Source organism: Mustela putorius, unplaced genomic scaffold (assembly GCF_011764305.1).
Source record: "Mustela putorius furo isolate JIRA1106 unplaced genomic scaffold, ASM1176430v1.1 tig00003834_pilon_pilon_pilon, whole genome shotgun sequence".
NCBI lineage: Eukaryota > Metazoa > Chordata > Mammalia > Carnivora > Mustelidae > Mustela > Mustela putorius.
In genome coordinates, this window is record NW_025421987.1 from 94,954,374 (window position 1) to 95,098,552 (window position 144,179).

Here is a 144,179-nt window from a genome sequence, read left to right on the forward strand (position 1 = left end):
CCTTGGGAAGGAAGTCACGTGGCTGAGCGCCGCGCTTCCCGCGGAGCCCCCGCCTCTTCTCAGCCCCGCCCTACCGAGCTGCCAACGCGGAGGAGCCGCCGCCTGCAGGTCTGAGGACTCCTACAGCTTTGGCAGAATTCTGAAGAGTAGAAATTATCAAAGGAGGAGATAAACTGATCCGCCGCCTCCTTGTTACAGAAAATGAGGTCGGGAGAGAAGTGAGGGTATCCTTAATGACAAAATCCCTTCCTTCACTTACTGACTTCATCTCTTAATAACTTGGAAATCTCTCCCACGTTTGTCTTCTCATATAACTAAGAGACTACTTCCTGAAGGAGCTGGTGTTTGGGGCGAGCATGGAAAGATCAGGATTCCGACAGGCAGGCGAAGTAGGGCGTTTGGTGCGGAGGCAACGCTTTCAAACTCGAAGACAGTCCTCCTTACTGATAACTTTTCTCTCAGTAGCTTTCACCGGTTCAAAGAAGTTAGGGTTGTGAAAATCAGCCTCACTTCCTTATTTGCCACACCAGCCCACTGGTCCACAGTTGGTTCTAGGAGCCCTCCAAGATATGCATCATCTGATCCGACGAGGCAGGTATTTACCATACTTCTGGTTTTAAACCATACTTCTGGTTTTAATATAACATCGACTGTTAAAAAAAAAATCACAACAATAGATCCATTTTATTTAAGTGGAACCCAACCTAAAAAGCACAAGAATATCCATAAAATGGAAGGAAATGTAACAGTATAGAGGCTCTGAGCGAGAGCTTGCAGGCAAACTTTCTGGTTTTGCCTCCTATCTTTTCTTCCTGTAAAATGAAGCTGATAGAGTTGCCCTGAAGCTGAAGTAAGAACTCTGAACACAACACAGTGCCACATAGTAACCATTCAGTAAATGCTGGCTATTATCATAATTGTACCACTTTATTCTTCAGTGCTATAATCAAAGTTTAAATGTAAGCCTTCTCACTTCTACTGCCTAAAGTCTTATATAACCATTTTGACCATCTGGCTAAGTGTAGCTCGATGGTAGGATGGTAGGATGTTTTACATAACCACTGGTTGTATCTTGATCTCTTTAGCACCTTTTAGAAGTTAACAATATAATTTTGAGACATTTCAAAGAATATACAAGCATTATATATGTTTCTTCTTTGGTTATAAACTTGGTTTCTTTTTTTATTTTTTTAAGGTTTTTTTTTTTAAATTCTAATTAGTTAACATACAGGTCTTATATTGATTTCGGGTTTACAATATGGTGATTCAGCACTTCCATATGTCACTGTGCTCATCAGGACAAGTGCACTCCTTAATCCCCATCACCTATTTCACCCATCCCCCCCTAACAATGATCAGTTTTTTCTCTATAATTAAGAAGCTGTTTCCTGATCTCTCTCTCTCTCTCATTTTTTTCCCTTTGCTTATTTGTTCTTGTTTCTTAAATTCCACATATGAGTGAACTCATATGGTAATTGGTTTCTTTTTTATTTTTTTTTAAGATTTTATTTATTTATTTGGGGCACCTGGGTGGCTCAGTGGGTTAAGCCGCTGCCTTCGGCTCAGGTCATGATCTCAGGGTCCTGGGATCGAGTCCCGCATCGCCTGCTTCCCTCTCTCTCTCTCTCTCTGCCTGCCTCTCTGTCTACTGTGATCTCTGTCTGTCAAATAAATAAATAAAATATTTTTTTAAAGATTTTTTTTTTAAGAAATATTTATTTATTTATTTTAAAATATTTTATTTATTTATTTGACAGACAGAGATCAGAGGCAGGCAGAGACATAGGAAGGGAAGCAGGCTCCCCGCTGAGCAGAGAGCCCGATATGGGGCTCAATCCCAGGACCCTGGGATCATGACCTGAGCAAAAGGCAGAGGCCCTAACCCACTGAGCCACCCAGGTGCCCCAGTTTCTTTTTTAAATTGAATTGTATATCCCTGGAATCTACCCACCTTCTTTTGATAACTGGAAACCATTGGCAGTTAAGACTTAAGTGTCCTCAGACAGTTTAGTTGATCAAGCCAACCTCTTCTAGATTTATAACTTCTGTGTCAGACTTGGAGAGTTGGCCATTTCTACATTTAATTGTATTCCTGATGCATGACAGCTAACCTGTATATACAATAACTTGTTTCAATGCTTCAACATAGTGTAACCTTTTGGAAGAGGCCTAACTTGACACTTTGGGATTCAAAATTAAAATTCAGCTGCCTGGCACCATCAATGAAAATAACTCAACTAAGCTAATCGTTAATAATGAACATTTTCTTTCTGCAGACAGCTAAATTTATGTACATCCAGTTAGTGTAATGCTGTCAAAAAATTTTTTTTTCTGGGGCGCCTGTGTGGCTCAGTGGGTTGAAGCCTCTGCCTTCAGCTCAGGTCATGATCCCAGAGTCTTGGGATCGAGCCCCGCATTGGGCTCTCTGCTCAGCGGGGAGCCTGCTTCCTCCTCTCTCTCTGCCTGCCTCTCTGCCTACTTATGATCTCTGTCTGTCAAATAAATAATAAAATAATTTTTTTTTAAATTTTTTTCTGCCCTGTGGTAAACCAAGCATTTGGGGTTGTCAACCGTAGGGTATGTCCTAAATTTGAAAATACTGGAAGTGGGTTAGGGTGGGAATAGTGAGTCTTAGAAGTATAATACTATTATTCTTTGACTAATGAAAACCAGGGCCCCAAGGTATAGAAATAACTGGCTGGGAGACTCAAGCTAACTACGGTCCTATGTCACCAGACTCTTAACAGCAAACCACCCGTTGTCCCCTCTAGAATTTAGTCTACGGCCATACCACCCTGAACGTGCCCGATCTCGTCTGATGTCGGAAGCTAAGCAGGGTCGGGCCTGGTTAGTACTTGGATGGGAGAATTTGGCCTTTATAGGTGTGGCTCTATCCCCCTGTGAAACAGCTCCTTTTCATCCATTTCATTTTAAAGATGCAGCTCAAATGCCACTTCTTTCAGGAAGCCTTCTCAGTTTGCCAAAATACAGACCTCTCTTTTCAACACACAGTGAAAGTTAGTAAGGGATATAAGTGATCAGACCTTAAATCTCACAAATATCTTTTCCCCCGACTTCCCAGTCCCTTCCTCTGAAACCTCTGGAACCCTGTGTACTCATAGCCCTTCCTTCCCAGAATACTTCTGATTTCCTCTGAGGATTTTTTTTTTTTTTTAGATTTTATTCATTTATTTAGAGAGAGAGCACGTGCGCATGCGCGTGCACATGTTGGGGTATGGGCAAAAAGGGAGAGGGAGCAAGAATCCCAACCAGACTCCCAAGCTGAGCAGTAAGCCCATCATGGGGCCCAATCTCACAACACTCGGATCATGACCTGAGCCAAAATCAAGAGTGACACACTCAAACGACTGAGCCACCCAGCCACCCATACTCTGAAGATACTTTTAACCGTATATCCTCTTGAGTAGAAATTGTTCATTACCCTTTCCCTGATCCCCTTGGCCAGGATACATTGTCAGCAAGAATCTAACTCTTGACAACTTAACAACTTAACACTCCACCTTCATATAAGAATTCCTTTTGGGGGCCTAATGCCATCTAGCTACACCACTGTCTTACTGTCCTCGTTGCTCTTCTCTACTAATTTCTCACTCACTTCCTGCCTTAGCCTGGCTAGAGCCTGGAGTTATGATGAAGGTAACTATGGGCAGCTACTGGAACTGGGTAACTAAAAAACCCAGACACCTGTGGGAACTGGTTCCCTTCTCCTGGTAGCTGTATCCTCAGTCTTTCTCACCTACTGCCCAACTCTCAGCAGGTGGCCTCTCTGCTCTGTGTAGGTTCTAGTCCTCTGGGAGACTAGCTGGCATATAATCCCTCATTGCTACTGGTTTCTTCAACAAACTAGGTGTTGGATGGCTATGGGGGCCCAAGCAGATGATGTAAGTGAATGAAGCTGGCCTGGTGTAAGCAGCCTAGAGGGGCAGTGACTCAGATGAAGAGGGAAGCGTGTGCCCTGTGTAACTGCTCAGCTCCAGGATGTTTTTGCCATATCAGACCTTCAGATTCTATAAGAGAAGCCAAATAGCCAGATTTCAGTGTGGAACCTCCCCAATTTTCAAATGTTGGCAACACTTTCAGAATATTAGAAAACATTGCGCAGGTCACAAAAATAAATTTCAGAGCCACTCTGCAACTGCTGTGTATTTTTTTTTTTACAATTCTTGATGTATCCTTTCAACCTTTGCTCCTGGAGCTTATCGCTTTAATCTGTTTCCTAATTCCCAGATCCCAGGAGAAAACAGATTAACCCAGCTCATCTTTTCATCAGAGGTCACACAGGTCCCCAGCCAGCAAATAGAAGGGTCGGATTACCCAATTTAATCATTCCTACAGGAAGGTGGGTCAGGATGGAGGCCACAGGACAGTTGCCTAATAGACAAGGCAATTTCCCCAAAAGAGAGTATTAGTCCCATAAAACAAAGCTGGCAAACTCTCATGTTTGGCCTCTGACTCACAGTCCTCCACCCCAACTCCTGCCACCAGCTAAGGTGATTTAAACATTCACTCATCCTTTCTTCATTTAATAGTATCCATTAAGCAGGTATGCTGGCCAGACACCATGGCAGGCTCTGAGGTTTACACGTGAGATAAAACAGTGTTTCCCCTCTAGAGCTCTGAGAGCTGCTCATACTCAAGACAGCCGTTTCTCCTGGAGAAGGAAATAGGGTTCTTATATCTTGCAGCCATACGGAATCTTGAAAAAGTAAGAGGAAAGGAAAGGTGAGGAAGGTTTTTCCAAGGACCTTTAGTCACAGGGAACTGTGTGGCTAGTAAAAGTAAACAGTGACCAGATACAAAGGATTTTGCCACCCTAAAAAATTCGTATTTTAAGGCAATGGGAAGCCATTGGAAGAATTTAAGCCTGCAGTGACACAAAACAGTTTGACTATTAAAGGAGAGTACCTCAAGGGGCTGGGGCTATCAGGACTGAGACCAAACACATAGCAGTCAAGAGGTTTTCAACCAAGGCCATTGCAATCAGAAGATGTTTAGGCAACAAAATCAAAAGGATCAACTAAATGTGAGGGAGGAAAAAAAGACTAAACTCCCAGGTTGACTCCAGGTTTCAAGTTAGAGAATGATTGGTAGGACGTGGTGCTGTCATCTATAGAGAGGAGAAAATTTGTCTCTTTGTCTCAAAATATGTCACTTTGGACAGTCCTTAAATATTCCCACCTTAAACCTCATCTCACCCATTCCATTCACAAGCTCGGCCTCAAATGTCTCCTGCTGTCTCACTCAAATACATTCATTTCAGACACCCCAACCCTGCCCCAGGACTCTCTTTATCTCCTAGGCTGTGGGTATCCACGGGTCTTGCCTTCCTCCACCACCTCAACAACTCCATTGCAATGCCCCCAAACCTCTTCTCAGGTCCTGCCATGACCATGTGACATACCCAGCACTAGATCAAAACAAGCATTTCCTTTTTGTTTCCCCCTCCTAGTTTCTGAGCAATACTAGTCACAATTTATATCTCAAAGCAGTGGAAGCCATTGGAAAAATTTTAAGCCAGGGAGTGTGATGTGATCTGATTTGTATTTTAAAGGGAGCAGGGTAGGCAAAAGGTGAAAGCTTTTAACGCAAGTCCTGGACACAACATACTTAGGGTTTTCAACTGTCTTTGTATTATTTATCTGTGGTCTGATCCCTGGCCTGCTGGTGCAATGGCTATTCTGAAACTTGCCATCCAAGCTGTGGCCCACGTCTCTCATAAACTGTAGATAATTTTGACTCTTCACAAAGAAAATAGGAATCACTGGGTGGGAACATTCTCCTAGCCCTGACCCACATTCTCAAGCACTTTCCCATCTTCTTTACTTCTTATCCATCTATCTCAAAGGAAAGTGCCCCTCTTCCTTGTGCTCTAGATCTCATATCTTCCATTCTCCTCTGAGAATGGCTCTATCAATTATCCTCTTTCTCTGCATGCTCAGCCTTTCTCTCAAATGACCTTTCTTTTCTCTTTGAAGACAAGAGAAAGAAAAGCATACACCCTCTGTATCAGAAAGGATCTGTGTGTGCACATGCACTTGTGTGTGTATATAAGAGACACTATTTGAGTGAGGCAAAAATAAAGAGTTCATTATTAGATAGGATGGTTTTACCCTAAGCCCATGATAGGCCATGGACGTTGGGAAGGATTTGGAACCAGGACCTGTAAAACCTGGATGCTGCTTCCTTTCCATCCTTTCCACACATACTGCGCCCTTCTGAAATTTTCACCTGATTCTCTAGGTCCAGCTCTTAAGATGAACCGAAAAACTAGAGAGAAAGTATCTTCTCTCTTGGCCCAAATTATCAATTTCTTAGGGAACTATTAGCCTAGCTGGGGTGATGTACCCCATCAAGGGTCAATCAACTACAGCAAGGGGGCAGTGTGTACATACATGGCTTCCAGAAGCCCACCCCTATAACCTGTGTTAGGGGATCAGTTAGCAAAGAAGGGAGACATATGAAATGAACAAATTCCCCTTTGGCTATGGCCAAATCTCCCTCCACTGCTTTCTAAGACTCTTAGAAGTACAGCCTCCCTGTTTTCTCCTCCTATTCATTCCACTATGCACCGCATTCTCTTCTCCACTCCCTACCCACCCCCACCAACTGTTTTCAGTAAGGCCACTCTCCATTTGACAAACCAAAGGATGCTTTTCAGTACTTGTTTTTCCTGATATCACATTAGCACCTGACACTGTTTGCAGCCTTTTCATCTTGAAAACTCATGCTTATAATTCTTCACTGCCTACAGCTATGATTTTTAAACTTTCCTTAATCACGGAATCCTTTGTTGAAAAGAAAAAGTCTTTCACCCTTGCTCACCATTAAATGGATAATAGTGAAGCTGATAGGGTTGAAATGGATGGGAGAGGCAGAGCCCTGCCCACCTTGCTCCACTCCCCACCCCGGATGACTCACTGGTAGGCTCCAAGGGGTGTTAGAGCTCCACTGAGAAATACATAATTTGGAAACCACAGATCTGTTGGGTAAGTTCCCAATTTCTTAATTTTAAATGTAAGGTTCCTTTAGTATCCAGCACCCACCAACCTTTCCTGTCTTCATTGCTGCCAATCTGTCTACTCTAAACGGGTTTATCCATCCACAAAGGAATTCTCAGGGGCTTCTGTGTGCTGCTTTCTCAGTGCCCCCTCGTGCACCATGTCTCCTCTGCCCGAATGGGCCTCCTCCCTCTGTGTGCCTGCGGAGCTCCTGTTCATTATTAAAACTTGGCTTCACGGGCATCTCAGGATCTCCTTCCTCCCAGTGACCTGACTTCTCTTTTGTGCTGTGGTCCTTTTTTGTTGCTGTATGTAACTATTAGAATAGAGTTCAGTATTACAATTTGATATTTTTATACCCATATTCTCTTTGGACCTGGAGCTTCTGAGTAGTGACATTATTTTCGTCTTTGTAGCTCTAGATCCTAGCCCAGTGGCTGGCACTTAGTGTCTGATAAGGGTTGAGTAAATGGATATATTTCTCTCCCACAGGGATCTCTTCCTTATTCAAATCCCCATGATTACTTGTGCACATGTATGTATTTCTCCAACAGATTAGGAGCTCAGAGGATGATACTTGGATGTTAGGGTGATTTGAGGATTATATTAGATACACAGAACAGTGCCTAACAAAGCCTGACTCCTCCGTAGTTTTTCCTCCTGGCTATGTAACAGAATCCCCTATAGAGTTTTTCTTTGTTTGTTTTAATATAGATTCATAGGCCATACTTACTAAATCATATTTTCCAGAGAGGGTGCTGGGCGGCTGTCACACAGATGATTCTGAGGCACAGCCTTCACTGAAACTCAATAAATGCTAATGTTCATTTTGTAACTCCAGAATCTGGCACAGAGACGAGCCATGTAGTAGGAGCTCACTAAATATAGTAGATTGAATTCAAATATATAATGTTTTCAATGTGTAGAATGTTACATTTCTTATATCTAACAAGACGGGTTTAAGGCAAAGGTAGATTTAGGTTAAAGGGGCTCAGATGACAACTTCTCATTTCTGGGTTTGTATACAGTGAGCTCTCTCCTGCTCTTCCCACCTCCCACCCCTTCCCACCTTCCTGCCATTTTTAATTAGTTGGAAGACTCATTCTCTGTCCAACTGTCATCCCCGGGGATCCCAAAAAACTAATGTTTCTAAGCAGTTTTGTAATCTTCTGATTTGGCTGCGGCCTGCCTCTAAGGGCTATCCTGAAAGTCGTCCTCTCTCATAACCACCACACTGTGCCCACCTTCCAGACCTCAGTGCCACTGCTTTGGCTCAAGCCTTCAGTATCTCTTGCTTACTAACTCATAGCATTCCCTGCGTTCAGACCAGCCTTCCTCAGGTCTAAGGCAGGATTATTGCTACTCATACTCATCCTTCAAAATCCATTTCAGATGTCACATTCTCCAGAAAGCCTTCCTTCCAGATTTGAGCCTCATATTTGTATTCCCAATACACCCAGTGTGTACTTCCCGTCAAAACACTTACCGTACTGCCCTTCCATAGCTCACAGGCAGGAACTGACCCTGTTATTTCTGTGTCCTGGTATAAGATACAGTGCCCAGCTATTAGTAGATGCACTACAAATGTGTGTTGAAGCTGTTTGTCTCCAATCCTCTTCTCACACTTTAAGCTCAAGTAATGACAAACTGTGTTTATAGTTCCCCAGGTGTACTGTGCTGTCCCAGGTTCCTGGACCCCAGCTACTTCATGCTGCTTCCTTCACAGAAAAAATAACTTCCAAGACATGCCTTGTACCCACCACCCAGTCCCGAGAGGTATTTTTTCTTTACTTGCAGAACATCTTTATATCTCTGGTCAATTTTGTGTGGTAACTATCTTCTCTCAGTTGTGGATGCTCTATTTTGTTGTATGGTGACTTTTAATTAATAGAAGAAATTATTTTTAATGTAGCCAAATCTATCTTTTTGTTTATGATTTGTGCTTCTTGTGTTTGAAGGAATTCTTCCATACCCTGGGATTATGAATACATTCTTTCATATGATCTTCAAAAATTTTGTTCCTGTCATGTAAATCTTTAATAACATGTGGACTCAATATTTATGAGTAATGCAAGATAGCTACCTTAAAATATATAGAGAGAGGGACACCTGGGTGGCTCAGTGGGTTAAAGCCTCTGCCTTCGGCTCAGGTCATGATCTCAGGGTCCTGGGATCGAGCCCTACATCAGGCTCCCTGCTCGGAGGGGAGCCTGCTTCCTTCCTTCTCTCTGCCTGTCTCCCTGCCTACTTGTGATCTCTGTCAAATAAATAAATAAAATCTTAAAAATATATATATATATGTATGTATACATATATATATATATATATATATATATATATATATATATATATATTTAGATAGATAGATAGCTCCTTGTCTCAGTGCTGTGCATATGCTATGCTGTGGAGGAAAACTCCATCCTAATAGATTACTCCTTGTTTGGTTACATATCTATGTCCCTTTACTAGCCTGTGGATCCTTTATCCTTCTCTGTGTATATTCACTGTCTAGCATAATTCCTTGCATTAACGTTCAATACATATTATTGAGTTTGCAAATGTACTCTTAAATCCATAACATTGTAGACTATCTGAGCTAGGAGGAACCTAAAAACATTGTCCTGTCCTGTCCCTTTATTTTACAGGTGAGGAAATGGAGGCCCAGTGAGTGAGTGATCTGTGTACTTAGGAGATCACATGGGGTTCCAGTGCCTGAGCCAGGGCTCTGCACACTGTTTCCTGTTTCTCCTAAAAGCCTAGGCACCAAGTCAGTTCCACTTACCGTGGACATCCAGCACCTGAACTAAGGGGCCAACTGGCAAGGACAAAGAGGGGCACTGGTGTCTACCACCATGGCCAAGGATTAATGTAATTAATCCTGACAAATCAGAAAGAAAAAGAAAGAAAAGACCAAGAATGGTCATAATAAAAAGTGGAAGAAATACAAATGGGTAAGAAATTACTGAATTCAGAAATCGAACGCACGGAAGGTAGAAAGGAGTACTTTTCCTCCTCTCTCAGAGTGTAAAGAGCAAAAAGAACACCTTAGGAAACGGTCCGCTAGGATTATAAACTTCCTGAGAGCAGAGGCTGTCTGTTTTGCTCACCACTACATTCCTATCATGTGGCACAGGGCCTGGCAGATAGTTGGAGCTCAATTACTATTTAATATTATTTTTTAATTTTTTTAAAAAATTTATTTATTTATTTATTTGACAGAAAGAGAGAAACAGTGAGAGAGGGAACACAAGCAGGGGAAGTGGGAGATGGAGAAGGAGGCTTCCCACTGAGCGGGGAGCCTGATGCGGGGCCAGACCCCCAGACCCATGACCTGACCCAAAGGCAGATGCCACCCAGGCACCCCATTATTTAATATTATATAAATGACTAGTACTTGTGTGTACTTATAAGATAGGGGCTTTCCTTATTGCAGGAGGAGGCTGGCAGGCAGATCCCAGTCCCACAGCCTTCCCTCTGCCACACACAACACAGGAGCAAAGACTCGTTCTTCAAAAGAAGCGTGGCTGGTGGTGCTTCAGGTTCTGAGAGCTCTGGCTCATGAGAAGATAAACTACTTTCAAAAAGGAAACAGGAAACATGTATAAAGGAAAAATTAAGTAAATATTGGTGAGACTGTGCAGTCAGAGGTTTACGCAAGCTATTAGTAGGAGCACAGAACTTTTCTGGACATTTTGGCAATATGTATCAAAAAGCTAAATAGGTGTATCTTTTCAATTTATCTGAAAAGACAAGACACATACACATATGCATGTTTGCTGCAGTGCTGTTTCTAGAGGAAGAAAGGATATAGCCTAAGTTTTTCACTAGTACATTGGTTGAATAAATCACAATATATCCATACAATAGAATACCATGTAAGTTATTCATTCTGTTATTCGTTTGGGGGCAGGGGGTGGAAATAAATTCAGTGCTACCAATGAGTATATGTTTTGCTTCATTCCTTTATGTAGTATCTTTTTTTGTTGTAGACAGTTATATATTTTTAAAAAAATATTTTGGTGTTTTTTTTTTAAGATTTATTAATTATGTTTAGTGGGGGCAGAGGGGAGGGCAGAGGAAGAGGGAGAGAGAAATCCTAAGCAGACTTTGCACTGAGCACGGAGCCGTGGCAGGCTTGATTTCAAGCACTGAGATCAGGACCTGAGCCAAAACCAAGAGTCATTCGCTTAACCGACTGGGGCACCCAGGGGCCCCTTAAAGATTTTATTTTTAAGTAATCTCTACATACCATGTTGGGCTCAAACTCACAACCCAGAGATTATGGGCCCCATGTTCTTCTGACTGAGCCAGCCAGGCGTCCCTTATATTACTATTATAATCAGAAAAATTTTTTTCAGATCCATTTTCCCAAGAACAATGGATCCTGAAGAATTTCAAATTTTATCTACTTACTTTCTTTTAATCATTTATATCATGCATATTTCTTGAATTTAAAAATATTAAATAATAATTACTAAGTAAAGTTATTAATTATTAGTTAAAAATGAAAGTTGAAAAAAAACTAACACCTTATAGGGAAGAGTAAAAAGTTATGCCAAAAACCTAGCTTTTTCTTTTTTTTTTTTTTTTGGACAAGGCTAAAAATGAAATACACTGTTAATGTTGTTCTAGTTAACTAAAGAAAGATGGGACACCTTAATGGCTCAGGGTGTTGAGCCGCTGCCTTTGGCTCAGATCATGATCCTAGGGTCCTGGGATTGAGTCCAGCATCCATCGGGCTCCTTTCTCAGTAGGAGCCTGCTTCTCTCTCTGCCTCTGCCTGCTACTCTGCCTGCTTGTGCACACTCCCTCTCTCTGACAAATAAATAAATAAAATCTTTTAAAAAAAGGTGGGGGGTCGCCTGGGTGGCTCAGTCAGTTAAAGCCTCTGCCTTTGGCTCAGGTCATGATCCCAGGGTCCTGGGATAGAGCCCTGCACGGGGGTGGGGGGGGGGTGGGGGGGGTGGGTGTGTGGATGGGTGGTCTCTGCTCAGCGGGGAGCCTGCTCCCCACCACCTCACTGCACCCCCTGCTACTGTGATCTCTGTCTGTCAAATAAATAAATAAAATCTTAAAAATAAATAAATAAGAAAAGAAAGAAAGAATTCAAGCCAGCACATTAAGAAAGACATTATCCAGGGGCGCCTGGGTGGCTCAGTGGGTTAAGCCGCTGCCTTCGGCTCAGGTCATGATCTCAGGGTCCTGGGATCGAGTCCCACATCGGGCTCTCTGCTTGGCGGGGAGCCTGCTTCCTTTCCTCTCTCTCTGCCTGCCTCTCTGTCTACTTGTGATCTCTCTCTGTCAAATAAATAAACAAAAATCTTAAAAAAAAAAAGAAAGAAAGAAAGACATTATCCAGAATTCCGAGAGGAATCTGTACAAGCTTAATTTCTGTTCCTATTACCTGTTAGCCAGCTAACGTGCACTTCCACTGAAACCTCTCTCAAATGCTGAATCCACAGCTTTGGAAGGGCTTATACATGAGGATGTGGTATTATCACAGGATATCCTGGTACTTCATTTGGTGGGTATCAAAACACATACCCTATGTCTTTTGCTTTTATTATTTTTAAGAAAACTTGGCGCCAAACATGGAAATGAAGGTTGGATTCAAATATTCAGGGACTTTAGTTTTGTTGCTATTGCTTATGATTTGAATATTTTAAACATTTGCACAGGAGTAAGGAGTAGGTCTCTCTCCCCTGCTGCTGAAGAAGTTGGGGGCACTCAGGTCTTGGACTTCACCGTTTCTTTCCTTAAATGCCAAACTACTCACAACCTTCGGCATGAACCCTTAACTGCTTTTCTTCTGAATGTCTTTCTTTTCCCTTTAACTGCCTCTAGATTCTAGGTGAAGGTGCTGGGGGAAGTATTAGCCAATAGAAAAAAATTTATCTTCTACTTTCATGTGATAAAATTGGTATTGATAGGTAAACCGAACTAATGACTTCTGTGGTTAAAATTTAAAACAGTTCTTCAGTTTTTATCAACATACAAATAGAACTAAATATGTCCCTTAATAGGAAAGCTAAGAAGCTACCTAAACCACACTATCTGCCAAACATGGTTTATAGATACATCCTTCCTGCATCTCTCCTTTATTTTTTTTTTTTTTAAAGATTTTACTTATTTGAGAGAGAGTACGAGCAGGGGCAGAAGAAGGGGCAAAGTGAGGAGCAGAGTCCTGGGAGCCCAAACTCTGGGCAGGGAGCCGAGCACAGGGCTAGATCCCAGGACCCCGGGATCATGACCTGAGCTGAAGGCAGTAACTTAAGCAACTGACCCAGGCAACTGCATCTCTCCTAATGACAAAGTGGTTTCTTTTTCTTTAAAAAAAAAAAAAAATGCAGGGCTGGGAAAGGAGAGGACAAATTTTACGTATTTGTTAGTTCCTTTGAACATACTGTCCTACCGCAAGATACAGATCTACATTACAATGGTGACTTCAAAAAAGTCGTCTAAAAATTAAGAGGCTTAGTTCCACCAGAGAGAAGTATTCATTTTTATTGGAATATAGTTGAAGTAGTCGTTTCTAAAATGTTGTAATGTTGGCATTACTAATAGCCTTTGCACCAAAACAAACGCTCGCCAAGTGTTAAAAATCCCAAACTACACATTCAAAACACCAGATTTGTGCGCTCTGTGAAGACAAGGGGAAAGATGATGTTTCAATTTAGTAAAGAGCCAGAACAACGAATAAACAGAGGCCAGGGGTACAAGGAGTTAAACACTCCCCACTCCCAACAAAGGGGCCTCAGTGCCTCAAAGTGTGATGCTGTTCAATGTACTGTGATTTCTACATGGTTGGTCACAGCATAGTTATGTTCAAAGAGCAGAAATTGTCCACTCCCCTGGTCCCAGCCACCACTTTCCAACCCCTCACAGTCCTGACTCCCAGCTTTCTTACCTCTCAATTAGCAGATTCGTTAGAGCAAAACTAATAGGTGGGCTACTGCCAGTGCCATGCTGTCGCTGGTGAGAGGGTATGGAGCACCCCTGGCATTGGGTAATTAGCTAGCTCAGCCCTCCCCTCCACCCATGGAGCCGCCAACCTGCCAGGCAGCTTCTGGCAAAGTTCCACAGAGGGGACCATCGGCGTGTGGGGACCGAGGAGTGGACTAACCTTCTCTGTTCTCAGCTGAGTCCATAATTGGCAGCGGACAGGGGCCAAGGGTGGGCAGGGGTACTGTCACTGAGCTGTCGGCAGCTTGTGGAAGTGACTCTGGAAGGCTGCAGAGGTGGGTGGCACTATGGAGATAGGCAATTCACACCTCCCCGGGCTTCCTCCCACTCCCTAACTTGGAAACACAAGGTACTTTGGGATCTGGAATCAGCCTCCAGCAGCTGTTCTGCTACGGCTTATGCTTTGCCAGCTGCTTCCTTGGGACTGTCCTCAAGGAGTGGTTGGGTTTTGCCTTCGATCTCACTATATAGGTCACAGCAAGACATTTGGCCACACACCCAGACAGAAAGGATTTCCTGGCTTGAGAGTCCTAAGTTTACAAAGCCATTAGAAACATGAAGATCCTGGAAAGAACTCCCCCGGGATGTCACAGCTAGCTTACAGAACAAGATTAAAACAGGCCCCCTGAACAGTGTTTCTCAAATATTCAGACATACATTTTACCTGGGGACCCGTGACTGTGAGCGTAACATACACAAGGTTAATAAATACACGTGTCATTGAAACGGGACTGTCATGATGCAATGTTACCCTTTCCAAATGCTGTGTTGTTTTCCTTTCTGTTGTTTTGTTAAAGCTGTTTTAGACCCACTAAATTGGTCTATGACCCACTAAAGACTCAACCTGTAATTTGAAAAGTACCATACACATAAGCAAAAACTCCTTGTGCTCTCTCCTACTGAACCATCTAACTCACTTTTAATTATGTAGTACAATTTTCTGAAAATAAGTGTAATCACCACTCTTAGTTCAAAAGGTCTCAGATTTCATGTAAAGCCCTTTTCAAGAAAACAATTATCCCCGACCCCCCCGCCCCCCCAGCCGGGCCCCTCACTCTCTACTTCTGTATAACTACAGCGAAGCTGTTACAATGTAAGTTCTATCATGTCAGTCTTTGCAGGAAACTCTTCAGTGGGCCCCTGGTTGCCAGTAATAATAAAAGCTAACATTCAAATATGCTCACCACATGCCAGGCCCTCTTCTAAACATTTGACACCTTTCACTCATTTGCTTCTTCACAGTAGCTCTAAAAGTTCAGGTTAGCATCAGACCCATCTTAACGACGATGATGAGTAACCCGCACAAAGACCCACAGCGAGTCCCAGGCAAGCTAGGATTTGAACCCAAGCAGCTGTCCAGCTCCGGAGAGCACATTCTTGGCCACTGGGCCTTGCTCCCCTTGGCAGACAGCAGTACATCCAATGGCTTAAAATACTTTCCAGGCCTCATCATGCTACCCTGTGTGCTTCTGCCTCCTGACCAGGGCCGTGACCTCCCACATGCTGTTCCCTATGTCTCCCACGGGTCACTTTCTGTGTTTGAGCTTCCCTTTGGATCTTCCTCATTCCTTTACACTGCCTTCCATGTACCCTGTGTGTTCCTGCAGTACGCAGTCCCCCCCCACCCCCATTCTCATACTTAGCACTTACTCCATGCAAGGAGGTACAGTAGCAAAATTGACCCAGTCCTTGCCCTCATGAGCTCGTAGTTCCCAAAAGGGGGCAAGGGGAGGCCATAATACATGATTAAATAGATTGTCAGGTGATGACTGGGTTAATAGGACAAATAAAGCAGAGCAGAATGGATAGGGCGTGCGCAGGGCAAGCGGCAGGTGCTTATTTTATGTTGGGACGGTAAGGAGGGGCTCACTGAGGAGGTGATCTTTCAGTGGAGATGAAAGAAAGAAAGAGACAGCCATGTGGCTTTCTGAGGGGCAAAGAGTCCATAAAGAGAGAACCACTAGTGCAAGTGGGCGCCTGGAATGGAGAGAGTGCGTGGAGGGTTCAAGAAGAGTAAGGAGGCCAGTGTGGCTGGAACAGAGTGAGACTAGAAGAAAGTGGGTCAGAGAGGTAGGAGACCAGATGGCTCAGGGCCTTGCAGGTCACTTTGTCTGTTACCCTGTGTGAACCACTAGAAGGCTCTGAGCAGAGTAATATGTGAGTGTTCTATTCCTGCTATAACAAATCACCACAAATTTAGTGGCTTAAAACAGCACAAATTGATTATCTTGCAGTTCTGGAGGTCAGGAGTTGGACACAGTTCTCTCTGGGGTAAAATCAGGGTGTTGGCAGGGCCATGTGTCTTCTGGGGGCTCTAGGGAAGAACCTGTTAGTCTCATTTTCTAGCTCCCAGAGACTCTTCATCTTCAAAGCCAGCAATGTGCATTTCTTTTTTTTTTTTTTTTAAAGATTTTATTTCTTTGTCAGAGAGAGGGAGAGAGAGCGAGCACAGGCAGACAGAATGGCAGGCAGAGACAGAGGGAGAAGCAGGCTCCCTGTTGAGCAAGGAGCCCAATGTGGGACTCGATCCCAGGATGCTGGGATCATGACCTGAGCTGAAGGCAGCCGCCTAACCAACTGAGCCACCCAGGCGTCCCAGCAATGTGCATTTCGGTGACCATTTTTCTGTGGTCACATCTGCCTCTGATCACAGCCACTTTTAAGGATTTGTGTGATGTAGTTTGGGCCCGCCTGAATAATCCAGCAGAGTCCCCACATCTCAAGGTCCTTAATCATATCTGCAAAGTCCTTTGGTAGCATATGTCTAGGTTCCAGGGATTAGGACATGAACATCCTTTGGAGGGGGGCATCATTCTGCCTACAACAAATAACATGATCTGGCTTCGGTTTTAACATGATCGATCATTCTGGGGTGGATGCAAGGAGACCTGGTAGGAAGCCAGTAGTAATACAGGTAAAATGGATGGAGGCCTGGGCCAGAGTGCCAACAGTGCAAGTGAGGAGATGGGGTCAAATTCTGGATGTTCTGTGAAGGTAGAGGTGACATGATTTGCTAATGGACTGGATGTGGGATGTGGGCTGTGAGGAGAGAAAAGTCAAGGATATTTCCAAGGTTGATTCTCTCTCCCCTGCTTATTTAACCTAGGTAATGAACAATATTTATGAACAATATTTAACCTAGGTAATGAACCTATGTTGTTATTGGTTAAACTATCTCCCCTGTTTGGTTGTTTAACTACTTCCCTTTTAGACTTAGAGTTCTAAGGGAAAGGGGCTCAAATCTGGCTTGTTGACTCATATTGCTGAGTGTATAGAACATAGCAATACAGTTTGTAATTACTGCTTATTGAACTATTTCCAGGCGTCAGGCGCTTTATCTCACTGAATCATGGGAACGGCCTCTATGACTAGCATTATTTACTAAATGAGGAAACTGAAGGCCAGGGAGATTAAATAACTTATATAAGTAAATAGAAGAGCCAGAATTTAAATCCACACTGAGTTAATACATGAATTCAAATTAATCAAAATTTGGGGATTAGCTAAATAGTCTGACCAAACGTGGAATGGGAGATGGGAGAAAAAAAATCAGGTTTCTGTTTTGGTTACAACCATAGACCAATCATGTCAAGAAACAGCAAAAGTTAGCTCGACTAACATACGAATTCTCTAGCCTAGTCAGTTTAGCTGTGGTTTGGTTATGGCGATGAGTGACGCAGATGATAATTCCAGAAATGTTTTGTAGTACTCTGAAGGCAAAGAGGAGAAAAACAGATGACATCAGGCAGACCAGAGCGGTACAACGAAAAATGCCCAGACCTAAGAGCAGTCTCACTTTAGTCCCAACCACTTATTAGCCAATACATTTTGAGGTACTTGATGTCATCTTTCTAAGACCATCTCAACTATAAAAAGGACATATTTTCTACCTTATCTACTTCATAGCCTCTTGGGAGAAACTAAGTTTATTCATTTAATAAACACAGAGCCCTGTGTGTGCCTGGCCCTGCTGTAGACAACCACTGACGTGTCATGAGTGAAACAGACAAAATCCACACCCTCGTGGAGTTTGCATTCTAAGTGGGAGGGAGACTGATAAAAACCAGAATAGACAATAGTAGATAAATGCTATAAAATGACAAGTGCTATAAAGAAAAACAACACAGGACAGGGCTTAAGAGAGTGATCCAGGGAGGAAATAACATTGGACAGAGAAGAGATCAAGCTAGACAATGATGTGAGGAAAGGGCAGTCTGGAGAGAGAAGGAACAAAATCTGTGGAGTTCCTGAAGTCAGAATGAACTTGGGGTTCATATCCGAGGCACAGCAAAAAATAAGCAGGGACAACGGTGGATGATGCTGGGGAGGTAGGCAGAGGACGGTGCATGCAGCCTTGCAGGCGGGGCAGAAAGCATGCATGTTATCATGCTCGCGAGAGGAAAAAGTTGGACGCAAAAACATGTGACGAGCAACAGAGACAATAGGCAAAGGAGGTGGAGCGCATGGGCTCTGATACACCCGAGTTGGAATCTTGGATGCACCGCTGTGTGTAGCCTTGGATACATTAATTTTCAGCACCTCAATTTTCCCACTTGTAAAACAGGAGTAATAGTACCTACCATGTTAGAGTGGTGTTGACAGTTAAATGAGATATTACATATATAACCCTTAGAATAATTTCTATAACACAACTGCTCAGTAAATGTTAGCTGTTATTACTATTAACTACCAAAGGGTGTGACAGCCTGAGTTCACTAATACAGAGTTCTCTAATTAAGAATTTACCATTTATTTTTTTAAAAATTTTATTAGAGAGAGAGAGATAGCAAGAGAGAGCACCAGCAAGGGGAGCAGCAGCAGCAGGGATCCTCAGCAGAATCCCGCTGAGCAAGGATCTGGATGTGGGGCTCAATCCCGAGACCCCGGGATCATGACCCAAGCCAAAGGCAGACGTGGAACCAACTGAGCCACCCAGGTGATCCTACAATTTATTTTTATTTTTTATTTTTTTAAAGATATTTTTTATTTATTTGACAGAGAGAGAGATAGAGGTCACACGTAGTCAGAGAGGCAGGCAGAGAGAGAGGAGGAAGCAGGCTCTCTGCTGAGTGGAGAGCCCGATGTGGGGCTGGATCCCAGGGCCCTGAGATCATGACCTGAGGCAAAGGCAGAGGCCTTAACCCACTGAGCCACCCAGTGCCCCCAATTTGTTTTTTAAGCAAAAAATTTACACATAAAGAAAAAACCTTTTGGGGCGCCTGGGTGGCTCAGTGGGTTAAAGCCTCTGCCTTCGGCTTGGGTCATGATCCCAGGGTCCTGGGATCGAGCCCCACATAGGGCTGTCTGCTCCGCGGAGAGCCTGCTTCCTCCTCTCTCTCTCTCTGCCTGCCTCTCTGCCTACTTGTGATCTCTGTCTGTCAAATAAATAAATAAAATCTTTAAAAAAAAAAAAACCTTTTAAACAGAAAATTAATTGCATATTTTTAAATATATAAAGTGTTGCAGAATTCAGGCAATAAATGAAATTAACCTCCTACAAAGTACTTGATAATTTTTTTTAAAAAGATTTTATGTATTTATTTGGAGAGAGAGTGACAGAGAGAGCGAGTGAGTGTGCACAAATGGGGGAGGGGCAAGGGGCAGAGGAGAGGGAGAAGCAGACGCCCTGCTGAGCGGGAAGCCCAAGACAGAACTCAATCCCATGGCCCTGAGATCATGACCTGAGCCAAAGGCAGACGCTTAACTGACAGAGCCCCAATTCTGGATAATATCAAAGTTCTTAAATGTAAAGGGTGTTAAACACACCAAAGGGCTTTACTGCCCATTGTTCTCTTCTTCAAGGGACCAGCCCTCCCTCTTCCCATGATTTTTCTTGATCCATGTAATAATGGTGAGGAGGGAAATAAGATCCAGGTCTGCCCAGAGCCCTCCATCTGCACTCTGCCATCACCGACCCCACCCACTCTCTGCACTGTATACCCATAGTGATCGTTCTAAGAACAAGCAGGACAAGACCCAGACTGGGACAAATCAGAGTCCTCCTTGAGGTTTTTGCCAAACCATAGGAGAAAGATGCTCTCTCTTTGACATCTCAAGCCTCCAGCAGCCAACACTACTTTACCACCAGGTGGACAGAAGGAAGCCAACACAGAAGCATCAAAAAGTGGAATCAGAGCCCTGCTGGGAATTCATTCATGTTTAAAGTCAGATCTACCTCTGCACTTGACAGTTATGTGAACCATAAATTCCTGTTCCGCTTCAGGATTTCATTTGTTACTTGTACTAGGAGATTCTCGATATACATACCTTCCATGAAAGACACTCTGATTTGCTAAAATTTGTAATAGCTTGTGTCTGTATAGCATTCTTTATACAATGCTTCAAGAATCCACTACATTTAAAACTTCAGTACGAATGTTACAGGATGGATAAGGATGAAGGGTAGAAATCAATGTTGTCTTAACTGATAAACCCAGGCACAGACTTTGTCAATATTGTTGGTAACCCTGTTATCAGATCTACAGAGGACCTCATGCTAGTAGAGGCACCTTAGGAATGACCTGTGTCATATCAAGCTTTCATTGTATTTATTACTTTTCAGAGAAAGTGATTTCAGTCTCAGTAAAAGCTAATACGTGTACCATGGTGATGCCATTTTTGCATCTTTGTGTAATAATAAAAAAGGCAACATCTGTTTTCAATAGTGGAATATGATTCCATATCCACAAATTCACCCTATTTTGTATTTTTATAACTTTCCCCTTTCACAATATTTAGAAAAACCTTGGTTTTGCTGTCTGAATGTAAGAAGGAAATTAGATGATATGTAATGGAAGCAAACCAGATTAAGAACAAAGCTATTCTTTTTGGTTTTTTTTTTTTAAGATTTTATTTATTTATTTGACAGACAGAGATCACAAGTAGGCAGAGAGGCAGGCAGAGAGAGGAGGAAGCAGGGTCCTCGCTGAGAGAGCCCAATGCGGGGCTTGATCCCAGGACCCCGGGATCATGACCCAAGCCAAAGGCAGAGGCTTTAACCCACTGAGCCACCCAGGCGCCCGAGAACAAAGCTATTCTGAAACCCAGTTGCCAACCAGCTACTCAGTCACTCACTTTACTTAATTTGCTCTCTTGGAATTGAAGAGCAGCCAAAACCAAATTCTCTTCAAAACTGGTTTAAGATGCGCGTGCATAACAAAATGCTGTGAAACAAGACTTCTGATACCAGTAAATAGCTTGAAAGAGGCAGGTGAAAAATCACTAGGAATTTATAAAAACTTGGCAGAGTTGTCTGTCATTTGGGTCATGCAGGAAACTACCTTGAAAAATAAGCACACTGAAAAAGTCCTGGTGTAAAGCATAGCATATTTTACCACCATTTGAAAAGTAAACATGTTTTTGTTTTTATTTTTAACTTGTCTAAGTCCAAGCACCCAGTGCCTTTAAGAAGCTATTTCTGGTGACGGTACAGTGTTCTGACACCTTTCCTCTAAGTAAAATCGACACAGCTGCTGAAATTAACATTTTTATCTCCATGGACCCACATGTTTCTGAAAAATAGAAAATACCATGTTTTCTGCTAACCAGCATTTAAAAGCAGCTGTTAAGCCAAACCTACTCCAGTCCCCTGAGAGAGGGACTATGTTATCACGAATTCCTATCCCCTATGAATACTGTAAGGCCTTGAACAGAGTGGGTAAACTCAGCTCAAACTAACTAAACTGGATAGATGTGTCTGTGGCAGCCCAAATCCCATCTGTTGGAATCTGCATATAGATAATGCGTTGGCAATCCAGCAAGTTTGTTTGGTGCCTAGAGCTAAAGAGGAAGGAAGAGCAACACAGCTGTAATGTTTTTCTTACATCCAGTAAAGAAACCTAAGGCGCTGGAATCTTTCTTGGTCCCTTCACTGCTATCCAGCTATACATTGCCACTAGGGCTCTCTTGGGTTCCTGGACCCAACTTCCAATGTGTGGAGGTGGAAGGCTTCCACACATCCAATCAATGTACCGGGTATCAGCTCAGTGTCCTACAACTCAACTAAATTCTGGCACTATCTACTCAGAACGTTAGATTCCATTGGTTAAGGGTTTAGTCCTAGAAGACTGCTCTGCACCCCACCATTTCAGACACTAGCCACAATCCTCATGCTGTTACCTGTACTGCTAACCAACAGCTACAGGTTATGGAGTCTCCAGCCTCCTATTGGGTTGGATTAAATTGTTAGCACAGCTCACAGAAGTCTGGGAAATACATTTACCAGTTTGTTGAAAGATAGGATAAAGGATAGGAACAAAGAACCAGAGTAAGGGCTATCGGGACAAGGCATGGGGAAAAGACATGGAAGCTTCCATACCTTCTCCATGTGTGCCACGTGTTCACCAACCCAGAAACTCTCCAAACCCAGTCCTTTCAGGTTTTTATGGAAGTTTCATTGCATAGGCATGATAGACCAAGTCATTAGCCATTGGCCGATTCAACTTCCAGCTCTGGCCTCTGGAGGTGGGTGGGGGTCAGGACTGAAAGTCCCAACCCTCTAATTACATGGTTGGTTCTCCTGGCAACCAGGCTCACTCTTGGGGCTAGGACCTAAAAGTCACCTTCATTAATAACAAGACACCCATTTCACCTTTTTGTCTCTGAAGCATTTTCAGGAACATTGGATGAAGACCAAATATGTCTGAGAAATAATATTTTGGTCATCTGAATGACCACATCTGTATTTATTACAAATCATTTTATTACAGGCTCTATCATTAGAGATTAGAATCACACGGACTGGGGCGCCTGGGTGGCTCACTGGGTTAAGGCCTCTGCCTTCAGCTCAGGTCATGATCCCAGGGTCCTGAGATCGAGCCCCGCATCGGGCTCTCTGCTTAGCGGGGAGCCTGCTTCCCCCTCTCTCTGCCTGCCTCTCTGCCTACTTGTGATATCTTTCTCTCTGTGAAATAAATTAAAAATCTTTTTAAAAATTTTTAAAAATCACACAGACTAATGCTTTACTAGTAAATATGCCTCAAGACTCAAGAATTAGGGCGCCTGGGTGGCTCAGTGGGCTAAGCCGCTGCCTTCGGCTCAGGTCATGATCTCAGGGTCCTGGGATGGAGTCCCGCATCGGGCTCTCTGCTTGGCGGGGAGCCTGCTTCCTCCTCTCTCTCTCTGCCTGCTTCTATGCCTCTATGCCTACTTGTGATCTCTGTCAAATAAATAAATAAAATCTTTAAAAAAAAAAGGACTCAAGAATTAAACATTTGTCATGCACTTTCCTACCTGTTAGAACATAAGTTATTGGTCCAAGAAAAAAGATAGGTACGCAAATAATTTTAACACAGAACAGAACACGATTAGGGAGAAATAAGCATAATGTAATAGGGATTCAAAGGGGGGGGGGAATCATATGGAAAAAAGGCTAATAATCAACCTAAATAACAGAAATGATCAGAATGATAGAAGGTTGACAGAGAAAAGAAAAAGAAGAAAAGAAAGCAAGACTTATGTTAGAGAAAAAAGAGCTGTCAGCCTGCCCCAAAGGCAGGGGAGATACAGAGTAGAGAGAAATATGCCTGGGAAGGTAGATCAGGGTCAGAGCACAAGGTACCTGAGGATACTCAGTTTCAATTCTATTTTGCAGTCTAGAGGGAGCCTGGGGTCTACTGGGAATATTTTAATGTATGATTACATCCATTTTATATTTTTTTTTTTTAAAGATTTTATTTATTTATTTGTCCGAGAGAGAGCGAGCGAGAACGGGCACAGGCAGACACAGTGGAAGGCAGAGTCAGAGGGAGAAGCAGGCTCCCTGCGGGGCAAGGAGCCCGATGTGGGACTCGATCCCAGGACGCTGGGATCATGACCTGAGCCGAAGGCAGCTGCTTAACCAACTGAGCCACCCAGGCATCCCGATTACATCCATTTTAAAAGGAAATTAAATTCCAGGAATTGAATGTAGATTACTGACAGAAGAGGTACTGAAGGCAGGAGACTAACTAACTGGAAGGTGGGTAGTAACAGGTCAGGGTGAGAACAGTTACAGAGAAGCTAGAAAAGGACAGATGAAAGCGGTACTTTGAAGGTAATAGTCACAGTTCAGTAATTTAGAAGATGTAAGGTTGAGGGCAAGAAGGGCATCAAAGATGCCCGTGCATAGCATGGGTAACAGGAAACACTGCTCCACAATTACGGCATTTTTGGGTAGGGAAGTTTTATGAGTTTAGTTTTGTACACATTGAGTTGAAACAAAAGGATTCAAACTTAATTTTTTTTTCAGCTATTTTGAAAAATTTTGCTTTGACTGCTGAGTTCCAAAATTAGCTCTGAGCTGTCCAGCTCCATGCTCAAATGCTTTTTGTGGGGGGGCGTTAGAATATCCCCTTTCTCTAAGACCTGCCACTTTTACTGTCCAAAAATTTCATTAAATAAAAAAAGAGGACATGGTAATTTTAAAATGTTTTTCTCAGTAGTCTTTCCCCTCTCTGCCATCAGTAGATATTTTAATTTTTACTATAATAAAATTCCGGATGCAGTAAATTTTGTTAGTAAGATGGGTGAACAAAGAACCATAAAGTTTGGGGTTCTAACCTTATACCAAAGCCTCTGACTCTAAAACATATCTTTTAGCTGTTGTGCTATCTGTTTAGAAACTAATGGTTTAAAAATAGATGATCTTTTGAAGGCAAATGACATGAAAATAATAGAAAATATTAATATAGCTCTCATAAACCTACACTACAGAAAACAATGGTGTGTTTCAGGCATTGCTTTAAAAGACAGGATGAGACGATGTCACAATGAGATGCTTAATAGAGTATGTGTACATTGTAATGTACACAGATAAAGAGAGAGCTACTTCAAAAAACTTTTAAGTCACAGTTACTAATTAGGTATTTCCATAGGTCTCGTTCACACTGTTATTGCTGGTGATTAATTTGTAAACTTTATCTAGTAGTGTGTACATTCATACCTATATACAAAAGGTGACCCTTCTGTTTCTATCTTCTAAGTCTATACTAATTTGTAAAATATAAACATACAAATCTGTTCTACCTTGTCTACTATCTTCATCTTCCCTTTCACAACTAAATTCTTGGAACAAGCTACCCACATATTAGTCTCTGTGTCCACACCTTTCACTCACTCCTCAGCCCCCTGCAAAGCCCCTTCCACATCCACAAGCCCAGTGAAGTCAGTTCTCACCAAGATCAGCAGGATCTAGGTGATGCTTAATCTAATGAAGACTTTGTGGGGTTAGCCCCCTTGCTTTGGGGACTGAGTAAGTTAATTCTATATTTAGTACTAAGTGTCGAAATGTTAAAAATATGTTTCAAATATATCTTTCATTGGTCTATCCATACCTTCTATAGGTATTCCAGCAAGTGGATCTTCATTATTTATTTATTTTAAGATTCTATTTGAGAGAGCGAGCAAGAGAGAGAGAGAGCACGAGCGAAGGTAGGGGAAGGATAGGGGAGGAGTAGAGGGAAAAGCAGACTCCATGCTGAGTAAGGAGCCTGATGCAGGGTTCCATCTCAGGACCATAAGATCATAACCCAAGCTGAAGGCAGATATTCAACCAACTTAGCCACCCAGGCACTCCCTTGAGGGTCTTTTTCAAAAGCAAAATATGTGAGGGTAGCGACCAGCTTCTGGGTATGGGGCTTTGTGACTCTTTTCCTTGATGCCAAGAGGCATTTCTTTTCTGGCTTATTGTCTTTGTGTCTGGCTATAACTGCCAAAATTTCATGCCAGGGTGAATTACTGTAATGTAATACTTCTTGAACTTTGCCCAGCCCTACCTCTCTCAGTAAGGTCTTTACACTTTTGAAAAAATACCAGTTGCCATGTTCTGTAGTCCAACTAGAACAGGAGTTCAAAAAGTTCTACAAATTTTTTATTATTATTTATTTGACAGAGAGAGATCACAGTAGGCAGAGAGGCAGGCAGAGAGAGGAGGAAGCAGGCTCCCCACTGCACAGAGAGCCCGACACGGGGCTCAATCCCAGGACCCCGGGATCATGACCTGAGCCGAAGGCAGAGGCTTAACCCACTGAGCCACCCAGGCGCCCCAAGTTCTACAAATTTTGAGAACCGCAGTTTAAATACTTTAAGCATTTATCTTTCTCTTTTTCCCAGATTCTGGAAAATTATGTGTTGATGTGATTCTTGTGAAGATTTATTTATTTTTTAATTTTTTAAAAAGATTTTATTTATTTGACAGAGAGAGAGATCACAAATAGGCAGAGAGACAGACAGAGAGAGAGATGAGGAGAAGCAGGCTCCCTGCTGAGCAGAGAGCCCCATGCGGGACTCGATCCCAGGCCCCTGGGACCATGACCTGAGCCGAAGGCAGAGGCTTAACCCACTGAGCCACCCAGGTGCCCCAGATTCTTGTGAAGATTTAAAGTGGAAGAGCTTACTTTACCTTATTCTTTTTTCTGATTAGTTCTAAAAATACAAGCGAGTGTAAATATGATGGCTTCTCAATTATTTTAAACAATGAACATCTAAAAATATATATTTAAAAAAAAAGAAAAGAAAAAGACCAGCTTGTTAGACTTTGGAAAAGTCCCTTCAATGGGCTCTTGAAGACTTCCAGACAACACAATGATCAATGCACATAAAACAAACTGTGGTCAATAAGTAAAGATGATGTCTGGGGTCACTAGTTAGCAACCACAGTGCAGGAGAGTGGTACAAGATTTGAAGAGGTAGGTGGGGACCAGTACACGCAGAGAGGGTGGTAGAGAAATCAACGAAGGGCTTTAAAAGTAGGGCAGCGACGCCTGCTGTTATAGGAAATGCATTGAAAGGGATAGAATGAAAGCAGGGAAATCAGGAAATTGTGACGGGAGTAAAGGCAAATTATGATGGAGCTTGACTAGGATACTGCAGTAAGGATTGGAGAAGGCAAGGGATATAAGATACATCATGGAGTAGTCAAAAGTGTTTACTAAAAGGACTGGTTTTATATACTTGAGAGAATGAACAAAATCAACACTGAGAAATGACAGTGGAAGAATGCTTAGTGTGAGGAATAGTGTAATTAAGAATAGTTTGGAGGACAAATGAAAAGCTCAGTTTTGGACATGCTGTTTGGTGTGGGAGACATCTTATGTAAGCAACAGACTTTCTGAACCCTCTGTTCTACTTCTTACATCTTATGTTTTGATTTTGGTCACAGCATTTGCGTATCTTTTTTTCTAAAACCATCTTTCACTTTTTTATGCACATTGCTCAGTAAATTCCTAGGCATATAGGTAGTGCCTAATAAATGTTTACTAATGTTCTCAAAAATAAACATCTTCAATCAACTCTATATTCATCAACGTGTTCTCATTCAAACCGCAAAATTCTGGGTAACTCTAGTAGGTCTACAGAACAATGCTTGGGCTTAGAGCAACATAGCATACTATTCTGGGTCCAATTCACTTCGCAATCTGGTCCATTTCTCCCCCAGGACTGTTTTAAAGATTCCTAGATTAGATTCTATATTTTATGACTTACCATGAAAAATTCAGAATACTCCCAGTAGGTTAATGGAGAATAATTTGCTTCCCAAAGTTAGCACTGGATCAGGGCACACTTCCTGATAGTCTCAAGCTAGAGTGGGACTCCCATAACTGTGGTCTTGACTCAGACCTTCTTACCCATCCCCCCTTACTCCCAATAAACTGACTTAGGGATTACTAATAGGGTTTAATTGGCAACAAACCATAATTTTTTTTTTAAAGATTTTATTCATTTGACAGACAGAGATCACAAGTAGGCAGAGAGGCAGGCAGAGATAGAGGAGGAAGCAGGCTCCCCACTGAGCAGAGAGCCCGATGCAGGGCTCTATCCCAGGACCCTGGGATCATGACCTGAGCTGAAGGCAGAGGCTTTAACCCACTGAGCCACCCAGGTGCCCCAACAAGCCGTAATCTGCTTCAAGTTCAAATTCTGGAATCCAACATTCTGGAATAGATTTTAAAAAAAATAATAATTTGAAATTTGATTTCTGTGGGATCTAACTTGCTTGATAACAGTTTTGTGGTAGGTGACTAAAGAGATTGTACTTCGGTTTTTAGGAGCACTGCATACAAATCTGGTTAGTAGCAAAGTCTTGGTGATTATTAGCCCAGCCTTCCCTACTAGAAAGGCCTCCTTAGAATGGCTAGAGGGTAAGTGTACTGCTTACTCCTTCCTTTTTCCCCAAAGCAATGGTTTCTGCTCCATTTGCACACATAAATTTAAAATCTCTATAAAGGCAGGGAAATTCTTTTATGTCCATAGCTCCCAATTAGCTTGACATGGTGACCTACAATAAAGTGCTTATTTTTCAGTTAGGTCTCTCTTTTACATAGGAAGATAAAAGGAAATAGAGCTGACCCTCAAACAACAGTTTGAACCGCATGGGCCCACTTACATGCAAATATTTTTTTTGGATAGATCCACCAGAGTACTATAAATGTAGTTTCTCTTTAGATTTTCTTTAAAACATTTTCTCTGCTTACTTTATTGTAAAAATATAGTATATCATGCATATAACATATAAAATATGTGTTAACCAATTGTCTATATTATTGGTAGGCTTCAGGTCAACAGAAAACTGTTACGTTTTGGAGGAGTCGAAAGTTACACGTGGATTTTCAACTGTGTGGGGAGTAGACACCCCTAACCATTGCATTATTCAAGGGTCAGTTATACCATGTCTTTTAAGTAGCTGCTTATGTAAGAGATACTTCAGGTAGCAGGGAGTATAACTAACCAAGAGTATAACTAAACTGTCTTCTTCCTGTGTTTTGTTAGTTCTATTACTGGTAAGACTTTTTCAAGTTGAACCATTTTCTTAGAACAATTCATACTCCAAAGCATACTGCTTATAATTCCTTTCTGCTTAAAAAGTGAGGTCATATGATATTAAGATAAAAAAGATCAGCCTGCACAATCTTCTATTTCTAGTCAAACATGCTGTTATCAACTCAAAAATAATTAAACAGATGAGAACAAAAATTTATAGAAGTCCTCTTCCATTCCAATAATCCTATTGTTAATAGAACTGAAATGCTGAACACTCACTTGGAAGACTTACTGAAAAAAACTTCAGGTTGGGCAGTTGAGATAAAATCATGACTAAAACACTTGCCAAATCCACCCTCACCTACCTACTTTCAGCATTACCTCCCCCAAATAATTCCTCAAATAAAAAACTAGATGAGTCAACCCCCCAACCAGAACCCCCCGAACACTTTGCTGGGGCAGCTAACCAAGGCTTGGGGGTGTAAGCCACAGACCAGATACACTTGCTGTAGGCTCTTTTATTTTCCTAATGTGTAGCAGATGAGCTGATGGGGAGGAGAAGGCATTTTGGAAAATTGCTTAGAGCAGCAAGTCTTTGAGCAATAGTTGTATCAATAGTAAACCACAGCACAAAACAGTTCCTTCCCTTTCACATGTGCTAGGCAGTCTTGGCTGGGACCATCACTCATCTAAAAATGGTTCCTGCCCAGGGAGCACGGGGACCAGCCTCGACCAACAATGCACCCACTGTGGTAGTGAGCCAGTCACAACAGGAGGGCACATGCAGCCCACAAAGGGGAGCTCTTGATTCTGGTCATCAGGTCATCTGGGCTCCACAGGACTCCTACAGGTCAATCCTTCAAAACTAGGAAACATAGCTGATTTACTTTTTTTTTTTAAAGATTTTATTTATTTATTTGACAGATCACAAGTAGGCAGAGAGGCAGGCAGAGAGAGGGAGGAGGAAGGAAGCAGGCTCCCTGCTGAACGGAGAGCCCGATGGAGGTCTCGATCCCAGGATCCTGGGAATATGACCTGAGCCAAAGGCAAAGGCTTTAACCCACTGAGCCACCCAGGTACCCTGCTGATTTACCTAATACATAGAAACAAATGCAGAGAGGTGGGCAAAATTAGAAGACAGAGGAACATGTTCCTAATAAAAGAACAAAACAACACCTCAGAAAAAGAACTAAATACAACAGAGATAAGCAATCTGTCTGATAAGGAATGCATAATGATACTGCACTGAGAAGAACACACATGAACACAAAACTTCAAAAAAGGGATGGAAAATATAAAGAACTAATCAGAGCTGAATAATAAAACAAAAAATACGATAGAGGGTATCAACAGCAGCTTAGAAGCTCCAGAAGAATGGATCAGTGATCTGGAAGACGGTATACTGGCAATCACCCAAGCTGAACAATAAAGAGAAAAAAAGAATTAAAAAAAAAAATGAGGTTAGATCTCTGGGCTAACATCAATCACACCAACATTCCCATTATAGGAATCCTAGAAGAGAAAGGAGCAGAAAACTTATTTGAAAAAACAGTTTGTGAAAGCTCCCCTAACCTGGAGAGGGAAACAGACATCAAGGTCCAGTAAGTGCAGAGAGCCCAAACAAGATGAATCCAAAGAGGTCCATACAAAGACACATACTAATTACAATGTCAAAAACTAAAAATAGAGAATCTTAAAAACCACAAGAGAAAAGCAACTAGTTATGTATAAGGAAAGACCTATAAGACTATCAGCTGACTTGTCCCTGGGAAGTTTGCAGGCCAGTAGGGAGTGGCTTGATATGTACTACAACCAGCAGTACTCCAACTGGCAAGGTTATCAATGGCAACTAATTGAAGGAGAGATAGAGATTCCCCAACAAACACAATTGAAAGAAGCTCATCACTCCTAAATTGCCCTTACAAGAAATGTTGAAGGGACCTGTTTAAGCGGAAAAGAAAAGGTCTGAAAAGAAAAGCTAGAAGAAAATGATGAGAAAAAAATCTCACTGGCTAAAGCAAACATACAGTAAAGGTAAGTGGATCAACCACTTATAAAGCTGGTATAAAGATTAAAAGACAAAAGTAGTAAGACCAACTATATCTACAATAATTAGTTATAGAATACATAAGATAAACTATGGACAATTTGACATAAATTACATAAGACCTGACTGGGGAGGAGTAAAAATGTAGTGCTTTTAGAATGCATTTGAACTTGAGTGACCGCCAACTTAAAATAGACTGCTACATACACAGGGTGTTATATATGAATGTCAAGGTAACCACAAACCAAAAACCTGTAATATATATACAAAAAATAAAAAGGAATCCAAATATAATACTGAAAGAAAGTCACCAAGTCAGAAGGGAAGACAGCAAGAAGAGAGGAACAGAGAATTACAAAAACAACCAAAACACAATCAATAAAATGGCAACAAAAGCACACACCTAAAATACATATATATATATATATATATATATATATATATATATATATTTAATATATATATTCTGAGCAGAGAGCCCGATGTGGGGCTCGATCCCAGGACCCTGAGATCATGACCTGAGCCGAGGGCCGAGGCTTAGCCCACTGAGCCACCTAGGCACCCCCAAAATAGACTTTAAAACAAAGACTGTAACAAGAGACAAAGAAGGGTATTACATGATGATAAAGATATTGATCTAAAAAGATAGAACAATTTTCAGTATCTATGCACCCAAAAAGGAGCACCTAAATGTAGAAAGCAAATATTAACAGACATACAGGGTAAACTGTAATAGCAGGCAACTTTAACACCCCCACTTAATCAGTGGTTAGATCATGCAGACAGAAAATCAATAAGGAGGGATGCCTGGATGGCTCAGTCAGTTAAGTGTCTGCCTTCAGCTCAGGTCATGATCCCAGGTTCCTGAGATTGAGTCCCATGTTGGGGCTCCCTGTCTTTCCCTCTACCCCACTTCCTGCTCATGCTCATTCTAATAAATAAATAAAATCTTTAAAAAAGGACAAAAAAAAATCAATAAGGATATAGTGGTCTTGAATGGCACATTAGACCAGATAGACTTAACAGATAATACACAGAGCATTCCATCCCCAAACAGCTGAATACACATTCAAGTACACATGGAACATTCTCCATGATAGATTGTACTAGGCTACAAAATAAATCTCAATAACTTTAAGATCTAAATCATATCAAGCATCTTTTCTAACCACAACAGTATGAAACTAGAAATCAATTGCAAAAAATGGAAAAAACAAAATACATGGAGGCTAAACAACAGGCTAATAAACAACCAATGGGTCAATGAAGAAATCAAGGAGGAAATAAAAAAAATACCAGAGGCAAGTAAAAATAGAAACATAGCATTCTAAAATCTGTGGGATGTAGCAAAAGCAATTCTACCAGGGAAGTTCATAACTTACAGACCTACCTCAAGAAACAAGAAAAATAAACAATCTAACCTTAACACCTAAAGGAACTAGAAAAAGAACAAAGCCCAAAGTTATTGGAAGGAAGAAAATAATAAAGATCAGGGTGGACATAAGTGAAAGAAAAACTGAAAAAGCAATATAAAAGATCAGTGAAAATAAGAGCCAGTTCTTTGAAACAACAAACAAAACTGATAAAACTTTAGCCAGACTCATCAAGGGGAAAAAAAAAAAAAAAAAAACCCAGCTCAAAGTTAAAAATAAAGAAGTTACAACCAACACCACAGATATACAAAAGATTATAAGAGACTACTACAATTAGATGTCAACAAATTGAACAAAAGAAATGGATAAATTCCTAGAAACATACAATCTTCCAAGAATGAATCAGGAAGAAATAGAAAATCTAAACTGACTGATCGCTAACCATGAAACTAAGTCAGTAACAACAAAAAAACTCCCCACAAACAAAAGTCCTGAACTAGATGGCTTCATAGGTGAATTCTACCAAACATTTCAAAAATAATTACTCAAACTATTTTAGAAAACTCAAGAGGAAGGAATGCTTTCAGATTTGTTCTATGAGACTAACATTGCCCTAATACCAAAACTAGAAAGATACTATAAAAGTGAAATGTCCATGAATACTGATGCAAAAATCTCCAACAAAATATTAGCAAAGAAAATTCAACAATACATTCAAAGATTCATACAGCATGATCGTTTATTTCAGGGATGCAAAGATGGTTTAAGATCTGCAAATCAATGTGATGTAAAACATTATCAAAATGAAGGATGAATATCATGATCATCTCAACAGATGCAGAAAAAGCATTAGACAAAATTCAATATTCATTTACGATAAAAATTCTCAAAAAAGTAGATACAGAGGAAACATACCTCAACATAATAATAGTCATTTATAACAAACCCAAAGTTAAAAACACACTCAACAGTAAAAAGTTGAAAGCTTTTCCTCTAATATGAAGAACAAAACAAGAATGTCCACTCCTACCACTTTTATTCAACATAGTACTAGCAGTGCTAGCCAAAGCAATTAGACAAGTAAAGATATAAAAGCATCCACATTGGTAAGGAAGAAGTAGAACTGCCACAATTTGTAGATGACATGATACTATGTATGGAAAACCCTAAAGATTCCACACAACAAAAATATGAGAATAAATGATTTCAGTAAAGTTTCAAAATACAAAATCTACACAAATATGCTGCATTTAAATACACTATTAACTATCAGAAAGAGGAATTAAGAAACAATTCCATTGACAAATGCATGAAGAAGAATATAATACACAGAAATAAATTTAACCAGGAGGTGGAAGCCCTATACTCTGAAAACTGTAAGATGCTGATAAAAGAAACTGAAGATGACATAAATAAATAGGTACACCACACTCATGAATTGGAATACTACTAAAATGTCCATATTACCCAAAACAATCTATAGATTCAGTGCAATCCCTATCAAAATATCAGTAGCATTTTTCACAGAACTAAAATGAAGAATTCTAAAATTTGTGTGGAACCACAAGACACCCCAAATAGCCAAAGCAATGCTGGGGAAAAACAAAACAAAACAAAACAACAAAGCTAGAGGCTAGAAGAACAATGCAACCAAATCACACTTCCAGATTTCTAATTATATTATAAAGCTTTAATAACCAAAACAGTAGGATACTGACACACTTACAAATAGTGGCACACACAAAAAAGAAAAATCCACACAGTTCAAAAGAACAGAATAGAGAACCCAGAAATAAACCCACACTTACAGAGTTAATCTATGAAAAAGGAGGCAAAAATATACAGTGGGGAATATTCAATGAAACTATATCACTATTTATACCATATTAAAAAAAAAAAACTCAAAATGGACCAGGGAACTAAATGTAAGACTTGAAACTGTAAGACTCCTAAGAAAAAACATAGGCAGTAAACTCCTGGACATTGGTCTTAGCAACAGATATATATATTTTATTTCTCTCCTCACGCAAGGGCAACAACAAAAGCAAAGATAAACAATTTTTTATATAGTGAAAGAAACCATCACCAAAATGTTAAGGTAACCTGTGGAATTAAAGAAGATATTTATAAATCATGTATCTGATAAGGGCTTAATATCCAAAATATACAAAGAACTCATACAAATCAATCAATCCAAAGAAAAAATAAGTAGAGAACCTGAATAAGCATTTATCCAAAGAAGACATACATATGGCCAGTCACAAGAAGGGATCCTCAATATCAGTAATTATCAGGAAAATACAAATCAAAAACACAATAAGAAATCAACTCACACAAGTCAGAATGGCTAGTATCAAAAAGACAAGAACAACTTGTTCCATTGAGCACAGGGTGATATATCGAACTGTTGAATAACTATATTTTACACCTGAAACTAATATAACACTGTATGATAACTAATGGGAATTAAAATAAAAACTTAAAAAAATGAAATGGGGGGAAAAAAAAAAGAGAAGAACAAGCATTGATGAGGATGTAGAAAAATGGAACACTTAGGCACCGTTGGTAGGAAGGTAAACTGGTACTGCCACTATGAATAACTATGGATAGCATGGAGGTTCCTCAAAATGTTAAAAATGTTAACACCAGATGTTTCACTTCTGGGTACTTACCTAAGAAAATAGAAACATGATTCAAAAATATATATGTATTCCTATGTTTACTTCAGCATTACTTACAATAGCCAACATATGGGAAACAACCTATGTGTCCATCAATAGATGAACTGATAAAGATACAGTATATATACACAATGGAGTATTAATCAGCCATAAAAAAAAAAATCGTGCCATCTGAGACAACATGAATGGACCTAGCGGGTATTATGCTAAGTGAAATAAGCCAACGACAAATACTGTGATTTCATATGTAGAATCTGAAAAACAAAACAAATGAACAAACAAAACAACAGACTCATAAATATGGAGACTTGGTGGTTGCCAGCAGGGAGAACAGGTGGATGGGCAAATGAGATAAGGTGGATTAAGAGGTACAAATTTCCAGTTATAAAATAGTAAATCACAGGGATGTAAAGTATAGCAACAGGGAATACAGACAATAATATTGTAATAACAACGTATGGTGACAGACTGTAACTAGACTTATGGCAGTGATCACTTTGTAATGTATACATGGCAAATCACTATGTTGTATAGCTAAAACTAATAGAATACCATATGTCAACTATATTTCAATTTTAAAAACATTAAAGTATATATATATATATATATATATATAAAATACAGCAACCACATCAACCACATCTTTATCTGTCCCAGATATGTAATTTACCATTTCTTCCTAAGTTAGCCAAAAAATTATTTACTTATTTGTTGAGGGAGGGGGAGTATACAAGCAGGGGAAGCGGTGGGCAGAGGGAGTAGGCTTCCTGCTGAACAAGAAGCCCGATGCAGGGGCGCCTGGGTGGCTCAGTGGGTTAAGCTGCTGCCTTCGGCTCAGGTCATGATCTCAGAGTCCTGGGATCGAGTCCCACATCGGGCTCTCTGCTCAGCGGAGAGCCTGCTTCCCTCTCTCTCTCTGCCTGCCTCTCCATGTACTTGTGATTTCTCTCTGTCAAATAAATAAATAAAATCTTTGAAAAAAAAAAAAAAAAAAAAGAAGCCCGATGCAGGACTCAATCCCAAGACCCTGGGATCATGACCTAAGCCAAAGACAGATGATTAACCACTGGGCCACCCAGGCATCCCATAAGTCAGCAAAAAACTGAAGTCTTATTTTAACAAATTATATACCACCTACAGATACTGTGCACTTACAGCTACCAAGCCTTACCTTTTTTTTTTTTAAGGATTTTATTTATTTATTTGAGAGAGAGATCACAAGTAGGCAGAGCAGCAGGCAGAGAGAGGGGGAAACAGGCTCCCCGCTGAGCAGAGAGCCTGATGTGGGGCTCGATCCCAGGACCCTGGGATCCTTCGGACCAAGCAGAAGGCAGAGGCTTTAACCCACTGAGCTACCCAGGCGCCCAACAATTACGGTTTCTTAAAAGATTTTATTTATTTGAGAGAGAGAGAGAACATGAGCAGAGTGAGGGGCAAAGGGAGAACCATGCTCCCCACTCAGCAGGGAGCCTGATGCGGGGCTGAATCCCAGGACTCGGGGATCATGACCTGAGCCAAAGGCAGAGGTTTAACCCACTGGGCCACTCAGGTGCCCCAAGCCCTCCCTTTTCCTTTTTTTTTTTTTTTTTTAAAGATTTTTATTTATTTATTTGACAGAGGGAGAGCAAGAGAAGGAACACAGCAGAGGGAGTAGGAGAGGGAGAAGTGGGCACCCTGCGGAGCAGCGAGCCAGATGTGGAGCTTGATCCCAGAACCCTGGGATCATGACCTGAGCCAAATCAAAGGCAGATGCTTAACCGACTGAGCCACCCAGGTGTCCCACCAAGTTTTCAGTTTAAAACAAGAAATAAAAACTCAAACACATGAAAAATATTCCTACAAGCACACAATGTTTATCAATAATCCAAATAAAGTTTATTTGTAAGGTGCAACTTCTAAGGAATTTTATGTATCTAAAAAAGCATGAATAAAAAACATAGTTAGTTGGTCTGGATTTGAATCCTGTCATTTAGCATTTGTGAGAGACTGAATATTTATGAGAGACTGAATAACTTGGCCAAGAGCTTTTTCCTTCCTACAAAGTATTACTAAGAATATTTGCTTTGTGTGATTGTTCTGAGGATCAGATAATAAAGACTGAGCACAATGATGGGCAAGAACAAGTAATAGTTTTCAAGAAATGGTGGTTCTTGTTACATATAACAAAACAATTAGTTTGCACAATATAGTCCAAGAACCTCTCATGGTATCCAGAACACGTGGTAAACAGAACATGGGCCTAAGACAGGTGGGTAACAATAAAATAAAACCCACAGGAAGAAAACTGTCATACTGCTATAGTTTCTTATAATGTGTTTACTTAACTAAAGGGGAAAAAATTATGAATATTTGGAGAAAATGGCACTTTCCTTCAATATTCAATTTAAAGTTATTAATATTTTAACAATCTTTCATACCATTATGTCTCAGATTTTAAAGAGCATCATTGCTCAATTTCAGACTGAAAAATGAACAAACAAAAAAAGATACTAAAAAAACTAAGAAGTGATGCTAACTAAAAACCCATCATGGCTAGAACTGAACACTGACAACTTTCTCCAAAGGAAGATCTAACTTGAATTATATTCATTTTTTTATACAGTCCAATAACATGTCAGTGAGGAATTCATGACACGAAAATGGTTTTACTCAATTACATAAGACTACCTAAAATTCTACTGAGCATGTCAGTTTTTACATCTTACTCCTCTGATATAATTATGTACTTCCTGAAACCAGAAATGAGTGTTTGCCTTTGAGTTTGTAGAAAACAGCAAAACAAATCAGTTGTTAAAGGTCTTACCTTTTCTTCACTATACAGCAGCTATTTCTACAGAGTACATGCATACTTTCTTAGAGCTCAAAATGAGAACACCAAGAACAGAAGTCCATGTGCATGAACATATGAATACACATATGTATCAACTTAAATTCCCCAAAGTGGATTTAAACCAGGAAGAATACTTCAACATTCTAAATTCAGAAAGCAAAAAGCAGACACAAACACTATTTTGTTTATAAATCAGAGACATAATGAGCTAGTAAGTTTCAGTCAGAATACTATACAGTTTAGAAGTACTCTGACTGGATCCCGTTTTTAAAAAAAAAAAAAGTCATTCAAAATAAAAAGCACATTCTTCTAACAGCAAAGAATTCCCCCACTTTTTATTTATTTTGACATATTGGTATTTTCATAAACTTGCAAGTGGAAGATAAGCTGTTCAATAAAAGCCATTTCATATATACAATATACAGAAATTATTTTAAAAGTCTGTTCATATAATGAATTCTTTTGGTACTGACAAAAAAATTAAGATACAAATAATTGACTAGAAATGAAACTATCACTAAACTAACACAGGAACTGCACTTCATTTCAGGAAAAAAATCCAGATCTTATTGTGTTAGAAGAATAAAGCACATTTGTAGTATACATTATCATATTCCCTTAAAGCAGGGACTATTTAAAGTTTTTAAATTAGAAAGTGTTCAGGATTATTCTATCTGTACATTCAGGAACTATCATATCACCGGTTACACACAATTCTCTCATCATGCAAAAAAAACCTGCTAGCTGTTTTCTAAGGTCTAATCAAGTCAAACAATAAACTAATTATAGCAATTTAATTAGCAAGCTGCAAATCAGAGAGGTGTAGAAATTCCACAGCTGAATTGTATTTTCTGTCTATAGTATGGCTGCTGTTCAACTTTCTCCATACATTAGAATAACTAATAGGCATTGATAGTCAAACATTTCATTGTAGCAGCAAATGATAGAATATGTGAGAGAAAGAAGAGTTCCTAATTCCATGACCATCTTTATTACACTTTATAAAGGTAAAGAGCTGTGTGTGTATATGTGGAAAGAAGAAAGAAACAAAGGCAGGAGGTTAAGACAGGTATATAAAGGGAATGTTGAGACTGTATCAGAATTGTATTTGTTTAAAAAACTAATCTGAAAGTCTGCCCATCGAGTGTACAAAAAACAGAGCAGATGTTACTGCAAGTTTAACCCGGTAATTTATTTGTGAAATAAGCTAGTTTTGATGAGGAAAAAATCAATCCTGTCCTTGTAAACATAAAGAAACTCAAGGGGAATTTTAGAGATAGTAGGCCAGAAAATGCCAAGTTACTCTTATGATCCTTTTCAATTAAACAAACAAATCAAGTTGAAGACACATGTTAAAATACTGTTCAGACTGAATATTACCAGCTTATATAATCTGCTATTTCAACTGGATTATGATTAAAAAAAACCACTTTTTATAAGAGCTATCACATCTAGAAGTGAAGAAAATAAATTAGATCCCCCAAAAGATATTATTTTAACTTCTAAAGCATAAAAAGCTATATAATATACAAATTAACCAGTGTTCTTACAAAAGTAATGTAGTTTTGGACTGATGACATTATGCTATATTTGTGGTACTAGGCACAAGAATATATGTATCAATTAGGCATTTTCAGTCTAATTAGTCTTGAAAGTCATTTAATTCTTGGCAATATATAATAACTGGTACGCATTTTGGTACTTAAGTCATGAATTGTTGAGAACAAGAAGCAGTGTATTATAGGAACAGGGTCTGTATCTGACAATTACAGTGCTGAACAAATCTTTTCTATGAACTCTGTGATTTGTTTTGCAGTTGGTCACTTGTAGTAGATCCTGCAAAAATAAAAGGAAAACAAGTCAATGTAATTTATTGTGTATTGCCAACCTTGGAACTACCTGAGCTAAATTCCCCTTTCACTGCCATGGATAATAAATATAAAAACCTAAAAAACAAATAAGGTATATATGATGTAGGCTGATTAGTCTAACATAAAAGAATTAGTATACCTCCTAAATATTCTAAAGACCAAAACAAGAGTATCTACTTGGTATTGGGACAAAAGGTTTCAGATTAAATATTTCTGTGAATAAATCACAAGTAGCAGATAAGACAACTCAAATATCCAAAGTTATTAAAAGATCTCAAAACAAGAAAATTATTTCCTTAGTATCTAAACACGCTACTTTTCTTTTTACAAAAACAGCAATAAAACAGATGAGTATCAGCAGAGGTTGGGGAGAGGAGGAGAATGACAATGTTCATAAGTAGTGGGCTATTGAGAACCTGGAGATTTTAAAAGCTGTTAATTTTTTTTTTTAAGGGCTCAAAAAGAGTAGAATACAAATAAGGAATTGACTTCCCTAAGTCTGATTACAGAGTTTTTTCTATCCTTGTGGAATTGATGCTAAGTAAGATATACTCCTGTGTAAAAAGTACTCCAAAGAAGAAAAAACAGGCACTGAGCTAACACAAATTTTAATCATTTATTTATTTATTTATAAATATTTTGTTATTTATTTGACAGAGATCACAAGTAGGCAGAGAGAGAGGGGTAGGGGGAAGCAGACTCCCCACTGAGCAGAGAGCCCGATGCGGGGCTGGATGATCCTAGGACCCTGAGATCATGACCTGAGCCGAAGGCAGAGGTTTTAACCCACTGAGCCCCCCAGGCGCCCCTCATTTATTATATTTAAAAGAAAAAAATTTATTTATGTACTAAATGTGTGAAATCTAATACCTTACCAGCAATTACAGACAAATGACAAGAATTATTTTTCAAAAGCCATGACTTAAAGAACTCCATGGCACCTGGGTGGTACAATTAGTTATGTGTTCAACTCTTGGTTTCAGCTCAGGCCATGATCTTAGGGTCATGAGATCAAGTCCTACATTGGGTCCACCCTCAGAGCAGAGTCTGCTTAAGACTCTCTCCCCATCTAACCCTCTTACACTGTTGGTGGGAATGCAAGTTGGTGCAACCACTTTAGAAAACAGTGTGGAGATTCCTTAAGAGATTAAAATTAGAGCTACCCTATGACCTTGCAATTGCTCTACTGGGTATTTACCCCAGAGATACAGAGGTAGTGAGAAGAAGGGCCATCTGTACCCCAATCTTCAAAGCAGCAATGGCCACAATCGACAAACTGTGGAAAGAGCCATGATGAATGGATAAAGAAGATATGGTCTATATATACAATGGAATATTATGCCTCCATGAGAAAGGATGAATACCCAACTTTTTTATCAACATGAATGGGAGTGGAGGAGATTATACTGAGTGAAATAAGTCAAGCAGAGAGAGTCAATTATAATATGGTTTCGCTTACTTGTGGAGCAAAAGGAATAACACGAAGAAAAGGAAAAGTGAACTGGGGGAAATTGGAGGGGGAGACAAACTTTGAGAGACTGTGGACTCTGAGAAACAAACAGGGTTTTGGAGGGGAGGGGGGTAGGGGTTAGGTGAGCTTGGTGGTGGGTACTAAGGAGGGCATGTATTGCATGGAGCACTGGGTGTGGTGCATAAACAATGAATCTTGGAACACTGGGGAAAAAAAAAAAAGACTCTCCTCCTCTGCCTCTCCCCACCCCCTCAGTAAACAAATAAATCTTAAAAAAAAAAAAATCCTTTTAATCTCTGACACAGTGTTACTGATGCAAATTTGCAGCAAATGAAGGACATTCCTTGTGCTCTGCCAGAGTCACCAAGAACTGGTATTAAAAGTCTGAGCAGGAGCGCCAGGGTGGCTCAGTTGTTAAGTGTCTGTCTCTGGCTCAGGTTGTGATTCCAGGGTCCTGGGATCAAGCCCTGCCTCGGGCTCCCTACTCAGTGGGAAGGCTGCTTCTCCTCCCACTCCCCCTGCTTGTGTTCCCTCTCTCCTGGTGTCTCTGTCACTCTGTCAAGTGAATAAAACCTTAAAAAAAAAAGTCTGTGGAGAAACTGATGAAAAGTTATAACCAAAAAAACATTCACTTTGAATACATTAAAATAAATCACCAAGATATAGATAAATATCACCTAAAAATGGATAATAAACTTTAAAAGAGGAAGAGGGAGACATGTAACACTAATTACTTAAAATGAAGTTTGTTCGGTTAAATATAAGCTAAAAAAAACAAAAAACAAAAAACAAAAAACAAAAAAACCATGGTGAATAAAATGGAAGTGAAATGCTATACGAAACAAAAGGCAAAAGCTTAATAGGGAATAAAAAATATTATAATTAGGGTATTAAATGAGACAGTCATTAGGTTCTATCACAGAATCCTTCACACTTCATATATGCACACCAAAACAATAATATATATATATATATATATATATAGTGATTTACTTTCTTAAGACTTAACCATCTGAGGTACAACAAATAAAGTTACATCTCCAGCTTTCAAGTACAAAGCATTAGTTTTCAAGTACAAAGGGAAATGGGCACAAAATCTGCATTAGCAGTACAAAAGATTCATCTTCATTAAATACCAGAATTTAATTTAAAAAATAAACTCTATTAACTATGATGGATTAACAGTTGGCAGGTTGCAAGGGCTGACTGTCCAAGACTTAAAAACAAAAATCAGACAAGCATTTTTGTCAATCCAGTAGTCAAAAGAGTCAACATCGGAAAGATATGACATACTCTACTTGAAAGGATGTTAAGAACAAATCTTCCAAATTAAAAGCGTGCTTCTTTTAGAAAGTTTAAACCTTAATTTAGATTGGTGTGACAGATAGAATATAATCTGAAACATCAAAAACAAAATACAGCTTAATGTGAAGACAAACATCACTGCTTAAGCTAAGTAAACAAAACCCCCGTATACATATAGTCTTAAATCAAAACAACTTTGGGAATAAAAACTTTATTTTGATATTGGCCACAGGGGCTGAGATTTTAGAAAGTTTGGCATAATAAATTTAAGTGAATTTCAAGAAAATTTTCTGAGCTTCTCCAAACATGTAAAGCAAAATAAAATATGTTATTTAGGCACAAAGAACTACAAGAGTCTCCATGAAAATCTCAGAAACATCTAACCTTGATTTAACTCTTCCGTGTTCATGCTTTCTTCAGCTGCAGTCTCTGACATTTCTTCATCTTCCTCATCATCATGTAGGTCTTTTGAAATTAATTGTCTAGCTAATTTAATATTCAGTCCTTCATTGTAGTGAAGCTTCCTTTTCATTTCAAACTGTCGCTTTTTTTCTATAAGATATAAAAAGTAGGCTTAGGAAGTCTTTAACTCAAAGATTAGGAAAATAAAGCCTGCTCTGTTTGGTAAATAAACTATTATTGGGGGTGTCCTGGGGGGCTCAATCAGTTAAGCAGTTAAGCATCTGCTTCAGCTCAGGTCCTGGGATCCAGGGTAGGGCTCTCTGTTCAGTGGGAAGTTTCCCTCAGCCCCTCCCCTCTCCTCGTGTGCACGCTCTCTCAAATAAGTAAAATCTTAAAAAAAAAAAAAAAAAAAACTTCGGGGGATCTGGGTGGCTCAGTGGGTTAAACCTCTGCCTTTGGCTCAGGTCATGATCTGAGGGTCCTGGGATCAAGCCCCGCATCGGGCTCTCTGCTTGGCAGGGAGTCTGCTTCCCCTCTCTCTCTGCCTGCCTCTCTGTCTACTTGTGAACTCTGTCTGCCAAATAAATTTTATAGGATTTTTTTTTTAAGATTTTATTTATTTATTTGACAGACAGAGATCAAAAGTAGGCAGAGAGGCAGGCAGATAGAGATGAGGAAGCAGGCTCCCTGCTGAGCAGAGAGCCCGATGTGGGACTCGATCCCAGGACCCTGAGATCATGACCTGAGCCGAAGGCAGCGGCTTAACCCACTGAGCCACCCAGGCGCCCCAATAAATTTTAAAAATAATAAATAATAATAATAAAAAAACCTTATTGGAACATGATTGTGCTCATTTGGTTCTATAATGCTTATAGCAGAGTCGAGTAGGTGCAATCAAGACAACATGGGCCATAAGACCTAAAATATTTAGTTTAGTTTTTTTTTTTTTTTACATAAAAACCTAAATCTGGCCTTTTACAGAAAATCTGCACACCTCTGCTTTTAGATGGTTCAAATACATCTTACTAGGAAAATAGGACGTAAGAAAAATCTCCAGAAAGAGTTGAAAATGAGCTACATTTGGTTATAAAGTGTAGAAAAGCTTTTTTTTTTTTTAAAACAAGGGAGAAAAACAAGCTACGTACACCATGTGTATGTCATTTAAAAAGTCTGCATGCATGTGTATACATACACACAGAAAATAAGACAACAATTAGCATGCTTAACTTCGAGTCAATGAACTGTAGGGTAACCTTAGTATGTTCAAGTCTTCCAGTTTTATAATTAATTACAAATTCCCTGAAAAATTCTTTTTAGCAGGGTGCCTGGGTGGCTCAGGCACTTGAATATCTCTGCCTTTGGCCCAGATCATGATCCCAGGGTCTTGGGATCGAGTCCCTCATGGGGCTCCCTGCTCAGCCAGGAGCCTGCTTCTCCCCCTACCTCTCCCTGCTACTCGTACTCTTGCTCTCAAATAAATAAAGTATTCAAAAAAATAATTCTTAGTAGCAAATAAATAAAAATTCTCATTATCCATGAAGAAACTGCAGTGATTTTAAACACTGCTAGTTAAAATGTAACCTCATTCCCAGAGTAATTTTAAGAAAAAGCTGTTATAAGGCACAGTGAAGTAATCCTAGATTATTCTTTCATTTATAGTGTTCACCACAGAAACACAGGTCAGGAGCAAATCAACATAACTGATCATATTTTATTAACAGCATTTAAAGACAGATTATTTCTGTAGAAATAGTTATAGACTGGTAAATAAAAGAGGATGACATAAAATTGCCACCTGTTTATTTTGTCAATCAAGAGCATTAAAATTCATTTATCATAGTTTTATTATATTCATGAAAGTATTTTAATGCAAAAAGCATAGAGAAATCTCTGCAAAAGGCTATTCAAAGTACTTTCTGAATCTCCTTTAATTCCCTCTCAGTTTTTATAACCATCTATACTCACAGATGACTTTCACTTAAATTTGTTTCAAAAGCAGGCATTTATTGTTCTTTTCAGCCTCCATTTGGGTTGGGAAAAGGAAAGTTCTGAGACCACCAACTCAGTATTCCATAAACATTTGTTTCAAATGACCAAGATCTTGCCAGGCATCTTTCTTCTTCTCTACTTATGAATTACTTTTGTGATTTGTCTTATTGTTTGAGAATACCATATGGTAGAGGGAAGTAAAATTGAAAAAAGAGGGCAATAAAAAGACCAAATCCTCATGATTTAATTTTTAGTGATGCCTTTCAAGTATTCAAATGATGCAAAAACCAATGTTAAAAAACAAACAAAAAAATGGTTTTACATGGGATGCCTGGGTGGCTCAGTTGGTTATGCTGCTGCCTTCGGCTCAGGTCATGATCCCAGGGTCCTGGGATTGAGTCCCACATCAGGCTCCTTGCTCGGCAGGGAGCCTGCTTCTCTTGCTGCCTCTGCCTGCTTGTGTGTACTCTCTCTCTCTCTCTGGCAAACAAATAGAAATCTTTAAAAAAAAAAAAAAGGTTTTACAAACTTCCAGTGACCAAATAAATAAGTCATGGAAATGTAAAGTACAACTTAGGGAGGATAGTCAATAATACTATAATAACACTGTTTATTATTTGGTGACAGATGGGGACTATACATATGATAAACACTGAATAATGTACAAAATTGTTTGATCAATACATTGTACATCTGAAAACCAATGTAACATGAATCGTATTTCAATAATTAATTTAAAAAAATGGTTCTGATTGCCTCCAGTACTGCAATACTCACTCAGAAATTAACCATTAATATATTTTTTAAAGATTTTATTTTTATTTATTTGACAGACAGAGATCACAAGTAGGCAGAGAGGCAGGCAGCACAGAGAGAGAGGAAGGGAAGCAGGCTCCCTGCTAAGCAGAGAGCCTGATGTTGGGGCTCACTCCCAGGACCCTGGGATCATGACCTGAGCCGAAGGCAGAGGCTTTAACCCACTGAGCCACCCTGGCACCTAACCATTAATATTTTATGATTTTATACTTTTTTCTAGAAAATTTTCTAAAAATAACTCCTATATTTTTCTATATGATGTTTTTGCACTTACTATATAGTTACAATTTCCATTATGTTCACCCAGGCAAGGTTCAGTTTATGCCCACCATCTGAGGAAGTACAATATGACCCTTTCTTTCATGCTAAAATGATTCAGAGTTTAGACAATTAGGTATATGAAGATATAGTAAAATATTCCACCATGTACATAGCAGATTTATATAATTTTTAAATGGTTATAAGGTATTGAGTGACTATTTAATCCTCTATTCTTGGGGAAAAATTTCTAATCTCCATGTATTTTCATGTTTTTATACACATACATTCTGTGCTTTGTTTCTTTTATTTTCTCAATATAAACCAGTGTTTTTTCAAATTGTGTATGAGGATTCTTTAATGGGTATTTTAAAAAAATATTTTATTTATTTGACAGAGAGAGAGAGATCACAAGCAGGCAGAGAGGGGGGAGGTCTTCCCCGCTGAGCAGAGAGCCCGATGCGAGGCTCCATCCCAGGACCCTGGGACCATGACCTGAGTCGAAGGCAGAGGCTTTAACCCACTGAGCCACCAAGGCACCCCCTTTAATGGGTATGTTTAAAAAATGAAATAAAACAAAATAAACTAGAATGCATCACACATAATAAAGGTGAGTACTGTTTTGTGAAATTTTTCTTTTTATAATTTATGCATACATATATAACATGTAGGACTTAGTCAATAATGTTTACAAAACATTGGAATAGACTCTGGGAAACTGAATTGCTAGATCAAAGGGTATCACTTTCTTTTAAAACTTCTGGCTCATATTTGCCATACTGCTTTCCAGAAAAGCCAAACCATTTTCATGCCCACCAATAGTACATAAATAACTTATTTCTCCATATTTATACCCAAAGAAACTCATTTTTTTTAACTTTTGTTGATCTGAAAGGAAAGAGACCATGATGCTATGTATTTATTTATGTACTATGTACTATGTAGGTACTATATATGTATGTATGTATGTAGGTAGGCTCCACCCTGAGTCTGGAGCCCAAAGCAGGGGTTGAACTGACAACCCTGAGATCAAGACCTGAGCTGAGATCAAGAGTCAGCTGCTAAACCAACTGAATCACCAAGGTGCCCCCATGATGCTGTTTTAATTTACAGTTTTTTATTCCTAGAAGTTGATTATTATAGTATTTCTCTCTGGTGAATAATATTTACAGTCTAAGAAAATAATTTCTTTTTAATCCTAAGAGATGCTGAACTTGGTTTTGTTATACTTTCTAATTTTAGAATACTCAAAATGCTTTATATAAGTTTAAAGTACACAATATATTCATTTTGTAGAAAGAGGCTAATACAAGTGTTCTCAATCTTCTTTAACTATTTATATTCATTTTACCTGTAATCCGTGTATGATAGAGCAACATACTAAGAAGAGCTCAAGGATGTTAAGATTTTAGGCCTAGTTCTAACAATAATCAACTCTCCATGTGAACTTCACAAGCAAATTCCCTTTTTTATACTTTTTTTTTTACTATTTTATAAAATAATGGAGAATACACCAATTATTTAAGTCATTAAAAGTTATTATTTACTGAATACATATAATATGACAGAATCAGAGTTAAGTGATTTAAATTCTTTATATCATTTAGTACTCACAATACCTCTGAATATTTTTATAGATCCCAATTTGAAATGAAGAAACTGAGGCTCAGAGAAATTACAAATTAGACACCTGACATACCTGGAGTACAAACTGGTATGTCTGACTCCATAGCCAATATCTTAATTGTTATACTATAAAAGTTACAAGATATAATTTTTTCCAAGAATTTCTATCAATAAATAAGGACTTTCAGATATGTATTTTTTTTGTTTGTTTAAAAGCAATAAATAGGGGTGCCTGGGTGGCTCAGTGGGTTAAAGTCTCTGCCTTCGGCTCAGGTCATGATCCCAAAGTCCTGGGATGGAACCTCACATCAGGCTCTCTGCTCCGCAGGGAGCCTGCTTCCTCCTCTCTCTCTGCCTGCCTCTCTGCCTACTTGTGATTTCTGTCAAATAAATAAATAAAAATATTTTAAAAAAATAAAATAAAAGCAATAAACACCCATAGGAGTCAGTAACTCTACTAGAAGGACTTGAACTTTTGAACGTGTAACCAAATTGTTCCCCCTGCTGGCTAATTCACGGAACTACAATCTGAGGGCGGAAAAAAAAAATCCTTCAATGAAAACTGACAATATAGGCTAATAACAAATTCCTGTTCTTAATAGATCATGTTTTTAAGAGAATAATGAGGAAACCAGCTCCAGAAACAACTTATATTTAAAACAATTTTCAAGGGTCTTTGTAATTTATTTTTGGATAAGTTAGGAAGTCACTGAGGAGATAAGACCTACAACGTAACTTGGGATTAGGCTACATGTACTTTTTTTTGTCTCATACAACAATTAGGCTCAGACCATCACAATTTGTTGAATAAACTATATTCTGAAGATGACAGAAGTAGCAAATTATACCTTAGGAGCTACACCTGACAAAGATTCTGACCATTAACTAGCAAATATTCAGAATCCAGATGAAATTTCTGAACTTCTTAAACATCCACATTTCAAGGCTTCAAGTACACCACTAACTCTTTTTCTTTTTTGTGAAGGTGTGTTTCTGTTTTTCTTGCATCTTTTTTCCTATACCTACACTTGGTTTTTCCTTTTAAAACTAGTTTTAAAAAACTATATAAACAATTTTAATTCTTGAAAAGACTGTACATTCACATGGTTCAAAGAGTGTAAAAAGTAACAAGATAAAATACCTTCCTTTTCTTCTTATCTCCAGATAACCATTCTTACTTGAAATAACAAAAACCATGAGTAAGTAGCAATATAACTGTTTGTGTACTGTATGGACTACAAGAGCCTCTTCAAACCCTGTTGAGAAGGCTCTTTTATCTTCTTGCATATGACATTACTGTTCTTTTTTTGATTCAATGGAACCTAAAAAAGATCACTCTACATCTGACCATCTTGGTGCATCTGGTAAGTTTCACTACTGTTTTAAAACAGAAAAAGCACAAGCAATTGGTAAATTAGCTCTTACCGCTATCCATTTTAAGATCATCCAAACACTCACTGACACCAAAAGCATTACTATTTACTGAGCATCTACTCTGTATCAAACAGTAAAAAAGAAAAAAGTACAAAGAAAGAAACTATAATTACTTAAAAAATGGTAATACTTTCCCAAATTCTTGAAATCAAGGAAGGTGGTATGTGTGTGCAGGGGGAGGGAAACTGTTATCCACTAAACCCATGTAAGTAGAATCTGAATTATAAATATGTTGCTCCCTAACCTCCCACCATCCATTTTCCTAAAAGGAAAACCACTTGAAAACCTTCAAATAATGAATTTATTTAAGCAAAAATTATTAGCACAGTGCTGAAAGCAGTAAAGGAAATCAACTACCTTGTTCTTCAGGTGAGAGGTCACTATCCTCATCTTCACTGCTTGCTTGTTCATGAACCCGATACTTTGGCTCTGAGCCTTCAGCAGCAGCTAATCTACACAACAGTCATTTACAAAGAAATCAACACTGTGATATTCTTTTATTGAGTGTCTCATTCATTCAACTCTTGAGCCTTATAAAAACATTTAAAGATCATTACTATGCCAGCTATAACCTGATGAGGAAAATAAAAAGCAAGAAAGTGGGAATGAGCATAGAAACCAGTAAGCAATAAGAACAGTGGAAGGTGAAAGAAATCAATGAACAGCAAAGAAATAGAGTTTTTGTTTATGAACCCAGTTATTTTTGTGTAATCTCTAGGTGTAGACCCAATGTGGGGGCTCAAACGCACAACAATAAGAGTCGCATGCTTTTCTGACTGAGCCAGCCAGATGTACCATCTTACTTTAAAACATAGGATATTAAAAACACCACCAACAAAAATACAAACGCATAGGGGACTGACACAAGGAATCTGTGTACCAGGCTCTAGTACTCTTTCTGCTACCTGTACACTTTGATTTTAATCTAGAAACAAGACTATAAAAGTTGCTATGAGAAATCCAAATAAACTTAGCTTATGCTTTTTTACATTTGTACAAGTACAGCAGAATGCCTTTAACTCTGCACAATTAAAAACAAGTGAAAATGTGTAAGTGAAAATACTTCATAGTCATCAGTACTTACTTCTTAGCTAAGATATCTGGGGTCAAGGCTTCATTGGTTTCTGAATCACTCAGTGCATCTTCATCATCACCTACCATACTAGAATGAAAAGCACATTATAATTAATACTTAAACCATAATTTTTCAAGCAGAAAAATAAGGTAGAAAACCATAATTCTATTGATTAAGTTATAGTATCAACATATTTATAGCTCTGTTGTTCTGAGGTTTAATTTTATTTTTTAAAAGATTTTATTTATTTGACACAAAGAGCACAAGCAGGGGGAGAAGCAGAGGGAGAGGGAGAAGCAGGCTCCTTTTTGAGCAGAAAGCCTGATACAGGGCTTGATCCCAGGACCCCGGGATCCTGACCTGAGCCAAAGGCAGATGCTTAACCAACTGAGCCATCCAAGTACCCGGAGGCTTAATTTCAAATTGTTTCTATTCCATGCAAGTTTTTGAAAATACAGCACCAATCAAGAAAACCCTCCAAATGACTTTAAAAAACCACTACTGTGACCATGAAAATAAATATTAAGAACTTGTATCATTTATAAAAAATTTAGAAACTTCAATTATTCCATCCAGTGAGAGGGAACAAATATTGTAGGAAAACAAAACCAAAACCAAAACCACTGTCTGGTTTTAGAAGAAGACAGAAACAAATGATCCATGCAGACATAAGGCTAGGTAAAATACCATAATTAGATCCTAAAGATCTAATTCAGGGCATTTAAAAGCTATTAGCTTTCTTCAATCTATCCTCTAATATAAAATTTTCTCCCCACTTAATTGCAAACATGAGCATATTTAATTCTGAGGCCACTGAAAGGTATATAAAAGCAGAAGTCACCTATATTAAAAAAAAAAAAATACTGATTTATATCCTTCCTAGTTAGTTGATGAGACAAGTTAAAAAAGTGCTATAGTTTTGATGATGCATTTTTTCCATGGGAGGTTATCAATTTGTAGAACTCTTATAGACAACTCTATATTATAAAATTTATGGGCAAATTATATTTATGTGTGTGTATATACATACACATGTATATATAAAAGCATTAATAACTTCTGTATATTAACAGTGTGAAATTCTTAGATAGTATAACACGATCTTTCTATAAAAAGCATCCTCTTCTACTAAACAAAATTCTTTAAAAAAAGGGCCATGAAAGAAACTGGTAAAATTGAGCACTAAATTGATAAAAGCTGAGAACATGTACCTGTACATACATAAAGCTTCAATTACTTAGGAACCAAATAACTTTGGAAACTCCCAGAGGAAGGATATGGGTAAGGTAAAGGGGCAAAAAAAGTACCAGATAAATACCATTCACATTTAAGATAAACAATCTAAAAATAATGCCTACAACTTTTTCAGTTATGTTCAATTTTAATTCTTGTCAGATAGGTATTTCCAACCAAAAGATAAGGAAGGAATGTCTATCTACCACCATTACTGAAAAGGAAAAAAAGCCCTGACTGTGGCTTCTGGCACAATAAAAGGTTTAAGGTATGTTTTAAAATATATCCTTGGGGGGCCTGGGTGGCTCAGTCATTAAGCGTCTGCCTTTAGCTCAGGTCATGGTCCTGAAGTCCTGGGATCGAGCCCCCACACTGGGCTGCTTGTTCTGCGGGAAGCCTGCTTTTCCCTCTCTCACTACCACTGCTTGTGTTCCCTCTCTCTCTGTGCCTGTCTGACAAATAAGTTTTTTAAAAAAAGTAAAAACAACAACAACAACAACAAAAACCATTCTTGTAATTAGGAGAAAAATAAGGGTATAAGCTTTTCATAAATCTTATTTCCATTTCTTCCCTCAAGCCTTAGTGTTCCGAGTTTTGGCACCTGTACCTATTTCATTATTTCTACCTTTGTCAAAATCTTCATACTTATCCTTGTTTTTACTGTTTTTGCTATCAACAAGGTGTAAGTTATCTCAACTTACTTTCCAAAGTTCTTATTCACTGATTTGAAATACAGACTTCCTTAAGTCTATTTTAACAGTAACTCCTGGATTTATGTTACCTTCCTTCATAGACCAAATACTTCATTCCTGGAAATCTTTTTCAATACAAATTAAGGCACAGTCTGAATTAGGTATTTCTATTATTTAGAATCTCTATCTTCTCATAATGCTTCCTGGTACATTATTTTTGTCTTCATACTAATTACTGCCACACACTATAATTTTATAATTCATTTAAAATATTTTGGAAGGCAAAAGCTGCCAATAATCACAATGTAATTATCTGAACTATAATATTACATAAGTTTAAAAATAAGGACATGTAACAATAGTAATGACCACTTGTCTTTGAATGGGTTTAAAAAAGCTGGTCATCCCTTTCTGCAAAGACTGAATAAGCTCCCAGTTTCTACTTAGAAAGGAAATAAGCCCAACCCTCATCTTCCTTTTTATAAATAGATTATTTTAAGGAATGCAAAAGTCATTAATCTGTGTGTATCATTAGTGGCTAGGGATCACTGAGTTACAGCAAATAAACAGTTACTACAATTATAATGTACAAAATGGATTCTCGGGGCACCTGGGTGGCTCAGTGGGTTAAGCCTCTGCCTTCAGGTCAGGTCATGATCCTGGGTCCTAGGATCGAGCCCTGCATCGGGCTCTCTGCTCAGCGGGGAGCCTGCTTCCCTTCCTCTCTCTCTGCCTGTCTCTCTGCCTACTTGTGATCTCGATCTGTCAAAAAAATAAATAAAATCTTAAAAAAAAAAAAATGGACTCTCAATTTTTCCTTAAGGGGAGGTGGGGAGGGGCAGAGTGAGGAAGAGAGACTCTTATGCAGGTTCCATGCCCAGTGTGGAGCCTGATCTCATGACCCTGAGATCACGACCTGAGCCTAAATCAAGAGATGCTTAACCAACAGAGCTACCCAGGTACCCCTAGATCCCCAAGTTTTTAAAGTTACTTGTTACTGGGACGCCTGGGTTGCTCAGTGGTTAAGGATTTGCCTTTGGCACTGATCACGATCCCAGGGATCGGAGATCGAGTTCTGCATCAGGCTCCTGGCTCAGCGAGGAGTCTGCTTCTCCCTCTGCCTGCTGCTCCCCCTGCTTGTGTGTATGCATGCTCGCTCTCTCTCACAAATAAATAAAATCTTTAAAAAAATAAAATAAAGTGATATATTACTTATACTATTATATACAAATATGCAGTTGGGTTATTGACTTGTGCTCTAATAACTACTATAAAATCAAACAGATACTTAAATCAGCTGTTATCCAGAAGCTCATATAGAATGCAAAAAGGAAGTAAAAAAGGAACGAATCAACAAAACATTACCTATGGTAAGGAGTGCTAGGTTCATCTATTTTCATCAAACCATAGTCTTTGTCTGCTGGATGATATGTCGCCAGGATGTTCATTTCATCCCACTTCTGGGATTTTTTACTAAAATTAAAAAGAAAAAAGAATTTCCTCAGTGAAGTAAAAGATAAAAAAGTTACACATCTAAAATTGACAAACATCCAAATCCCACGTTTCAACTTCTATCTGACTGCCAGCTTCTATTTTTACATATACTTTCTTGGAATAGAAACTAATGTAGGGTAAAAACCGTAAGTAATTACAATAAAATAAATATTTTATAGTATACTTAGTGCCCACATATTAAAAACACACTATTCAGAATCTTCATCAGATACTCAAGACACTATATTATGACACGCTTAGTCTTCATCTAGCCTTTACAAGTAATAATAGCAAAAAACTGAAATGTACACATTGTATAAACTCAGCAGTTGAGGATTTTTCACCTATTATATGTCGTTAACAGTTTAATAAAAAACAATGAAATTTTCCAGACCCCTGGCTTGGGGCACTGACTATTAAAATGAGAGGATCCTGAGGCTGCTGGGTCCCCTTTGTGAGGGCACGAGTATCCTTTCCTCTGGCACCAGGACCCCATTTTGGTACACCAGGCTATCTGGGCCCTCACACTTCACTACGTTGTATTCCTCAGTTCCTCAGAGGGTGAAGCCTTCCACTCTCTGTCTGTCACAACTCTGGGCTCTCTCTTGCACTCAAACTGAGATGCCAGCCCTTCCCAGGAATGGGGGCCAGAGGAAGAGGGAGAGCTAGGGAAAGAGAACCTGGGGTTTGTTCCAGGGTTTTGGGATTAAGTTCTTCATTAAGAAAGAATCTGGGAATACAAAGGTGTTGGGGGGGGGGGCAGGGAATTTGGGGGGAATTAGTTGGAGGGAAGGAGAAGTTCAAGTATACTCTTGTTTTTAATCCCATTACTCATCACTCATTACTCATCATTTATTGTTAAATAAAGTAGCCTGGGACATACAAAAAAATAAATTAAAATTAAAAAAAAAATGAATACCTCCTTGGCCTAATTTTTTCAGAGATATCCAAAACAATCAAAAGAATTAAAACATAAAAACTACAGGGAATACCTCACTAAACTTAAATACCATTAATATTTAGGTTGCAAACATAATAGTTAAGCTCTTTTTTTTTACCTAGAAAAATAAGAGTTTGCTAAGAAATGGTATATTCAGGATACCTGAGATAAATCTACTTAAGAAATAAAAATAACTGTTTTATGAACATCTGTATTAATATCTAGTCAACAAAATATTTAAGGTGCTAAATAATTAGTTGACTTAATTACAAACTCTTTGGATCTACTCATTATATAAAGGACATCAAAGACCTCTCTGCCACCCAACAATATTTTGTTACATATACAATTTGTGCCTTGGTTATATACTGGAAAATAAAACTACTATAAAATCAAATGTAGATTTTACACAGATTCAAATCTTTTCTGTACTTGCACACGTTGGTGAGATTTTAGCGTAGATATTGTTAATTTTCCTAAATCTACCAACACCCATATTCTGAAATGTTCTTGAAAAATGATACACTCAAACTTTAATATCATATTCCCTTTACCATGCCCTGAGTCACCTTAAAATTATACATGCCAGCTCATGGCAGGTGAGCCTGATTTTTATGTTCTCTTGTTTTCTTCTCCAAAGCACCCAGTATCCCTATTTCAGACGAAGCACTTTTTTCTTCTTAATTTAGTGTAGTAAAATGTGTATACCATAAAATTCACCATTTTAAACATTTTTAAGTGTATAGTAGTTGTGCAGCATTAAGTATAATCACATTGTTGTGAAACCCCCAACAACAACCATCTTCAGGACTTTTTCATCTTCCCCAACTGAAACTCTACCCAGTGAACACTAACTCCCCATCCTCTCCTCTCCCAGCCCCAGGCAACCACAATTCCGTTTTGTCTCTATGAATTTAACTACTCTGGGTACCTCATATAAATAGACTCATACAATATTTGTTCTTTTGTGACTGGCTTATTTCACTTAATGTCTTCAAAGCTCATCTATGTGGTGGCATGTATCAGATTTTTCTCCCTTTTTTGGCACGTGCACCTGAATGTTTATAGCAGCAATGTCCACAACAGCCAAACTCTGGAAAGAACCTAGATGTCCACCAACAGATGAATGGATAAAGAAGATGTAGTATATATAAACAATGGAATACTATGCAGCCATCAAAAGAAATGAAATCTTGCCTTTTGCAACAACGTGGATGGAACCAGAGGGTATTATGCTGAGTGAAATAAGTCAATCAGAGAAAGACAATTATCTTATGATCTCCCCGATATGAAGAATTTGAGAGGCAATGTGGGGAGTTTGAGGGGTAGGGAAGGAAAAAATGAAACAAGATGGGGTCAGGAGGGAGACAAAGTATAAGAGATCTTAATCTCACAAACCAAAGTGAGGGTTGCCGGGGGGGAGGGGGCCAGGGAGAGGGGGATTAGGTTATGGACACTGGGGAGGGTATGTGCTACGGTGAGTGCTGTGAAGTATATAAACCTGGCGATTCACAGACCTGTACCCCTGGGGCTAATAATACATTATATGTTAATAAAAAATTAAAAATTAAAAAAAATTTTCTCCCTTTTTAAAGCTGATTAATGTTCCACTACAGACTACTTCCACTACAACTTCAAGTTGCTTATCCTTTGTTTTATCAAGAGGCAAAGGTTGGTCCAGATATACTGTACTTTTCTTTTTTAAATTCAGCATGGAATGTATCTGAACTTTGAACTAACAAACTTAAATCTCACTTATATTAAAAACACTTGAGTGAACTAAACTAGAAAAATAGAACCTGCTTTATAATATTGATTTCTTGGGGCGCCTGGGTGGCTCAGTGGGTTAAGCCGCTGCCTTCGGCTCGGGTCATGATCTCAGGTCCTGGGATCGAGCCCCACATCGGGCTCTCTGCTCTGCGGGGAGCCTGCTTCCTCCTCTCTGCCAGCCTCTGTGCCTACTTGTGATCTCTGTCTGTCAAATAAATAAATAAAATCTTTTAAAAAAAAAATAATAATATTGATTTCTTCATATGTCTAGCTGCTATCTGAGTAGTACATAATTGGTCTTATAGCAGAAAAACAAACAAACGAACAAACGAACCCCACTAGCACCGATGTTTAACGTTCAAGTTCCAGTTACCTTTCACTAGTCCTCCAACTACAGGCAAGTCCAACGAACACCCTCTTTGGGGCTACATTTACTCTACATTGAAACTGTAACAAAATGGGAGTTTTATTAACAGTCTTTCTTTTAATATAAGTTGTTGAGAGAATCAACTGAAATAATGTCTGTGACATCAAATTATAAAAGTACCACACAAACATAAAGGGTTTTTATGACTTTAAAATCTCCAGTTTGGGGGCACCTGGGTGGCTCAGTCGGTTAAGCGGCTGCTTTTAGCTCAGGTCCTGATCCCATGTCCTGGGATCGAGCCCCACTCCGGCTCCCTGCTCAGGGAACAGCCTGCTTTTCCCTCTCCCTCTGCCTGCTGCTCTGCCTACTTACGGTCTCTCTCCATCTAATAAATAAATAAAATCTTTAAAAAACAAAACAAAACAACACTACTGTTCAGGGTTAAAAATCCAGGTGCCATATCTCACTTAGAACTGTAGAAAATGGGTTGAGGAGGTTATTCTGAAGAAATGTTTAAAACTGCTTTTGAACTGGATCCCTTTCACCTTGCCTTGCCAAGACTCAACATTTAAGATTTTGAAAAACTTCTATGTGCCACAGAATGAATTTTTCTAAAAAGCAATCAGTTTTGTATTCAACTAAGTACACAGTTTCAGATATTTTGTTAAAATAGGTCCTATCTACAAATTACTCTGAATTTAGAAAGTAAATGCCTAGGTTTACTCATGCTACATAAAGAAAATAATCACAGTGAAGAGATATATTTCTAAAGATTCTAGATAGCAAACATGATCAAGCAGCTCTGATTAGAAGAATCATGAAAGAAACGTACACAAGCTTTAAGGGAATTAGATAAAGTTTGTGAAGAAAGCAATCCAATTAATAAGCAAAGGGAGTCTCAGGATACCATAACTAAATGTTCCCTCCTGAGAGAACAAATGCCTCTGAAGTGACAGCTGAGGTTAAGTGCCAGGCAGAAACAAAATCACAGGTGAAATTTCATAAAACCTGTATTAACAGGTAGTCCTATTAAGATTTCCTATTAAAGATACTGTAAAAGAAAGCACATCTCTACATAAAGTTTAAAAGCTGGCAAAACTAAACTGTGTTGGAATGTATACTTACATGATTACCATAGAAGTCTGAAAAGTGGTTACGTTGGGAGCCAGGGGAGGAAAGAGTGTGATTGGAAAGGACAGGGGACATTCCTGAGGTGATGGAAACATTCTTTTTCTTTACCAGGATGGCAGTTAAGGGGTGTTTTATAATATATATAATAATTTTATAATATAAATATAACCATTTATAATTTTGTGATTTCTTAAACTTTAAAATTACATTCAATATAACTTTCCATATTTGTATTACATTAAACAAAATATTTTAAAATAAATACATATTAATGACCTTGTTAGGTACTTCCTAACTTCAAAGTAAAATAAGTTATTTCTTAAATGATGTTAACAATATCAAATTAAAAATGACAACTTATCATCTTTACTGCTTAAGAATGACAGACCGTTAGAGGAGTTTAAAAGGCTTCTCCAATGGGTGGAAACCCAAACACCCTATAGACCTATTTGGTGAGATAACAGGGGGTGGAAAAAAAAGAGAGAACTGTGCGATAAAGCAGAAATAATGTTTACTTAAAAATGAAGGATAAAATTTAATAATGATAATCCCAGCACCCTAACCCACTAACAGTTTTGATTTCTGCAAATTCCATTACCATATAAAATAATATATATTACATAAAAGTATATAAACAATCAGTATATATAAGAATACATATACTGTGTACATACATATATAAAACAGTAGATACAGTACATAAAAATACATATACTGATATGGAAGCATTAGTATATATATTTTATTTATAAAGCAGTAGATACCGTATACAAAAAATACATCTACTGATATGGAAGTTATTAGTATATATATTTTATTATAATAAGCCACTTGTATTTTCTAGTCTTTAGGTTTTTTTAAATACTTATTAAATATTTATTTATTTGGCAGACAGCAATCACAAGAAGGCAGAGAGGCAGGCAGGGAGTGGGGGAAAGCAGGCTCCCTGCTGAGCAGCGAGCCCGATGTGGGGCTTGATCCCAGGACGCTGCCTGAGCTGAAGGCAGAGGCTTATCCCACTGAGCCACACAGGTGCTCCTAGTCTCAATACTCAATAATAACTATTCGCCCAATGTTAGATATTTATTGAAACCAAGTTTTTCCTATTTAGAATAAAGCAGAAATGAACACACTTGTGCATATTCTGTTCAATGATATTTTTAGGATAACTTGCTAGGATAGGCTTATCTGGGTTAAAATGCAACGGCTTTATAGTTCACTCCAGGTTGCAGTATAGTTTCAAAAGAGAAATCAAGGGGCGCCTGGGTGGCTCAGTGGGTTAAAGCCTCTGCCTTCGGCTCAGGTGCTGGGATTGAGCCCCACATCAGGCTCTCTACTCGGCAGGGAGCCTGCTTCCCCCTTTCTCTCTCTGCCTGCCTCTCTGCCTACCTGTGATCTCTGTCAAATAAATAAAAATCTTTTTTTTTTTTTTAAGATTTTATTTATTTATTTGACAGAGAGAAATCACAAGTAATCGGAGAGGCAGGCAGAGAGAGAGAGAGGGAAGCAGGCTCCCTGCTGAGCAGAGAGCCCGATGCGGGACTCGATCCCAGGACCCTGAGATCATGACCTGAACCGAAGGCAGCGGCTTAACCCACTGAGCCACCCAGGCGCCCAAATAAATAAAAATCTTAAAAAAAGAGAGAGAAAGAGATCAATATGTAATGTCCCCAGTAATTACCAAAACTTTGCCAAGATTGGTTATTTATGTATGTGTTATCTCCACCTGAGCAGTAGGAATCATTACTTAAAAGCTATTTTATGGGGACACCTGGGTGGCTCAGTTGGTTAAGCAGCTGCCTTCGGCTCAGGTCATGATCCCAGCATCCTGGGATCGAGTCCCACATCGGGCTCCTTGCTCAGCAGGGAGCCTGCTTCTCCCTCAGCCTCTGTCTGCCATTCTGTCTGCCTGTGCTCGCTCTCTCTCCCTCTCTCTCTGAAGAATAAATAAAATCTTAAAAAAAAAAATAAATAAAAATAAGCTATTTTATGTTTCTTTGCTCATTACCTTATAAATGCTACATTTTACTTTCCTTTTATGAATTATGTTTATATCCTTTGGCTTTCTATTGGAAACCTCTTATAAATCTAAGTTTTTTACATTTAAATATGAGCAAGTTCTTGTACATCTATATGACTTACAATGATGTAGAAAAACATAAAGAACTCAAATTTAAATGTAAAGATTTAAACCATGTTATGTATATATAAGCAAAAGATACACACAAGGTATAAACCACATATCTATAACATTATATGTAACCCAAATTCTTCCTGGTTTGTCTGTCTTTTAGTTTACTTTCCACTATCAAAAGAACTAAAGTTTTATTTATTCAAAGCTTTACTCCACTTCCTCAACACAATATTAAGAACAAAAGAAATTCTTAGAATTTTTTTGGCTCCAAAGAGAACAGTATCTTGCAAAAACATCGATTTAAATAGGGCATAAAAAAATAGGTTACAAAGCACTCTGGAAAACAGCATGGAGGTTCCTCAAAATGTTGAAAATAAAACTACCCTATGACCCAGCAATTGCACTACTGGGTATTTACCCTAAAGATACAAACGTAGTGATCTGAAGGGGCACGTGCACCCGAATGTTTATAGCAGCAATGTCTACAATAGCCAAACTATGGAAAGAACCTAGATGTCCATCAACAGATGAATGGAGAAAGAAGAAGTGGTATATATATACAATGGAATACTATGCAGCCATCATAAGAAATGAAATCTTGCCATTTGCGACAACGTGGATGGAACTAGAGAGTATCATGCTTAGCGAAATAAGTCAATTGGAGAAAGACAATTATCATATGATCTCCCTGATATGAGGAAGTAGAGATGCAACATGGGGAGTTAAGGGGGTAGGAGAATAATAAATGAAACAAGATGGAGTCGGGAGGGAGACAAAGTGTAAGAGACTCAATCTCACAAAACAAACTGAGGGTTGCTCAGGGGAGGGGGGTTGGGAGAAAGGGGGTGGGGTTATGGACATTGGGGAGGGTATGTGCTATGGTGAGTACTGTGAAGTGTGTAAACCTGGCGATTCACAGACCTGTACCCCTGGGGATAAAAATATATTATATGTTTATAAAAAATTTTTAAAAAATTAAAAATTTAAAAAAAAAAAAAAGGTTACAAAGCATACCGGGAATTCTTAGGTGGAAAGCAGTGAAGTAGAAGGAACTGAGGCACCTGGGTGGCTCACTGAGTTAAAGCCTCTGCCTTCGGCTCAGATCGGGATCTCAAGGTCCTGGGATCGAGCCCCACATTGGGCTCTCTGCTCAGCAGGGAGCCTGCTTCCCCCCCCTCTCTGCCTGCCTCTCTGCCTACTTGTGATCTGTTTGTCAAATAAATAAATTAAATCTTTAAAAAAAAAAAAAAAAAGAAGGAACTGTCAGCAAAAAACACTAAATATGGAAATTAGGATCTCCAAAGTTTGGGCAGAATTAACATTTGTTATGGAGTAATAAAATCCAAAAAGAGAAAAGTGAGTTTAATTCCAAGCTGTCTGTATTACCTTCTAATAGTTCATTATCTCTATCTAAAAAAAATATGGGCATCACCACTTACATTGCAATCTGCTGGGAGGATGAAAGCACCCCCTGGTTTCATTTTACCCCTCACCTCTTGGAAGATTGGTTTTCATGCAGCCTAAATCTGGTCCAGAAAAAGTCACCCCTTCTCACTTTCACTTTGATAGCTCATTTGATACTGCCTCAAAGACCTACCCATACATCTCACTGCTTGTGATTTGCTCATTTGGTAAGTTTTAGCCACGTTTGGAGTAAGAAGCGGAGCCTCAAGGTATTAAACTTTAATTGCACACTTCAAGAAATGGCTCTTTCTTTAAATAAAGATTCAACTTACATAGGTTGACAACGTACAAGACTATGAAGCTAGACACAATTACCAATTAAAGTAAGAGCTGACAATAAAAGCAATCAGTAATCAAAAAGTCACTTTCATAAAACTTGACTCAGTGAGGCTTTATAGTCCGTATCCCTTTACAGGCAGAAAAAGATAAAGCTGAAGCATGTTTATATAAAATTATATTAAAGGAAATTAATTCAAGCGCAATGTTTTTAAGCAGAATTTTCCTACACTATCTAAGAGTACTACTAAATGGAACACAGCAACTTCAAAGTGTATTGTATAGAACGATCTACTGAGATGTGGAAAAATTAGATTCCTATAGTTCATTTCTATTTGAATAAGACTAACATTTGAGGATGAGATACTGAGCTAAACTAACTTTACATTTATTAACCAATTTATTTTATTTAATTTTTGTAAAAGCAGGGGTGGGGGTTAGAGGGAGAGGGACAAACAGCTCCATCTCAGGACCCATGGATCACGACCTGAGCCCAAGGCAGACACTTAACAGACTGAGCCACCCAGACGCCCCTTATTAACTCATTTAATATAATTAAACGACACATGGATACAATGAATAAGTCACAGGAAGTCACAGAGCTAGTAAGTGGTAGACAAGACACAAACCCAGGCAATCTAGCCCCAGATTAATCACTAACCTGTAATACTTCTCATAACATAAGTTTTAGTAACATTTATTTTCACCAATTCAAAATGCATTCTCATTTTAATCTCTCTGAAAACAATTTATCTTAAAATGAATTTTATAATTGACGGCATTTTGTTCTTTTTTGGTGGTACATAAAATCACGGGTACTTCTTAGAATCAATGGTTTCTTGTTTTTGATGAAATGCACATTAGCTACTCACTAGATCTGTTCAGACCTTTACAAGTGGTACTCTATATTCAAGGTATCCTGACAGAATGAGAACTTCAAAATCATAGGAGACAACAGTGATGTTCTAACTAGCTGAATAGTGTAATACCATATATTGAGATTTTTGCCCGATAGGTGGATCTACAGATTCTATCCAGTTGTAACCGAACTAACCTTCAAAAAATTGGTATCTGACAAGTGGTAACTGAAGAAACAATTCATTGAAGATAACAGTATCAATGCAAAGCATAAAGTAAGTAAGAAAGTAACAGAACTGAGACAAAAAGAAAAGTCTGACAAGAACTGTATAAAAAAAATTCTAGGGCAGCACCTGGGTGGCTCAGTGGGTTAAAGTCTCTGCCTTCGGCTCAGGTCATGATCTCGGGGTCCTGGGATCAAGCCCCGCATCGGGCTCTCTGCTCGGCAGAGAGCAGGCAGGGGGCCTGCTTCTCTTCCTCTCTTTCTGCCTGCCTCTCTGCCTACTTGTGATCTCTCTGTCAAATAAATAAATAAAATATTTTTAAAAAATTCTAAGACTATTTGAAATTTGGCATTATACGAATCTCTTTAAGTGTATACTGAGCCTTGAAATATTATCTAATGATAGTAATATATGAGATAAATCACAAAGATATCTGAAGCATATTTGAATTTTTTCCTACTAAAAAGATAGACCCTTAAAGTAAGACAACTCAACTTCTGTTTTTCTTAAAAGAAAAAAAGTACCTTGGTAAAATCTCTTCATGTTAAATAAAATATTACATTAAGATATCCTCACAACTTATGAGGAGGCGGTGATGTGGTGTACAGAAAAAGGAAACTACCACTGCATTTAACTTGATAAAGGCACCAATAAAAGGTAAGTTATTTGCAGATTGTCTATTTACAAATTTGCCCACTTGATAAAATTCATTTGTAACTCTATAATCTTACGTGAGAGAGGCGCATTCTCTGTCTCTTGCAGACATGCAGAGAACAGGGACAATTCTGAGATGCTCCATGCACATCTTCCCAGCTGTTAAAGAAGGTGATTGATACCTTACCTTGTTGTTTCAGCTCTCAAACTGTAAATAAGTGTCTCTTTTGTGTCCATTGAGTAACAGTGTTTTTTACTTTTTTGTACTTTTGTTGAATCCATTGTTTTAAATGGCTCCCAAGTGTAGTGTTCAAGTGCTGCTGAGTTTTTGAAACACAAGAGGGAAACTTGCAGGAACCTAACTCTGTATTTCCCCTAGAAGCAATGGTTCACTATTCACTAACTGAGAATTTGTGATGATTATAAAGAACAAAACTACCTAAAATAACAAGAATTGACTTAGATCCCGGGTCATTTTCATATTAATACGAAATTCTGTTGCCTTATATTCTGTTCCAACTTTTAAAGTTAAACCATTACACTACACTTACCAGTTTCTGAATTTTAAGTCTATTAATAAAGGGTATTAAATAAAATAATTATTTTCAGTACTTTTTATAACAAAAGGGGAATACTGGTTATAATTAAATGACAAACATTAGAAAGAGAGTTCAACTATACTTTTATTGTTTCTGTTCAAAGAGGCACTTGTAAAGTTGCTAATAATGTTTGCATAAGCTGTGACATAAATAATGCATATTATATTACCAACAGAATTTGCTTTGCTTTACAGTCATATAAAACTAATAATGGGGCGCCTGGGTGGCTCAGTGGGTTAAGCCGCTGCCTTCAGCTCAGGTCATGATCTCAGGGTCCTGGGATCGAGTCCCGCATCGGGCTCTCTGCTCAGCAGGGAGCCTGCTTCCTCCTCTCTCTCTGCCTTCCTCTCTGCCTACTTGTGATCTCTCTCTGTCGAATAAATAAATAAAATCTTAAAAAAAAAAACTAATAATGAAAAAGTCCATCTCCTTTTACTACTTGTTTACTTGTTTACTATAAACATCATGAACCTCAATGAATTAGAGCTTTAGTTTCCTTTAAAGACTTAAGTGCTGTCTAACCCTCTAGACAAGTCAATCAAAATCATCCATCTTGGAACCTAGTAAACGGCCCTAAATTAAGTGAATCTGTCCTGCTAGCAGCCTAGGATAGTAGCTTTCAAGACAGATACCTGGAAGTAAACCCCAGCCAATTACAGAAAGAGGCTGAAAGACTAAGACCACAGGAAACTATGGCAGATCCAAACTGAGAATAAGCAGAAGATAAGGAAGCAGAGAAAGATAGAGGAGAACAATAAGCCACTTGGTAGCCAAACAAAGAGAAGCTAACACTAAGAATAACTAAGTAACATAAATGCCAGTGAGAAAGATACTCTTGCTGTTGAATACCCTGAAACTGCATAAGAGCTCTCTACAATTTGTTTTGTCTTCCTTAGTCTTCCTGCTATAGCTATGTTCCAGTGAGATTCTGTTTTCTTAATTCAGTAACCTACAACCATCATTCCCCACCAATTCCCATTTGAAGCAGCTTACCCAAAATAGAGGTTGGAAAATTTCCTGTTAGAGAATATAAGTCAAGCATCCAAAAGACAGTGGGAGTGTAGGAGTTGTGAGACAAATTAAGGTCCTTTCCAATCCCAAAAGGCCATGATTCTAAGCTGTCATCCTACTTCAATGTTTCTTCAAGGTAACATTTTCTTCAAGGTAAGTTTCTATAAATTTACCACTACTAAGTAGTCCTTTCATAGTCCTAAACTGGTTATTTAAACAGGTATGCTTTAGTTGTAATATTCCAAGTTTTTACATATGTCCCCATTTTAGTTTTTACTTTACCGATTTCAACGATAACTTCTCTTAAGCCTTCTTTCTGGAATATAGAGTCTTTATATTTTTAGTATCTTGTAACACCCAAGACCCCTAGCACTTCTAATCCAGTGGTATATTTTACACTATGTGTATGGTACTATTTTCTCTTAGTTGAGCACTGCACCTTGGATAGCTTCCTCTGTGCATAAATATCTTTTTCGTTCTTTAAAAGGGTGATATGTTGTTTCATTACACAAATGTACCATAATTGGTATTTCACCAGTCCTTATTAATAAACCTTGGCTTGTTTCCAATTATTTACTATTACACACAATGCTATGGGAAACATCTTTTTAAACGTGTACCTGTGAGTATATACAACTAAAATATCACTGGATCATTTCAGTTTTAGTTGCTACTCTGAATTGTTCTGAGCTTAGGTCTTTCAAGAGCCACAAAGACTACAAAGCACTTCAAATTCTTGTTGCAGATGCAAAAATAATTAGTACTAGATTTCCATTAAATATAGATCAAGACTCGGAAAATTTTGGTTTCTCTTAGTGTAAAGATAATGACAGATCAGGATCTAAGAGTGAGGGTGGCATGAGGTCTCTGATAATGTTCACCTAAAAAGGAACGACTGTGGAAACTCAATTAGAAAAATGTGGAAAAGGTCTCGTATCGGCTTGAGACTGGATCTTAAAGGGTTCCTAAGCCAAGAAAAGATTTTTATTATTGAGGAATTTTAGATACTTCAGATACCACGTTAAGAAATAACGAACAGGTCAATCTCTGAAACTTCTATATGATTCTTTCATGTTCCCAATTTCCCTAAGTTCAAAGAACAGATGTTTGTTTAAAAAATATTACATATGCGCGTGTACTTTTTAAAGAAGGGGACAAAACGATTAACGTCATAGCTCCTGCCTTCTTTAGAATCACTAGAATCGGCAGCCTGGCTGGAGGAGGGAGACCCGAGCGGCGCGGGAGCCGCATCCACGCAGCCGCCCGAGCTGCCGGTCAGCGCTCGGGGTCGAAACTGGGGCTGGAACAGGGGGTCGGGGCCGGTAACGGCGGCGCGGGGGAAGGCGAGGCCGCCCGGGCAGGAAGGAAGAGCTTCCTAGGCCCACCCGCGGTCGTCGCTCCCGGGTCTCACCTCAGCTCTTCGTCGACACTCCTGCCGGGCTGCTCGGCCGAGGCCACCACAGAGGAAGTCGTAGAACTCTTGTTCTTCAGGATCCCCTTGATGGGCCGATGCGAGGCCGTCGAGGCCGCCATTGCCCGCCGCTCCGGCGGTCGGCTCAGCGTCGCTGCTTGGCGCTGGGTCCAGGAAGGAAAGGGCTGGGCGCGGGCACAGACTCGCCAGGCAGCCGCTGAGCCCGCCTGGGGCTAAAGCGGCCGCACCAGCTGTCGCGGACACGGCTACCGGAGTCGTTGTCACGACACAACGACCCCGACGCCACGGCTGACGCCGCGTGGCTGACGGCCCTTCGCGCGCCCTGCGCCACCGACTCTTAACCGCGGCCTGCGGAGAAAAGCCGGCCTAGCTCCCCAGCGCGGGAGCGACGCCGACGCCGAAGCCAAGCGGACCCGCCCTCTCGCGATATCTAGGGAGGGGCGGGGGCGGGGCGAGAACAAAGCCAACCTCATCGCCCCGCCCCCTCCCGGCTCTTCAGTCAGCAGGCCCCTCCCTACCCAGGCTCAGACGGAGAGTCCGGGAGCTGTTTCAGGGAACGTCCGGGAAGGTTCCTGGTTTGCCTCCGTGTAAAGTTACAGATCTCTCCAGGCACCCATCCACCCTCCCACCACCTCATAAGGTCTATATCGTAATTTTGGGTTTTATAGATCGGAAAACTGAGGCTCACGGTGACATCATTCCACAAAGATGTTGGCTGATTTTCAGAGAAATGATATATGTCACCTCTTTCCTTCCATTTAACCGCATAAAAAGTTTTAGCTTTTATAAATTCATGGAATATCAGCATTAGAATGGCCCTTAGAGACCTATTATGAAATCACAGAATACTGACTTTTATGAAATCATAGAAGTAGTCTAACTGAAATAGTCTAACTTATTTTACCACGGGAGTAGCTAAAGTACAGAGAACCTCTAAAGTACAGACCACCACTATCACACTTCCATAGTGTGTGGTCATAGAACTTGGGGCTTCTGACCTCTGGTGTCTCTGAGTCTTGTCTTTCCCCATTTTACCACTATCTCCCTATGTGTTTGTAATCCTATGAAAGGAATTGCTGGCATAAATTTCTAGAATTGTGATTTATAATCTGTTTCCCTAAAAAAAATCCAGGAAATTCACTTAAGTTGTCCAACACTGGATGAAATAGGCCAGAAACCTTGGGTGCTGCTGTTTAGGTAGTTGTAAGAAGAATCCCAAAAGAGAAAAACAAAAACCAAAAACCACACACACACACACACACACACACACACACACCTTCCCCAAGTCTGCGTTGTTCTGTGCCTAGGTGTGAGGGAGAGATCCCAGAGAGAACTTTGATGAGAGGAGAGAGTTTGAGCCTCTAGGGTATCAGGAAAAGTGGGTGTCCATGTTGTGGAGTGCAGTGGATGTTGTGAAGTACAGGGAAGGGCAGAAATTTGAAGCCCTAGGAACAATCTCAGAATCATGCTGTATATAGAGTCAAGCTAGCAGAGGGCATGGCGTCTCTTCCAGCCCTCCAGCCTCTCTCCATGTAGGCCCACTGCCAAGAGTTTGTACAGATGGGAAAAGATGAGGTCTCAGAAATTAAGCAAGTTGCTCCCCCTTATGGATTGAATTGTATCTCCCCTAAAAATAAGATAAGTTGAAGTACCTCCAAGTGTAAACTTATTTGGAAATAGGGTAAGTGCAGATCTAATTAGTTAAATAATACAAGGTCATCCTGGAGTTGGGGGCGGTGTGACTCCAGTATGACTCTTGTCTCTCTAAGAAGCTGGTCGTGTTCAGACAAGGAGGGCACCATGAGATGAGAGAAGATTGGAGTGATGCATCCATAAGCCAGGGAAAAGCAGGGGTTATCCAAAGCTGGGAGAAAGATGGAGCAGATTCTCCTTTAGGGCTTTCAGAAGGAACCAGCCCTGCTGACACCTTGATTTTGGACTTCAAGCTTCAGAACTGTGAGACTTTAAATTTCTAAGTAGTTTAAAGGTACCCAGTTTGTGGTGCTTTGTTATGGCAGCCCTGTACACCCCTCTCCTGCCTACTCCTTCCCCTAGTTCCCAACTCTCTCCTCACCAGGCTTTATCGTAGCACCCTTTCCAGATCAGGCCTCGTCATCTTCATGACCAGCTAGAGCAGAGCAGACTAGTTTACCCAGAACTTCCATCTCTAGGAGATCAGCCCTTTGGGGGATTCATAGATCACAGATCTGTAAGGAATCTTGTCAGTCCCACCAGTAGCTAGCCAGCCTCTCCTCCAATAACCCCAGTGGCCAGGAGCTTGCCACCACCCTACACAGCTCAGTTTATCTTTGGACAATTTTGACTCAGAAAGTTCTTCCTCCGGTTGAGCTGACGACATGAGTTCCTGGGGTAGGAAGTGAGGTGAGAGAATGTGTCAGGGGATAAGGGCTGCACTCTACCTTAACCCAATGGCAGCCAGCTCTCTCATCTCCTATCTCTGGGCCCCACATCTCATCTCCCTTAACACAGGCTCTGTGCTTTAAGGAGCAACACAGTTCATGTCCTTAGAACTATGCTCCTCAGAAATGACTTCAGGGTTCCTGAAAATTATTCTGCTTCTATTGTCTGCCTCCCCCTACCCCCACCCCTGCATGTCGTTGAGATCCTAGCATGGAACAGTAAAGGAATGACTGCTGAATGAAGATAACAGAGGGGAAGTGAGCAGGAAGGGCAGAAAGGCAACAGCTTTGCCTTTAGGGTCCCCTTTGTTCCCCAGGGATTTCCGCAGGTGTGAGCTCCACAGTCATTCTTGGCACCTTCCTCTCCAGGCCCCACTTCTGTTCCAAGCCACAGGTTCCCAGCTGCCCTCCTCCTTCACCACCATTAGATTTGACCTCACACCCAGACAGCCCTGCCCCGCCCCTGGGGCAGAGAGAAGGTTCTCATTAAAGGGGAAGCAGGATGGCCACCTCCCTTCCTGAGTCCTTGACACCACATTTTCTCACACCTGCGTTGCCACTCTTGCCCTGTCAGCAGGAGCACAGATCAGCAGAGCTAATCCTGTTTTCAAGGGAATACAAAAAACTTCCCATCATATTCTAAATTATTGGACAGATTTGCTTTGTTCCTGCTTGGGCTCACAGTCACCTCCCTGAACCTGTGACTGGGCCCCTAATTAAGCAATGTCTTGCTTTGAGACCCTTTAATGAAAAGGCCTTCCAGAGTATGACCTAATGTGTTTTATTACAGTTAATAAAATAAAATACGTTGGAACAGGAAGTAATGAAGAGTTCTCTGAAGAACCTTGAAAAAATGTTTCCCTCATCCAAATTCAAACTCCGCCTCATGTATTATTTCTTTCACCCCCAAACCCACTAAAAGTGAATGCAAAGAGGACTTTCTTAATATTCAAAAAAAAATCATAATAAGATGCTAGTTTATAAGAGTGTGAGTGCCATTGTAGATTTTCCTTATATTTTAGAATAATTGAACCACTTGATTCCTCAGCGTGGCCCAAAGAAGTTTTCCAAATGCTTCTAAATAGAGCTCTCCTTCTACACCTTGCTGAGATCCACTCTTATAGGAAGTCATCTGGACAAAACAGCCCAAACACTAAATTTGGCTGTATTGGTATTATTTCCTGATTGTTGAGGGTTTGGCCGCCAAGAGATGGATTGTAGATGGAATCTTCCATTGTGGATCCAAGTTTCTGGAGGTAGCTATTAAGCTCAAGGCGAATCGTATATTTAAAAATATAATCATATTTAAGGACTTTCTCACAATTATTCCTGCTTTCTTTTTGAAGACTGCATATGGTTGCTGATTCAATGCTACATATAGAGAGGAGGACAGCAGATCCTTTTAAGGTACCCCCTTATGTGGCTGAGCCACTTGGCTCTCTGCTCATTGAAATTGGCTAACAGGCCAATACCACTTGGTTTTTCCCCAAGAAGAGAAGTTCAAACCTAGCAAGGGCTTCAGTAGCTGGCTCTACCAAGCCTGCCTAAGTCATCAACCAGGGTTCACTGAACAGAGAAATGATAGTACCTGCCTTCCAACCTCTGGAACAGTACCCAAAGGTTGTGACTTAATGACCACTAGTCAGCAGCAGTTCTTTTCCTGCCAAGAATAGCACATCATTAGTTCCAGTTTCAAGTAATTGCCCTACAAGACAAGAAAATCACAGATTTTGCAGTACACATGGTAGAAATTCATGGTAGCAGGGGCAAGATTATTTAAACCAAATACAAAAAGTATTCAAAAAGAGAGAAAGCCAAGGACAAAGATGAATCATTTTCTGCTTTAAAAAACAAAACAAAAAAAATGACTTTGATTTGCAACACTGTTCTCTTCAAAGATATCCCCCAACAGTTTTCTTAACCTTACCACAAAAGCCCCCAGTGTGCCAAAATACTTATCTGAGAAAACTCACAGAACATAGACAGACCTGTCAGGTATACAAAGATTTTATTAGTTTCCAAATGTTTCCTGACCCTTTAAGAACTAGTTAAATTAAGGGAATCTCAGGAAGCACTTCCTTTTTCAAAATCTTTAGTATGAAGGGCTTGGAACAGTAAGTAGGAAATATGAATTATTTTCTTGGCTAAGCCACCAATTTACTTGTGCCTGCCAGAAATCACTCAGTTTTTTGTGACTGTAAATTTTTCATACATATCAACTGGTCTGGTTTGTAAATTATTGCAAGAAGTAAGCAACATTGCCATACACTGTAATTTCATTATGCTAATATTGCCAGACTCTATTGCGTTTTAATATTCTGTGGACTCATAATGGAATCAGGAGTACAGATTTTGATTCAGAATACATGCAATGTTTGTACAAACACTTCCTGGAAAACCTGAAATGTACTTTGAAGACTGTATAGTCATTGTTTACACTAGGAAGGCTTTTTCCTTTAATAACTATGTTTATGCTCACTTACATTTGTTCTACTTTGAAATTGCTCAACTATGTAATCTTCTTATTTGTATCTGATTGTTGTTGCTGTCTCCAGATTGGTCTAGGGGCCAATCTCCGTTTTCCTTGATGTCTGCTCATCTTCACTCTGCTCTCCTGCTAGAACAAAAATTGGGTTACATCTTGAGTCTGAATTTATAAATTAAATTTTGCTTTGGCAGCTGTGGCGTGGAGCACAGAGCCAGTAGACCTTTCTCTGCTTCCGTCCTTTGCTCAAGGAGCTCAGTCTTCAGAGACTGCTCTTTGCATAAGATAAAGTTCAAATTCCTTGGGCCTTCACAATCTGGCCCCATCTGTTTCTCTTTTCACATCCCCTTTCTTTCTCCCTGTGTTCTTCACACCAGTCACACTACCCTTCTCAGGATGCCAGAGCGCCCCATGTGCCTTCACTTTTTCATGCCTTTCCCAATCTGCAAAATGCCACCCTCCTTTCTTGCCCTGGCATTACCCCAGCTCAAAGGCCACCTCCTTCCCCACTCCACTTAGGTAGAGTTAGTCTTTGCCTCCACCAAGATCCCTGGGAACAGTTTGCATTCCTCTATCTTATAGGGTCAAAAATTTCCAAGTGTCTGTCTGTCGCACGGTGGTCTCTTGAGGGCAGGTGGGTTTCTCCCTTCACTCGCCAACAGCACAGCTCAATGAACGTGGTGTCTGTCCATAAGAAGCCCTGAGCAAATGTTGATCAAAGCAGTGAACAAACAGCTCTGAAATTCTCCCATCCAAATGATGGTGCCCTTAAAAACATGGAAGACAAGCTGATTGTATATCTTGTTCTATGGGCCAGTCGTGGTACGAACAGCTATAACACAGGAAAGGAAATTAAAGCAATGAGAAACACACTCGCACATGTGTGTGCATGCCCACATGCACACCGAACACCTACTTTGTTTAAATGCACATCTACCTTTAATTAGGTCTCTCCAAGTTTTGGTCCTATGTTCCATAAGAATAAAGTGTCTGTGTTTGTGAGGGTGTATCTTCCTATAATGTGTCCTTCAGGTATTGTACCATGTCCTTCAGGCATGTGCTCTGCATAGGATTCCAGACCCTCTGTGCTCTCCTGGGGCCAATGCAGGTGGGGAAAAACCCCTCAGTAAGGACACACAGAGTTCTCACAAGAGCACCTGGTGTCTAGCTCTCTCCACCATAGATAGAAAAGTCAGGAGAAAGCAAAACAAGGGACGCTGTGGGGAGAAGCTCACATTGGGGAAACCAGCAGCAGGAGCCACGTGGGTTGGTGGTTTTTGTGCAAACATTCTCATCTATGAAACATAAAGCAGGAAATGATGAAGGTTTCCAATAACCTTGTTAAATATGTCTTATCCAGAACATGCTAGGGTGCAAAAGAATTTGCTTCTCACTGTTTCTCATATGGGGTTTTCTAGCCAGCATCTTGAATGAAACTGAATGAAAAAGGAAACCAAAGTGAAAACTAGTTTTGTCCCTAGGGTTTTTTTTTTTTTTTTAAGATTTTATTATTTATTTGCCAGACAGAGATTACAAGTAGGCAGAGAGGCAGGAAGAGAGAAAGAGAGGAGGAAGCAGGCTCCCTGCTAAGCAGAGAGCCTGATGTGGGGCTCAATCCCAGGACTCTGGGAACATGACCTGAGCCAAAGGCAGAGGCTTTAACCCACTGAGCCACCCAGGTGCCCCTGCCCCTACAACTTTTTTAGAGTTGAAGCAAATGCACAAAAATGTTAGCTACTTTTGTTTCATCTTTTGTCTCTCTATGTAAGAGGAAATAGAAACAAAGTAAATTTGTATGGAAAGGGTAGGAATAAAATCCTCTGGTTAAGCAAATTAACATACCTAAGTGTGAGAATACACTTGAAGGATTAGGACATAATGAAATTAGGTCAATGCTAAAATAACCCTAAGCAGAATTTAGCATAAATATTACCTCCTCCCCCTCCGCAGGCACTAAACTCTGCTTTCAGTTTTGCCAGACTCTGGGACCTGGACAGGCTTTTCCTTCTTGAGAAGTCAACTAGGAGCCAATTAGGCTAGCAGTGCTTCTCTCCCAGCTCAGCCAGCTCTCAGAGAGTTCAAAGGGCATAGTGGCTAGCTCTCTCACAGCCAAGGCTAGCTCCGCTCACCAGGTCTCCCAGTCCTGTCACCCTGGATATGCAGCCTCTTTCCCCACTGTCATCTTCAAGCATCTCAGTGTTGCTTCTCCTCAACTCTTTCTTCTGGACAACCCAGCCTCCATTCTTCACAATCTGCTTATACTGTGGGTAATAATCAGAGTATTTGATAACCAAAATGGTGCGGGCTGGCCCCAACCAAGCAGAGAGGAAAGTGGCCACCATGCAGGTGTGGGTTCATATAATTCAAGGTGATGAGGGAGCAGGAGGCTGGCTGAGGACAAAGCAAGAGCTGGCGCCTTGCACCCCCCCCTTCATCCGCTCCCCTCCATAGGTGTGGCATTCCTCAGGCACCCCTGACTGCCATAAAACGATAAATAGTTAACTTGCTGAGATCACAATCCTACAAGACAGGAGTCTCCCTTGGTTTGCAAATGTCCTTGAGATTACAACAAAGAAGTTACCTTATCAATAGCCCATTTTCCAAAGACACAGAACTCAGTTCCTCAAGCCTAATGTTACCCTCCCCTCCATAAAAACCGAAGGAGGTGGAGGTAGAAGGAAAAGTAAATAAAGTTAAATTTCTTCTAAACCTAAATCTCATCAACAAGGATGCTTGATAGCAGGAATGTAACATTCCACCAGACTCCCAATTGTCTTTAAACCTAAATCTCGTTAACAGAGATGCTTGATAGCAGGAATGTAACATTCCACCAGGAGACTCTCAATTGTCTTTACTTGATAGTAACTAAGCCTTCAATATTCTGATAGTATTCTTTGCCCCAATAGCCCTTTGTCCTCACCTACCCAACTCCTGCGTATATAACCAACCACCCCTCACAACCCGGGGCAGCCGCATCTCCGCCTGCCCACGGGCCCTGTCCCTGTGCTCTAATAAATCACCTTTTGCACCAACGACGTCTTAAGAATTCTTTCTTTAGTCGTCGGCTCCGAACCTCCTCACCCCACCGAACCTGACTTAGGTTCTGGGACTTCATCAAAGGCTTCTGCTGTACCAAGTGCTACCTACCCCTTTAGTTTGTGGGCTCACTGAGGGGGTGGTGGTTTGTACCAGGGTGGTCAGGTTATGGGGAACACTCTGGAAACTCAGAAGAGTGGCTTATCCTGGTCCTGTTGTGCTGGTACATACCCACTGAGTATCAGCCCTCCTGGGACCCCAAATGACTTCCCAGAAAGTTGTCTACCTTCCTCACCATGACAGAATTCTGGTTTTTCTCTCCCATTCAGCTCTTACAAATCACAGCTAGATGTTCACTGCGTGCCATGGAGCCCAGGGCCCAGAAGTGGTGGGGCTTTCCCTTGACTCTCCAGGCTGCTTCCTTCCTCATCACTCCTCTACTCCAGCCTGCAGGTAAAAACTCCCTCCTGAGCTACTTTGCATCCCTGTCTGCTCCTCTCAGTCGGGGCAATCTCATAAGCTCTTGGCAATCTTCACGTTGCATCAAGAACTTTGATTCATTTCCTCCCCTCATTTTCACTGCAAATTAACAAGTAGCTATTCTGATTTTATTTTTTTTAATGCAAGTTAAATTACTTCCTAGATCACTCCCCTCAACAGTACCATTGCGACTCATACTCTGTCATGGTTTTCATGGGGAGCAGACCCTTGACCATGGCTCCTCCACAGCCACCAGCCCCCAAACGATACTGAATGAAGTGAGTTCTCTTGTGTGAGTCTTTCCTCTGCCTGGGATGCCACCTCTTCCTTCTTCTAGTTTGGGCTTGCGCTGGTTTGTCCTGAATGAAACTCAGGATTTGCTCCTGAGTGAAACCTTCTTTGACTCTTTCAGGCCAGGGTCAAGTGATCCTCCTCTGTGCTCCCATAATGCCCCATTCTAACCTCGATTACAGGGTCCTTATTCTATGTGGTCTCTGAATCCTACGTTGCGATGCGATGATTGATTTTTTTGTTTATCTCTCCCTCTAGACTCTGGGCAACTCAAGTAAACTCAGGTCAGTTCTCCTAAAAGCAGTGTGCCTAACATACTGCCCCTTTTTAGTATTTGTGGGGGTAGCCTTTCCTCTTTCCCTCCTAATTTTTGGCATTTTTATTTCGTTTTCTCATGTTGAAATTTTAATTTATTATTTTTTTAAATGAAATTTTATTTTTGCAATTCAGTTTGCTTTTTCTGGATGGAATTGCTGGCTTCCCACAGACATTAAATGTGGCTCTAGGGCACTCCCCTTCAAAGAGGTAATGTTTGTGGTTACCTGTGGTGGAGGTTGAGCCGTAAAGCCTGAGACGGAGCAATTAGCAGACATCTGGAAGCATTGTTGTGGATGAGACATTGAGATATGGAGACTCCGAAGACTGTTGCTTGTGGGTGGGTCCCAGGTATAAAGGCTTGAGAGAACTTGCTTTCTGTCCCCCACAATATTTGGTAAAAATAGCACTTACAACTAATATTTCAGAATTCAGTATATTTTATGGTGATTTTGAGATCTTGATTCATAGTAAACAAAAGAAAAATAACAGCTATAAGGGAAATAGCAATACCATCAATCATAAGATGTTGCAAATATGTTATGAGCTAATTTGAAATACAAAGTTTGAGTTGCTTTTGATCCAAGTATTTTAAAAAGTCTTTAAAGTGCCAAAAATAAAGGAACAAAGAATAGAACAGATAAAAGACAAAGGTACTCAAAAAAGGGTCGACTTTCGAGCCAGGCTCCACACCTTGACATGTGTTAACTTCATTTCTCTGCACTAGAAGTGAGGGATACAAACGTGAATGACAGAGTTCTTGCCCTGCAGGCCCTCACCATCTAGTAGGAGAGGTATGCCAGCCCACCAACAGCAAAGAGTCAAGGAGATAATTTAGGTTTATTATTTAGGGTGGACACATTGGATTTATCTTTGGAAGCGGTAATTCTAAGAAGAAGAATAACTGCCTTCCAGCCACAGCTAATATGTGAGCCACTGGAGTTCTTACGCATGATCCAAATAATGAATCAAACCAGTCCTCAGAGCAGGTAACTGAAAACATTGCCCAGGTTACCAATCTTTGTCCCTTGGGTGGAAAACTACCGTACTATTTCTTGTCCAGTATTAAATCTGGTGGCTTCAGGTGATGTTTTCTGGCATGTTCTGTGGATTCTGTTTTTAGAAATTTGTTCTACCACCTAAATAGTTTATTTTGTTATTCTGAAATAAGAATTATGCTTAGTTTTAAATCGTTTTGCTTTGTGATTTTTTTTTTTTTTGAGATTTGTGTTTAACACTTAGGGTATCATCATTCTGTATTAAAAATAATCTCTTAGGAAACCACCTATTGGTTACTCTTTGGGCTTTAAAAGTAATGCCTTTCTTTAAGATGGTGATAGAAGTGGTTGCTACAATATTATTAACTACAATGAATATTATCGGTTAATTATGAGGTTTCTTTGGGACCTAAGAAAGATCTCAGACATAGGCTATCCTTTGGTAAAGAATATACCCTTACTGTGGTAATTCTTTCGCTGTTGGTTAGCGGTAAACTTACTTATGGGAAGATATGGCACCTCAGGGTTTTGTTTGTTGGAAGTTATTAGAATTGAAATTGTTTGAAATGCCTTCTCCTTTCAATGAGAGATAACTTTTCTATTATAATTCAAAACAGATTTAGGAATGGCCAACATTTTCAAGGAGCAAGAAGAAAGGATGAATGAATGAATTGGGGTGCATTTTCAATAACATACAAATGGAAAATGAGAACTGGACACAAATAAAATATTCAGGCTAATTTAAAAATTACCAATGTTTCTCAGTCAGTGTATCAAGTACATGCAATCAGTTTTTGTCCTTAAAGTCAAAAGGAGGCAGCCTAGTCTCATGGGAAGAGAGGAAGTGGGTATTAGAAGCTCCTATTTTCATGGTTCCTGTTCTGTCCTTGACTAGACAGACCCAAATGTTGGGAGGCTCTCATGAAATCATTGCCTTGCTTCCTAGTAGAATTGCCTCTTAACTATGTGAAACAATATCCCTAAGGCTAAAAATAACCAACATCTGAGTCCAAGACTTCCATGATGGTCATCTTGTATACCTAGTGGCCCTGGGGAGTCCTCCTCTCACTAATCTCTAATGACATCGAGTATCAACAAGCCTAGCCAAAGTTGCTTTCCTTTTTAAAAATATTTTATTTATTTATTGGAGAGAAAGAGAAAGAACACAAGCAGGCGGAGCAGCAGGCAGAGGGAGAAGCAGGCTCCCTGTTGAGCAAGGAGCCCAATGTGGGACTCAATCCCAGAACCCTGGGATCACGACCTGAGCCAAAGGCAGACATTTAATTGACGGAGCCACTCAGGTGTCCCACCAAAGTTGCTTTCTTGATAACCATGCCTTATATATAACCTCCTGTGTAGTGATTATTGACTTCCTGAATGTAACCCTGACTTTAGACCATGTCTCTGTGGTACCCTTTTCTCATAGGAGGTGTTTTGTTGTTTTATTTGTGGGGGAAGGAGCAAAATGAGGCAAAAATCCCAAATCATACTATGAGTAAATTACTTCTCTGATAGGAAATAGGGTCCAAGTCAACCATAACTAGCCCCATACTTTTATTCAAATCATTTCACTTTGCTGAGTTTCAGTTTCTCCGTCTGGGAGACAAACGTGCAGATGTGTATCTATGAATATGCACACAGAGGTATATGTGGGAACAAAGCAGAAATAGTAAATTGGGACACAATCTGTGCTGAATATGTTGAAGCACATGAATATGGGATATTTACATTAATTTGGGTTCTGTTCTCATTTCCATGACTGATTCTTTTTGAGTTCTGGGGCATTGATTCAGCCTCTGCATTCATGCATTCATTTGTTCATTCACTCACTCATTCATTCAGTAAACATTTATTGTCTAATATGTCAGGGACTATGCTAACCTCTGAGGATACAAGATATAAGTAGAAAAGCGAGGATCCTGACTTCAGAAATCCTACATTCTAGTGGGAAAGGTGGACAATAACTACATAAGCAAGTAAGTATATAAGATAATCACAGAGAGTAAAAAAGAGGTTAAGAAAGAAAAGGGGTTCTAGGATTAAGATCATCGAGCCAATCACTTGCATGTAGATGTTTCTAGAGATGCCATCTGAGCTGAGACTTGACGAATGAAATGTCAAACTTGAACCTCTCAGCCTGAAAAAGTAGAGAGGTTATTCACATTAGTAATCCATAAGTGCAAAAATGACCCATCTAGACTGTTTCCCGTGCACAGTAACACTTTGTACAAAATGAACAGAATGCCCTCAGGCAGAATAACACAGAAGTCAGCCTCAATGTTTTAGATTTCCTTGGCATCCTCCGATAGGGTTGGTTCTGGCCATGACCAATGTGAACCTTAAAAAAAAAACTGCCAGTAATTTTACCAACAAAAGTGGATTTGGAAATGACAGAGAATCACAATCCAGAACAAGCCACCTACTACAAAACTATAGACAAGTCCTGTGAACAAAGGAGGAATACTCTTTTATAGAGGAAATAAGGAAGTTGGGGTGGGGCTGTTATAAATCAAAAGTCCATTGGAATAAACTGGGAATTCGTAGAAGAGTGGCTTTTCATTGGCTGAGTTATGCCGGTCTTTCATTGGCTGGGCTGTTGCCAGGGGAGGAGTAAAAACTTCCTTCTTTTTGCTGCCTTAGTAAGGTAGTATCCACGTGCGAGGTCTGGCTCTTCCTGTTGGGTCCGAGGCGGACTGGTGGGGCTCCAGAGCTCCCCCTGCTGACCTTCAGCTCCGCTCTAAATGAGGTTTCCTGGTACTAATTTTCACACCCGCTGCTCCCTCGTCTGGGGACAGGATGCAGGGAGTCCTCTGACTCTGGGGTACTTGGTTTAATCAGTTCTGCTCCCACCAGGCTGCAGGCAAAGAACAAACACCTGCTTAGTCATAGCTGAACCGTGCTGAGGAAAGAGTGCCCACCTGCTGCTGCTTCCAGCTCTGCTCACGCTAGCGGGCCAAGGAGCTCCTGAGCCCAGTTTGTCATCTCCTGGGAATAGAGCTGACTCAGAGCATCGGCTTCCTGTTTGACCTGGGAGCGGTTGGCAGCCAACGGCCTGGATGAGAAGCAGGTGAAGCTGGAGGCTGCCTATGTAATATGGCTGGAATTTTCCCCCCTGACCTGTCCTCAGTGCTTGAAATTTGACTGCCAGAAGTGAACATCCAATCCACCACTCAGTTTTGGAAGGTTTTTGTTTGTTTATTTTTGGTCTTCAGTTCTCTCAAGTTTTGGAGGAGGGGCCACTCTTTAAATATGATAATTAAACATCTTAAAAGGGACTCGCAAAAAATTCTAAAAATGACAAGAGTCTGTTTATAAGTGACTTACCCAGAATTACCCCATTTCTGAATGTTTCATACACTCTACTCTTGGAACATAACTCGGAGTTCTCTGACCTGCCCTCTGGGTTACTCTCATTTACCTTGCTCTTCAGACTCCTGGAGACCTTTCTTGTCAAGACTGGTTCACAGTGTGTCTGACGTAACATACACACAGAGCTGCAACGCAAGGTAGAGTTCGTGAGTTTATGTCTACTATTTCCCACCATTCAGCCTAAGAAACAGGACATTATGCGGCACCTGGGTGGCTCAGTCCATTAAGCATCTGCCTTCAGCTCAGGTCATGATCCTGGGGTCCTGGGACCAAGCCCTGCGTCTGGCTCCTTGCTTAGCGAGGAGCTTGCTTCTCCCTCTCTCCCTGGCCTGTAGCTTCCCCTGCTTGTCCTCTATGTGTGTATGTGTGTGTGTCAAATAAATAAAATATTAAAAAAATAAAAAAGAAATCAAACATTACTATGGTAGACTAAAAATTCCCTCCCTCCCAAAGATATCAGGCCTTAATCTCTAAAACATGTAAATGTTAAGTTTGGAAAAAGCGTCTTTGCTGATGTGATTAAATTAAGGGCCTTGAGATGAGATTATCCTGGACTGTCCAGATGGGTTCTAAATATCATCACAAGTATCCTTATAAGGAAGGTGGTAGAAGGAGATCTCATACACACACACACACACACACACACACACACACACACACGAAGGCCCTGTGAAGACAGAATAGGAAGAGATTTGAAGGTGGGAGAGGTAGGACCACAAACTGAGGAATGCCAGCAGCCACCAGAAGCTGGAAAAGGTAAAGAAGAGACTCTCCCTTAGGGGCTCCAGAAGGAGCATGGCCCTGCCTGTACTCTCATTCTGACCTTGACTTTGGACGTTAGGCCTACAGAACTGTGAGAAAATAAATGTTGGTTGTTTGAAGCCACCAAATTTGTGATAATTTCTTACAGCAGGCACAGGAAATTAATACAATTACCAATGCAGTGAAAGCCACTGGTGTTTCCCGACCCAACTGCAACTCACTCCTTCTATCTCAGGAGGTAACTAAGACCTTGAATTTGACATTTATAATTCTGAGTTTCATTCTACTTTGATGACGTGTGTGTATTCCAAAATAATGTCATTTTATATATTCTACTGTATCATTCCACATTTTCCTTTTTGCTTTTATGCTTCTGCATATTTTTGTTTATATATATAAATATATACATGTTATATATATTTACATATAACATAGATAGATAACCATATTATATATGGTGAAACATGTCACTCTAGTTCACTTTTACTGTTGCATAGTATTCCAGTGTGTGTGTGTGTGCATGCGCGCACATACTCCAATTTTAAAATCAGTTTTTCTGCCAATGGATATTTATTTAGGTTGTTTATAGTTTTTCAGTCTTTCAGACAGCAGCGCAACGAAGATTTTTGCACATGTCTTCTTGTGCCCACGTGTGGAGTGTTTGTAAAGTATTTACCAGAGGATGCAGTTACTGGATCAGAGCTTATGTCATCCTCAATTTGGCTAGACGCTGCCAAATGGCTCTGATAAAATATCAATGTACGCTTGGTGGGCTGGATTCTGACATCAGTAGATTTCAGGAAGGGGAATGATGTGTACCAAAGGTGCAGGCATGGGAAACACAGGCGGCGGTGAAAGACCCCCTCTCCCCTTGCTAAAGGCTTGTTTAAGTAACCTGATGTCCCCACAGCACCCCCTGTCCCCTTGCTGAAGGCTTGATTGTTCCCATAGCCGAATGACAACATATATCCTGCACAAGCAGGATGTCTGTGATCACCCGGTCTGTCAAAAGAAAAGACAAATGAAAAGTAAAATGTAACTGGGACTTTCCAGAGTGCTGACCCAAGGAACCACCAGAACGCCCTGACCCCAACGCCCAATCATGCCTGAAACAAATTAATCAATTACACTCCTGTAACCATAGGATCGCTTCCCGCCACCGCCTCCCGCCAGAACAAACCATTATGTCCTTGCCTTGAACACAGTGCCTGACAATGCTTGATTTAAGTTAACCAATCAGATCCCTGTAACCAAGCATCTGCTTCTGTAAGCTCGCTTCCCGCCACCCCAACCTTGCCCTATATAATCTGCTCCCCAACTTAGCCCCGGGCGCTCAGCCCACAAAGGCTGATGCTTCCGGCTTGGTGTCTGCTTCTTGGGTGCGGATCGAGGGTTTTTCAGCGGTAAGTAGTCAGTTCTGTTTCACAAAACAGCAGTTCCCATTTGAAGCCTGAAAGCAAATCTGCATTGCGGCGGGGTGGGTGGGGGAGGGGGGGGTCTTCTTGCAATCTTTGCCCTCTTTTGCCCACCGTCTCCCCATTCTGGGACGTCTTCTCAAGAAACAGATACACTCTCTCAAGTAATTGTGGCATGCCTTGGTTGAGACCAGTGGACTGGGTGCCTGAGAAGGAGCAAAGGGAGAGGGGGCAGGTAAACTGGGCTGGGAGGGCCACCGGGAGAGCTGAGATGTCACCCAGGAGAACGCAAGCAGGTGGCACCCAAAGTCTCCAGCAGAAGCGAGCACCGGCCCCTCTGCAGGTATCTGGAGGCACCAGGAAGGCTCTAGCACGTTAGGGTAAGAGATTTGGAATAAAGGTTGGCATTTGGCCTCTGAAAACCCTTCTTTCTCTCAAGTCCCCTTTGTACTGTGCTCACTGAGAGTGACTTTATAATTCAGCTTGATGTTGCTTCCCCCCACATCTGGATGCACTGAACATGCTGCAGAGCTGGCTGAAGATTGGCATTCTAGATTTTAATTATAACTGGCAGTCCAGGAACAATGTAATCCATCCCATGCCTTTGCCGAATGTAACAAGTTATATGAATAAAATGTGAGTATCCCTCTGAAAAAATGTATACATCCAAATAATGTATAGTTTGAAAAAGCCATGTATATTGATTAAAAAAATAAAGTGTGTAAGTGTATGCATGTGTGTACATTGATAAGGGTTAGAAGGGGATACAAAACAATGCAAAGAGTTTGTCTTTTAAGTTTATGATTCATTTTCCCTGTAAAGGTACAGGTACTTTCTTCTTTTTAGGAAAAGCTGCACTTCATTCATCCCGTGCAAAACTATAGAACGATAAAAGTCTGATCTGGAAGGGTCATTGGAGATACATCATCTGGTTCAGCTCTTTCAGTGACATGTCGGGGAGGGGGCAAGGCTGCCAGGGGAGGGGGCTGCTGGGGTGAGCTGCTGGTTTGCCTGCGGCTAAGAGTAGTGCTAGATCCCATCCCAGAGCACTTTCCACCAAGGCGCCTCAGCATTGCCAGCTTGTTCTGCATTGCTGAGAAATGTTAGATAACTCTTGATGAGCCCGTTTTAAATTTCATATTTGGCATTTATTCAAGGTAGTAATTTTAGCATATGAGTTGACCATATTTTATTTACCCAAAGGATACAAACATAGTGATTCAAAGGGACACCTGCATTCCAATGTTTGTAGCAGCAATGTGCACAACAGCTAAACTGTGGAAAGAGCCCAGATGTCCATTAACAGATGAATGGATAAAAAAGGTGTGATATATGTAGACGACAGAATATTATGCAGCCATCAAAAAAGAGAAATCTTACCACCTACAATGACGTGGATAGAACTAGAAGGTATTATGCTAAGTGAAATAAGTCAATCAGAGAGAGAAAATTATCATACGATTTTACTCATATGTGGAATTTAAGAAACAAAACAGAAGATCACAGGAGAAGGGAGAGGAAAAATAAAAAGACAAAAATCAGAAGGAAGACAAACCAAAAGATACTATTTTTTAAAAATCAGCATATAATACATTATTGGTTTCAGGGGTACAGGTCTGTGAATCATCAGGCTTACACATTTCACAGCACTCACCATAGCACGTACCTGCCCCAGATCCATAACCCAGCCACCCCACCCCTATTTCCCACCCCCCAGAAACCCTCAGTTTGTTTTGTAAGGTTAAGAGTCTCTTATGGTTTGTCTCCCTCCTCGGTCCTATCTTCTTTCATTTTTCCCCTCCCTACCCTCCACGACCCCCTACCCTGCCTCTCAAATTCTTCATATCAGAGAGATCATACGGTAATTGTCTTTCTCTGATTGACTTATTTCACTTAGCATAATGCCCTCTAGTTCCACCCATGTCATTGCAAATGGCAAGATTTCTTTCTTTCTTTTTTTTTTTTGGTGGCTGAATAATATTCCATTGTATATATACACCACATCTTCTTTATCCATTCATTAGTTAATGGGCATCTGGGCTCTTTCCATAGTATGGCTCTTGTGGACATTGCTGTGAAAAACAGTGGGGTCAAGAAGCCACTTCAAATTACTACATTTTATCTTTGGTGTAAATACCCAGTAGTGCAGTTGCTGGGTCATAGGGTAGCTCTATTTTCAACCTTTTGAGGAATCTCCATACTGTTTTCCAGAGTGACTGTACCAGCTTGCGTTCCCACCAACAGTGTAGGAGGGTTCCCCTTTCTCCACATCCTCGCCAACATCTATTGTTTCCGGAGACTCTTAATCATAGGAAACAAACTGAGGATTGCTGGAGGGGAAGTGGGTTGGGGGGAAGGGGTAAGTGGGTGATGGGCCTTAAGGAGGGCACGTGATGTAATGAGTACTGGGTGTTACAGACAACTGATGAATCATAAACTCTACATCTGAAACTAATACTATATGTTAATTAATTGAATTTCAATAAACATTTTTAAAAAGTTGATCATATTTAACAAATATTTAGGGGTGCCTGGTTAGCTCAGTTGGTTAAGTGTCTGATTCTTGCTGATGCCAGCACCCTAACACATTAATTGCTTTCAGTTTCTCTGCTCCATGCTAGGTGTGGAGCCTGCTTAAAAAAACAAAACAACGGGGCGCCTGGGTGGCTCAGTGGGTTAAGCCGCTGCCTTTGGCTCAGGTCATGATCTCGGGATCCTGGGATCGAGTCCCGCATCGGGATCCCTGCTCAGCGGGGAGCCTGCTTCCTTCTCTCTCTCTCTGCCTGCCTATCTGTCTACTGTGAACTCTCTCTGTCAAATAAATAAATAAAATCTTTAAAAAAAAAAAAAAAAAAAAAAAAAAAACAAAACAAAACATGGGGTACCTGGGTGGCTCGGTCAGTTAAGCATCTGACTCTTGATTTTGGCTCAGGTCATAATCTCAGAGTTGTGAGACTGAGCCCCAGAGTGGTGAGACTGAGAGGTTCTGCACTCAGAGAGGAGTCTGCTTTGGGATTCTCTCTCTCCCTCTCCCTCTGCTGTCCCCCACCCACCATACACACACACTCTCTCTCTCAAAGATAAAATAAATCTTAAACAAAACCCCTCAGATATTTAAAAATTTTAAAAGTTTGTCATATTATCAAAGTGAAAGTGATTGTTTTTTGGGGGAAATCTTTATAAAATTACATGATATTTAGACAACAATCAAATAAAAACTTTCTAAATTACCTGAGAGCCTCCTTCATGTCTCCTAGAAGCATGCAGAGGACCTTGTTGGTAGTAAATAAAGATTGCTTTAACAACACATCCTATATTCACAGAATAAATCATCATTTCAAACATTGGGATTATGGTGGGATGGGAGAACAATCCAGAAAGGGCTGCAAGTCTGAGGTAGTTACTAGAAGAAAAAGCTTCTTTCTTGCTTGGTGCTCGACTTCCCAGAGGGTCAGGTTGAACTAGAAGGAAGTCTTAGGGTCTAAAGTTTTAAGGCCTACAGTACAAATATCTATAGCAAAAATTAGCAAAGGGGAAGATCACCTTGTAATGCCAGCACCCTAACACATTAATTGCTTTCAGTTTCTCTGTTCACTTTTAGTCCTTGATTTTATGCCTTCATTCCATGTAACTATAAGTATAGCATAGATACAATGGTACATTCTTTTTTCACTCAACATTATAATGTGAACACTTTTGTCTTAGTGCTATTTTGGTTGCAAGGAACACTCAGTTAAGCTAAATTACCTCAAAAAAAAAGAAGGTGTGTGTGTGTGTGTGTGTGTGTGTGTGTGTGTGGCTAATCTTGCACAAATTCTAGGATGGAAAACTAAGACAGTTAAGCTCCATGGGAACTGGAGCCAGGACACAGTAAGCCATCAGCTAGGGAGCTGCTTTGTTTGGGTGGGGTCTCTGCTCATCTCTGTCTTGGGTGGGGTCTCGGCTCATCCCCGCGTTTCTGTTCCACACCCTTGTAAACTTCAGTTGTGCAACACCAACAACGAGCACCCCAAACGTGACCTCACAGTTCCAGAATTTTCAATCATCCTCTCTCCAGATCTCTTAAAGCCAGATCCTGATGTGATGGACCTCATTTATCTTTTCCATCCAGTTAGGCCACAAGACTCAGAGGTTTCTTCTCAGCCTGTGGCCTGGCCATCACTAGTCCAGGCGGATACATCTCGGTTCCAGACACCAGCTCTGCAGGGAGCAAGGCCACGTGCAGGGACGCCACCCCCCCACCCCAAGCACTGCGTGTGGCCCGGCAGGCCCCAGCTCTCTGGTGGCTGCCTTGTCTTTGTAACTAGGAACTTTAATGAATGCACGTGAAGTCAGGGTCTAGCATTTATGATCCCGTCCCACTGCTGGTAGGGTTAGCTTCTGTTTAGCTCCTTTTGGTTTGGGGGCTGCTACCACTAAAACTAATGGACATTTTTGTGCATCCTTCTTCCTTTTCATCTGGATTATATAATCTTCCAATCCCATTGAAATGGCATTCTCTGAGCACCCTCAGGATATAAGACGTAACCTTACATTTTTTTGTTTAAAAAGTACCTATATTTGCTAGAGATTTGTACATAGGCAGTTATAGGCCAAAATAAGAGGATGTGATAGCTGGGATTTGCTTCAAATCCTCTAGGAAAAATATTGGGGGTCCTGGGGAGGTAGCCGAAACCAGACTGGTGAGATGTTGATGACTGTTAGAGCCCATCATAGTTCATGGGAATTATTCTCTACTACTGTCTCTCTTTTGCTGTTTTCCTCACTTCTCTTCCTTTCCTCTCCCTTCTAGATTTTTCTGTTCTTTTCCCCATGTATTCTTTTGCTACTTGATGGCCGCATACCTCCCTCTGGATTACCCGAGAAAGTTTTTCTGTGGCTTCATCACCCCTGATATCTGTTTCACAGGTCCCCTTTCCTTTACTAGGAAACTGCAGTCCATCCATCTACACACGCAGCCAGTAACTCATTCCCAATGCCCTTTGAGGTTCTGTATCAGGCCAGACACTGTAAAAGGTACTAACTTCAGTCACCTTCATGGTCTTTGATGTTGCCAAATAGGTGTAAAGAGGAATGCAGTCACACCTTATCTTGTACCATGAGTTAAGAGGTCGGTAACACTCTCAGGGATAATAGTATTTGAGAAGAGGAGCCAAGAGCTCTCTGGTCCGTAGGATAAAGCACAGGGCACAATGGCAGGCAGAGCTGGGGAGAGGTCTTCTCCTTCAGTACCTACCTCCCCCTTACCACCTTCTTGCCTGGTAGTTTTCAGACCTTAGGAATGTCAAACTGGAACCTGCAATCTGAGGTCCTATTTATTTAGAAAGAGAAAAAATTGTATCTTTGAGATGCTTGGGATTCTTGGGCGCCCGGGTGGCTCAGTGGGTTAAACTGCTGCCTTTGGCTCAGGTCATGATCTCAGGGTCCTGGAATTGAGCCCCACATGGGGCTCTCTGCTCAGTGGGGAGCCTACTTCCCCCTCTATCTCTGCCTGCCTCTGCCTACTTGTGATCTCTCTGTCAAAAAAAAAAAAAAAAAAAGATGCTTGGGATTCTTGTGACATTTAATAGAAAGCATTAAGGGCGCCTGGGTGGCTCAGTGGGTTAAAGCCTCTGCCTTCGGCTCGGGTCATGAGGTCCCAGGGTCCCAGGATCGAGCCCCGCATTGGGCTCTCTGCTCAGCAGGGAGCCTGCTTCCCTTCCTCTCTCTCTGCCTGCCTCTGCCTACTTGTGATCTCTGTCAAATAAATAAATAAAATCTTTTAAAACAAATAGAAAGCATTAATAGTTTCCAGTGCTCAAGGAAATTCATACCTTATGTTCATGCTGAAAAAGCAAAACTCTCATCAGATGGCTTAATTTTGTCTTCATTTCCCAAAGCATTAGTAGATTACAAATGCTATGTGAACTAAGTGAAATTGCAGGGGAAGAATTCTGAGACCTTTCTTATTTTAAAAGTCATGATGTAAAAATAAAGAAACAAAACCCCAAAAAAACAAAACCTCAAGGTGATTCCCAATTCTCTGAAGTTGGGACACCCAGAGCTATGACTGTGAGACCCCATGGGCGCCTATGTCTTGCAGGGACTGAGACTCTCCCAGAGCTCCCCACGGTTCCCTCCATGTGGTGCTACCTTTGCACACCTCAGCTTGGATTATACATGCATCTATACTTGTCAGTCTCCCTCGCTAGACTGGGAGTTTCTGTGGGATGACAAGGGTTCAATGCCTGGAATACAGCTGGGCTTCAGTAAATATCAGTTGAATGAAAGACACCCAAAAAGTATTTTCTTAAAAAACAAAAATCCCCATAGTCTTCTCTCTTATTGATTCTCCCCTGCACAGACTCCAAGATGGCCCCCTAATTTAGCCTGACTCTGAGGACCTCCTGATGAGAAAATAAATACTTCAAAGAGACTGCCTGTCAGAGACTCAAAAAACAGAAGTGATTCCCCCCTAAAGGAATGCCCACTGCAAGATGGGGACACTTGGATTCAGGCCACCCACCACTGGCCTTTGCCACCAGCTGTCCCCTTCCAGAAACAGGATTGTTACCTTTAAACTGTGACTGCTTCGTTTCTTTCAGCAGAACTGTTCAGGGATCTCCAAACATAAGCTTATAATGAAAACCCCACAATAACCAATTCAGAATCTACTGTGAGCACAGCAGGTCAGCAACAAGTTTATTATTAGACTGGCAAGGTCACAGACTGGTGCATGGCTAAGTGTTTGGGCCAACTCTCCTTGACTTTCTCTGCATGGGTTTCTGCTGTCAAATTTCCCTTCTTGGTGTTTGCAATGGTTTGCGGTGGTGCGTTTGTCTTTATCTTTATGGGGGTGGGGAGCAAAGCAAAAGAAGTAACAGGAAGTAATGCAGGTTCCCTCGAGCCTCTCACAGTGACTCAGGGCAATTCACTTGATCAGTGATAGTCATTTTCTCAATGTCAATGTCATTAGAGGTCAGGATATCTTTTAGATAGGTCACAGTTTCTGGAGGGAGATAAGGGTTTCTTCCCAAGATCCAAACATGATCCATGTGAAAAAGCCAGACGATTGTGGTGCAGGAGTACACGAGGGCGTAGTTCTCGTAGTCGGTGGCCAGAACCCAGTATGGAGCCGATGGCATCACTGAGAACCAGATAAGGGCAGTGTTAAGCGGGAACAGGGCAAGAGGAACCTTCCTCTCCAGGACCCAGGAAGTCAGGGTCCTAGTTCTTCTACATTAGTGCTTCTTTTTCTTTTTTTTTTTTTTTTAATCTTTTTTCTTATTTATTTACTTATTTATTCATTTGACAGAGAGAGATCACAAGCAGGCAAAGGCAGGCAGAGAGAGAGAGAGGAGGAAGCAGGCTCCCTGCTGAGCAGAGAGCCCGATGCAGAACTCGATCCCAGGACCCTGAGATCACGACCTGAGCCTAAGGCAGCGGCTTAACCCACTGAGCCACCCAGGCGCCCTACATTAGTGCTTCTTCTTCTTCTTTTTTTTTTTTAAAGAGGTCATCCCTCATCAGAGATACCCACTTTTTTTTTTTTTTAAAGATTTTATTTATTTATTTGACTGAGAGAGATCACAAGTAGGCAGAGAGGAAGGCAGAGAGAGAGAGAGGAGGAAGCAGACTCCCTGAGCAGAGAGCCCGATGCGGGACTCGATCCCAGGACCCTGAGATCATGACCTGAGCCGAAGGCAGCGGCTTAACCCACTGAACCACCCAGGCGCCCTACATTAGTGCTTCTTAACTCTGAATTCATGTGGGAATCTTATGGGAGCTTTAAAAAATCCTAGGCCACCACCTTCAGGCCTGCCCACATCCTGATGTGGAGGTGACTGGAACTCCTGAAGTCTCCCCCAGTGATTCCAGTCTGCAGCCCGAGCTCAGAGCCATCATTCTGGATCCTCCCTCCCTGGCAGCAGATTGGTGACGGTTCATAGGGAATTTTGTTGGACGCCCTAGACTAATAGGCTGACTGAGCACTAGTACAAATGGAGGCACCACTTAGATAAGTGGAGTCAAGAATGTGAAGTCAGGGGATGCCCGGGTGGCTCAGTTCACGATTTCAGGGTCCTGGGATGGAGTCCGACATCAGGCTCCCTGCTCATCGGGAAGTCTCCTTGTCCCTCTGCAGCTCCCTCTGCTTATGTGCGCTCTCTGCACCCCCCCCCCCGACAAATAAATTTTAAAAAATCTTTAGAAGAAAAGAGAATGTGAGGTCAGGGGCCCCAGGCTTTCCAGGTCTGTACTTCCCCGCTTCCTTTAGAAACTGCCTGGGGAAGGAATTAAGGACTAATGTTGATTTGTTGTTCTTTTTGTGTGATCTTCAAAAGTTCCTCTGTTCTTAAGAATATGGTAAATCAGGTGGTAACAGGTTAAAAACTCTCACAAAGGGCCTACAAGGATTCATTGAATGACATCTGCCTAGTATCAAAATTTCAGCATTAATGGGTCCTTATGGAAAAAGAGGGAAGATTTACCTTCTCCATCTGAATCCAGAAACTTCCTCTATTAACTTAACCTCCACACCGCAGTCCAAGGCAAGGAAAAGTCATAGCCTACCTTGTTAAAGTTAAGTGGAATATGAACCCAAATGCAGAAAGCTGTGAGCTGACCCCATAAGAACAAAAGATTTCGACACATATCCCATCATGGGTGGTTTGCTTTCCTGGGTTTCAAGCATCCCACCTCCTCCACTCCAAAATAATCCCCGTTTGCCAAGCCAAACCATATCTCAACACTCGTGAATGACCATGAGAAGCTGGACAAAGGAGGCAGTGTGTGAGAGGTTAGAGCTTGGCTGGGCGTCAAAGACCCAGCTGGTCATCAGTATAATACAAGAGGGCCAATCCAGATGACAACTCAGCAAGGTCCCTCCTCTGTCTGACTTTCTACCTGTTTTATAAATATGAAAAAGGAAGGACACTTGGAGGATGCCTGATGGATAGAAGCCTGTACAAGGCTACGGGGCCCACACTGAGTGCGGTTTCTGACTTACCTTTCTAGCCCTGTTGGTGCCTGCCTGCTGGGCTCCCCATGAGAAGCTCGTATTTGTCACATATCTGCTATCTGTGACTTTCCACTGCTTTGTGTGTTCCCAGCTGGACTCTGCAACCCTGAGCTGTCTGGAGGAAATGTTCTTCCAACCTCTTTTGGTGATGGCCTCATGCCCCACCTGCACACAGCCAGGAGTTCACATGCTGTCTTCCTCCCCCAGGGTCTAGATCTCAAGACCCATTTACCCAGATGTTTCTTCTCAGCAAAGGAAATTTCCATGATTCTGTATTAGAGAACTCTGACAGCCTCCTACTGCTTCTGGGAGGCACTTCAACCCAGGAACATGGCTTTTGAGGCTCTACCCAGTCTTGTCTTGTGCTCCACGTATCTGCCCATCCTCTGGGCTTCTCTCTGCAGGCCTTTCCTCTTGCCATTCTTGCACTTGGGACAGCCTTTCCCATAATCCCCCACACAACCTGGAAGACCCAGTGCAAACGTCTGATCCTCCACCAGAATACATCTCCTCCTCCTCTGCTTGCCCTGCCAGGAGCTCCTGCCTCTTCCAGCTCCTGTTCCAGGCTTCTTTTGTAAGGTCATGCCCATAATATTTGGCCTTGCCTCCTATCCCCACCCCTCAATTGAGAGTTTGGGGTCCTATGTTTTGGTCCCAAGTCTGCCTCTAATTAGTCCAGTGACCTTGCCTCCATCATCTAGCTCTTCTGCACTTGGACTTTCTTATTTGTGATATAAACAAGAGAAACTGACATGTACAAAGCCCCTTCCGTTTACGGAGCATTTGCCATCTCATTTACCTTTGCGACACTGGGCACAGAGGTGACGATATCTGCCTATGGTCACATGTGCAGGAAGAACAGTTTTCATCTCCCAGCGTTCCTATCTTGGTGTATAAAATAAGAGTGTCCTCTCTGCTCCCTTCTACGGGCTTGATGGGGGGTGGGAGGTAGTGATTCCTCTTGCAGCTGTGACTTCAGTATCCGCCACTTGGGTGGGGAGAGGGAACTTCGAGCACACTGGGAATTAAGAAATCTCACATTTCTGACCTGCCTTCTCCCATGTGTCTCTATCAACAGTAAAACTAGTATTTGGTGTTTTCTCTGTTGCCCGTGTCCATTCCTCCATGAGCCCAGAGCTCAGAGGGCACATGCCCATGATCAAATATCCCTCAGAGAAACCCACAGTGTGGCCAGAAAGTGGCAGACAGAGCTGGGGCTCAGATTTGCCTTCACTGTTATCTCTTGCTGTCAAGCTTCTGTGCATATCAATTGTTCTGCTAAGAACACCATTATTAACTATTACTAACCAGTAATGTTTCCAGCCTCTGTTTCCTGGGGGGGTGGGAGAGGTGGGAAGTGGGAAAGGCGGGATTGGTTATCCTACTGCTCAGACCCTGTGTGCTGTTCTCTGTGCTTCCTCTAGGGAAACGTGGTAGTTTTTAATAGAAAATCGCCTATGTACTTGTCAGTATCCACACTGGGGTTTAAGTTCCTCAGGGACAAGCCCAGCTCTGTCTGGCTCATCATTGTATCTTTGGTGCCTAGCCCTGAGCTGCATGTAGCCGGTGCTCAACAAATAATTATGTATTAAGTCATGACAGGTGACACCCAGATGTGACAGGAGTGTTCCCACCCAGGGCTCTAACTTCTCATGTGAGGTAGAAAAGGCTCTAGCTTTCCGTTTGTGTATCTCTTATCCCTGAAACCTCCCAAGGGAAGTGAATACTTACACCAGAAAAACTTAACTCCCAGCTTGGCAGGCTCTGTAAGGTTGCCCTGGGTGGCTTCGCCTTCGATTTGATTCACAGTTCCATCAGATCTGCAATGCGTTAAAACAAAAAACAAAAAAAAAAAAAAAAAAAAACAATGAAAAACCTTAACTCATGGGAAGCCAAAAATCAGTGAAAGGCAAGATGTGTGACACTAAGGACCAGGGCGGCAAGAATGTGATTGCTGGTTAGGAAGGCTCTGTCCCTTCTCCTTTGTCACTGTCTCACACCAGGCGGAAGCAAATGGCCTTGGAGTGATAAGAAACAAGAACTGAAATGCTCCAGGACTGGATAACATGTTAGGCCTTTGCCCTTTAGGGCTATTTTTTGGGTCCTGCAAGGCCATTTCCCATTCTCAGGCTCCAGAGGGAGGGAGTAAAAGAGAAGGAAAAAACAAACAAATGAAACAACCCAACACACTAAGAAGATTAGCTTCTTTAGAAACAAGAAAGAGCCAAAGGAAAAAACAAACAAACAAACAAACAAAAAAAAAATGAGGACTGCTGGAAGTCTGGAGATCTGCAAGCTTTCCCTGCTCTTGGGGTCTCAGTGACATCTGTCCCATAAAGGCATTCATTCACCTGAGCTCCAAGACCCCTATCCAGCCCAGCAGGCTTCTGACTGAGTGTGGAAGGTTTTGACCCTGGCCAGGTACAGCAGGCAAAGAGAAAACATTTGTGATTCTCAGAGATGTTGAATGAGAAGAAATGCCCATCTCACAACGAGTGCCACCTTCCACTTACAATTGGCAGTGTCATTTCTTTCTTAGTGGTTTATAAAATGGTGGTGTTTCTGAAGTGATGGTCTCAGATTGGATGAAGTACTTTCACTCTTTTGAAGGGAGCTGGCTCCATTTCCGGGTAACTGGCCATGACCTTGGGGACCTGGGGGAACGGGAAAAGGCCTGGGGATAGACTGAAGGAAGGTGCTCACATATCACAGGGCTCTTTGAGGACACTGAAGGATGAGGAGCCCATTTGTCTCTCCTCAAGGGGCAAACTAAAACTAGAGGAGTAGCGTGTGTTAGAAAGTCAGTAGGAGGGGCGCCCAGGTGCCTCAGTGGTTTAAGCCTCTGCCTTTGGCTCAGGTCATGATCTCAGGGTCCTGGGATCCAGCCATGGGCTGGGCTCTCTGCTCAGCAGGGAGCCTGCTTACCCCCCTCCCCTGCCCCCTCTCTGTGTGCTGTTCTGCCTACTTGTGATCTCTCTCACTCTCTATCAAATAAAGAAAGTCAGTAGGCTATGTTTAGTGTTGATGTCCAGAAACCAGACAAGAAACAGGTAAGGAAGGAAGGCAGAGGTACTCTGATGCTGTTGGATATGCTGCTGGATGTCTGTCCTCAAGTAGGGCTGGAGACCAGACCCTGAGCTGTCGCCTGGAACTCCACTGGGAAGACAAGAAGAAGGTCCGTTTCCATCTGCATATGGTTGCTTAGCAACAAACCAGCCTCTTCTCAACAGACTCCTCCCCTTTCCTTCATCATTTATGCTTTGTCCAGAACAGTTTCCAAAAAAAATTCTCTGATCATAAGCTCACAGTTTGATCATGGGAAAAACACACATGTCTTTTTCAAGGGAGGCAGCAGTATCTATTAAATGATTAGACCACACCAAACACTGTTCTAAGTGATTTGCACGTGTTATCTCACCCAAAGCTCACAAAGCCCTAAGGGAGGGAAGTTTTATGATTATCGCCATTTTACAGAGAGGAAACGGAGGCTTAGAGAATGAGCATAAATCACTGAAGATCCCATTGTCAGTATCTGGCAGAACCAGGATTTGAAACTGGGCAGCCTAATTCCCCAGCCTGAACCCTTCAGCTCCCAGCCCTGTGCCAGCTGCCCTGGCCCTCAGGTTCTCCGACCCTGGCTAAGAGTACTTTGCTCAGACTCCATGCTGTGCCTCTCTGCCCATTTGACAGTACTCCTGAGAGGAAAACCGTTCCCCTCTCCTGAACTAGCAAACCTTTCTCTGTGTGCCCTTGAATCTTAAACAGACGTGACCCTGCAGGCTAAGCAACCTAATACTCAGGATACGGTTCCAGACGACTCCCCGCCAGCTCCGAAGGAGAGGTGAAAGAGGTTTGGGATCTGTGTCATGGCCTGACTCTTGGTCACAGAATGGGACAAAATATTTGAAATGAAATCACTGCAACTTTAGATGGCTGCCTGCCTCCCAATTCCTGGAGCCTTTCCTGGGCTCTGAAATAAGCTGGTTTTCTCTTTATAGGCCCTTAAGAGTAAGACTCTCACTCTTGTATGTACGCAGGGCCAGGAGTCACCCCCCTCCCCCGGTATCTTGGCACACAGGAAGCTTAGTGGATAGTAGGATAGCCACACGAAGCCCTAGTAACTTCCAGGCTGGGTTGTGGTTGTTTTTTTGGAGTTGACACTGTTCTCAGATCCTGTAGGGAACAGGAAGGACAACCCTTCATCCCCAGCCTTCCTTTCATGTGTCCTCTGTCCTCTTCCTCATTTCACTTCTTAAATTTCCGTGGTGTTACTTACAAGCTGTGTGGCCCTTGGGAAATTACTTGACCTCTCTGTACCTCAGTTTCCTCTTCTAGAAAAATGAGGTTAATAACAGCATCTACCTCAGGGTCGCTATGGGGATGAAATGAATATGCACACTCATTTACATATACATACATATAGGTCCACATGTGTACAGGTGTGTACAAAATAGTGCCTTGAACAAAGGAAGTGCTTAATATCTGTCACTATTTATTGTTGCTCTTATTTTTGTTGTGGAAGGTAGGAACTTTTTCTGGGGCTCTTTTAAAGTTTACATTTGCTTTCTAAAGTATGAATTTTTGTATCAAATAGAAATCCATTAGAAGCTCCCAGTAATAAAAAAGTATACTTTTCTAAGCTTTCCTGTCACAAAACCCAGAGGTTTATGTCTGTATCTAATAGTCAAAGTTGTCTGGAGATGGAATAAAATGTCATGGAAGGCAACGAGCTATCCATTCCTGGAAGGATTCAAGCAGAGTTGAATGTCCTCTGTCAGTAGATAATGTACAAGGGTTTCTCTCTTGGTTTGGGAGATCAGATGAGAACATTCCTCCCCTTGTCCTCTACTGAGTATCTATTTCACAATTAAAGTGGGAACCCTACTGTTTGGGGTCCCATTGAGTCCCAAGTGCCTTTCCTGGGGAGTACATATACAACAGGTACATAATACAGGGAGTACACAATAGAGTAAGTACACAATACAGTAAAATGCTCTGCCAGTGGTCTTACAAATAAATGAGTAGTTCCTCGCACCTCCCCCCCTACCCGCCATGCCCCGCCATTCCGCTTGCCAAGAGTCATCATCTCAGGACCTGCTGTGAACAGGCAGTGCATACCCAGCCGCAATGGCATCCCCTTTGAACTAGACTGCAAGGACACCCAGTCACCCCAGGACAGCTCTCTGGTGGCTGGCTCCAGGACTGTGCTGCTTTTGAAACCACAGCCACTCACCTCAACTCCTGGTTTACCACTTTGATGTTTCCGTTTTCCATTAACGAGTAGTTGGCCTGGATGCAACTTCCCTTCTCAAAGCTCACCGGGATCTTCTCAATTTCATACCATCGTCCAAGATACTGCAGAGATAACAACAAACAGAGAAAACTCTGTGGTTCTCTGGGGACCTGCAAACTCTCCCTATTGTTGTCTTTTAGAGCAGAGCCCTTTCCTGGGAAACCAAGCAAAATGGGCTGCATTGTTCCCAACAGCAACTGAGCCAGATATTGATTCAAAGGAGAGTAAGTGAATCAGATGTGCAGGTGTTTGTCGAATGCTGCATTTTATTCCCCAAGTGCTTTTTATTTAGATATGTTGTCAGTGGCCCCTCCAGCCAAAATCTATGTGAAATTCTAGACTCTGTAAAAGAGAGGGAGCAGTTCAGATGATGTAAGGTGCCATCTCAAATATTTTGTGATTCTATGAGGCATCTCTGAATTGTGTGCAAAATCAGATATGTTCCTGTGGGGAACTGGAACTCCAGGATTGGCAGAATTCTCCTCATTTGACCCTGGAGAGGGAACTGGTCACAAAGGCTTTTGGCAGGTGATCAGGATTTAGGAGGCTGATATCATTCTTCCCTGGGGGCTTGGTCTCAGTTTATAACTTCATGTACAGAGACAGCATTAAAGGAAGTGTGTGACTGTGGGTGAGGGGAGACAGGTGTTTTCTTGTGTCCATGCACCGTCTTGCATGGAGACTGCTCCAATTTACAACCTCCATGGGGGGGCAATGTGGAATTATCTAGCAAAACTGAAAATACATACAGTGCATATATGAGGTTATTTGCTGCAGTACTGTTTTTAAGAACGAAACACAGGAAACTAGAGTCTAAGTGAGCATTAGTAGGGAATGGGGTCCATAAATGATGGCACATCCATGCAATGGAATGTTATACTCCTTTTCTTAAAGGAGTCATATACAATTACTCCAAGATACATTCAATGAAAAAAGAGCTGGGTGAAAAATAGAGCACATGGAAAAATGGGGGAAAGGGGGGAAAGGTTATTATATTCATTTTTTTATTTTTTTATTTTTATTTTTATTTTTTTTTAAAGATTTTATTTATTTATTTGACAGAGAGAGATTACAGGTAGGTAGAGAGGCTGGCAGAGAGAGAGAGAGAGAGAGAGAGAGAGAGAAGCAGGCTCCCTGCCGAGCAGAGAGCCCGATGTGGGACTCGATCCCAGGACCCCGAGATCATGACCTGAGCCGAAGGCAGCGGCTTAAACCACTGAGCCACCCAGGCGCCCCTATATTCATTTTTTTAAAGATTTTATTTACTTATTTTGAGAGAGAGCAAGCACTAGAGAGAGAGAACGAGAGAGAGCGCAAGCATGAATGGGCGCAGAGGGAGAAGGAGAAGCAGACTCCCTGCTGAGCAGGGATCCTGATGTGGGGCTCCATCCCAGGACCCTGAGATCAGGACCTGAGCCGAAGCAGATGCTCAACCAACTGAGCCCCCCAGGCCCCAATTACATTCATTTTCTGTCCCTGCTATAACAAACAAGTTACCACAAGCTCACAACATGAATTTGTGGTCTCACAGTTCTGTACATCAAGGGAGCTTGGTTAATATCAAGGTGTTGGCAAGGCTGTGTTCCTTTCTAGAGGCTCTAGAGAACTCTGTCTTCTTGCCTTGTCCAAGTTCTAGAGGCCACCCACATTCCTTGGTTGGTGAACTCCTTCCTCCATCTTCAGGGCCAAGCAAAAGCAGGGGACATCCTTATCGCACTGCATCTTTCTGACCACAGCTGGGGAAGATTCTCTGTTTTCAGTGATTAGACTGGGCTCACTGGATAATCCAGGCCACTCTTGCCATCTCCAAGTCTAGAACTTTAATCACATCAACACAATTCCCCTTTCCATGGAAAGTAGCATATCCACAGGTTCCAGGGATCTGGGTGTGGACATCGTTCTGCCTACTGCAGGTATGTATGTATTTGTGGACGTAAACATTATCTCCCAAAAGACACACAGTGAACTGTTTATACTGGTTGCTACTAGAGAGGCAAACTGAGGTGGGAAGGAATAAAGCTTTTCATAGAATGTTCTTTGGTACACTTAGAATTTTGAACCATATGAATATATTTACTTAGTCAAAATACTAATCAAAAGATTTTAGAAATTTATTACCCAACAAGGGAAAAATCGGAGATGCACTCACCTTCAATGGAGTCAGGCTTTGAACTGAGAGTGTCCTGCCAACAGGGGGCAGTATTACGCCAGTCACATGGCTCTTTGCTCAAATCTATACTCCTGTTTGTGACATCAATGTTCCACTCATTTATGAAAGCACATCTTTCCATTAAACTACTGAAATCAACATTTACTTAAAGCACCGAAAAATAAGATGAAAGACCATTTGGTTACCTCGGCATCCTCAAAAAAAGCTCCATTTTATACAAAGCATTTAAAAGAGTTCTATTATTGTTAAGATGAGTTCAGGGCTCCACAATTAAAACCGAGGAAGCGTGATTTTCCAGTAAAGAGGCAACTCGGAGGTTGAAGATTCCTTTTCATGTCATGCTTCTTTATAATTTCATAGTATTTTTCTGAAAGCCGTTTCATGGTTTTGGGTCTGCTTCTCTAACCGCATAAGGAGAGAGCAATGTTTAAAAAGAATTCTGGAGAGGCGCCTGCAGGCTCGGTCTGTTTGGCTTCCAGCTCTTGATTTTGGCTCAGATCATGATCTTGGAAATTGAGAGACTGAGCCCTGCATTGGGCTCCACACTGATTGGGGAGCCTACTTGGGATCCTCTCTCTCCCTGCCCCTCTGCCCCTCCCTGCTCCTGTGCAAGCCCCCCCCTCCACTTCCCACCACCTGCTCTCTCTCTCTCATTCTCACTTTCAAAAAAAAAAAAAGGAAAGAAATGAAAAAAGAATCCTGGAAAAGATAGAAGTAAAACTATCTGTATTTTCAGATAGCATGATTTTGTAATAGAAAATCCCAAGGAATCCACACACACAAGAACTATAGGAACTGATGAATGAAATCAGCAAGGTTAAAGGATACTATATCAATATATAGAAAGCAAACGGGTTTCTACACTTACAATGAACCCTCTATAAGTTATTAAAATTCCACTTACAATAGTATCAAACAAATAAAATACTTAGGAATAAATTTAACCAAAGAAACGCAAAACTTATACTCTGAAAAATATAAAATGTTGTTGAAAGAAAGGAAAGAAGACCTAAATAAATGGAAAGATAATCTATGTTCAGGGACTAGAAGGCTTAAAATTGTTAAGATGACAATGTTCTCCAGATTGATTTAGATTCAGTGCAGTCTTTATAAAAACAAAACAAGAGAGAAGCACAGTGGAAACATGTTGGGCCCATAAAAACAAAACAAAACAAAAAACAACTCTGCTTTTTTACAGAAATTGACAACCAGATCCTGAAATTCATATGGAAATGAAAAGGATTCAGACTAGCCAGAAGAACAAAGTTGGAGGCCTCATATATTCTAATTTCAAAACTTACTACAAAGCTATAGTAATCAATACTGTATAGCACTAGCATAAAGATGGATATATATAACAATATAATAGAATTGAAAGTCCAAAAAATAAACTCTTACATATATAGCCAATTGATTTTCAACAAGGATGCCAAGATTATTCGATGGAAGAATAGTCTTGTCAACAAAAAGTTCTGTGACAACTGAATATCCAAAATAATAAAGTTGGACTTCTAGATCATCCTATATACAAAGTTTAACTTAAAATGGACCGCAAACTTAAATGTAATGATTAAAACTAAAAAAAAAAAAAAAAAACCTCTTTTAAGAAAATATAGAAATTAATCTTCATAACCTTGCATTAGGTAATGAGTTTTTTAGAAATCAAAAGCACAAGCCACAAAAGAAGAAAATAGATAAATTGTAACTCATTAATATTAAAAACTTTTTTGCTTCAAAGGACACATTGATAAAGTGAAAAGAGAATCCACAGGATGGGGTAAATATTTGCAAATCCTATATCTGATAAGAGACTTGTATCTAAAACGTATAAAGAATTCTCAGAGCTCAACAATTAAAAGATAAATAACCCAAGTAAAAGATGGGCAAAGGACTCAGACATTTCTCCAAAGAAGATATACAAATGGACAATAAATGCATGAAAAGATGCTCATCATCATTAACCATCAGAGAAATACAAATCAAAACCACAATGAGATACCACTTTGTGCCCTCTAAAATTTTAAGGGCTATAATCCAAAAGATGTGATAACAAGTGTGAGCAAAGATACGGAGAGATCGGTGTGAGACACTGCTGGTGGGAATGTAAAATGGTGATGCAGCTCTTTTGGAAAACAGTCTGGCAGTTTCTCAAAAGATTAACGTGGAGTTACCATATGACCTAGCAATTCTTCCAGCTATACGCCCAGAACTGAAAATGTATGTCCACCCAAAAAACTCCCATAAAGACAAGCACACAAAAATCTTACACATGAATGCTTGTAGCAGCATTATTCCTAATAGTTTAAAAGTGTAAACAACCCAAAGGATGAACAGATAAATAACATGTGGTATTATCCATGCAGGAGAATATTATTTGCCAATGAAAAGGGCTGAAGTATAGATGCATAGTACAGTATGGATGAACTTTTAAAATATTATGTTGCGTGAAAGGAATCAGTCTAAAAAAAACCACATACTGTATGATTCTGCCCCTATGAAATGTCCAGAATAGGCAAATTCATAGGGAGAGCTGATTGCCTGGGGCTGGGAGGAGGGTGGGAAATGGAGAGTGACTATTTGTGGGTAGGAATGATGAAAATATTCTAAAATTGATTGTGGTGATGGTTTCATAACTCCGATTATACAAAAAAATAGAAAGTGAACTTTAAACAGGTGAATTATGTGTTATATGAATTATATTTCAGCAAAACTTTCTTAAACATCCCGCTTCACGCCTCAAGGGACTTTTGTAAATATAGTCCAATTATAATTATCAAAGTGTCTTTGGATTTTTACCCCCAAACAGAAATATAATTCAAATTCCCTGGATTTTTTTCTGGAAAATCTACCATAGCTTAGCAGGGTTGCCTGAATAAAGGGACCAGCCTGTAACAGTTATAGAGTGAGCGATGTAAACTGTACTGTATGTGTCCTTCCTACCTCCCCTGTGTGACTCTGTAGACGGTGCTCCTTCCCCACAACCTGCAGGCTCTGAGCTCTCGTCCCTCACTCCTGTACCTAATCCACCCCAAGAGGTCCCAACACTTATTCATACTGAGGAGTGAGTGACTGATAACAATTTTAATATTGCCCATCATGAGTACTGGCTCTTAAAAAAGATCCAAACTTTCTATTAAGGAGAAAATGTCTTAAGAGCGAGACTCTAGGCATGAGTTCATAGCAATGGAAACCTTTCCTGTTTCCACTAGCTGCCTCCTTCTCCTATTCCCGGCTTGTAGATATGCACATATATACACAGGAAGGCTGGGCCTGATCCCAGGAAGAAAAGCCACATATGGGGACCTGGTTATACTGGAATCTTTTTAGTGCAGGTAACAAGAAAGCCTCTTGGGGAAGTTCCGTCCTCTTCTAGGTCCTGCGGGAGGAACTCCTGGGTGCCCAGCACTGTGGCGAAGCCTGGTCTTGAATCCCCCCTCTGCGTGGATTAGCAGGGCGACCTGGGTCGGTGATGAGCTGTCTGACATTGAGCTTCTTCATCCGTAGAATACGGAGAATAGCCCTGTAGCTGCTGCCTGCCCATCAACTACGGCGTGTCCTCTCAGCCTAGCTGGGTTCACCTCTGCCACCTGGACAATTCCCACGAACACGCTGCTAGCTGCCCACCTTGAGCTCACATCTCCCCCTTTGCCGGAAGACCTTGCCAGCACCCCAGAGTGCCCACAGCTGGCTCATACCCCCTCCATGGGACAATCTGAGGAGCATTCTACACATTTCCTTAGAGGATTCCCAGCAGGACAGAACCCTCTTGTTAACAGTGTTACTGTTGAGGAATGCACCTTTAGTTACTCTTCTACTTCTCTGTCTGCTTCCCCACAGACCCACATTGCTTCCTGGGATCATCCTCCTCAAACTCTCTGCTCCCCAGTTCTTGCCTGAGTCTGCTTTTGGGGGATCCCCAAAGAGGATAAGTACCTACCCCAAGGTTAGCTGTGGGACTCAAAGCAGAATACTAACTCTGAAGCCTGGCAGATGTTTATTCAAACGGGAGGCAAAACAGATAGGAGGTTAGCCTTTTACCACACCTTATTCACATCAAAGTTCTCCTGCACTGGAGGAGTCGGGCATTTCCCAAGATGGAAGGCTTGTCCGGATGCCGCACTGAAGAGGCTGGCCAGCGCGGAGAGCAACAGCAGCGCGGTCACCATCTTGGGGCTGTGAAGGGAACCGGGAGTTAGGAGAAACAAAGCCGCTTGAGTTGTTCTGGGCTTCCGAGGACATGCAGTCATACGGCGGGGGGGGGGGGCGGATTTCTGGGGACATCTCTGGAGACCTCCCCCTGAACCCTTTGGCAATCGCCCTGCAGGCCACCTGGGTCATCATCTTCAATGGCACTGGGAGGCATTCCACCCCCTGGAGCCTCTCCATACACTCTGTAGCCCCTGGGAGAGCACATTCTGCCTGGTGTTGGAGCTCCTTGGATTTATTTTCCAACTGCTCCCTCACAATTATGCATTTTTCAAGGACAGGCACCCCCAGGACCTGGCAGTGTCAGGCACAATCCAGACTTGTTAATGAAGAGAAAGGATGTGGGGTGGGGGTAGGAAAAGGTTGAAGTTGTCGAGGGAACCGCACGAGAGAAAAAAGATGAACATAAACCGAGCAGACATTTGGTGTGTTAGGAGACTCATAAGAGAGATGCCTCCTTGATCAACAGCCCGCCTCTCATCCCCCCCCCCTTGCTGGGCTGTTCACCAACCAAGAAGTATGCCTGAGACCTGACAGGCAGCTGCGTATTGGGGACCCCAAGGCACCCCAGCTGGGTTCGAATGCAGGCTTTGCCACATACTAAGTATAACTGTGTCCAGTTCACACTTGAGCTTTCCAGGCTATTACGTGGAAATAATAATCATACCAACTCCAGGAAGTTTTGCAAGAATTAAATGAGATGTATAGAGAGAGCATTTCAGGTGGTGTCTGATATAGAGAAAATGCTTCATAAACTAGTTGTTATTACCATGAAAAGCAGACACAAATAATTGTTTCCTGAATTTCTCTTTGGACGTCTGTTGGGAATATTTTTCTTTCTTTCTTTCTTTAAAATTTTATTTATTTGACAGAGAGACAGTGAGAGAGGGAACACAAGCAAGGGGGGTGGGAGAGGGAGAAGCAGGCTCCCTGCTTCTTCCCTGCTCAGCAGGGAGCCCAATGAGGGATTCAATCCCAGGACTCTGGGACCATGACCTGAGCTAAAGGCAGACGCTTACAATTGAGCCACCCAGGTACCCCGTGGGGATATTTTTCATAGATGTGCATTTATTTTTATTTTTATTTATTCTTTTAGTTGCATAGACAGGGAAACCAATGTGCATTTAACCAGAGGCGGACCAGTAGCTGGCAACAGGCATTTCAGCCCAAGCTCCCTTCCCTTCTTCTTGCCCTGACCTCTTTTGTGTGACTCCTTGCCTGTGGCTGCACAGGAGCTATTTCTAGCTCTTTGCCTTTCTCCCTGCAATGAAGAAAACTGAATCCATGGAAGCCAAATGTTCTCAGATCTGAGCATTTAAAAGGATGTGTCATAACAGGAATAATTATAACCACTTTATTATGGTTAAACCTCTAAATAACCTTTAATAATCAATAGCTTTTCTTCTGGAGGTTTCACTGCTCCATTTCCAAAGGAACAGTTACATAATGTGTAAAGCTGCCAGCCAGGGATGGTGGTGGCGGGGTGGTGGCTGAGTCTCCCTTGAGCAAGCCAAGTCTGGGGTAGGACCCCACCTTCTCTGAGAATCCATCTCCCATCGGCTCCTTCCACCACGTAAACAACATCTGTATTTTAACCTTTGGGGAGATGATGGGAATCGCCTGACCTTACAAAAATTTGCATCCATCTCTGAGAAATTCTTAGAACTGCGGAGCTCTACTCTTGGCCCTCAGTAGGCTCCAAGTTCTCTGTGCCTTGGCCAGAACATCCAAACTCAAAGGCTGGTCACACGTTACGCACGTTCTACAGGGCCCCCCAAACTGGCGGGACTTGAGAGGTCCTTTACCCATTCCCCAAACCCCCGAGTGTACAGATGGAAGCTGAATGCCAGAAGGGGCAGAGAGCTGGTACTCCGGGGGCCATCGCCAGCTGTCCATCCTGCAGCGACCCTCAGACAGGTTTCCTTCTGCACACCAGCTGTGGTGACTTTCAGTAAACACCTACCTCTGTAACCTTGATGAGCCTCAGTTCACCGTGTGACAACTACACCAAAAGTCAGTTCCCTGTCTTACTCTGACAAATCTCTTATTACAAGATGTTCTCTTGGGGGCTGAAGCATGTGCTTTAGCTCTGTAGGAGGATTTCAGAGCAAGGCTAATTCTTAGTGTTGCTCGCATCTCTTCCAAAGATGTCTCTCCTTGCAAGAGTTTTACTCCTCTGGTTAAAACTTTCTGCGAGAGTAAGGGTTGATGGCATCCATAATTTCTTTTCCAGGCCCCTCCCAATCTAGCTCATTCCACACTTCTTCAGCACCTTCTGAAGGGGAGGCAGTGAGGAGAGGACTTGGGAGACAAGTTGAACAAAGTGAAGCCATTTTGGTTTTAGGCTAACCCTTAACCAGGAGTTGGCAGGTCATAAAAAGGGTTACAAGTTCTGACCCACAGAGGCCTCAAGACCCCATTACCTCAGGTAATAAAAGCGGTAAAGGTCAGACATTCTTAAAATTGCTCCCTGCAGGTAATTTCACGATCCTAAAACAATGGAAAAACTCACCACTCAATGTAAATGAAAAACCCAAAATTAAAGAGTGAGCCCCTCCCTATATGGTTAATTAAAAAAACTTACAAGACCCTTTATTAGAGGCAAAGGGGTGTCTTTGTCAGCTGGAAGGGGGGACTACTATTTTGTGAGGTAGCTCCTTTCTCCTATACTTAATACATCTTTGTCCCTTTCTCTAAACAGCTTGCTCTCAAATTCTTGCCCTTGCAAGGCCAAGAACCTTCTCAGCAATGGGCCTGAGGCCCTCCCTCTGGATCAAAGGTAAATCACATTATTAACATACACCTGTGAACTTGGGTATGTGTGACCTATATTTTTGCATCATCTTCTAAATACTATTGGGAAATGTCTTAATGAGGGGAGTTTACATATTTTACAAATTATAATTTAGGGGTGCCTGGGTGCCTCAGTGGTTTAAGCCTCTGCCTTTGGCTCAGGTCATGGTCTCAGGGTCCTGGGATCGAGCCCTGCATTGGGCTCTCTGCTCAGTGGGGAGCCTGCTTACCTCTCTGCCTACTTGTGATCTCCCTCTCTCTCTCTGTCAAATAAATAAATAAATCTTTAAATAAATAAATAAATAGAATTTAAATGCTCTTTTAACTGAATATTCAATTACTTAGTAAGAATTCTACTAAGGTTATGGTGCACCCACCCTGGGCCAGCACTAACTCTGTGAACTGAAACTCACAGTCATTGAACTTCCCCATGGAGAAGCCCGGGCCTCAGTATGTTGAATGGGCCCCACCCCGTATGGCCACAATACCCTACCTGTTAGGGTCCCACACTGACATTCTCTTTGTACCCAATGGTGTTAATGAGCCCAGGTTAGTTCCTGCTAAGCTCTGAAGCCAGAACTTCCTTAGGCCAAGTCTCCTAGGAGCCTGTTTTCTTGATGCCTGCGTATTACTGAGGACCTGGTCCCTGATTTTAAAGATCTGCAGATCCAAAGACGACTGGCTTCTGAGATTTCACGTGATAAAACAAAATACATTTCCACAAGTCAGTGGGTCTAAAAAACCCATTTAGCTGCTGAATCCAACAAGAAACCATGTCTTCTCAGGAAAATAGTTTTGTACCACATTGTTAAATGCATTTCTATTCACAGGATGAATTCCAGTTCACTTTTCAGTTAATTTTGTTGCAGCACACCAGTGGATGACAGGTCCCCGTGAACCCATCCAGGACAGTACTGGTGTAGGGAAAATTTTCCTATTGTCTATCTAGCATAGACGAGTGTGCCCAGTGCAAGCAGAAGACTCGGAGATGAGTCAACATGGGTTTGGCAGCCCAGTTCGGCATCTGTTGTCAGTCTTCTCTTGACTTGTTGTTTGGGATAGCTGAACCTCGGTTTCATCGTCTGAAAATGGGGTGGTTAGTATCTACCTTGGAAGGGAGCTTGAGGAAAAATGAGACCAAATTTGCAAAGCAGCAGGCACAAACCCTCCATCGTGTTAGTTACTATTGTTAGCAGAAAAGGGGCCATAGAAAGCCAAGACTGTCTCTAGGATAAGCATCATTCATCATAAATGAAAATTAAAACCACAATACGTACCTTTTTGGTCAAGATGAAGGCAGTCTCCACATGCAAACTCACCCAATTTAGGATGCCTTCTCTTGTTGACTGGCTTCTCCCAAGCTGTTTTATAAGCTTCACAGAGTCATTGATGTTTCATTTTAATGCATGCCACACCCCGCCCAGTTCAGGAAGGCTGGCCTAAAAGCTTAGCTCTGTACCAAACACAAAAATGGGATGTTTTGTCCATCTCCCTCCCCCAGTTTCCTTCACAGCTGCTCCCCGCAAAAGAAACAATGAGATACTGTGTGTGTGCATGTATGTGAGAGCGAGGGAAAGACAAAGTGCATTTCATTCAAAACATCTTTTTTGCTGTGTGGATTTTCTAATTTAATTTTCTCAGTCAGAAATGCACTTTTAAGTTCCAGGAAGATGAGTTGCAACATGTTTTCGAGCATCTGGTATTTATTTTTCATTTTTGTGTAAATGAAAAATCAACAATCTCATTTCCCCACACAGAGCATGAATTCCATCCCATGAGGTCCGTGGTCTGGACTGTGTGGTTCGGGCAACAGGGTGAAGGTTAAGAATTAGAGATGTTTTTTTGTGTGATCCTGGGGAAGCCAACCACTTCTCTGAGTCTCAGTCTCCCCACTGTGAAGGAGAGACTGTCATTTCTGTGTCTGCCAGAGCTAGGGGTGCGGAGGAGTTCCCAGCTGGGAAAGAGCTGGGGCTGAGAGCTGAGAATGCCAAAGGTTTCTTGCACAGCTGCTCACTCTGGACCTTTCCTGCCCCTCTCAGCTGCATATTCTCTGTGGCCTCTTATTGCCTGGGGTGGAAGTGGATTTCAGATGCTCATTGCACAGAGATGGGGCTGAGCCTCCTCTCTCAGTGGAATTAGCAACTTTGAATCTTAGGACTTGGATTCTATGCCTCTGTGATAACACAGTATCTTTGTAGGAGACGTCAATTCCTAGATGAAACGCATTCTCCAATTTCTAAGCAAGAGAGAGAAATTTATAGCACTAGGCCGTATAAAGAACAACAAAAGTGAATCCTTGACCTACCAGACCCTGACGGCGTTTTCTTCAGTCCGTTCTTTACCTTTTCAAGAACAGAAATGCTGACTTCCATTCAGGCTGTCTCTTGCCCTCTCTCTTCCCATGTCCTTGCTCAAATGTCACTTCCTTTAAAAGGCCTTCCTGACCTTTAAAAAACAGTACTCTTCCCACTACCACTTTGCCTCCTTGTTAGAACTTTACCTGAAATTATACCCCTGATTTGATGTATTTTTTTGCTTCTTGTGTTTCCCCACTTATATATGAGCAATACAAGTGCGTTGACTCCTTGCCATACCCACCCCCAGTGCAAGGACCTTGTAAGCCCTCATTAAATAAACTGAATGGAAGGGATCTACCTAGTCAAAGAATTTACTGAGGGGCACCTTGCTGGCTAGGTTGGTAGAGCGTGTGACTCTTTTTTTTTTTTTAAGATTTTATTTATTTTTTTATTTAACAGACAAATCACAAGTAGGCAGAGATGCAGACAGGGGGAAGCAGGCTTCCTGCTGAGCAGAGAGCCCGATGTGTGGCTCGATCCCACGACCCTGAGATCATCACCCCAGCCAAAGGCAGATGCTTAACTCACTGAGCCACTCAGGTACCCCAAGTGTGTGACTCTTGATCTAGGGGTTGTGAATTCCAGCCCTATGTTGGATGTAGAGATTACTTTAAAAAAATTGGGGCTGGGGTGCGCCTGGCTGCTGGCTGGCTCCGTCTGTAAAGCCTGTGACTCTTAATCTCAGGTTTGTTAGTTTAAACCCCACTTGGGCAAGGAGCTTACTTAAAAGTAAATGAATAAGAAAGAATTTACTGAGTATTCTAAGATCTGCAAAAGGAACAGGAGGTAATTATTTAAGAGGCTTTTATTTAAATTGGTTTTCTGGGAAACTATTAACCTGTAAATTCCTGTGTCTTTTTTACTTGCATCCCATTTGTTACCAGGAATTGCTTGTCATTGAAGAAATACACAGTTAATCTCTCGTTGACCTCATAAAAAGAACATTTCCTTTACTCTAAATAGCCACACAGTTCTCCACAAAGCAATGTTGGCAAAGCTGCCAAATTTGTGAGTTGGAGATCGATCTCTATTATCTTTTTTTTTTTTTTTTTAAGATTTATTTATGCAGCTCCAGGGTGGCTCAGTTGGTTAAGCATCTGCGTTCTGCTCAGGTCATGATCACAGAGTCCTGTGATGAAGCCCCACATGGGCTCCCTGCTCAGCAGGGAGTGTGCTTCTCCCTCTGCTGCTCCCCCTGCTTGTGCTTAAGCTCTCTCTCTCTCAAATAAATACAATCTTTTAAAAAATAAAAAAGATTTTATTTATTTATTTGAGGGAGAAAGAGTGCAAGGGGGAGGAGTAGAGGGAGCAGGAAATAGAGTCCCAAGCCGACTCTGCATAGAGTGCAGAGCCCAAGGTGGGGCTCAATCTCACAACCCTATAGTCGGAACTAGAGCCAAAACCAAGAGTCCGTCCTGTAACTGACTGAGCCACCCAGACACCCTGATATATTTTATCTTTTATTCCTCAGCTTGACTCAGCGGACCACTCTGGTCTAGGGGTCACAGCATGAGAAAAATCACGTTATATTTCTGAACCTCAGTTTATTGTTTCCTATAAATGTTGGCAAATGAGAAAATTTAGGGAAATTCTCTCTTTGCATGTCTCTGGAATATAGAGCCAAGCACGAGTTTTTATGCTTCATACAACAAATCAGACCTATGTTCTAAATAAATCTTTATGTTCATTTTTAAATTTTATTTTTAAATTCCAAAATAGTACACATTTATTGTACACAATTAAAATAGTACCAAAATGTAGGACTCAGAAACTCTAAGTGCCTCATCTTACAGATCAGAGATGACCATTGTTATGTTTGCATTTATTCTTCTGGAAATCCTTACACAGATCCTAACACAGTAACAACAGTAGCCACGATATTCAGTGTCTTGAAACTCGCTTGTTGTCATAAAATAATGTCTTTCTTCATCTATCTGTACACACAGATCTCTGTCCTTCTCTCACCTGCTGCCAAACGTTGCTTTTACCTGAAGGTGTATTTCTTCAAGGACCCAACTTGTGATTTCACAGGGAAGTAACTTCTTGGGTGGGTGATCTTTCCTCATACAGGGGCCTGCTTCAGGGGTTTCCCTCTAAGACCCTCAGGGAAGATGAATCTGTTTAGGTGGACTTTTTGTGCAAGAAATAGAAAACGATTCCTTTTTTTTTTTTTAAGTTTCCCTGGTGAAAATATCTTCATCAGTCAGTGGTTCTCTCAAATACCAGAGTCATCCTGCCTGCTGTTTTTTTTTTTTCCAGAATTTTTTAAAAGTTTTTTTAAAGATTTTATTTATTTTAAGGTTTTATTTATTTATTTATTTGACAGTGAGAGAGGGAACACAAGCAGGGGGTGTGGAAGAGGGAGGAGCAGGCTCCCCTCTGAGCAGAGAGCCCCATGTGGGGCTCGATCCCAGGACCCTGTGATCATGGCCTGAGCAAAAGGCAGACGCTTAACAACTGAGCCACCCAGGTGCCCCTGCCTGCCCTGCTGAAGCGATTTTTCTTTTGTCTGTTAAAGGGAAACTACAACTGGATTTTTCATATGAAAACCCAGACTAACGGTTTCCAATAACACATTCTACATACTCTGAGACTCAGCTCAAGAGTTTCGCTCTCAGGGAAAACTTCCTCACTCTTGCCCTCTCTGTTCAGCCATCCTTGCTCTCTGCACACCGTCCTTGCTCTCAGGAGAACTTCAGCGCTGTAGGCGGGGCATTGCTGCAGGCCCGCTGGTTCCTTCTGGAGACCATCACGTCCCACAGAGTAGGGTTGTGTTTCTATTCCTGTCTAATTGTGTAACACCAGGTACATAACAAATATTTACTAAATATTATTAGATGGTTGAATGAATACTAGAACTTTCCATCCTCAATATTTGTGGGGATGATTGTGTACTTCATGATTTATTCAGATGCTCTCTTTTCTCTCCTTCCTATTCCCTTAGAGCCATTTCCTTTATGACTAGGAGCTGGAACCAGTTGAGAGTTGAATGGTGCCAAGCATCTGGTGAACAGCAAGAAAGTAATCAAACTGTTAAAGTGGCAGGGCCCCTGGCTGGCTCAGTCAGGAGAGCATGCGACTCTTGATCTTGGGCGTATGAGTTCAAGCCCCACACTGGGCCTAGAGCTTATTTAAAACAAAGAAACAAAAAAACAACTGGTAAATCTGCAGCTTGCCATGACCCTGGGGAAGAACACTGAACTGGGAGGCAGGAGACCTGGGTTCTTTTCCCACCTCTGGTACTAATTCATTTTTTTTTTTTAAGATTTTATTTATTTATTTGTCAGAGAGAGAGGAGTGAGAGTGAGCACAGGCAGACAGAGTGGCAGGCAGAGGCAGAGGGAGAAGCAGGCTCCCTGCCAAGCAAGGAGCCTGATGTGGGACTCGATCCCAGGACGCTGGGATCATGACCTGAGCTGAAGGCAGCTGCTTAACCAACTGAGCCACCCAGGCGTCCCCTGGTACTAATTCATTTACCCGTTCACTCACTCTTTTAGCAATATATGTCCGGCACTCAGTTCTAAGTCCTACAGATGTAGTGGTGAAGAAGAAAGACAAGGTCCTAACTCTTGTTTTCCAGAGGAGAGTCCAGAACACAGACAGTAAAAGGTGATGTGATGGAGTGTGTCTGGTGGCCGCTTCAGTTCTGTGATCACAAAGGACTTCTCTGAGAATGGACACTTCAGCTAAGATGTGAAGGAGTAAAAGCAGCCAGTCACTCAAGGACCATGGGGGGTGAGCATTCCAGGAAGGAGAGCCAGTGCAAAGGTCCTAAGGTGGAAACAGACTTTGTGTTGTCAAGGGGCAGAAGGGACAGTATGGCTGGAGCAGAGAGAGCTAGGAGGAACATGACTGAAAATGAGTTTGAAGAAGTGTGTGGAAGCCATATAATACCCTGCTTTGAGGAATTTGTATTTTACTTCAAATACAATGGGAAGCTAGTGGAGGGTGTGAGAAGAGCCTTCAGGCTCTCCTTCCAAGAATAGATTACAGGATGGTTACAGAGGGATCAGCTGGGAGCGTTGCAGTGATTCAGGCGGTGTGGACTTGGGCTAAGGTGATTGAAATGAAAATGGAGAGAAGTGGATGAATTTGGAATATGCTTTGTAGATAAAGTGGACAAGACTTGCTGACAGATTGAATATGGAAGATGAGGAAAAAGAAGAGTCAAGACGAAATCCTAGATTTATAGGTTGAACAACAGGGTAGATGTTTATGCTAATGGTTAAAAGTAGGAATACTGAGGAAGGAGCAAGTTGAGTAAGAAAACTCGAGTTCTTCATGGATAAATTATGTCTGAGTTGGATATTAGACGTGTGTGGAAATGTTAAGAAGGCAGTTGGATATCCAAGTCAAACTTTGGGGAAAAGTCAGGGCTGGATGTAGGGATTTGGGGATCATAAGCACAAAGATGTCTCTTAAGCCCTAGGACTGGATGGGGATACCAGAGATAGTAGTAGAGGAGAGAAGAGGAGAAGGAGCCAAAAAAGAAGACAGAAGGAACAGGAGACAGAAGGAAGAAGAGGAAGCAGGGGATCACAGAGCCAAGAAGGAAAACATTTTAAGGAGGAAATAATCAACTTCTGCTGAAAGGTCGAAGAAGGTGGGAGCAACGAAATGGCCTCTGGATTTAACAACATGGAAGTCATTGGTGACCTTGACAATAACAGTCTCTTTGGATAGTGGGAACAGAAGCCCAATTTGAGTGCATTGACGAGGGGACACGGAGAAAGCAACTTTCTTGTAAAGTTGAAGGAAAATGGAGAAATTAGTTAGTAGCTGAAAGGAGACATAGGGATTAAGGAAGATACTAAGAGCATGCACATGGGGATGATTCAGGAGAGGAGAAGTCTTGACACTGGGGGTCAAGGATCCCAGGGTCCTGGTGAAGAGTGCAGGAGCACCACTGAGGAGAGAGGGGACGGAACCCAGGGCCCAGGTGGAGAGGCTGGTTTTGAGAGGGGCAAGGGTTCTGGGTTTACAGAAACCAGAAGGAAGGCAGCAGGTAGGCAGACACGCACAAGGAGGCATGCAGATTTGGTGGAAAGAAGATGCAGGGTTTCCCCTTTGTGTGACTGTGGTTGAGTCACTTATCTTGCTGAGATGTGTTGGAGAAACTAAACAGGCCTGCTCCAGCCATGATGAACGTGCATCTTCAAACACAGACACTCTGCTAATGACACCTGTCTTAACATCTGCTTCATTCAGTGAGGGGCTTAGTGGGGGAAGGTGCAAGGTTCAACCCAGAACTAATTATAATAATAGCTCCTAACTATTGAACACTATTCATCAGGTCCCAAATGGAGGCTTTCCATAAATTCACTCTCACTGTCCCCACACCCTGCAAGGCAGGCTTTAGTACTATTCCCATGAGAATAATGGGTGGCTTAATTGTTAAGAGTCTGCCTCTGGCTCAGGTCATGATCCCAGGGTCCGGGAATTTAGCCCAGCTTCAGGCTCCCTGCTTGGTGGGAGGCCTGGATCTCCCTCTCCCACTCCCCCGGCTTGTATTCCCTCTCTCACTGTCTCTCTCTCTCTCTGTCAAATAAATAAATAAATAAAATCTTTTAAAAAAGAAAAAGAAACCAAAGCTGGGTGGCTCAGTCAGTTAAGCGTCTGCCTTTAGCTCAGGTCATGATCTCTGGGTCCTGGGATCGAGTCCAGGTGAAGCTCCCTGCTAGGTAGGGAGTCTGGTTCTTCCTCCGCCTGCCATTCCCCTGCTTGCGCGCTCTCTCTCTCTGACAAATAAATAGATAAGATCTTTAAAAAAAGAGAAAAGGAAACCACAGTAGGTAGGAAGAGTTGGTTAAGCAACTTTTCTAAAACGATGCAGAGAGAATTTAAACCCTGATGTGTGACTCTGTATCCCTACTTTTGACCATTGTGTTCTATTGCCCCTGCATAGAAAGGGGTGAAAGGGCTCAGCTAGGAGGGTTGGGGGTTCCTCAGCTTAAATATGTTCCAGCCGTCTCCTCCAAGAGAGATGACAGTAACTTCTTGCTTATCCCTACGAAGTGCTAAGGGAGGCTGGTGAGCTGAATTTTCTGGAGCAGGCTTGGGAATTAATGTTCCAGACTCCTTGAGAAAGGCCATGTGAAGGCAGAGGGATTGAACACACCCATTTAAATCCATAATCCAACACTATCATCTGTGCAGCTGGGACATCTGTTGCCAGTTACCAGCGCATTAGGTAAATCTTCAAATGATTGTGGCCTTGGGTTTTTCCAGATGTTTGCCAGGAAACCGTCTTTGCTCAGTTTTGCAATCCTCTATAAAATAAGATCAGTTCTTAAGAAAACAAACCAGGCAGCAGGGCCTCATCCATACTTTCCAACTTGCGGAAAATTCAGGATTTTTCCATGCAGAGCAGTACGATCTCCGTTTTCCTTTTCTTAATTTTCTAAGATAATAAGTGAATTGGTGGAAAGAGCCCAGGTCTGGGCGTAGGGAGACGGGCCCCTATCACCTGTCTCTCTTCCCAGCTGGGTGACCTTGGAGAGTTTCCCAAGCTGTTGGTGAGGGCTCTGGCTATCAGTATAGAATGGGTGGAACCCCATGGGAAATTGGTATAATTGTATACCTTTGTGCATACAATTGAATTTTGTATACCTTTGTGTATACAATTTCAGTATAATTGAATTCCTTTGGGGTCTTGTGTCTTTCATTGCATGGTTCATGGGCATTTTTGTCAAACTGCCAAAGGGATCTATGCACAAAAAAGGTAGGAACCAGCAGGCGGATCTCTGGTTCCTGTTTAGTTTGACATTAAGTTTCATTGGCATACCTTCTGGGAACTAATTTTGTTTTAACAAAGTCCAGCTGAGTGTGGAAGAGTGCGGATAGTTTCCTAACACTGGGCAGAGGGGTCAATAAACAGGAAATGAATGGAGGATTATATCTGGGCTGGGACCCCGGCTAGCAGGCAGACAAACCCAGGCTCTTGGCTCTCACACGCTGTCATCGTCTGAGTAGAGGGGCGGCACCAGCCACACACCCACATGTGCATTTGGGGACCCCCTTGAGAGGCCGGAGCAGCCTGCAGACTGAGGTGTCTTGGGAACCAGGTGCTGCCTTGAGAGAGGAAGGAGAGGGGAAAGAACCAGGCCCTGGCCTGGCCTTCTACCTCCCGTGCTATTTCCACTCCTGTAATACCATCTCTGATAATAAAATATGATGCTAGACATGATCCTGGGTAAAAGAGTTATCACTAATCCATAAGCCACCTATTAGATATTGGACATTTAATATGCTGCTGTTCTACGTATATTACCTCCTTAAAGCCAAGAGCAACCACGTGAGGTAGATATAATTATAGCCATGTCATGGAGAAGGGAACAGCCTCCCAGAAGTTAAACATCTTGCCCAATATGGTGCAGCGAGTGGCTGGACTGGGATTTATACCCATTTTCCACGTTTGCCTTCCTGTGAATGGGAGCTATTGGCCAGTCTCTTGGCTCAAGATAGTCCCTCTCCACCTCAGACTGGCACATGCCCCAGTTAGAAGAACGGGACTTCTGTGTCTTATCCAAGCCTCTAAGAAGATGGCCAAGCTTGATTTATTGACTTACTCTTTACTTTGTCAAAAGCCGTGTTGTACTGTGTCTAGAATCTGTGTTTGATGGAAAGCCTTCTTTTGAGTTTTCTGCAACTATTATTTACAAGTAGGTCCTTATCAGAGCTCTGAGAAGAATATTATTGGATTTGAGATCCACAGCACAGGGGCGCCTGGGTAACTCAGTGGGTTAAAGCCTCTGCCTTTGGCTCAGGTCATGATCCCAGGGTCCTGGGATCAAGCCCAGGCATCAGGCTCTCTGCTCAGCAGGGAGCCTGCTTCCCCACCTTTCTCTCTGCCTGCCTCTCTGCCCACTTGTGATCTCTGCCTGTCAAATAAATAAATAAAATCTTAAAAAAAAAAAAAAAAGCTTGGCAAACGGTTTTTCATGGGCTCTATCTCTTGGAGGGCGGTGCATAGCAGATCTGTTACAGACCCAGGAATATATCAGTCCGTCCCTTGGCCTTGTATGCTTTGCATTGGGTCTAAGAGCCAGTGTTTTAGAAGTCTTGGCAGAGTGAGCTATTTTATTATGGTACACTCTGTGCTTTTCTTTTCCAGAGGTCTTGTGTTAATGACTCTTCCTTAACCCACTGGTCCTTAACACTGGCTTACACCTGGGGTGCTTTCGACAAAGCTGATTCCTGGGTGGCCCCCTCCCCCACCCAAGATTCACACTTAAGTCTGTGTGAGCATCTGGGTATCAGTGTTAACGGCTCTACCAATGACTTCAGTGTACAGCCAAGGTAAGAACCCCTGAGCCATAGTCTTACTTGCCTTGAGCCATCTTGCTGGTGCTCCCTTATCTAAACAGCCTGGCCAACTCTTGCTTGTCCTCCAGGAAATCTTCGAAATCTGGCAGAGCTCTGTGGCCTTCCTCTGTGCTCCCGGGACTGCTCACTGTCACCGTCACATAGCTCATGGCATCCCAGTCTTTGGTTTGTCTGCCTTTCTTACAAGGCTGTACGTGGAAGAGATGTGGCCTCATGTCTTTAAAGGCCCAGCTTCCATCACAGCGGCTGCCAAAAGGGGGGAGTTTGGCACATGCTTGTTGCATAGATGAGGGGATGTACACATTTGTGGGGGAAAGAATCAGAAATGTGGTTAGGCTCGGGTCTAGTTCCCCAAGGGCCCGGAAGACATCCCAGGGGAGCTCAGTATGAATGTGTTTAGGGAGGTCTGAGGCCAAATATGCACCTGACATTCAGAAATAATTGTGTTGTTTTGAATAAAGTGTCCTGTAGGTTGGTTGTCCTAATGTAGACCACAGTGACCATCGCAATCCCACAGTGAGCTACCATGTGCCCCCTTCACTCAGCCCAGCCGTCTGCACGGCTCATGAGTCAGGCTGCCCCTTTGTCCCTCCCCGAGATGTTGGTTCTGTCTCAGAGAAACAAAGGGAACATTCTGGCTGTGAGAGAATGGCTTTCAGGGTTTTCCTGGCGCAGCTCTATCTGTTCTGTGGGGACCAGGAGAGGCAGGGGGTATGTCCGTGGCCTTCTGTCATGAGATTCAGATTCAGAGAGCAGTGGCAAAGCCTCCTCAGGGTGGGCACTCTGAGGTTTCCAGGTGGGAGAGTCCTACTGTTAGTGAAAACAGAGAGGGACGACGAAGAAGAGGGAAGTGTCTTCTCCTAGGAACCTACCTGATGGTACTCGGACACCACTGTGGGGACTGTTCATTAATTCTACTCCTTGGGCAACCTGTGAAGTAGATATCGTCTTGATATTCTCACCTTTGAGCCACTCTTCTCACCCATATCTTCAGGCCCCTCATTCTCTCTAGCCAGCCTCCTATACTTCTGTCTCACCCCTTCTCTTCCCAGTGGCAATGCCTTAGCGTGGGTCACCATCTAAATTGCCATGAGAAGGCTCAAGTGTCACCAAGCTCACACTTTATGTCCAAACCTTAGTGAGAGCTGCGTTCGGACCCGAGTCTTGATTGAAGGGATTTCTCTGTTGAGTGTGATCCTGAGACTCAAGGGGCCCATCTAAAGACAGACTCTGGGGCCTGAAGGAGTCTCCCACCTCACAACCCTAAGTGATGAACATATACACTTTGCCTTTTTCTCTATAATTTAGCCTGTTGTCATAGTAACTATTCCAGGTTGAGAATTTCACTTCCCAGAGACTCACCCTAACACTCAAAAGAACCCCACTGATGGCCTAAAGATTTAAGCACCACCGTAACTTACCCCTTGTCCCCCTTTACCCCTTGTCCCGCTGCTAACCAGAGCTCCGGGCTGTGGAATTTTCCAGAGGCTAGTGCCTCCATTTGAGGGGAAGTGACTGAATTTCTTGGGACCCGCCCACTTCAGGAAGATCATTTGAAAAGATGTCATGGCCTGCTTTAGGGAATAATTATGAGTTCTGGAGCAAGGATGTATTGGGGTAGGACTGGCTTTGACAGAGGTCCTGAGGGACATGGTTTGAAATGGGGGAGAAGGAAAAGTTAAAAAAAAAAAAAACAACCAAAACAAAAAATCAAACAATGGTACAAAGAGAGCACTGTCCCCATGAGCAGATGGAGTGGTGGGGTCAGCCCAGCCAAGGTCGCTGTGCCAGACCTCCCACGACATCCGTGTTGGGCTGGGAGGAATCACATCTCTGGTCCAGGAGATAAACAGCTACATTAAGACGTCCTGCAGACCAGAGGGATACACACAAGTCTTTGGGCTTGAAAATCACATACAAATGGCAAGTGGAGGGTACTTTTCACTTCTACATTAGGAATCCTGCAGTGTAGACTGCCAAATAGAATAACTCAAGAAGCAAAGTGAACATTCCAACTTGAAATATGCAGCTTCCCTGCCACCCATTGTGATTAACTAACCAGATAACCAGATCACTGCCAAATCTTCAGACTTCAGCAGTATCTATGGACAAAGGCTTGGTTTGGATACCACAAGGCTGCTTTTGGACCTGTGGCAGCTTCTCACGTCTGTGATCTCCTATGCACCTAGACTGTGGGTTAATCTGCATGCTCTGCAAGTCCCCTTCTTTCCCCCAGAGACCTGGAGCTAAATGGGGTTAAGGATGAATCCAGGTGGTCCCTGGATGGACAGAAGAGGGAAGGAAGAATTTGTGTGACTGAACATGGCTGCTGTGTTCCCTAGACCCTACTCAGAATCCCTGAGACTCCTGGGCTCGAAAGAGATTGTAGTCTTCTTTCTATGATGCTATATACAACTAAGGTTTATTCTAGTTTGTTTTACTTCAATTTTATTTATACCTAGGGACTGAATCTGTGAGAATCTCAGAAGGCTCTTTAAGTTTTCATTTTAATTCTAATTAGTTAACATACAGTGTTATATTAGTTTCAGGTGTACAATATAGTGATTCTACAATTCCATACATCACCCTGTGCCCATCACAAGTGTCCTCCGTAATCCCCCTCTCCTATTTCACCCATCTCCCAACCACTCCTCACTGATGACCCAAATCAGTTTATTCTCTGTTGTTAAGTGTTGGTTTTTTGGCTTTCCCCTCTCTCTTTTTCCTCTTTGCTTGTTTGTTTGTTACTTTTCTTTTATTTTTTAAAAATATTTTATTTATTTGAGAGAAAGAGAGCATGAGCAGGGGGAGGGGCAGAGGGAGAGGGAAAGGGACATGAAGACTCCCTACGGAGTATGAGCATGATGAGGGCTCGATCCCAAGACCCCAGGATCATGACCTGAACCGAAGTCAGATGTTTAAACAACTGAGCCACCCAGGAGTCCCCTCACCGCCCCCCCCTTTTTTTTAAAGACTTTTACTTATTTATTTGAGAGAGAGAGAGAAAGAGAGCACGAGTGGGAAGGGCAGAGGCAGGAGGAAAGAATCTCAAGCAGACTCTGCATCGAGTGCAGAGCCCCACATGGGGCTCAAGCTCATGACCCTGAGATCATGACCAAAGCTGAAACCAAGAGTCAGTCACTTAACAAGTGGTGCCACCAAAGCACCCAGGTTTTGTTTCTTAAATTCCACATAGGAGTAAAATCACAGTATTTGTCTTTCTCTGACTGACTTATTTGGCTTAGCATTATATTCCTTAGCTCCATCCATGTTGTTGCAAATGGCAAGATTTCATTCTTTTTTATGGCTGAATAATATTCCATTGTATGTATGTACCACATCTTCTTTATCTATTCATCAGTTGATGGATACTTGGGCTTATTCTGTGTCTTGACTACTAATGCTGCTGTAAACATAGGGGTTCATGTATCCCTTTGAATTAGTGTTTTTGTCTTTTGGGGTAAATGTCCAGTAGTGTGATTGTTGGATCATAGCATAGTTCTAGTTTTAATTTCTTGAGGAACCCCCATACTGTTTTCCACAGAGCCTGCACCAGTGTGCATTCCCACCAATAGTAGTGCAAGTTTCCTTTTTTTCCACATCCTTGCCAACACCTGTTGTTTCTTGTGTAAAGAACCCTTTTCATGTTAGGGCTTCTGGAAAGAGCATAGGTCTATGAATCAAGACGGGAGGGTTCTAAACCCAGCTTTGTCACGAAGTTGCAGCTGACCTTGGTAAGGCACCTTTTCTGCCTAGATCAAGGTTTCATCCTCTTTCTTGCTATTTTAACATTCTATGGCTGTGATTTGCTCATGGGAAGACGACAGGACTCCTAGTACATTAGGGAAATCAGAAAGTGAAGTTAGAGGAGGGTCATATTAGCTTGAGAACCATTAAAAATCCTTAGATCCCTGCATAACCTGCCTGCGTCTTTAAATGTTTGAAGTCCACTGGCTGCTTTTGACCCTCCAACCAGGGCCTGTGGGCCCCCTTGTTAGCACTGAGATTCCCTGAGTCCCTGTTTCTTTTCTATATGCAGCCACCATGGGGGAGGAAGGCCAGAGAGACAGGCTAGGGAATGAGGAAGGAGGGCATTTGGAGAGAACAGTAGGGGACGATGCTTCTATTTTGAAATCTTTTGCTGCAATTTCAGCCTCAACACCAGGATAGGACTAGAGTCATGGCTAAATAGCATCTGCTCTTCTCTTCAGATGAAACTGTTTATCTGAAAAGGAAATGCAAAACAGTGATTCTGTTTTTCTGCTCTGTGTTACTCTGATGGGAGCAATACCAGTTGTGCAATGCAGAGTGTGATTATTAAACCTCTCTTATGGGCACAAAGGAACTCTATAAGGAAGCCAAGTGGCAAAGACCCTCCCTGTGGCAGGATGTGGAGATTTTGCAAATTCCGAACAGTTTCCCCAGTGAACTATAGTAACCCACCACAAGGCAGAAGATGGAGTCAAACTTCAAGTGCATCTTGTCCGCACAGAGTTTGTATGGCACCAAGAGAATTTCGTTTCTGTGTCATTCTCAGGGTCTCACCCCCATGAGCTGGTTCAGCATTCAATCTAGTGGACACCTGGTGAATACAAAGGTCTGTTTCTCCAGCGCAAAATAAATGGTCAAGATTGGATGGAAACATTCCATGATACCATAGGTTAGTTTATTTGCAGGATCCAAATTGTCTGGTTGGTTCTTTTCCCAAACTGCAGAACTGAATATTTGAGAGGAAGGATTTATTAGACACATACAAGTAAGCATTGTGGCTGAGAGTTTGGGCCCTTGGACTCCAGGAGAAAGGCAGCTTTTTGCCTCTAGTGGTCAGATCACAAGCAGCCTGGGAATTTCAGTGAGAGCCCTGAGCCAATCTGGAGAAGGTAGAGAGAAGTGCCAGGATGATTTTAGCCAGGCTTGTTATTGGGTGGTGGGGGGGTCATTCTCTCATCTACTGCAAACCAAACCTGGAATTCAGACACATACATACAATGCTTTCATGATTTTCCCCTTATACACGGTCTGGACCTTCTCTGTCCACACGCTTCTCCGGCAGCAAGGGTCCCTTTTCTTATTCTCTCCTTATTTCTGCTCCTCGTGCCCTTCCCAAAGTGCTCATTTTATCCACTTCTGCCTGGAGACAAATGATGGAAGAGGGCAGGGAGCTCATCCCTGCACTAGCTTCACTCCTTAGGAGGACCTTGGACCTTGTTCAACCAAACCAGCTGAACTCAGTGATAAAATCAGGAAGAACCCTGAGAGAGAAGCAGAGGAAGACCAGGACTGTGACTTGGGGACAGTAGCGCCTCTTGTTGACTCATCCCTACCAAGAATTCGGACAGGAGGAAACTTACAAAACCTAGCTCTCCCAGGTCTAGAATGATCTTAATCTTCTGTATCCACTCTACTGAGGCCACCTCTAGTACTTTGTTTAGGGAGATTTGCGTGAAGAAACTTGGATCCTTTTTATCACAGTCATGAAAACATAGTCGAATTATAAAGCTTTGTCCTCAAATATGCCCCCAATATTCGGTCCTGTTTTTATTCTTTTACTTTGTACTACTTATTAGATCCAGGACACAGTGATAATTGCATTTTTCACATCCTGATGTCTTGACATCTTTAATTCTTGGCCATGCAATTCTACAGATACCATACATAACAAATGGAAAGTTAACCCCTTTTAATTTCTTGTTGAATTTTTGCACACAGAGTATATAGTCTTTTAGTTTATATAAGGCATAAAGATCAAAGAAAGTCCAATTCAAGTTAATAACCAACAACATTTGGCAGATCATTAACTTCCCCAGAATGCTATGCCTAGAGAAAGTACAAGTACCATACTGTGGATATAGTGTAAGTATCTCACCCATGATATCGTGGCTTAAAGGAACATCAAGTTGCTCATGTTGAGTTGTAAGATGCTGCAAATATACACATATGCTAATTATGCTAATATACATTAGCATAACGTGGAGCCTACATATGTGTGTGTGTGTGTGTGTGTGTGTATTCCCTGCCCAGCATAGAGCCCAACACAGGGCTTGAATTCATGACCCTGAACTCAACACCTGAGGTGAGATCAAGGGTTGGGCCCTTAACCGAGCCACCCAGGCGCCCCAAGATGCTGTTAATATTTGTTTTAAAAACATAGCAAAAATAGTTCTCTTTTTCATTGCCCCGCCCACCCTTAGTTAGAGGACTTGAAAGCACTCATGTAACTATCTTTCGTGTGTGTGATTACAGGGGTCATTCATGTTCGGTGCAAAACCTGTGGAAAACAGGCGAGCCCCGAGAAGAGAAGCCCGCATGGGAGCCAGGAATCCCCGCAGTGGGACAGGAGCCTGGCTGGCTCCCAGGATCTCCGACCCACAGGGGTCGCAGAGGTAGACAGGCACACCTCTCCTGCAACACAGCTGAGATCTCTCCAGGCGCGGGGAGACGACATCAGAATTCACGCAAGAGCTTCTGGAGAGGAGCGGAATGTTGCGCTCACGAAGTCCTCCCCCGGGCCGGCCTTCCGCATCACCCCAGGGTGCCTCCGGCTGGAACTGAGGGCGCTGCTCCTGGGGTACCTGCGCCCGGCGTGGAGCTCAGCCTCGCGAGGCCCCCGGAGGACGTACTGCGGGTCGCACCCACAGGGACCTTGAACAAGGCTGTGAAGGAGATGCGTCTAACGTCTCCCCTCTCTTCTTTCCCCCTTAGCCAGGGTCGGGAGCTTTCCGGAGCCAGTCTCCTCTGCGGTGAACTTACTACGAATATGCGTGTCTCCTCTGCTCCGCGTTACGCTCCTTGATCCTTGAACGCCTCGAGGGGCTCCTCGTGCCCTCCCTACACCCCGCAGGACAGAAAAGCTCGCATTTGTCGTGTTCTCAAGACTCCACCCAGGTCCCTTCGACTCTGGGCCAGATCCATTCGATATTCATCGCGCAGATGGAACAAGCGTGGACCCAGGCCAGGTGCCGCTGCCGCCGTCGGGAATCCGGGAGCGAAGGGAGCACACAAATCCCCTCCCTCACAGGGCTCTCATTCCCGCGAGGCCGGCGGCTGCGCGCGAGTCGTTCGCTCGGGCGACACACGCTGGGCGCCGGCCGGAGCGGCTCCGCGGCGTGTCCGCGTGGCTGGGCTGAATCAGTTTCCTTTCCCGCGACGTTGTTGGTTAGGGGAGAACACGAGAGGGATTCTTGCGTGAGGTCTGGAGGGTGAAAATGAAGCAGCGGCCATTTTGTAACACACACCTCAAGCGGTTATGCAGTGGCCCACCTCGTAGGCGTGAAGCCCGCAGCCTCCCCTGGGTCCTCCTTCCTTTGCTCTCTGCTCGGCTCGCCAAAGATCCCAATCTGAGAGCTGCGCTTGCTTACCCTGCTCTGCTGCGCCCTTTCACTTTTTTTTTTTTTTTTATTAAATTGATTTATTTATTTTCAGAAAAACAGTATTCATTATTTTTGCACCACACCCAGTGCTCCATGCAATCCGTGCCCTCTATAATACCCACCACCTGGTACCCCAACCTCCCCTCCCCCACCCCACCCCCACTTCAAACCCCTCAGATTGTTTTTCAGAGTCCATAGTCTCTCATGGTTCACCTCCCCTTCCAATTTCCCCCAACTCCCTTCTCCTTTCTAACACCCCTTGTCCTCCATGCTATTTGTTATGCTCCACAAATAAGTGAAACCATATAATTGACTCTCTCTGCTTGACTGATTTCACTCAGCATAATCTCTTCCAGTCCCGTCCATGTTGATACAGAAGTTGGGTATTCGTCCTTTCTGATGGAGGCATAATACTCCATAGTGTATATGGACCACATCTTCCTTATCCATTCGTCCGTTGAAGGGCATCTTGGTTCTTTCCACAGTTTGGCGACCGTGGCCATTGCTGCTATAAACATTGGGGTACAGATGGCCCTTCTTTTCACGACATCTGTATCTTTGGGGTAAATACCCAGGAGTGCAATTGCAGGGTCATAGGGCAGCCTCTTTGGAGAACAGTGTGGAGATTCCTCAAGAAATTAAAAATAGAACTTCCCTATGACACTGCAATTGCGCCCTTTCACTTTTAATTAGCTAAGGAAACTGTGCTGCATCACTTTCTGTGAACTTTCTCTTTCCCTCTTTCCTTCCCTTCCTTCCTCCCTCCCTCCCTTCCTCTCACCCTCCCTTCTTTCCTTCTCCTTTCCTTTCCTTTCTCCTTCCTTCCCTTCTCCTTCTCTTCCTTCCTTCCTCCTTTCTTCCCTCCCTCCTTTCTTTCCTTCTTCCATCCAGCAAATATTTTAATGAGATTCTCCTAAGCGGGGTGCTCTGCTAGTCACTGGTGCTACCAGGAAGAGCAGAACAAAGGCGATCCCTGCTTACAGAGAGCTTTACAGTCCTACAGGGGAAGACAAACCAATAAATCAAATAAATAAGTGAAGCTGGGGGAAAAAAATAAGTGGATTCTGTAAGCAGAGAAGAATGGGCCAGGGTGGACAGGAGAGTAGGACCTATTTCAGACGAGATAGACGAAAAAAGCCTTTGTATCCAAATGCATTCTTAAATATTAGAAAGTCAAAAGGTATGGATCCATTGAGAAAGCAGTTTTTGTTAGATGTTTTCATGCATTTGAAAAATACTCCGTAGAGGTGAAATTTCTTAAGAGGAAATATGAGTAGAGATGGAAAGCTTGCAGCCTGAGAGACCCCTGTTCGAGAGGAAAGAGACAATCATAAAAGATTCCATGGGAGCATGGGCGATGTTGAGTTTTATCTTTTTCTTTCCTTTTGTTCTGATGTTGAAAGGGGGAAATACATGGAAGGCAAGTCTTTTATCCTAACAGACACTATTGAGAATGATTTATTGAGATTGAGTCATCAAACCTTATTTAAGATAGGAGGTGGGTGAAGGGTTGGGATAAAGGCGAACACTGAGAACATGCAGGACATTCTCAGGACCAACGGGGGGGGGATGTGCGCGCACGCGCACACACACACATGCGCACACTCTCCCCCTACACAGAACACCTGCTAGAGGGGCGCCTGGGTGCGTCATGCTGTTGAACAGCTGCCTTCTGCTCAAGTCATGATCCCAGGATCCTGGGATCAAGCCTTGCTGAGCAAGGAGCCTGCTCCTCCCTCTCCCTCTGTCCCTCCCCTGCTTGTGTTCTCTCTCTCTAATAATTAAATAAAATCTTAATAAAAGAAAAGAAAACCCGCTAGGCCAGCCTGTGCGGGAGCAATGAGCAAGGTGATGACCGCGTTTTCTCTGATATTGCCTGGGAACCTGAGACGATGGCTCAGATGGGCCATGGGCACTATACTACCTAAGTTGGAACTGGTCCCAGCAAGGGTCAGCTCCCTGGTCAAGGGATCCTGGTGGCCCTGGAACAATCACTATCTGTCACCAGAGCGTAAGGATGAGGACTTTTCTCCTTCTGTTTTCCCTCACGGCACCAAGTGAAGTGCTGCGTGCCCAGAAGGATGACCGAGACTCACAGATGCCCTTTTTGCAAAAGCTTTCCCCCTGAGCAAAGGCAGCTTTTAAAGCTTGGGGCCTGACATATGGACTCAGGACACAGAGACCCCAGCAGGGAATTAGTGGGTATTATTTTAATGTTTCTCAGGATGGTTCCAGATCTACTCACTGGCTTGGGATCCAGAGCAACCATGTTTCTTCTGTTTGGAATTCTACAGATTAGAGGAAGAGCTCCAGCAAAAACCTAGGAGACAAGACACTATGGTGAAGAGCGGAGTAAAGACTCTTTCTTGTCAAACAAGGATATTGCTGTCAAAACAAGGATGAACACTGTGTTTTGGACATTCCAAGTTCTTCTTACTGTTTTGCTCTCTGTACGGAGGGTGAGTGGGCAATTTCTGTAGCTAAAATTCCATTGTTATTTATCGGCTTCTCCAGGTTTTTTTTGTTTTTTTTTAATCTGACAGACAGAGATCACAAGTAGGCAGAGAGGCAGGCAGAGAGAGAGGGGAAAGCAGGCTCCCCGCTGAGCAGAGAGCCCGATATGGACCTTGATCCCAGGACCCTGGGATCATGACCTGAGCTGAAGGCAGAGGCTTTAACCCACTGAGCCCTCCAGGTTTGTTTTAAACTGCTTTAGCTTGGTGCTGGCCTGCTGATAAATTATAAAGAAAATTCAGGAAGAGCAATCCAAAGTAAAACTTTTATTTGAAAGGAAGTTTTAAATAAAAATTTAAAAAAAATTTTATTTGAAAGGAATCTGACATTCTCTTCACAGTCAGAATATCCAGAGATATAGCACCCCAGCTACCCCTCAGGAGACTAAGTACCAAACGTCTTACAGATTCACAAAAGACAAAGATTTTTCCAAACATGGACCCATGCAGAAGCTCAGTTGTCACTGTTAAGAACAAGAGAGTTCCTTGGGCTTAGAGTCTGGCCCTAATTAACAAAGACATAAATATCATGGTCTGCATTGTGACCTTGTCACTATTCACTCACCTTGACTACTAATGGCTTTCATCTGCCGGAAAGCAAATTACCTGTCATAGAACAGGTGAGCAAAATAAATCATAAAAATTCAAGCAAAAGGGACGGGAGGTGGAAACAATGCCCACGGAAGGGTTTAACCCAAGGTCACCCCATCTAAAGCACTGAGCCCCCAAAAAATGTCAGAATCTTTCTGCCCATGAGGCATTACTGGGTGGCACACACACTAGGCATCATCAGTCAAGTCTGCCCAGCTGTTTCCCTCCCACAGTGCCCAGGGAGAAAGGATACCCTGAGATTCTTCATCCCACACCAGGAGCTCTCATGCCCTGGCTTCCATCTTGGCCTCAGAGGCCAAGGCCTGGAACAGCCTGGATCCACTATTCCATGCTGTAGCAAGAGCTCCAAGAAGCTCAGGTCAAAACTCAGTGTTTATTGCACAAAGCACTTTGTTATTCAAAGCCTTTGCCTAGAGCCTTGGAGAGGATTACAAAGGAATGTTTCTTCTCTCTGCCTATTTCTTAGGAAATTACCTCCAGACCTGCCAAAGTCACAAAGAGCTGCAGGATGCCATTGGTGCCTTCATACGTGGAACATTTGGACATCCCTCGTGACTTTTTGCACTCCTATTTCCTGAGGAGAAAACAGGAGATTTGGGAGAGGGGAACAGCTTGCCTCTGATCTCTTGGCAGCCCTGACAGAGAGTCTCCAAGGGACAGCTGCAGGAACAAGGCTGGGGACTGTGAGCAGGTCCATAGCTTAGTGCTTACATCTTACTGCACAGTGGGTGGCCCCTCTGTCAGGTGAGGGGCACACTCCTTCTGTCCAGGTGCTTTGTCTTCACCCTTGTTTTGTTACATCTCCTTTTCTGCCTTCTTTCCATTTACCCATCCATAAATCCATTCACCATCCATCTATCCATCTGTCCATCCATCCATCCACCTACCCACCCACTCATCTATCCATCCATCCACCATCCATCCTTCCACCCATTCATCCAAAACTGATGACTTATGTGCCACACTCTGTCTTAGAAACTGACTGTAAAGATGAGCAAGAACAGTTCCTGTCCCCAACCCTGTGGAAGAGGCTGACACATATATAAATAACTCTAAGACGGTGCAGAGTTTGAGTTGTGCATAAAACCAAGAGACTGTGTTCAAAGGAGAAGCATCCCCTCCAGCTGTCACTTCCTGTGGTGGACTTTCTCTTCAAATGACCCCTATGATCCCACCTCCTGGGGTTCACATCCTTGTGTGACCTCCTCCTGAGCATGGGTGGAAGATGTGACTTGCTTCTAATCTGTAGAAAATGACAAAGGAGATAGGATGCGGGTAATTCCGTGTGATTGCATTACTATGTTACATAAAATTATAGTGCCCATCTTGCTAGAGTCTACACTCCCTTGCTGGCTCTGAGGAAGCAAGCGGCCATGCTGGGGAACCACACGTGGCGAGGAACTGCAGGTGGGCTCCAGGTGCTGAGGGCGGCCCCTAGCCAACAGCCAGCAGGAAACGAAAGCCCTCAGTCACACAGCCATAGGAACGGAGTTTTGCCAACCATCAGGGAGCTTGGAAGCAGCTCTTTCCCCAGGAAAGCCACTTTGAACCACTCAGATTGCAGTGTGATGAGCTCCTAAACAGGAGACCCAGTTAGGCTGTGCCTGGACACCTGACCCTCAGAAACTGTAACATAAAACAGGTGTGTTGTTTCAAACCCCTAAGTTTGTGGTAATTTGTTATACAACATTCGAGGACAATTACACGCCCCTGAGGAGCAGCCGTCAGAAATGTAAAGTTCTGGAAAGGAGCTGTATGCTTCCAACCCCCAGGCTCACTCACTCATTCATTCATTCATTCATGCAACAAATATTTATCCAGTGCTTAATAGTCACATGGCACTGTTCTAGATACATTAGTAAACAAAAGAAAACCCCTGCTCTCACAAAGCTCACAGTCTAATCAAGGAATATAGACATGAAATTACTAAGCTAATTATATAGTATGTTCTTCAATAATGAGAACTATAGAAAAAGATAGATGAGGGGGCTGTGAATACCAGGAAGGTGTGTTGAAATGTTTCAGGATAGACCTCTCTGATAAAGTAATACCTCAGTAAAAGCTGAAAGAGGTGAGGAAATATTGTACAAGAATCTCTGAGCATCCCCCATGCGGACCGCTTCAAGCATGGAATCAAGGTCTGGCCCTGTTCTGGGGGATGATTGGGGGTGGGTCATAGCTGCTCTTTTCGACCTCATTCCCCACTTCTACCCTCCACTGTTGGAGTCCTCGCTGACCTTCTACTGTTCCTTCCCTAAACCTATTTCCAAAGAATCCTCACTTCTCATTCTGTTCACCTGACAAAATGCTTCTTCTTGGTTTCCCTCAATAGTCACCCCCAGACACACACACCCCACCCCGCAGCATGTCAGTGTCTCCTCTGCCTTCCCTCCATAAAACCTTCATGGTTTTATGGTGAGCTTTCCACATTCCACAGGTATTGCCACTGGCTGCCTCTGTCTTTTGGAGATTGTGGGCTTATAGAATGCAGGCTCCTTCCCCTGTTGTCATGGAATTTCCAGAGTGGCATGTTCTAGATGGTATCTGTTGAAGAGAGATTTAATTAGGTGTCACTCCTCTATGTGTGTTTGTGTGTGTGTGTGTGTGTGTGTGTGTTTTCTCTCTCATTCCATCTACCCCTTAGCTGACTCCCTTACTATCTGTTTTTCTCTGCACTTCTCTCTTTCTGCATCTCTAGGTGCTTTTTTCTCTTTCTTAGTCTGTTTCTGTTTCTCATACACACAGACACATGGGCACAAAATCACATATAGTATTTTCTTTTGAGCCTTTTGTCTTCTGAGATAGGAGGGGGATGGGTTCAAGGAAATGAGGGGTAGGGTAGGCTTGGGGTAGGGGAGGAAACTTTAAAGGACAAATCTATTTTTTTTTTTAAAGATTTTATTTATTTGACAGAGAGAGATCACAAGTAGGTAGAGGCAGGCAGAGAGAGAGGAAGTGAAGCAGGCTCCCCACCAAGGAGAGAGCCCGATGTGGGACTCGATCCCAGGACTCTGGGATCATGACCTGAGCTGAAAGCAGAGGCTTTAAACCACTGAGCCACCCAGGCGCCCTAAAGGACAAATCTAAAGTGTACAGCTGGCTCTTCTTAAATATTAGATTATAATAACTGCATTATACCGCACATCAATGAAGGACATTCACTCCTTCTACGTCATGACGCCCAGGGTCTCTCAATGGGGGCATTACTGATACTTTGGATCAGATAACTCAATTGTGGGAGAATGTCCTGTGTATTATAGAGGGTTTAGCAGCATCTCTAGCCTCTAACCACCAGTAGCAGCTCCAGTCATGATAATCAAATCTCTAGACATTGCCAAATGTCCCTTGGGAGAAAAATCCCCACTGTCTCCACTGAGACCTGCTGATACAACCTTTTTCTCCCAGGATCTGAAGGTACTCATCTGCAGTTTTTCAGGCAACCTCCCAAGGATATGATTTCTAGAGGGTGCAACAAAGAATACAGTGGCTGGGTTTACGACAACCGCAGCCTGTCTTCAACCTTCTCTGAGTCTTGGATCTGGTCTTATTGGGTCTAACATGGACCCTGTGGGGCCTCTGGTAGCTTGCAGGGCACCTTTGTGCTACCTCTTCTAGAAGTCCCAGCTCTAAGTTAGGACACACAGCTTGGATTTTGGACCTCATTCACCAGCTCTACTGGGCCTTCATGTGTCCAAACTGCACAACTGTATACTGTGGCCCTAGGCACAACCTTTCTTCCCTTCTGCTACCAAACACGGGGGCGTCTGCCAATGAATTCCTCTTCTAAAACCATGACAGCTCTATTCTTCTCTAATACAGCCATAGCTGGGGTAATGAGCATCAGCAGGGGTGAGGTGTGGAGAGGAACGTTTTGCTTCTTGAAGCATCAGACTGACTCTTGCTAAATGTTATTCATCTAGTAGCAAAATCTGGCCACCCGTGCAGATCAGGCTAGACTAGAAGGAGGAGACTCTATCAGGAAGATCCAGTTAGAACTCAGAACATAGCCGGGATGGAAATACAGATGACCCAGAGAAATGGACGACCCACTCTTACAAATACAGTTTCTGGCACTTGTGTGACCAGAGTCTGGGGACTGGCAAAGGGAAATCTGACTACACATCTGACCTTAGACGAATCCACCCCTAGAGGGTTTGTGTAGCTCGATCCCACTCCTGCTGAACTGGGCCATTCAGCCTGGAGCGCTGGGAGACTGGCATCTTAGTATGAAACCCAAAATGCTTAGAATTGGTAACATAGTTAGAGGGATTTTCTATCATTTTGTACTTGGTTTGTTACTCAGAGAATATTTGTTTTCTGGTGAGCCAACTGTTTCCATGGCATAGGCTAGACCCCACTCATAGAACTGCTCACATGTTCAAGACTCAGCCTGGGACTCTAAAACAGAAAATTCCTGCAGTTGCATGAATTTTTTTCCCCTCCTTTCCCCAGGAGGGGAAAGACAGAATGATGACTTTTAAACATTGCTAGTAAGCAGCAAACACTAGGAGAAAGGAATAGGTTTCCATTCTTGAGTGCAGAGCCCCAACTCTGGTGATTAAAAGTCTTGCTGTTGAATTACTTCTTGCAATTAAACATAAAACACAGTGTAGCAGAAGTCTTGCTGATAGGAACTTTGGTCTGAAATTCAGACACCTGCATGTTTATAATACCACTCACTGTGTAAGCCCATGACTGGAGGAAATAATTAGTTAGCCTCTGATTACATCTGATTGTCATCAGTGATGACAATAAACAAGGCAGAAAGACCGCATGATACTTGTGGGAAGCTCTGAAAAGGGCCTGGGAAACACTTTCAGCTGAGGATGGGGGGGTGGGGATCAACTGAGAGTCCTGTCGATAAAAGGCACTTTAACCAGTCATCAGAGCAATACAAATTAAAATAACAAAGAGATATCACTTTACACCTCTTAGATTGACAGATGTTACAAAGCTGACTGGCTGCCAAGTTGTGTGTTGGGGGGGCTGTGGGTTATAGGAAACCTTGTGAACTGTTGGGGGTGGAGGGTACTGGGGTCACCATTCTAGAGAGGGGCAGGATTGAGTACCCACCTCATGGGGCCACTGGGAGGATTCAATGAAATAATATATGTACAATATTTAGCACAGCACCTGGTATGTAGCAAATGACTAACAGAGATTAATACTTCTATTATTGGGGCATGGGACTAGATCTGGAATGGGGGGAAGATTATTACATTATACTCAGAAACGGCTGGTCCAGATTGTTCCCTTTGGTGGTATAAAGAAATGTTGGGAGAAGTATACCTCATAAGAGAGGGGTCTTAGTGTTCCCCCCAGGCCAATGTCTCCAATCCAGTGGCACACCTGTCACCCCCCCCCCAAAAGCTCTCTGCACTCCTCCGGTCGAATGGCTTGGTCAATCGGAGAACTAAGGAAGAGAAGGGAGACACACAGGGGGACTCTGAAACTGGCATGTCTTTCCTACTGATGGGGAAAAGAAACCCACTGCCAGTGACAACATTGTTTTTGAAAGGTACATGGCAAGGGGCACCTGGGTGGCTCAGTCAGGTAAGCATGTACCTTCAGCTCAGGTCATGAATCCAGGGTCCTGGGACTGAGTAGGGAGTCCCTGCTCAGCGGGGAGCCTGCTTCTCCCCCTCTTTGTGTTCTTTCTCTCATTCAAATAAATAAAATCTGTTTTTAAAAAAGGTACATGGTAAAAGATAAATATTTCTGAGAAGGGGAAGAAATGATTAGATTAGTACTTGCCACAAGCTACCCACAGAGACACCCAAGTCCTATTTTGAGCACGAAAGGGCGTAGAATCAGGAGAGAGATGTACATTTTTCTTTCAGCAACTGCACCAAGTCTAAGTATCCTTTCCAGGCTTAATTGCCATCTAACCTTCAAATTGATCAATGTGTTTTAAAAATAATAAATTGTGGCCAGAATGAGAGTTTTGAAAAGTAGCACCTAGCAGGTTGTAAGTCTATGTCAAACGGTTCAAGGAGCCCGAGGGTGGCCCAAGCAAAGGATCCTCTTCTCAGGGAAGACAGTTGTAAGGCAATAGGGCTTGGTTCTCATGCCGATATGATCTATGTGGTCACTTATCTGGGTTAACAACTTAACCATCAATGTTCCTCTCATCTTAACAGATCTTAACAGAAAAAAAAATGAAAAATTCAATCAACTTTAATGGAAAGCAGAAGTAAGGAAGAAAAAAATTCACCCTAGACTCTGTCCTTTCCAAATTCAACTCCTTCTCTGGGTTTCCCAAATATAATCTTACTCAATTCAGCTTTTAGCATATAGATATATTTTTAGCTATTGCTTACTTAGCACTGATTAACATTCTCTATTGGGAGGTGTGACACTGAGTAATGTTTAAATTTAGTAATGTAAAAGCAGAACACTTCAGGAATTAAAGTGCATACAGCAATTGCTTTCAAAGTCCTTTTGCCCTTGCCCATAAAAAGCTGGGGTCGCCAAGGTCAACTTTTTAACACCTTTCTTCCAGGTGTAGTCCAGGGCAAGGGGCCTTTGAGGGGTTTTGCTGATTCTGTTGTAGAACTGCTGAGTACTTCTCTGGAATTGCCTGGTGGGGTGTGCTGAACACATGAATGAATGAATGCTAAAAGGGCCCGAGGAAGTAGGTTTGTGGGGCCTTGGGGTAGGGGGATGTGGAGGAGAGAGAAAGACAGGAAGAGCATTGTGGTCAGGCCCAGCCTGGTCTGGCTTCAGAGTCTGAAACCCTGATGTGCTGGCAGCTGGGAGGGAACCCCAAACAGACAGGCACCCCACAGGGTCACCACTTTGGGTGTACAGGGAGGACGCTGGCTAATGGGGATTTACACAAGGTTTGGCTGGCAGGTGTATGAATTTAGTAATGTCTGTGAGAAAAGTCTGTGAGGGAGAGGATGCTGAGCATGTCCAAGCCTGCTGGGTGGAGGGAGACTCTGGGTGCAGTGGGCTGAGGTCCTGAGTCAGGTGGGTATGGGGTGACGGAAAATAAAAATGTGTGGTCACATTCTTTTTTTTGTTGTTGTTGCCACAGGTTGGGGTTTGGGCACCTTGCCAATAGATGGAATCTTCCTTAAAAAAAAAAAAAAGATTTTATTCATTTATTTCAGAGAGAGAGAGAGTGAGAGAGAAAGTATGAGAGAAGAGGGATCAGAAGGAGAAGCAGACTCCCCATCAAGCAGGGAGCCTGATGTGGGACTTGATCCCAGGACTCCAGGATCATGACCTGAGCTAAAGGCAGTTGCTTTACCAACTGAGCCATTCAGATGCCTGGAATCTTCCTTTTTATCCACTAGCAAGAAAAATATATCGAAACCTCAGGAATATTTGTCTTAGTCCCTCATATTTTAAAGAAGATCTTCAAGGTCAAGAGGAGTGTTATAGGAGCCTGTTCTCAGGGCTTACCTTCCTTTCTGGCACAAGCCAGCTTCCCAAGGGTAGTGAAAGACGTTGAGGAATGCACTCTCTGGGGGAAAAATGTTGGTTCTTGTGAGAGAAACAGAGAGGAAATAGGATCACAACATATGCTCTTGGTAGACACTGGGCAGGGCTTGTGCAAAGTGCTTTCTTCGGGAGTTAACAACAACAACAACAACAAAATTGTGTTTCAAAATGTTGACTTGTTATATCTGAGGATCCTCCCTGTGTTCCAGAAAAACAATGTCTCCCAAGAGAAGTAGCTGAGATTTAATCCAAGTGAGTGGTGAGGTTAAGAAGCCGGTTGGTTTGGAAACCCCCATTGTAGGTGTAGCATCTGGTTTTGGGCAGGGGGAGATAGACCTAGATGACTCACCATGGTCCCTGCTCTCAGGAAGCTCATACTCAAGCTGCAGAGAGAGCTAGGGCTCAGTGGGGGGAGTAAATGGAACGTTTACCTTAGATATTTTGGTTCTGCCATTCCCTGGGTTTGTGCCATGTATGACAGCCATCTTTGAGTTTTCCCTCTGCCACACACCAGAGAACCAGCGTCACTTGGAAGGGACTTTTTAGAAACATGTTTCTGGTGTTTCAATTTTTGCAGCTGCTGACCAGGGGGATGTCTGGCCCTGGAAGCTAAAGGAGCTTGCATCCCTGGTCTTATGAGACTATAATAATCAGAGTCACCCAAAAGGGAGCTTGTACCCTTGCCTTGTACTCTCATTTTGTAGCTGCTGGCAGGAGACATCTCTACGTTGTCTAGGTCTGATGGCCGGTGAAGCTTATGCTAATGGGTCCTATAGGATTCTATATAGTTACATAGTTTTAAAAGCTGGTTTTTATATTTCCTTGGTTTTTAGGCTTGCTTCCTCCATTTTTATGGATGCTGTCCAGGGGATGGCCTTTGGTTTCCTGGCTCTGGTGGCCAGGGGACTTACATTCCTGGGTTCCATAGTGCTGTGGCAATCAGAGAGACAGTTGGCAGGCTACCTGCGGGACACTGACCAGACAGCAGCCTGGGGTACACACCCAGTCTTTCTGTGAAGGAGGCTCTTTGCCTGACCTGGAGCTTGGGCCTGAGGGATAGGCTTCAGGTCTGATACATATTTAGTGGCCTACAGAGCTGCTCTCAAGGAATACAGGCTATAGACGCCATCTTGGCACTCTCCCTCTGCCTTGCTCCAGTCACTGCTTTCTCCTAGACAAGAGCTCGAACACTTCTCCGGGGCCCTGATTTTTGTGACTGCCTTCTGGTGGATGCTTCCAGATTACCTGGCTCTGGTAGCAGCAGGACTTCTGCTTGTGGTCTCCCCAGGACTCTGTGTATTTGCACACTTTGAAGGGCTGCTGCCTGAGGGTCTAGTTTTGATCGGCTTGATCAGCTTGAAGCGAAGTGCTGAGATCCTCCCCTTTGGGACACTGACCAGTCTTGGGAGGTACTTAACTACTGGGAGCTATTAAAAACGTAATAGGGTGCTGAGATGAGCACACAGGCTTGAGAGGCAACCAAGAGTGAGGGCAGGTTTAATTAACTACAAGATTCATCTCCTACATGAACTGGTGTACGTAAGTTGGTCTGAACTGACTGATTAGTAGCAATGAAATTGAATCAGTGATTGAAAAAAGAAGTCTTCCAACAAACAAAAGCCCAGGACCAGACAGCTTCACTGGTGAATTCTATCAAACATTTAAAGACTTTATACCAACCTTTTCATTTCTTCTAGAAAACGTAAGAGGAGGGAACTCTTCTAAATTCATTTTATGAGGTCAGGGGACTGGCCTCATAATACCAAACCAGACAAGGATGTCAATATTCCTGATGAACGTTTATGCAAAAATCCTCAAAATATTAGCAAACCAAATTCAACAATATATTAAAAAGATCACATACCATGATGAAGTGGGATTTATTACACAAATGCAAGGCAGGTTGAAATCAAATCAATCAATGTGATATACCACATTAACAAAATGAAGGACAAAAACCATATGATCATCTCAATAGATGCAGAGAAAGCATTTTACAAAACTCATCTCTTTAGGATAAAAATACTCAACAGAATGGGTATAGAGGGAATGTATCTCAAAATAACAAAGGTCATATATGATAAGCCCACAGCCAACATCATACTCAACAGTGAAAAGCTAAAAGCCTTTCTTCTAAGATCAGGAACAAGACAGAATGCCTGCTCTTGCCACTTTTATTCAATGCACTACTGAACCTATGTTGAAAAATCAATCAATTAATTAATTAATTAAAAGGCATCTAAATTGGGAAGGAAAAAAGTAAAATTCTCATTATTTGCAGATGACATGATATTATGTACAGAAGACCCTAAAGATTTGACAAAAAAAAACTTAGAATAAATTAATTCAGTAAAGCTGCAGGATATAAAATCAATATGTAAAAATCTGTTGTATTTCTATATATTAACAATGAACTATCAGAAAGAAAACAACTCCACTTACAATTGCATCAAAAAGAGTAAAGTACTTGGGGCACCTGGGTGGCTCAGTGGGTTAAAGCCTCTGCCTTCGCCTCAGGTCATGATCCCAGGGTTCTGGGATCAAGACTCACATCTGGCTCTCTGCTCAGCGAAGAGCCTGCTTCCCATCCTCTCTCTTTCTGCCTCTCTGCCTGCTTGTGATCCCTGTCTTTCAAAAAAACAACAAAAAAGAGTAAAGTACCAAGAATAAGTTTAACCAAAGAGGTAAAAGATCTATACTCTGAAAACTATAAGACACTAAGGAAAGAAATTGAAGACACAAATAAATGGGAAGATATTCCAGGCTTGTGGATTGAAAGAATTAATATTGGCAAAACGACCATACTACCCAAAGCAACCTACAAATTTAGTGCAATCCCTATTGAATTCTAATTGCATTTTTTCAAAGAAATAGGACAAACAATTCTAAAATTTTTATAGAACTAAAAGACCTGAACAGCCATCATAATCTTGAGAAAGAAAAACAAAGCTGGAGACATCACCCTCCCGGATTTCAAGCTCTTTTACAAAGTCACTATAATACAGTGCAGTACTGGCATAAAAACAGACACATAAAACAGTGTAACAGAATTGGGAGCCCAGAAATAAACCCATGTGTATATATAGAGTCAATTAATTTATGACCAAGGAGCAAAGAATATACAGTTTGGCAAGGACAGTCTTATCAATAAATGATGTTGGGAAAACTGGACTGCTATGTACAAAGAATGAAACTGGACCACTGTACACAAAATTAACTCAAAATGAATGAGAGCCTTGAACATAGGACCCAAAGCCATAAAACTCCCAGTAGAAAACACAGACAGTCAGCTCTTTGACATGGAGTTGGTGATAATTTTTTAAAAATCTGACACCAAAAGCAAAAGCACCCAAAGCAATGTTAAACGGTGGGACTATATGAAACTAAAGAGCTTCTGCAAAACGCAGGGAACCATGAACAAAATGAAGAGGCAACTTGCTGAGTGGGAGAAAATATTTGCAAATCATAGATCTAATAAAAGCCTAATGTCCAAATATATATAACAAAATCAGTCTGCCTGGGTGGCTCAGTCAGTTAAGCATCTGCCCTCGGCTCAAGTCATGATCCCAGACTCCTGGGATCAAGATCCAGCATCGGCATCGGCATGGGGCTCTTTGCTCAGTGGGGAGCTGCTTCTGCTTCTCCCACTCCCCCTGCTTGTGTTCCCTCTCTCGCTGTGTCTCTCTGTGAAATAAATAAATAAAATCTTAAAACAAATCTTAAAACTAGGCAGAGGATCTGAAGAGACATTTTCCATCCCGCCACCCAAGTTAGAGTATTTTATATTATTTTACCTTTAAAGATATTTTTTAAAGCAGAAGGCAGATGCTTAATGACTGAGCCACCCAGGTGCCCCTCAAGTTAGAGTATTTTTGTTATTAGCAGTGGTTACCAAATAAGCTGAAGGTAAATTTCTTCCAAGAAGCTGTTCATAATTTGCCCTGTTGAGAAGAGGCAAGGAGTTGTTTCACTGTCCCTCTGTAAGATGATGAAGTGTTTTTATCCTTGAAAGAGGCTTGTGAGGTTGGTACCCCTTTCCACACGGGGTCGCTCCTGATGTGCTTCTCCCAGCAGGACACCTGCGAAATCTTTACCCTCTCAGTGGAGGCTTCCATTGGCAACTGCCCTACGCTTGCCCTTGCCTGGGTGATGCTGGTGTTGTTTGCTGTTTTTCCTCCACATCTTCAATTATCGTTTTCACCCAAAACTAGGAAGACTTCCTGTGGCCCACCATTTTCATGTTGTGAATGTTGGAATGAATCTGGGAGCTTTCCACCACCCTCCAAACCCTGGGGCCAAAGGGGCTGACCTTCTGGGTCTGGGTGCAGCTGGGGCTTCAGGATTTTCAAAATCACTCTGCAGCTGATTCTAACATCTGAAGAGACATTTCCCAAAGAAGACATCCAGATGGCCAACAGGCACATGAAAAATGCTCAACATCATGAATCAGCAGGGAAATCAAATCTAAAACCACAGTGAGATAACACTTCTCACCTGTCAGAAAGGCTAGCATCGAAAAGACAGGAGATAACAAGTGTTGGGGAGGATGTGGAGAAAAGGGAACCCCTGTGTACTGTTGGTGGGAATGCAAACTGGTGTAGCCACTGTGGAAACAGTATGGAGTTTCCTCAAAAAATTACAAATAGAACTACCCTATGATCCAGTGAGCCCAGTTCTGGGTATTTATTCAAAGAAAACAAAAACAGTAAACTGTGGAAGATATATGTACCCCTTGTCCTTTGTAGCATTATGTAGAATAACCAAGATATGGAAACAACCTAAGTTTCCATTGATGGATAAATGGATAAAGAAATTGTGATATATATGTATATAAAATTCGGCCATAAAAAAGAATTAAATCTTGCCATTTGAGACAACATAGATGGGTCTCAAGAGGAAATAAGGGAAATAAGTCCGGCAGAGAAAGACAAATACTGAATGATCTGTCTTAAATGTGGAATCTGAAAAAATAAATCAAGCTCACAGATACAGAGAACAGTTTGGTGGTTGTCACAGGTGGGGGATTAGAGGGGTAGGAAAATGAGTAAAAGAGGGTCACAAAGAAAAAGAACTTTAAAAATAATAAAAATAGATTTAAAAAATAGGAGGTATAATTGAATCTTTAAATCTATGTTTACATATAGATGTAAATATTTGAAAAATGTTCTGTATAAATAACAACCCAGGTTCATATCTGGGTGTTACATGTAGAATTAATTAAACTAAATTTAGGTCACTTTTAATTTTATGTATTTATTTATTTAAAGATTTTATTTATTTATTTGACAGAGAGATAGAGAGCACAAGCAGGGGAGTAGCAGGCAGAGGGAGAGGGAGAAGCAGGCTCTCCGCTGAGCAGGGAGCCCGATGTGGGGCTCAATCCCAGGACGCTGGGATCATGACCTGAGCCTAAGACAGCGCCTCAACCGACTAAGCCACCCAGGTTACTTTTTAAATAAAAAAACAAACAAACAAACAGACATTCCAGAATGGACAACATTTACTAATATTGACACACAGATGTGTATCCATCACAGATACTGTTCGATATTTTCAGTATTAAGCAATATCCATGATGAATACACATTTTTCTGAAGGTGATATGCATCTTGGCTTTGGGGATACATTTTTAATATGCTTTTAAAAATACAAGAATCAGCTAGAATACTGTTGTCCTTATTTTAAGTAAAGACAAGTTAACTATGCCTTCAGGTTGTACACTTGGACCATGAAATTGAAGTCTAAAATCAAGTCAAAGGGCAATGTTGAGTTAGAAAAATAAATCCTGAAAATAAAACAATCCATGTGTTGAAAGAAGGAGCTGGGGTTGATAGAGGCAAGCCCTTGAGCTGTTCACCCTCTGAAGACTAAGTCAGGGGGCTCAGGGATGGTGGTTAGTTTGGCTCTGCCTAGCGACTCAGGGACTGCTTATGGGACTTGGAGGTAATGCTTGCTTCTGTTTGTTTTTTGTTTTGAGGTCCCTGCCTGGTTTGAAACTTTCCAACCCCGGCATTTTTCTCATCAGCACTGTGTCTCTTGCTGAGGAAGGTAAGTAGCTCTCCTATGAGAAGGAGCAGCCAGGCACAGTGTGGGCCTGTGGCCTGGGGTCTAGCTTCATCTCTTCCTTAACTTCAGCAAGGTATGTCATCTCCTCAAACCTCAGTATTTCCATCTGTACGCAGGGTAAGCCCTTCTGGTTTCCCCTGAAAATGGGTTGTGACCGAAAAACGAGTCATGGTCGAATGGCCTTTTGGAAGCCACTGCTATCACACGGAAAACCGGGCCTCCGAGAAAAACCCTTGGAAAAGATGAGCACAGGGAGAGGAAACCACAAGCAAGCCAGGTTAGGGGCCTTCCGGGAGCCCTGGCCCAACGTGGCTCTTAAGGATGCGGGATGCCGGCGCCTCCCTTTCACAGTGCGCGGATCTGCACAGAATAACAGGCCCATTACAAATGGGCGTGGATACCCCTGCGTGCCCGGCACTACGCGCTAGACACACACTAGCCCGCATGCTCTGAGGACAGCACGGGCTTTTCTTGCTTCCAGAAGTTCCGTCTTTTGCAGAAAGTCTTTCTACCTGGATCTGGTGAGTCCCACCCCTGCCACCGGGCAGTGTCTCAGATCTCCAGAGAGCACAGCATTCTCTCCGCGGGGAACAGACTGGACAAGGGGAAAGGCTGTGGAGATGGGCCGTTCCCCTTCATCTACCCACGTGTCACCCCTGCATCCAGCACAGTGCTGCCTCTCCTCAGCAGCCCTGGGCCAGCCTCAGAGCTTCCTTGCTCTCCGAGCAGGGCCTTCCCACGTGGGACGAGGGCCAGCCAGGGGCTGCCCGTCTCCCATCAGGGCTTAGTTGGCCCGCCTCCCGGAGCGATTTAAGCCGGAGCGGGAGCTGGTCCCTTCCCCGCACCTTGTGTGACGTTGGAGAAGAGTGACCTCTAGTGGTAGTTTTTGGAAGCGACGCCGCCGCTTCCTCCAGCCTGAGTAAGCCCCCTCCCACCACCCTCTGCAGGGCACCGGCGTGAGCGGGCGGAGCTTGAGTGGGTGCGGCTGAGCGAGGCGCGGAGGGCGGCCCATGTGGACCCTTGAGCTCCCCGAAGTTGGACTTTGCACAACCGGTTTGTCCGGCCTACTCTTGGACAGGAGCTCATCTATCTCTGATTCTCTTGTAACACCCAAGACTACCCCTCACCCCAGACTGCCCTGGAGGCAACAAGCGCCCCAGCCTCAGTGACTGAAGAAGGGGAGGGTGGAAAAGGGATCGCGCAGTGTGTCGGTATGAAAGAGGGCTCCTGGTTGTCTGTCGAAAGCACCAACCCTCAGGTGGTCTCCATCTAGGCCTCCATGGACCCACAATAACCAATCAGTCAGTCAATCCTGTCTTCCGCAGGGGTGAGTGGGTGGGGGGAGCTTAACAATGTGCACGAGGGCCAGTGTTGAGTGGCAAGCTCTGCGACAGGGCAGGATTGCCTGGTGACTTTTCTATCCTCACTCCATTCTTTCAGAAGGACAATCCGCATTTTTCCCCCATCTTCAGTGAAGAGCTCCACGGTTCAGATTAAAGCCTCCCTTCCCTTCTAAGCAGATTGTCTTGCCTAACCCTCTCCTCTTAAGGAGTTTTTGAAAGCTACCACCTGCCCAGGACATGGGTTCCCTGTGCCTAGGAGGCAGAGGCTTCTGGAAATAAAGTGGTATACGCGTGCTTGAAGGGAGAAGGCTTTCAGTTCTACACCCGTTCCCTCCTTCATCTGAAATACATTCAGAGCCTTTTTTTCTTGCCACTGTTTCCTATGAATGATAATCTATCTTCACTGTGTGACTTCACTGAGTTTAATGAGACCCAAAACTCCTGCACCTACAAGGTCAAATTGAGTGGCCTTTGTGTATAATTTTTGCCCATTCTATTTTGAGTCATAAGTAGGGTGACCACTTCTTCCACCTTGCATGGGACTGTCCTGGTTTATATCTGCCTCCCTGGCATAATTATTAACATTGTGCCTTTTCACTCTGAAAAGCATCTCACTGAGATGGTAAATTACACTGTCACCCTAATCACAGGTCATCTCTGTAAGAAAACATTAAGGCATGAGGATATAGAGGATGTGAGAGATAAGGTTATGCCGGATTTGAGATTTAAATTGGTTATTACAGTCTTGGCATAATTAGCTTTCAGCTTCTTGGCAGCTGGAACAAAGAAAAACATAAAGGGCTAGGAATTTGATTCTCTCTTGTAAAACAATGCACATTATGTCTTCTGAAGGGACATGTTTATCAAGCACTAAACTTTAGGAGGAATATTCAACACAAATTATTATATAAGGGACACTGAGTAACATAAGAGGCTGTGTCTTCCATGGTAGTTTTCATGAAGTTTCTATGTGGCTATGTTTTATATGGGTCCTCAAAATGAATGTGGTTTTCCAAATCTTTTTCTCTGTGAAAAGGGGGGAGGGAATAAAAATTATTTCACAGGTATTAACAAAATAATATATGTGCAAGTGCCAAGGAAACTAGACAAATAAAAACTTTTATCATTTTCACTCTTATCTTGTCCCAAATTCTCCTTTTATTGATGGGGAAGCCAAGGACCACAGGGGGAGGAAGACATGTAGCTAGTTAGTGGCAAAACTGGGGTTAAGTCTCCTGTTTAAATGTTACTAAAACGTATTACTGTTTGCCAGGAAGTTACTGTGATTCTGCCAGGCCACCAGCGGGGGGTGCTGTGGGGCAGGGTGTGGGGGAGAACCAGAAAGGCGTTTGGAGGTCTTGGACCATGGTGGGTGTAGTGACCCAAAACCAGAAGCTAGAAATGGTGTTTTAAGTCATCACCATAAAAAGATGTTACTAACATGATTTTCTTACAACAAAATCAAAAGTATCTGGTGTTGTTTGTCTGAATTACTTTTGCCTAAAAAGAAAAAGGCATCTGGTTTTTGTCAGTTAAGAAGAGCCTGTTCTCCTTCTGGCCTCCTCCGGTGACACAGCCCTTGGGGGAGGAGGAGCTGGTGCCAGCAGTGGGGTTTTCCAGCATTAGAGTACAATCGTCTTTGCAGCTTCACTTTTCCATTCCAGTGAGTCTCAAAATGTGCTCTGGGACCAGCAGCCTATCGTCACCCAGAAATGTGTTAGGTATACAGATCTCCATATCTCAGGCCACATCTCATACCCGCCTAATCAGAAAAGGGCTAGGGGCACCTGGGTGGCTCAGTGGGTTAAGCCGCTGCCTTTGGCTCAGGTCATGATCTCAGGGTCCTGGGATCGAGTCCCGCATCGGGCTCTCTGCTCAGCAGGGAGCCTGCTTCCTCCTCTCTCTCTCTGCCTGCCTCTCTGCCTACTTGTGATCTCTGTCTGTCAAATAAATAAATAAAATCTTAAAAAAAAAAAAAAAGAAAAAAAGAAAAGGGCTGATTCCGGTGCATGAGAAGGAAGGTGTGAGAATCACCGCTCTAGGCTGTTCTTAAGGCCAGTGAAGCTTCAAAGAAAGAAGAGAAGCAGACCCACAGCCGTCCTCCCCCTTGGCACTCCCTCCACCCACTAGGTGGGTTGTCCTTTCTGAACTCCCAATAACCACTGCCTTTTTAGGTGTCACCATCACGGGGGACTTGCTCAAAAAGGAAGAGGTAACATGGTCTTTGTATGATGGTTTACCCACCAGTACCACCCTGTAGAGTAAAAACTAATTCTAGCAGCATTTTGTGTACACCAGATTCAAGAGCCCTGCAATCCAATGGCCCAAATGAGTTTTGTTTTCAAGAAAAAAACACTTATCTCTTCAGCCTCTGAGGTCTGTGCCTCATTTTCAGTTGGAATAAACTAAAAAGGATCCCATCGATTTTTTAAAAGGTGATCGGTTCTCCAGGGAGTAAAAGCCATAGCAATCCAGAATATAGAACTCTGTAGAAACTGCTATGCCTTTCTATAAGGAGCTTTCACCTTTCCGAGAGGATCTCCTTAGAAATAGTTTATCTGTGCCTAAAAGAATACTGATTTGCTCTTCAAAGCACAATAAGCCTAATGGCTTCAGCTCCTCAGCCAGGCCTTGCCACAGACCAGTGTTGTGGATGCAGGCTTATCAATGGGGAAGGAGCCCTCAACCCTCCCTGCTGGGGGATTTCTTGACCAAGATGTAAACTAAAAAGGAAATGAGAATTCTGGCTGCATGGACCTCAACTTGCCCATTTCTGTCTTTCTTCCCAGTGGAACTTTCTGGACTTCGCAAGGCACTCTTCTCCAAGCATTGTTTTGTATGCAACACGCTGGCAGAAGAGTGGAAATTTATTCTACTCAGCATGGCAAAGCAGAATCTGGGACTTGGGAGTCCATGGCTGAATTCCTATACCGGTGAG

At 42.1% G+C, this 144,179-nt stretch overlaps 2 protein-coding genes and 1 long non-coding RNA gene across 3 annotated transcripts; 1 reads left to right on the forward strand and 2 right to left on the reverse strand.

Annotated features, from left to right (window-relative positions):
• Positions 1 to 36,671: 36,671 nt before the first annotated feature.
• Positions 36,672 to 66,585, reverse strand: PPP1R2 (protein phosphatase 1 regulatory inhibitor subunit 2). The gene is made up of 6 exons (XM_004745301.3): positions 66,155 to 66,585; positions 53,187 to 53,294; positions 49,906 to 49,983; positions 49,179 to 49,273; positions 42,681 to 42,848; positions 36,672 to 39,485 (listed from the first exon to the last, which is right to left on the reverse strand). Exons 1-6 carry the CDS (start codon positions 66,274 to 66,276, stop codon positions 39,439 to 39,441), a joined length of 618 nt encoding a protein of 205 aa, XP_004745358.1. The 5' UTR covers positions 66,277 to 66,585; the 3' UTR covers positions 36,672 to 39,438.
• Positions 66,586 to 66,638: 53 nt separating this feature from the next.
• LOC101670083 lies at positions 66,639 to 79,642 on the forward strand. The gene is made up of 3 exons (XR_001178299.2): positions 66,639 to 66,815; positions 74,446 to 74,569; positions 79,054 to 79,642. It is a non-coding gene; the product is annotated as an uncharacterized LOC101670083 (long non-coding RNA).
• An 8,746-nt stretch (positions 79,643 to 88,388) lies between these two features.
• Positions 88,389 to 106,638, reverse strand: APOD (apolipoprotein D). The gene is made up of 5 exons (XM_004745302.3): positions 106,484 to 106,638; positions 102,251 to 102,380; positions 95,978 to 96,099; positions 92,476 to 92,564; positions 88,389 to 88,872 (listed from the first exon to the last, which is right to left on the reverse strand). Exons 2-5 carry the CDS (start codon positions 102,371 to 102,373, stop codon positions 88,637 to 88,639), a joined length of 570 nt encoding a protein of 189 aa, XP_004745359.1. The 5' UTR covers positions 102,374 to 102,380; positions 106,484 to 106,638; the 3' UTR covers positions 88,389 to 88,636.
• Between the last annotated feature and the right edge of the window lie 37,541 nt (positions 106,639 to 144,179).

Bases quoted from the DNA above. Each gene is read 5' to 3' on its own strand.
- PPP1R2 (XM_004745301.3), bottom strand. From the start codon at position 66,276: ATGGCGGCCTCGACGGCCTCGCATCGGCCCATCAAGGGGATCCTGAAG. The intron at 49,984-53,186 runs GTAATGTTTTGT...TTTTCATTCTAG, and splicing joins CCTAGCACTCCTTACCATAG to TATGGTAGGTGATGATGAAG. The intron at 42,849-49,178 runs GTAGTTGATTTC...TATATCTTATAG, and splicing joins CCTCTCACCTGAAGAACAAG to AAAAAAAGCGACAGTTTGAA.
- APOD (XM_004745302.3), bottom strand. From the start codon at position 102,373: ATGGTGACCGCGCTGCTGTTGCTCTCCGCGCTGGCCAGCCTCTTCAGT. The intron at 96,100-102,250 runs GTGTGGTAAAAG...TTATCTCTGCAG, and splicing joins AGAACTTTGATGTGAATAAG to TATCTTGGACGATGGTATGA. The intron at 88,873-92,475 runs GTAAGTATTCAC...TCTGGTTCTCAG, and splicing joins GGGAGTTAAGTTTTTCTGGT to TGATGCCATCGGCTCCATAC.